At 45.2% G+C, this 144,179-nt stretch overlaps 2 pseudogenes; one reads left to right on the top strand and one right to left on the bottom strand.

The window, feature by feature from the left end:
• Positions 1-33,809: 33,809 nt before the first annotated feature.
• LOC118930112 (adhesion G protein-coupled receptor E2-like) lies at positions 33,810-66,020 on the top strand (annotated as a pseudogene).
• Positions 66,021-88,057: 22,037 nt separating this feature from the next.
• On the bottom strand, positions 88,058-95,514 carry LOC130678905 (cyclin-dependent kinase 20-like; annotated as a pseudogene).
• Positions 95,515-144,179: the final 48,665 nt, after the last annotated feature.

Genomic DNA, 144,179 nt, shown 5'->3' with positions numbered 1-144,179 from the left:
GCGACATGTGTTTACAGTGCTCCAGTTTATTTGCACAGGCACCATTGCTTAAGGTTTCAGTAGTGTGGATTATAAGGCGAGAATCCTGGAGGTGGGGAGTGTGGGAAGATCGGGTTCTATGACTAAGATTCTCACTGAACTTCAACCACTTTGTGATGTCACTGGCCTGTTGTTAGGCTACGGCTTCAACAGAGAAACTCAGAGAGGAACACTGAGCTCAGGGTATGTGTTAACACCTATGGATTCCTCCCCTATACAACTGCAAGAACAATCCAAGTAAGAATCACTGAAGCAGAGGTTTTGCTGCCAGAATAACATCTTCTTGCCAGCATGAGCTTCTCGGATCCCGGGAGAGTGCATTGATTGGACTTGGCAATGGAACTTTTGACACATGGAAAAAATGGCTGGCTCAACTGGCACCTTGGTGACCTGACCTGGAAGCTGGCCTCCTGTCTATTCCTGTCATAATAGATGAGTGGTCCAAAAACTTGACAGTACCTTCTCTTGAACGGATGGAATATATGAGGATCTTCCGGGGAGTTCTGTTTTACCACTGTGGGCTGTGCATACACCTCCGGTAACACTATATATAGAACCTTCAGTAACCCCCATGGGGAAAAAAGTAAAAGTATTGCACACTAGATCTTGAATGGACTGCCTGCCTGCTTCAGTCCTGTCACACATCCACTCTCATGCATGCATCCTCCCTGAAGGATCAGATTTGCCTTAGTTGCTGGCTTTAAAATATGTGTCTTATCGCCCCTAAATTCTTTATGCATTGAGAACTTCCTCTGTCTTGGGGATTATTACAGCCTTTGTTATTAGGAACCTAATGTGTCTTGAGGATTATTATAGTTTTTGTTGCCTGTATCAAAATGTTGCTGTATCTTAATTCTTATTAGCTCTAAGTTGCTGTTATCTTCTCTTGCTCTTGTGGCATGTGTTTGCTGTGCTCCACCTTTCTACTAAAGGGACCATTGCAGAAGATATAAAGGTTGTGGATTGCAGGGTGGTAATAGTGCAGGGTAGGAGTGTGGGGAAGATGGGGTTCCTAATACCAGGATCCTCACTGAACGTCAAACACTTTGTGATGTAACTGGGCTTTTGCTAGGATAAGACTTCAGCAGAGACACTCAGAAAGGAAGCCCTGTGCTCCGTGTATATTCTAACACCTATGGATGCCTGCCATATACCACTGCAAGGAGAAACTTTGGAAGAATCACTGAAGCTGAGGTTTGGCCACCAGAATAACATCTCTCTGCCAGCTCCAACTGCACGGAATCCTGGGGACTCCCTTGACCGGACGTGGCCTTGACCGTGTTTACGCATGGATAAGTGATGGCTGGCTCTCCTGGCACCTTGAGGACATGACCTAGAACCTGGGCTCCTGTGTATCCTGGCATAACACCAGTGTGTCTTTCAAAGGTCATAGTATTATATTCTGAACGCCCGGTAAGTAGGAGCGCCTCACCAGGGAGTTTTGTTTTATTATTATGGCCTGTGCATGCACCTCTAATAGCACTACATATAGAACCTTCAGTGACACCCATGGGGAAAAGAGTAAAATATGGTATACTAGACCTTGAAAGGACTGCCTGCCCACAGCAGTCCAATCACAGATCCACTCTCAAGCATGCCTCCTACCTGAAGGACGAGATTAGCCTGTGTTAGTGGCCTTAAAACATGTGTCTTATCTCCCCAAAAGTCTTTATGCATGGGGTTCCTATAACCAGTGGCATAACACCAGTGTGTCTTCCAAAGGTCACAGTATTATATTCTGAGCGGCCAGAAAGTAGGAGTGTCTCACCAGGGAGTTTTGTTTTATTGTTATGGCCTGTGCATACACCTCTAATAGCACTATATATAGACCCTTCAGTGACACCCATGGGGAAAAGCATAAAATATATTATACTAGACCTTCAAAGGACTGCCTACCTGCAGCAGTCCTATCACAGATCCACTCTCATGCATGCATCCTACCTGAAGGACGAGATTAGCCTTTCTTAGTGGCTTTAAAACATGTGTCTTATCGCACGATATTCTTTATGCATTGGGAACTTCCTCTGGCTTGAGTATTAGTACAGCATTTGTTGTTAGGCACCTATTCTGGCTTGAGGATTTTTCTACCTTTTTTTAAGTGTATGAAAATCTTGCTCTATCTTAATACTTAATATCACTGCTGTTATCTTCTCTTGCTGTTGCAACATGTGTTTACAGTGCTCCAGTTTATTTGCACAGGCACCATTGCGTAAGGTTTCAGTAGTGTGGATTATAAGGCAAGAATCCTGGAGGTGGGGAGTGTGGGGAAGATGGGGTTCTATGACCAGGATCCTCACTGAACTTCAACCACTTTGTGATGTCACTGGCCTGTTGCTAGGCTACGGCTTCAACAGAGAAACTCAGAGAGGAACACTGAGCTCAGGGTACGTGTTAACACCTATGGATTCCTCCCCTATACAACTGCAAGAACAATCCAAGTAAGAATCACTGAAGCAGAGGTTTGGCTGCCAGAATAACATCTTCCTGCCAGCACCAACTTCTCGGATCCCTGGAGAGTCCATTGATTGGACTTGGCAATGGAACTTTTGACACATGGACAGAAAGGCTGGCTCAACTGGCACCTTGGTGACCTGACCTGGCAGCTGGCCTTCTGTCTATTCCTGTCATAATAGCTGGGTGGTCCAAAAAGTCGACAGTACCTTCTCTTGCACGGCTGGAATATATGAGGATCTTCCGGGGAGTTCTGTTTTATCACTGTGGACTGTGCATACACCTCTGGTAAAACTATATATACGACCTTCCGTAACCCCCATGGGAAAAAAGGAAAAGTATTGTACACTAGATCTTGAATGGACTGCCTGCCTGCTACAGTCCTGTCACACATCCACTCTCATGCATGCATCCTCCCTGAAGGATCAGATTGCCTTAGTTGCTGGCTTTAAAATATGTGTCTTATCGCCCCTAAAGTCTTTATGCATTGGGAACTTCCTCTGTCACAGCCTTTGTTATTAGGAACCTAATGTGTCTTGAGGATTATTATAGTTTTTGTTGCCTGTATCAAAATGTTGCTGTATCTTAATTCTTATTATCTGTAATGTGCTGTTATCTTCTCTTGCTACTGTGGCATGTGTGTACTGTGCTCCACCTTTCTACTAAAGGGACCATTGCAGAAGATTTAAAGGTTGTGGATTGTAGGGTGGGAATACTGGAGGGTGGGAGTGTGGGAAGTAGGGGTTCCTATGACCAGGATCCTCACTGAACGTCAAACACTTTGTGATGTAACTGGCCTTTTGCTAGGCTGAAGCTTCAGCAGAGACATTCAGAAAGGAAGCCCTGTGCTCCGTGTACATTCTAACACCTATGGATGCCTGCCATATACCACTGTCAGGAGAAACCTTGGAAGAATCACTGAAGCTGAGGTTTGGCCACCAGAATAACATCTCTCTGCTGGCTCCAACTGCACGGAATCCTGGGGACTCCATTGACCAGACGTGGCCTTGACCGTGCTTACGCATGGATCAGTGATGGCTGGCTCTCCTGGCACCTTGAGGACACGACCTGGAACCTGGCCTCCTGTCTATCCTGGCATAACACCAGTGTGTCTTCGAAAGTTCACAGCATTATATTCTGAACGCCCGGAAAGGAGGCGCGTCTCACCAGGGATTTTTGTTTTATTATTATGGCCTGTGCATGCACCTCAAATAGCACTATATATAGACCCTTCAGTGACACCCATGGGGAAAAGAGTAAAATATGGCATATTAGGCCTGGAAAAGACTGCCTGCCTGCAGCAGTCTTATCACAGTTCCAATCTCAAGCATGCGTCCTACCTGAAGGATGAGATTAGCCTCTGTTAGTGGCCTTAAAACATGTGTCTTATCGCCCCAAAAGTCTTTATGCATGGGGTTCCTATGAACAGTGGCATAACACCATGTGTCTTCGAAAGGTCACAGTACTATATTCTGATCGGCCACAAAGTAGGAGCCTCTTACCAGGGAATTTTCTTTTGTTATCATCGACTGTGCATGCACCTCTAATAGCACTATGTATAGACCCTTCAGTGACACCCATGGGGGAAAGAGTAAAATACGGTGTACTAGACCTCGAAGGGACTGCCTGCCTGCAGCAGTCCTATCACAGATCCACTCTAATGCATGCATCCTACCCGAAGAATGAGATTAGCCTTTGTTAGGGCTTTAAAACATGTGTCTTATCGCCCAATATTCTTTATGCATTGGGAATATTCTCTGGCTTGAGGTTTATTACAACTTTTGTTGTTACGAACCTATTCTGGCTTGAGGATTTTTCTACCTTTTGTTAAGTGTATGAAAATCTTGCTCTATCTTAATACTTAATATCACTGCTGTTATATTCTCTTGCTATTGCAACATGTGTTTACAGTGCTCCAGTTTATTTGCAGAGGCACCATTGCGTAAGGTTTCAGTAGTGTGGATTCTAAGGCGAGCATCCTGGAGGTGGGGAGTGTGGGGAAGATGGGGTTCTATGACCAGGATCCTCACTGAACTTCAACCACTTTCTGATGTCACTGGCCTGTTGCTATTCTACGGTTTCCACAGAGAAACTCAGAGAGGAACCCTGAACTCAGTGTACATGTGAACACCTATGGATGCCTCCCCTATGCAACTGCAAGAACAATCCAAGTAAGAATCACTGAAGCAGAGGTTTGGCTGCCAGAATAACATCTTCCTGCCAGCACCAACTTCTCGGATCCAGGGACAGTCCATTGATTGGACTTGGCAATGGAACTTTCGACACGTGGACAAAATGGCTGGCTCAACTGGCACCTTGATGACATGACCTCGAACTTGGCCTCCTGTCTATTCCTGTCATAATAGCTGAGTGGTCCAAAAACTTGACAGTACCTTCTCTTGAACGGCTGGAATATATGAGGATCTTCTGGGGAGTTCTGTTTTATCACTGTGGACTGTGCATACAGCTCTGGTAACACTATATAGAACCTTCAGTAACCCCCATAGGGAAAAAAGTAAAAGTATTGTACACTAGATCTTGAATGGACTGCCTGCCTGCTACGGTCCTGTCACACATCCACTCTCATGCATGCATCCTCCCTGAAGGATCAGATTTGCCTTAGTTGCTGGCTTTAAAATATGTGTCCTATCGCCCCTAAAGTCTTTATGCATTGGGAACTTCCTCTGTCCTGAGGATTATTACAGCGTTTGTTTTTAGGAACCTAATGTGTCTTGGGGATTATTATAGTTTTTGTTGCCTGTATCAAAATGTTGCTCTATCTTAAGTCTTATTATCTCTAAGCTGCTGTTGTCTTCTTTTGCTATTGTGGCATGTGTTTACTGTGCTCCACCTTTCTACTAAAGGGATGATTGCAGAAGATTTAAAGGTTGTGGATTGTAGGGTGGGAATACTGGAGTGTGGGAGTGTGGGGAAGGTGGGTTTCCTATGACCAGGAGCCTCACTGAACTGCAAACACTTTGTAATGTAACTGGCCTTTTGCTAGGATAAGGCTTCAGCCGAGACACTCAGAAAGGAAGCCCTGAGCTCCGTGTACATTCTGACACCTATGGATGCCTCCCATATACTACTGCAAGGAGAAACCTTGGAAGAATCCCTGAAGCAGAGGTTTGGCCACCAGAATAACATCTTGCAGCCGGCTCCAACTGCACGGAACCTGGGGACTCACTCCATTGACCGGACGTGGCCTTGACCATGTTTACGCATGGATCAGTGATGGCTGGCTCTCATGGCACCTTGAGGACATGGCCTCCTGTGTATCCTGGCATAACACCAGGTGTCTTCCAAAGGTCACAGTATTATATTCTGATCGGGCAGAAAGTAGAAGCATCTCACCAGGGAGTTTTGTTTTATTATTATGGCCTGTGCATGCAGCTCTAATAGCACTATGTATAGACCCTTCAGTGACACCCATGGGGAAAAGAGTAAAATACGGTGTACTAGACCTTGAAGGGACTGCCTGCCTGCAGCAGTCCTATCACAGATCCACTCTCATGCATGCATCCTACCTGAAGGACGAGATTAGCCTTTGTTAGTGGCTTTAAAACATGTGTCTTATCGCACGATATTCTTTATGCATTGGGAACTTCCTCTGGCTTGAGGATTATTACAACTTTTGTTGTTAGGAACCTATTCTGGCTTGAGGATTTTTCTACCTTTTGTTAAGTGTATGAAAATCTTGCTCTATCTTAATACTTAATTTCACTGCTGTTATCTTCTCTTGCTATTGCGACATGTGTTTACAGTGCTCCAGTTTATTTGCACAGGCACCATTGCTTAAGGTTTCAGTAGTGTGGATTATAAGGCGAGAATCCTGGAGGTGGGGAGTGTGGGAAGATCGGGTTCTATGACTAAGATTCTCACTGAACTTCAACCACTTTGTGATGTCACTGGCCTGTTGTTAGGCTACGGCTTCAACAGAGAAACTCAGAGAGGAACACTGAGCTCAGGGTATGTGTTAACACCTATGGATTCCTCCCCTATACAACTGCAAGAACAATCCAAGTAAGAATCACTGAAGCAGAGGTTTTGCTGCCAGAATAACATCTTCTTGCCAGCACGAGCTTCTCGGATCCCGGGAGAGTGCATTGATTGGACTTGGCAATGGAACTTTTGACACATGGATAAAATGGCTGGCTCAACTGGCACCTTGGTGACCTGACCTGGAAGCTGGCCTCCTGTCTATTCCTGTCAAAATAGATGAGTGGTCCAAAAACTTGACAGTACCTTCTCTTGAACGGATGGAATATATGAGGATCTTCCGGGGAGTTCTGTTTTACCACTGTGGGCTGTGCATACACCTCTGGTAACACTATATATAGAACCTTCAGTAACCCCCATGGGGAAAAAAGTAAAAGTATTGCACACTAGATCTTGAATGGACTGCCTGCCTGCTACAGTCCTGTCACACATCCACTCTCATGCATGCATCCTCCCTGAAGGATCAGATTTGCCTTAGTTGCTGGCTTTAAAATATGTGTCTTATCGCCCCTAAATTCTTTATGCATTGAGAACTTCCTCTGTCTTGGGGATTATTACAGCCTTTGTTATTAGGAACCTAATGTGTCTTGAGGATTATTATAGTTTTTGTTGCCTGTATCAAAATGTTGCTGTATCTTAATTCTTATTAGCTCTAAGTTGCTGTTATCTTCTCTTGCTCTTGTGGCATGTGTTTGCTGTGCTCCACCTTTCTACTAAAGGGACCATTGCAGAAGATATAAAGGTTGTGGATTGCAGGGTGGTAATAGTGCAGGGTAGGAGTGTGGGGAAGATGGGGTTCCTAATACCAGGATCCTCACTGAACGTCAAACACTTTGTGATGTAACTGGGCTTTTGCTAGGATAAGACTTCAGCAGAGACACTCAGAAAGGAAGCCCTGTGCTCCGTGTATATTCTAACACCTATGGATGCCTGCCATATACCACTGCAAGGAGAAACTTTGGAAGAATCACTGAAGCTGAGGTTTGGCCACCAGAATAACATCTCTCTGCCAGCTCCAACTGCACGGAATCCTGGGGACTCCCTTGACCGGACGTGGCCTTGACCGTGTTTACGCATGGATAAGTGATGGCTGGCTCTCCTGGCACCTTGACGACATGACCTAGAACCTGGGCTCCTGTGTATCCTGGCATAACACCAGTGTGTCTTTTAAAGGTCATAGTATTATATTCTGAACGCCCGGTAAGTAGGAGCGCCTCACCAGGGAGTTTTGTTTTATTATTATGGCCTGTGCATGCACCTCTAATAGCACTACATATAGAACCTTCAGTGACACCCATGGGGAAAAGCATAAAATATATTATACTAGACCTTCAAAGGACTGCCTACCTGCAGCAGTCCAATAACAGATCCACTCTCAAGCATGCATCCTACCTGAAGGATGAGATTAGCCTGTGTTAGTGGCCTTAAAACATGTGTCTTATCTCCCCAAAAGTCTTTATGCATGGGGTTCCTATAACCAGTGGCATAACACCAGTGTGTCTTCCAAAGGTCACAGTATTATATTCTGAGCGGCCAGAAAGTAGGAGTGTCTCACCAGGGAGTTTTGTTTTATTGTTATGGCCTGTGCATACACCTCTAATAGCACTATATATAGACCCTTCAGTGACACCCATGGGGAAAAGCGTAAAATATATTATACTAGACCTTCAAAGGACTGCCTACCTGCAGCAGTCCTATCACAGATCCACTCTCATGCATGCATCCTACCTGAAGGACGAGATTAGCCTTTCTTAGTGGCTTTAAAACATGTGTCTTATCGCACGATATTCTTTATGCATTGGGAACTTCCTCTGGCTTGAGTATTAGTACAGCATTTGTTGTTAGGCACCTATTCTGGCTTGAGGATTTTTCTACCTTTTTTTAAGTGTATGAAAATCTTGCTCTATCTTAATACTTAATATCACTGCTGTTATCTTCTCTTGCTGTTGCAACATGTGTTTACAGTGCTCCAGTTTATTTGCACAGGCACCATTGCGTAAGGTTTCAGTAGTGTGGATTATAAGGCAAGAATCCTGGAGGTGGGGAGTGTGGGGAAGATGGGGTTCTATGACCAGGATCCTCACTGAACTTCAACCACTTTGTGATGTCACTGGCCTGTTGCTAGGCTACGGCTTCAACAGAGAAACTCAGAGAGGAACACTGAGCTCAGGGTACGTGTTAACACCTATGGATTCCTCCCCTATACAACTGCAAGAACAATCCAAGTAAGAATCACTGAAGCAGAGTTTGGCTGCCAGAATAACATCTTCCTGCCAGCACCAACTTCTCGGATCCCTGGAGAGTCCATTGATTGGACTTGGCAATGGAACTTTTGACACATGGACAGAAAGGCTGGCTCAACTGGCACCTTGGTGACCTGACCTGGCAGCTGGCCTTCTGTCTATTCCTGTCATAATAGCTGGGTGGTCCAAAAAGTCGACAGTACCTTCTCTTGCACGGCTGGAATATATGAGGATCTTCCGGGGAGTTCTGTTTTATCACTGTGGACTGTGCATACACCTCTGGTAAAACTATATATACGACCTTCCGTAACCCCCATGGGAAAAAAGGAAAAGTATTGTACACTAGATCTTGAATGGACTGCCTGCCTGCTACAGTCCTGTCACACATCCACTCTCATGCATGCATCCTCCCTGAAGGATCAGATTTGCCTTAGTTGCTGGCTTTAAAATATGTGTCTTATCGCCCCTAAAGTCTTTATGCATTGGGAACTTCCTCTGTCACAGCCTTTGTTATTAGGAACCTAATGTGTCTTGAGGATTATTATAGTTTTTGTTGCCTGTATCAAAATGTTGCTGTATCTTAATTCTTATTATCTGTAATGTGCTGTTATCTTCTCTTGCTACTGTGGCATGTGTGTACTGTGCTCCACCTTTCTACTAAAGGGACCATTGCAGAAGATTTAAAGGTTGTGGATTGTAGGGTGGGAATACTGGAGGGTGGGAGTGTGGGGAAGTAGGGGTTCCTATGACCAGGATCCTCACTGAACGTCAAACACTTTGTGATGTAACTGGCCTTTTGCTAGGCTGAAGCTTCAGCAGAGACATTCAGAAAGGAAGCCCTGTGCTCCGTGTACATTCTAACACCTATGGATGCCTGCCATATACCACTGTCAGGAGAAACCTTGGAAGAATCACTGAAGCTGAGGTTTGGCCACCAGAATAACATCTCTCTGCTGGCTCCAACTGCACGGAATCCTGGGGACTCCATTGACCGGACGTGGCCTTGACCGTGCTTACGCATGGATCAGTGATGGCTGGCTCTCCTGGCACCTTGAGGACACGACCTGGAACCTGGCCTCCTGTCTATCCTGGCATAACACCAGTGTGTCTTCGAAAGTTCACAGCATTATATTCTGAACGCCCGGAAAGGAGGCGCATCTCACCAGGGATTTTTGTTTTATTATTATGGCCTGTGCATGCACCTCAAATAGCACTATATATAGACCCTTCAGTGACACCCATGGGGAAAAGAGTAAAATATGGCATATTAGGCCTGGAAAAGACTGCCTGCCTGCAGCAGTCTTATCACAGTTCCAATCTCAAGCATGCGTCCTACCTGAAGGATGAGATTAGCCTCTGTTAGTGGCCTTAAAACATGTGTCTTATCGCCCCAAAAGTCTTTATGCATGGGGTTCCTATGAACAGTGGCATAACACCATGTGTCTTCGAAAGGTCACAGTACTATATTCTGATCGGCCACAAAGTAGGAGCCTCTTACCAGGGAATTTTCTTTTGTTATCATCGACTGTGCATGCACCTCTAATAGCACTATGTATAGACCCTTCAGTGACACCCATGGGGGAAAGAGTAAAATACGGTGTACTAGACCTCGAAGGGACTGCCTGCCTGCAGCAGTCCTATCACAGATCCACTCTAATGCATGCATCCTACCCGAAGAATGAGATTAGCCTTTGTTAGGGCTTTAAAACATGTGTCTTATCGCCCAATATTCTTTATGCATTGGGAATATTCTCTGGCTTGAGGTTTATTACAACTTTTGTTGTTACGAACCTATTCTGGCTTGAGGATTTTTCTACCTTTTGTTAAGTGTATGAAAATCTTGCTCTATCTTAATACTTAATATCACTGCTGTTATATTCTCTTGCTATTGCAACATGTGTTTACAGTGCTCCAGTTTATTTGCAGAGGCACCATTGCGTAAGGTTTCAGTAGTGTGGATTCTAAGGCGAGCATCCTGGAGGTGGGGAGTGTGGGGAAGATGGGGTTCTATGACCAGGATCCTCACTGAACTTCAACCACTTTCTGATGTCACTGGCCTGTTGCTATTCTACGGTTTCCACAGAGAAACTCAGAGAGGAACCCTGAACTCAGTGTACATGTGAACACCTATGGATGCCTCCCCTATGCAACTGCAAGAACAATCCAAGTAAGAATCACTGAAGCAGAGGTTTGGCTGCCAGAATAACATCTTCCTGCCAGCACCAACTTCTCGGATCCAGGGACAGTCCATTGATTGGACTTGGCAATGGAACTTTCGACACGTGGACAAAATGGCTGGCTCAACTGGCACCTTGATGACATGACCTCGAACTTGGCCTCCTGTCTATTCCTGTCATAATAGCTGAGTGGTCCAAAAACTTGACAGTACCTTCTCTTGAACGGCTGGAATATATGAGGATCTTCTGGGGAGTTCTGTTTTATCACTGTGGACTGTGCATACAGCTCTGGTAACACTATATAGAACCTTCAGTAACCCCCATAGGGAAAAAAGTAAAAGTATTGTACACTAGATCTTGAATGGACTGCCTGCCTGCTACGGTCCTGTCACACATCCACTCTCATGCATGCATCCTCCCTGAAGGATCAGATTTGCCTTAGTTGCTGGCTTTAAAATATGTGTCCTATCGCCCCTAAAGTCTTTATGCATTGGGAACTTCCTCTGTCCTGAGGATTATTACAGCGTTTGTTTTTAGGAACCTAATGTGTCTTGGGGATTATTATAGTTTTTGTTGCCTGTATCAAAATGTTGCTCTATCTTAAGTCTTATTATCTCTGAGTTGCTGTTGTCTTCTTTTGCTATTGTGGCATGTGTTTACTGTGCTCCACCTTTCTACTAAAGGGATGATTGCAGAAGATTTAAAGGTTGTGGATTGTAGGGTGGGAATACTGGAGTGTGGGAGTGTGGGGAAGGTGGGTTTCCTATGACCAGGAGCCTCACTGAACTGCAAACACTTTGTAATGTAACTGGCCTTTTGCTAGGATAAGGCTTCAGCCGAGACACTCAGAAAGGAAGCCCTGAGCTCCGTGTACATTCTGACACCTATGGATGCCTCCCATATACCACTGCAAGGAGAAACCTTGGAAGAATCCCTGAAGCAAAGGTTTGGCCACCAGAATAACATCTTGCAGCCGGCTCCACCTGCACGGAACCTGGGGACTCACTCCATTGACCGGACGTGGCCTTGACCGTGTTTACGCATGGATCAGTGATGGCTGGCTCTCGTGGCACCTTGAGGACATGGCCTCCTGTGTATCCTGGCATAACACCAGGTGTCTTCCAAAGGTCACAGTATTATATTCTGATCGGGCAGAAAGTAGAAGCATCTCACCAGGGAGTTTTGTTTTATTATTATGGCCTGTGCATGCAGCTCTAATAGCACTATGTATAGACCCTTCAGTGACACCCATGGGGAAAAGAGTAAAATACGGTGTACTAGACCTTGAAGGGACTGCCTGCCTGCAGCAGTCCTATCACAGATCCACTCTCATGCATGCATCCTACCTGAAGGACGAGATTAGCCTTTGTTAGTGGCTTTAAAACATGTGTCTTATCGCACGATATTCTTTATGCATTGGGAACTTCCTCTGGCTTGAGGATTATTACAACTTTTGTTGTTAGGAACCTATTCTGGCTTGAGGATTTTTCTACCTTTTGTTAAGTGTATGAAAATCTTGCTCTATCTTAATACTTAATTTCACTGCTGTTATCTTCTCTTGCTATTGCGACATGTGTTTACAGTGCTCCAGTTTATTTGCACAGGCACCATTGCTTAAGGTTTCAGTAGTGTGGATTATAAGGCGAGAATCCTGGAGGTGGGGAGTGTGGGAAGATCGGGTTCTATGACTAAGATTCTCACTGAACTTCAACCACTTTGTGATGTCACTGGCCTGTTGTTAGGCTACGGCTTCAACAGAGAAACTCAGAGAGGAACACTGAGCTCAGGGTATGTGTTAACACCTATGGATTCCTCCCCTATACAACTGCAAGAATAATCCAAGTAAGAATCACTGAAGCAGAGGTTTTGCTGCCAGAATAACATCTTCTTGCCAGCACGAGCTTCTCGGATCCCGGGATAGTGCATTGATTGGACTTGGCAATGGAACTTTTGACACATGGATAAAATGGCTGGCTCAACTGGCACCTTGGTGACCTGTCCTGAAAGCTGGCCTCCTGTCTATTCCTGTCATAATAGCTGGGTGGTCCAAAAAGTTGACAGTACCTTCTCTTGAACGGATGGAATATATGAGGATCTTCCGGGGAGTTCTGTTTTACCACTGTGGGCTGTGCCTTCACCTCCGGTAACACTATATATAGAACCTTCAGTAACCCCCATGGGGAAAAAAGTAAAAGTATTGCACACTAGATCTTGAATGGACTGCCCGCCTGCTACAGTCCTGTCACACATCCACTCTCATGCATGCATCCCCCCTGAAGGATCAGATTTGCCTTAGTTGCTGGCTTTAAAATATGTGTCTTATCGCCCCTAAATTCTTTATGCATTGAGAACTTCCTCTGTCTTGCGGATTATTATAGCCTTTGTTTTTAGGAACCTAATGTGTCTTGAGGATTATTATAGTTTTTGTTGCCTGTATCAAAATGTTGCTGTATCTTAATTCTTATTAGCTCTAAGTTGCTGTTATCTTCTCTTGCTCTTGTGGCATGTGTTTGCTGTGCTCCACCTTTCTACTAAAGGGACCATTGCAGAAGATATAAAGGTTGTGGATTGCAGGGTGGTAATAGTGCAGGGTAGGAGTGTGGGGAAGATGGGGTTCCTAATACCAGGATCCTCACTGAACGTCAAACACTTTGTGATGTAACTGGGCTTTTGCTAGGATAAGACTTCAGCAGAGACACTCAGAAAGGAAGCCCTGAGCTCCGTGTACATTCTAACACCTATGGATGCCTCCCATATACCACTGCAAGGAGAAACCTTGGAAGAATCACTGAAGCTGAGGTTTTGCGACCATAATAACATCTTTCTGCCAGCTCCAACTGCACGGAACCCTGGGGACTCCATTGACCGGAAGTGGCCTTGACCCTTTTGACACATGGGCCAGTGATGGCTGGCTCAACTGGAACCTTGAAGACATGACCTGGAACGTGTCCTCCTGTGTATCCTGGCATAGGAGCAGTGTGTCTTCCAAAGGTCACAGTATTATATTCTGAACACTGGGAAAGTAGGAGCGTCTCACCAGGGAGTTTTGTTTTATTATTATGGCCTGTGCATGCACCTCTAATAGCACTATATATAGACCCTTCATTGACACCCATGGGGAAAAGAGTTAAAGATGGTGTACTAGACCTTGAAAGTACTGCCTGCCTGCAGCAGTCCTATCAGAGATCCACTCTCAAGCATGCATCCTACCTGAAGGACAAGATTAGCCTGTGTTAGTGACCTTAAAACATGTGTCTTGTTGCCCCAAAACTCTTTATGCATGGGGTTCCTGAAGGGCCCCCACCAGTAAGATGGCGAACTTCCGGCTTCTCTTCCGGGTCCTCGGTTCCCGACGACGCCACCTAAAGACCAATCACCTCGCTCCCCACTCCCCCTCCCAGCACCTAGCCAATAGCCACCAGCCCCGTAGGAGTAACACCACAATCACCCCATGCCCCTTCCTATATAACCCAGTACCTTTCCCCAATAAAGCGGATTTCTCCGGTAAATTGCTGCTGTGTGTCGCTCCTTTTCTTTCATTGGTGCCAAAACCCGGGGGACGGGACACCCCAACTGGGCCCCGTTTTCCCCCGACACCAGCAGCAGCTTGCCCTCGTCCTCTTTTTCCGGTGCTGGCTCCTCACACTCACCACTCCTCTCTGGCCTTTAGGTAAGTTTTCCCCCAGAGTGGGCCACTCTTCCCTGAGCTATCGCAGTGCCATTGACTGTGATCATCCGGCAAGGCCCTGACGCTCAGGGACGCAGAAGGAACTCTTCCCACCTCCGGCCTACACAACTGCAGCAGACCCTCAGGCCCCGCTTCAACAGCCATAAATTGCTGCCTCCGGCCTTCACAGCTACTGCAGTCCCTCAGGCCCCCCTTCAACAGCCATAAATTGCTGCCTCCGGCCTTCACAGCTACTGCAGACCCTCAGGCCCCCCTTCAACAGCCATAAATTGCCGCCTCCGGCCTTCACGGCTGCAGCAGACCCTCAGGCCCCCCCTCCAACAGCCATAAATGAGGTGACTCCTTTGTGGATGAGAACGCTCCCTTTTCCACTCCTTCCTTCCGTTTTACCTGCTGAAATCCGTTCCGTCCGCCAAAAACTCCTAGTACTAGGTACCTCGGACTCCGGCACTCTGCCTTCTTAGAGAAGCCTGGGTGATGACCCACACTTCCTAAGAAACCGACTCGTATACGAGTTTCCACAGACCACCAAGGATCATCGGGGATGCCCTTTGTCTCCTTGCGGTCTGCTCCCAGTCCGAGGATCTCCGTTCGTCTTCCCCTGTTTGTCTCCTTCTCTGTCCTTTAGCCATGGGAGCCTCCTCATCCCTCCCTGGAAGTTCACCTCTTGAATGCCTGCTCAAGTATCTAGCCACCCTCTCCCTGACCCCTGATATAAATCCAAAACTTCTCCGCAAATACTGCTCCCAAGATTGGCCGACATAGCCCCTAAACAATAACAACCAATGCCCCTCAGGGGGAACTCTTGATCCTAACATCACTCGCGATCTCTTTAACTACTGCCAGCGCCTGAAAAAAATGGAAGGAGATTCCCTATACTGAAGCTTTCCGCCTCCTCCCCCCGCCCCCCTCTCAAGTTCTCCTAGCCTGCAAGCCGTCTCCCCCGCAAAGGCCTCCCGTTCACTCCCTTTCCCCTCCTCTCCCACAACAGGCCCTCCCCCTTCCTCCACCACCATCTCCTCCCCTCCTCACCCCCCTTGCAGTTCAAGCCTGAGCCTTTCAGCCCCCCTCTAACTAAGTTCCAAGAGCCTCCTCTGTCTTTGCCCCCATCACCTGTTTCTCCCCCACAGACTGAGCCAGAGCCCTTCAGTCCTCCTCAGACTCGGTCCCGAGGGCCTCCCAAAATTAACGTCCCCCCCCTTTGAGAAGTAGCAGGATCCGAAGGCATCGTGCACGTTCACGTCCCTTTCTCCTTAGGAGATTTAGCCCAACTTGAGAAACGCCTAAGTTCCTTTTCCACTAATCCCACAACATATATCAGAGAGTTTCAATAAACCCTCCAGTCATACAGCCTCACACATCATGACATTTTCATGCTCCTGGCCAATACCCTCCTTCCTGAAGAGCATAGACGAGTTTGGGACTTCGCCCAAATGCACGCCACCAAAACCCACAGGACTGACCCCACCTATCCCCCTGGCCCCACCGCTGTCCCCGAACAAGACCCACACTGAAATTAAAACACCACCGTGAGTCTCCGCTCTCGAGATATCTTCACCTGCTGCTTAATAGCAGGTCTGAAAAAGGCAGCTCGTAAATAGTCAATTTTCAAAAGCTCCCTCCGAGTTCTTAGACAGACTCACTCAAGCCCTATTACAGTATAGCAGCCTGGACCCAGAAACGCCTGACGGGAGACATGTCCTTATGACATACTTCCTAGCTCAAAGCTACCCTGACATTAAAGCTAAACTCAAAAAGTTAGAACAGGGCTCCGCTACCCCACAGACTGAGATCGTAACAGTGGCCTTTAAAGTCTTCCATAACCGGGAGGAGGAGAAAGAACGCCGTAAACAAAAGGCTGATCAGGCCAATTTCCAAATGTTGGCCCAGCTGATAAAACCACAACCTGGGCGCTCTTCTACAAACAAGCCCCCCTCAGGAGCTTGTTTCAAGTGCAGACAAGAAGGACATTGGTCAAGGGCTACCACCCCATGACCCAGATGCCAGAAAAAGGGCCACTGGAGGTCTGATCGCCCAGCCATCCGAAGGGGAGGCTGGACGAACAACCCCCATCCTAAGCCCTCCTTAGTGGGGCTGGCAGAAGAAGATTGACGGGGCCCGGGGGCTTCTCGCCCGACCATTTCCATCACCAAACAAGAGCCCAGAGTTACTTTAATAGTAGATGGTCGCCCCATCTCCTTCCTCCTAGATACAGGAGCCACCTTCTCAGTCTCGCGGGAATACCGGGGCCCTACCACGCCTGCCATTACTCCTATAGTCGGGGTAGGAGGTAAACAGATTTTCCCGTTAAAACCTCTCCTTTTATGCACAGTCCAAGAGAATCCCATACCTTTCTCCCACTCCTTCCTAGTTATGCCCCAGTGTCCCATCCCCTAAGACGGGACATTCTTTCTCTCCTCCATGTTTCCATAACTATATCCACTCCCACAGCCCCCAGTACTCCCTTTCTAATAGCCCTCATAGCCAACGACCCCCCTCTACCCAATGAAAGCTCCAGTTCCGCCCTCATACACCCTGTAAATCCCAGAGATTAGGACATTACAAGCCCCTCCGTGGCTCTATGTCCTCCTGCCTCTATCAAATTACGTGACCCCTCTCAGTATATCTGTCAGGCCCAATACCCCCCAACCACTTCAGCCCTCATAGTCCTCCAACCCATCATTCAAGATCTTTTAAACAAAATTACCTCAGACCCACCCACTTCCCATTTAATACCCCCATATTAGCTGTTAAAAAAACCAACAGATACTTTCCGCCTCATCCAAGACCTTCGCCTCATCAACACGGCCATCATCCCTATCCATCCCTTAGTCCCAAATCCATACACCCTTTTATCGCCGCCCTGCCTTGGCCTCCCGAGACCCCTCCTCCCAAGATTTTTTCGCCTTCACCTGGACGGACCCATACACAAGACATTCTGAACAACTCACTTAGACAGTTTTGCCACAAAGCTTCCGAGTCCACCTTATTACAATACGTGGATGATCTTCTACTCTGCAGTCCCTCGTGGGAACAGTCTCAACTTGACACTGCCTCCCTACTTAACCTTCTAGCTTCCAGAAGTTACCGGGTATCCCCAATCAAAGCTCAAATCTCTTCCCCTTCTGTCACTTACCTCCGATTTCTTCTATCTCAACCAAGAAAGTCCATTACCTTAGACAGAAAACAGCTCCTCTCTGACCTGCCCGTTCCCAAAACCAAGACAGAAATCCTTTCCTTTCTAGGCCTGGCTAAGTATTTTAGAGCGTGGATCCCTAACTTCTCCCTGTTGGCAAGACCCCTATACGACCTCAGCAAGGGCCCCCCTGAAGAACCATTATCCTCCTCACCCCGACACTCCTTCATTAAGCTCCGTCAAGCCCTTGTGGAAGCCCCAGCTCTCCATCTTCCTGATTTGTCGAAGCCCTTCTCATTATACATTCATGAGAGGTCCAGTCAAGCTCTAGGAGTCCTAGGCCAATATTATAGCCCATCCTTTGCCCCAGTAGCTTATCTTTCCAAGCAATCAGACCCCACAGTTCAGGGGTAGGCCCCCTGCCTATGGGCATTAGCCGCTGGGCAGCTCTTGCAGAAAGAAGCTCATAAACTAACTTTCGGGGCACCCCTTACCATTCTGTCCCCACATCACCTAAAAGATCTCTTAACCTACAAAAGTTTACAGACTCTCCCTCCCTCCAGACTCCTGACCTTACTGTCCTCTTTCCTCCAAAATCCCGTTCGCCCCCTTTGCCATCCATACCCGAATCATGACTTTTTCCTCCTTTACTGCTCTCTCGCTTTTTTCCCTCATTCCTATTGTCTTCCCTGCCACCCCAGCCTCCTTTGTATGGCGATTCAAAGTAAGACAGACTTACACACAGCATCAAACTAAAGTTACTGCCCTCATTGCCACATCAGACTGCCCTCTGAAAGGCTGCTCTCAGCTTTTATACCTCCACTTTCCTCCCTCCACCGAAGCGTTCACTAGCAGCTACCTTTATTCTCCCTACCTCTGCTTCCTCTATGACCAAAGACAAGCCTATTGCAGGCGATGGCAAGACACCTACGGGGGATGTCCCTACAGGTCTTGCGCCATTCACTACATGAGTAACTCCCAGTACCCACAGTATTACTCCTCCAACCGTTTCATGAAATACCCCAACAGCTCATTCTCCTTATCAATCCCAGATCCCTGGGACTCTCGATGGGCTGCCGGGGTCACAGCCTCAGTTTACTATGGGGAGTCCTCGACCCCCCACGGTACCCTTCATATCTCTGGAGAGTATGTTCCCTCTCACTCCCAGATCTCTCAAGTTGCATCAGGTATCGGACTTTCCGAAAAAGTCATTATCCAAACTCTTGACGGCACTTCTTCATCTTCTTATTCCTCCTACTCTTGGTTACAGCTTATTCAAGACACCACCATCTTTCTCAACCACACCCTCAACACCGCCAATTGTTTCTTGTGCGCATCACTACAGCGCCCATTGCTGGCCGCCGTGCCCCTTAATATTTCCAACTACTCCTTCCATGCAGAAGGACAACCCCTCCGCCCCCTGGCAGACATACCCCTATGAGAACGAGAATACGCAGATAATCTCACCATCCACCACTGTGTAGGCCCAGCTCCACCCCCCTCCAGCGCACTTCACTGCCTCTCTATCTACATCCCTACCTCCGGCTCTAAGAGTTTCACTCAACCGGGACACTTCTTTTAGTGTAATGGCAGTCTTTTCAACTCACTGCCTCCCAACTCCAATATACCCTGCATTCTCATCACCCTAATCCCACAGTTTACACTTTACAGCATGGCAGAATTTCTTGAGCTCCAACCTTCCTTGCCCTCGTGCACAAAAAGGGCTGCTTTCCTTACCATCATGGTCGGTATCTCTTTGACCACCTCAGCCATTGGGGCAGAGTTTTCGAGAGGAGCCTTGGGTCACTCTCTATGGGCAATTAGAAATCTCAACGACAAACTTGAGGGAGCCCTGACATCCACTGCCGATTCCCTAGCTTCTCTCCAAAGACAGGTCACTTCGCTAGCTAGGGTCACCCTTCAAAACCGGCGGGCCTTAGATCTGCTTACAGCCAAAAAGGGCGGCACCTGCGTCTTCCTTCGAGAAGAGTGCTGCTATTACATCAATGAATCCGGCATTGTAGAAACTGACATTACCAAACTCACCGACCTTGCTTCCAGCCTCCACTCTGCTTCCAACTCCAACCCATTCTCTTCAATACTAACAAACCCCCTCTTTACCTGGCTCTGGCCCATTGCAGGCCCCATAATAATCATTCTTCTCGCCTGTCTCTTCTTACCCTGTATAATAAAGTTCATCAAATCCCAAGTCGGAAAAATCTCTAATCAAACTTTCAACCAGCTTTTACTCAGGAACTATCAGCTTCTGGCCACAGAAGATCCCTCATCCTCACGTGACCTCCTCACCACACGCTGAGATGGACCCCTCTCTCCACTGGAAACTGTTCCTGGAAACAATGGCCTCAGACGCCTGGCTTCTGGCACCCGTATCCTCTTGGCGCCATTGGAATCAACAAGTCCTAGACCTATGGTTAGAGGGAGCCTTCATTGATTTCCAACCTGAAGAAGTCCACATCTACTCGTCCTTACTGTGGGGAGTGCTATCAGTCCTTTTCCCCCAATCCTCAAGCCCTCACTCCCTTCTCCGCCCCTGTTCAGCAGGAAGCAGTCAGAAAGAAAGCAACGTCCACAACCACATAGAGGAGAAAGTGGGGAATTAAGGGCCCCCACCAGTAAGATGGTGAACTTCCGGCTTCTCTTCCGGGTCCTCGGTTCCCGACAACGCCACCTGAAGCCCAATCACCTCTCTCCCCACTCCCACTCCCAGCACCTAGCCAATAGCCAACAGCCCCGTAGAAGTAACACCACAATCACCCCATGCCCCTTCCTATATAAACCAGCACCTTTCCCCAATAAAGCGGATTTCTCCGGTAAATTGCTGCTGTGTTGCCCTTTCCTTTCAGTTCCTATGACCAGTGGCATAACACCAGTGTGTCTTCCAAAGGTCACAGTATTATATTCTGAACTGCCAGAAAGTAGGAGCGTCTCACCAGGGAGTTTTGTTTTATTATTATGGCCTGTGCATGCAGCTCTAATAGCACTATGTATAGACCCTTCAGTGACACCTATGGGGAAAAGAGTAAAATACGGTGTACTAGACCTTGAAGGGACTGCCTGTCTGCAGCAGTCCTATCACAGATCCACTCTCATGCATGCATCCTACCTGAAGGACGAGATTAGCCTTTGTTAGTGGCTTTAAAACATGTGTCTTATCGCACGATATTCTTTATGCATTGGGAACTTCCTCTGGCTTGAGGATTATTACAACTTTTGTTGTTAGGAACCTATTCTCGCTTGAGGATTTTTCTACCTTTTGTTAAGTGTATGAAAATCTTGCTCTATCTTAATACTTAATATCACTGCTGATATCTTCTCTTGCTATTGCGACATGTGTTTAGAGTGCTCCAGTTTATTTGCACAGGCACCATTGCGTAAGGTTTCAGTAGTGTGGCTTATAAGGCGAGAATCCTGGAGATGGGGAGTGTGGGTAACGTGGGGTTCTATGACCAGGATCCTCACTGAACTTCAACCACATTGTGATGTCACTGGCCTGTTGCTAGGCTACGGCTTCAACAGAGAAACTCAGAGAGGAACCCTGAGCTCAGTGTACATGTTAACACCTATGGATTCCTCCCCTATACAACTGCAAGAACAATCCCAGTAAGAATCACTGAAGCAGAGGTTTGGCTGCCAGAATAACATCTTCCTGCCAGCACCAACTTCTCGGATCCCGGGTGAGTCCATTGATTGAACTTGGCAATGGAACTTTTGACATGTGGACAAAATGGCTGGCTCAACTGGCACCTTGGTGACCTGACCTGGAAGCTGACCTCCTGTCTATTCCTGTCATAATAGCTGGGTGGCCCAAAAAGTTGATAGAAACTTCTCTTGAATGGCTGGAATATATGAGGATCTTCCGGGGAGTTCTGTTTTATCACTGTGGACTGTGCATACAGCTCCGGTAACACTATATATAGAACCTTCAGTATCCCCCATGGGGAAAAAAGTAAAAGTATTGTACACTAGATCTTGAAAGGACTGCCTGCCTGCTACAGTCCTGTCACACATCCACTCTCATGCATGCATCCTCCCTGAAGGATCAGATTTGCCTTTGTTGCTGGCTTTAAAGTATGTGTCTTATCGCCCCTAAAGTCTTTATGCATTGGGAACTTCCTCTGTCTTGAGGATTATTACACCCTTTGTTATTAGGAACCTAATGTGTCTTGAGGATTATTATAGTTTTTGTTGCCTGTATCTAAATGTTCCTCTATCTTAATTCTTATTATCTGTAAGTTGCTGTTATCTTCTCTTCCTTTGTGGCATGTGTTTACTGTGCTCCTCGTTTCCACTAAAGGGACCATTGCAAAAGATTTAAAGGTTGTGGATTGTAGGGTGGGAATACTGGAGGGTGGGAATGTGGGGAAGATGGGGTTCCTATGACCAGGATCCTCACTGAACTTCATACACTTTGTGATGTAACTGGCCTTTTGCTAGGCTAAGGCTTCAACAGAGAAACTCAGAAATGAAGCCCTCAGTTCAGTGTACATTCTAACACCTATGGATGCCTCCCATATACCACTGCAAGGAGAAACCTTGGAAGAATCCCTGAAGCCGAGGTTTGGCCACCAGAATAACATCTTTCTGCCATCTCCAACTGCACAGAACCCTGGGGCCTCCATTGACTGGATGTGGCCTTGACCCTTTTGTCACATGGGCCAGTGATGGCTGGCTCAACTGGCACCTTGAGGACATGACCTGGAACGTGACCTCCTGTGTATCCTGGCCTAACAGCAGTATGTCTTCCATAGGTCACAGTATTATATTTTGAACGGCTAGAAAGTAGGAGCGTCTTAACAGGGAGTTCTGTTTTATTATTATGGCCTGTGCATGCCCCTCTAATAGCACTATATATAGACCCTTCAGTGACACCCATGGGGAAAAAAGTAAAATATGGTGTACTAGTCCTTGAAGGGACTGCCTGCCTGCGGCAGTCCTATCACAGATCCACTCTAATGCGTGCATCCTACCTGAAGGATGAGATTAGCCTCTGTTAGTGGCTTTAAATTATGTGTCTTATCGGCCGATACTCTTTATGCATTGGGAACTTCCTCTGGCTTGAGGATTATTACAACTTTTGTTGTTAGGAACCTATTCTGTCTTGAAGATTTTTCTACCTTTTAAGTGTATGAAAATCATGCTCTCTCTTAATTCATAATATCACTGCTATTATCTTTTCTTGCTATTGCGACATGTGTTTACAGTGCTCCAGTTTATTTGCACAGGCACCATTGCAGAAGGTTTCAGTAGTGTGGATGATAAGGCGAGAATCCTGGAGGTCGGGAGTGTGGGGAAGATGGGGTTCTATGACCCGGATCCTCACTGAACTTCCACCACTTTGTGCTGTCCCTGGCCTGTTCCTAGGTTATGGCTTTGATAGAGAAACTCAGAGAGGAAACCCTGAGCTCAGTGTACATCTTAACACCTATGGATGCCTCCCCTATACATCTGCAACAACAAACCAGGAAACGATCACTGAAGCAGAGGTTTGGCTGCAGAATAACATCTTCCTGCCACCACCAACTTCTCGGAACCCCGGAGAGTCCATTGACTGAACGTGGCAATGGAACTTTTGACACATGGATCAAATGGCTGACTCAGCTTGTACCTTGGTGACATGTCCTGGAAGGATGCCACATGTCTATTCCTGTCATAATAGCTGGGTAAACACCAAGTTCCCAGTAACTTATCCTGGACACTAGAATGTAGGAGAATCTTTTGGGAAGTTCTGTTTTATCACTATGACCTGTGCATGCACCTCCAGTAGCACTATATATAGACCCTTCAGTAACACCGATGGGGAAAAATGTAAAATATGGTGTACTAGACCGTGAAGGGACTCCCTGCCTGTGGCAGTCCTATCACAGATCCACTCTCATGCACGCATCCTACCTGAAGGACAAGATTTGCCTTTGTTGGTGGCTTTAAAACATGTGTTTTATCGCCCCTAAAGTCTTTATGCATTGGGAACTTCCTTTGGACTGAGGATAATTATAACTTTGGTTCTCAGGCACCTAATCTGGCTTGAGGATTATTATAATTTTTGTTACCTGTACCAAAATCTTGCTGCATCTTTTTTCTTATATCTCTACATTGATATTATCTTCTTTTGCTATTGTGGCATGTGTTTACAGTGTTCTTTAGTTTCTTAGTCCACCTAGCTAGAAGTCTGTCCATCTTGTTGATCTTTTTGAAGCACCAACTTTCAGAGAAGTGATTAATTTTATTCTATTCCCTTATCATGGCTCTACAATTCATTATCTGCTTCCTTTAGGTTTGCATTTATTTTGTTCTTTTGATGATTTGAGCTTTTTCATGTTTTTTAATGTATGCCCTTGCAGCTGTAAATTTGCCCCTTAGCAGTCCTTGTATACTGTATATTTATAATTTTATCTGTCAGTTATACTTCATAAAGCTGATGGGAAGTAAAGAGTGGGCCTTGTTGGTCCTGCAGCCCTTCTCTAGCAAAAGATATAAAGCTCTTAGGATTTCTGCTGTGCTTATTTCCTTCTGAAGAAGTATCTTTCCCTATGTCAGATTCAGAGTATACTCCTTCGATACACTTTTTATCAGTGGCCCTCAAGCATGCCTCATTGCCTGGATGTCAGACCCCATGAGGCGAGGGCTGGTGTTCTGCTACTGCAGCACAAAGTGGGCTGCGTACAACTGAATCGCCTCATTGATCTGATGGCCACAAGTTACTGACACAATGCAAGGAGCTAAATAAATCTTATGCACTCTATCGCCTCTCTTCCTCTAAGTTAGCTTTCTATCATTTGATCTCTATGTGCATATTTTCTGTTCTCCATGACCTCAAATCATGCAGTGGTCTATTCCCTGAGTAGCACTTATGTGCCTTGTAATCTTGGTGACACAGCAATATACAGGAATGCCATAACAGACTCTCTTATAAAAAGTACGTGTACAGAGAGGTTTAAAGATGGCGGCTTGAGAAGTGCAACAGAAACTTCCTCCAAAACCATATATAATACAAAAATACAGCAACTACAATCAATTCTGAAAGAGGAACCAGAAAGAAGACTGTGACAGACTGCCTACATCTGGGGTAAAGAGAAGACCTCACGGAAAAGGATAAAGTGGCAAAGCTGCGATCCAGGAGGACCCAAGTCCTCCCCCAACCCCAGCTCACTAGCAGGAGGAAGAGAAACGGAGGAGGGAGGGGGTATAAGTGTAGGACTGCTGAACAACCTGCTCTTGAGATCTGCTGCATGAACATAAGCCCACATTACACGGTGCACTGGAGATTAGTGGGGTTGGAAATCAAAGACAGAAGGAATACTTGGAGAGAGAGATTCCAGCCGCATGTGGAGAGCAGATGCACACAACCGGACGCTATGGGACAAAAGAAAGGCGGGCACTTTGAAAGACTTCCCAGCAGCAAGAGGGACGCTAAAGGGGCAGGTATTTAACAGAATTTGCTGCTCTGGAGAAAGGACAGGTGGATAAAATTGTCCCAACACACTAGCCCAGCAGGTTGGGAGCTGTCAGGAGCTTCAGGAGCTCCACCCCTGTGGCTGCTGATGCATTCCAAGGGCCCCCAGTGCAATGCACAACCTACTGCTCCTTCCTCCAGGCTGGGACTGGTTCACAAGCCTGTTACCCCTGGCATCACAGCAGGCCAGCTAGAGGGTGGATCAACCTACAGCATATATAGGGGCATCATATAAAGTTTCCTCCCTGCGTGTTCAGCCCACTGACCCTGGCAGTGGAGGCAGGCACAGCAGCTGGGAAGCAGGAAAGAGCTCTTTCCTCCCAACAGACACAGGCACCCTTCACGTGCAATGTCCACCATCGCTCCAGCTGCTGAGCAGCTCCACACAGTAGAGCTTCTGGGCACTAGAGTCCACAGACTATACAGTTATTTTCCAGAGTTATCAACACAAATATGAAATGACAAAAGAACCTGGTAAAAATCAAAATCCTACAAACACCAGAGGGCTAAGCAAAACTGAAATCACCAATCTTCCTGATTAAGATTTCAAAATAAAAATCATAAACATGCTCACAGCTAAATGAAAATATTGAAGACCTCAGAAAGGACTTCAAGAAAGAGATAGAAACTTTCAAAAAGACATATCTAAAATGAAACATAAAATGGATGGATCTAAAAGCAGATTAGATGAGGCAGAGGAGATGATAAAAGAAATAGAAATTGGAGAACATGAATGCAAAGAAGCTGAGGCACAGAGAGAGAAAAGGATCCCTCTAGGAATGAAAGAATATTGAGAGAACTGTGTGATCAGTCCAAACAAAACAGTTTTTGCATTATAGGGGTGCCAGAAGAAGAGAGACAGAAAGGAATATAAAGTATCTGTAGGAAATAAATGCTGAAAACTTCCCCAATCTGGGGGATGAAATATTCTTTCAGGCCTTGGAAAGGAAGACAACACAAACGCATAATAATGGGGAATGAAATATTCTCTCAGGCCATGGAAAGGAAGACAACACAAATACATAATATTTAAAATAGCAGAGATCAAGGAGAAGGACAGAGTATTAAAAGCCTCCAGAGAGAGAAGAAAGAACACATACAAAGGAAAACCCATCAATCTATCATCAGACTTCTCAGCAGAAACCTTACAGGCCAGAAGGCAGTGGCATATTTTTAATGCAATGAAACAGAAGGGCATGCAACTACTCGGCAGGAATACCACTTAAATTTGAAGAAGGGATTGAACACCGTCTCTCTAGTGTATTTTGGACAGACTACTATAGATGGAAGTGATCCTAAGGCTAAATAGCTATCACCAGAGAAAATAAAACCACAGTACAGGAAGTAGACCAATTAATTACTAAACAAATGCAAAATTGAGTCAACTACCCACAAACTCAGTCAAGTGATACACAGAGAGTGCAGGAGATGACACCTAATATATAAAGAGTGGAGGAGGAAGAAAAATAAGGGATGAGATAAAACCCTTTAGATTTTGTTTAAAATAGCATACTAAGTGAAGTAAGTTAGACTTTTAGCTAGTAAAGAACCTACCCTTGAACCTTTGCAACCATGAATCTATAGCCTGCAATGGCAATAAGTAAATATCTCTCAATACTCACCATAAATGTAAATGGTCTGAATGCACCAATCAAAGCACATAGAGTAACAGAATGGATTAAAAAAACAAGACCCTTCTATATGCTGCCTACAAGAGGCTCACTTCAAACCCAAAGACATACACAAACTAAAAGTGAGGGGATGGAAAAAGATATTCCATGTAAATAATAGGAAGAAGAAACTAGGAGTTGCAATACTTGTATCAGACAAAATAGATTTCAAAACAAGGAAAGTAACAAGAGACAAAGAAGGACATTACATATGATAAAGGGGTCAGTCCAAGAAGAGGATATAACCATTGTAAATCTCTATGCAACCAATATGAAAGCACCTAACTCTGTGAAACAAATACTAACAGAATTAAAGGGGGAAATAGAATGCAACACATTCTTTCTAGGAGACTTCAACACACCACTCACTCAAAAGGAGAGATCAACCAGACAGAAAATAAATAAGGAGACAGAGGCACTGAACAACACATTAGAACAGATGGACCTAACAGACATCTACAGAACACTCCACCCACAATGCAGCAGGGTATGCATTTTCCTCAAGTACACATGGAACATTTTACAGAATCGATCACGTACTAGGCCACAAAAAGAGCCTCAGTAAATTCAGAAGACTTGAAATTGTACCAACCAGTTTCTCAGACCACAAAGGCATACAACTAGAAATAAATTATGCAAGAAAACAAAAACACCCATAAACACGTGAAGGTTTAACAACATTCTCCTTAGTAATCAATGGATCAATGTCCAGATAAAAAAAGAGATCAAACAATATGTGAAGACAAATGAAAACAGTAACTCAACACCACAGCAAATGCCATGCTAAGAGGCCTTACCTCAAGGAAGAACAATCCCAAATTAAGTCTAAACACACAATTAATGAAACTGGAAAAAGAAAAAGGAGTCCTAAAGTCTGTAGAAGGTGGAACATAACAAAGATCAGAGTAGAAATAAATAAAACAGAGAAGGATAAAATAATAGAATCAATGAAAGCAGGAGCTAATTCTTCAAGTCAGTAATCAAACTGGATAAACCCCTTGCCAGACCTATCAAGAAAAAAAGAGAGTTTGCACACATAAACAGAATCAGAAATGAGAAAGGAAAAATCACTACAGCCACCATAGAAATACAAAGAGTTATTAGAGAATACCATGAAAAATTATATGCTAACAATTGGGTAACCTAGAAGAAAAGGACAATGTTCTAGAAAAATACAACCTTCCAAGACAGACCCAGGAGGAAACAGAAAAATCTGACCAGACCAATTACCAGCAATGAAATTGAACTGACAATCAAAAATGGCCTAATAACAAAAGCCCTGGACCATATGGCTCCACCACTGAATTGTATCAAACATTTAGTGAAGACCTAACACCCATCCTCCTTGAATTTTACAAAAACTAGGAGAGGAGGGAATACTTCCAAATTCATTCTATGAGGCCAGCATCACTCTAAATTAAAAAGCAGGAAAAGACATCACAAAAAAAGAAAATTACAGACCAATATCCCTGATAAACATAGATGCAGAAACACTCAACAAAATATCAGCAAACTGAATTCAAAAATACATAAAAAAGATCATACATCACAATCAAGTGCAGTTTATTCCAGAGATGCAAGGATGGCACAATATTAAAAAATCCATTAACATTATACACCATGTCAACAAAAAGAAGGATAAAAATCACATGATCATCTCCATAGATGGTGAAAAGGCATTCAACAAAATTCAACATCCATTCATGATGAAAACTCTCAACAAAATGGGCATAGAGAGCAAGTACCTCAACATAGTAAGGTCATATATGACAAACCCACAGCCAACATCATACTTAACAGCAAAAAGCTAAAAGCTTTTCCTCTAAGATCAGGACCAAAACAAGGATGCCCACTCTCCCCTCTTTTGTTCAACATAGTACTGGAGGTGCTAGCCACAGCAATCAGACAACACAAAGAAATAAAAGGCATCTGGAATGGTAAAGAACAAGTTAAACTGTCACTGTTTGCGGATGACATGATACCCACCCCAGAAGTACTAGAGCTAGTAAGTGAACTGAGCAAAGATGAATTCTACAAAATCAATACACAGAAATCTGTTGAATTCCTATATACTTAACAATGAACTAGCTGAAAGAAATATCAGGAAAACAATTCCACTCACAATTGCATCAAAAATAATAAATTACCTAGGAATAAACCTAACCAAGGAGGTGAAAGACCTATACCCTGAAAACTACAAGACGCTCATGAGAGAAATTAAAGAAGACACCAATATATGAAAATAACATCCCATGCTCCTCGATAGGAAGAATTAATATCATCAAAATGGCCACCCTGCCTAAAGAAATCTACAGATTCAATGCAATCCTATCAAAATATGAACAGCATTCTTCAACAAACAAGAACAAATCATTTAAAATTCATATGGAACCACAAAAGACCCAGAATAGTGAGAGCAGTCCCGAGAAGGAAGAATAAATCTGGGGAATTATGCTCCCGGACTTCAAGCTCTACTACAAAGCCACAGTAATCAAGACAATTTGGTACTGGCACACGAACAGACCGTAGACCAATGGAACAGACTAGAGAGTCCAGATATTAACCGAAGCATGTATGTTCAATTAATATATGCTAAAGGAGTCATGGATATACAATGGGGAAATGACAACCTCTTCAACTGCTGTTGGCAAAACTGGACAGGTACACGCAAGAGAATGAAACTGGATTATTGTGTAACTCCATACACAAAAGTAAACTCGAAATGGATCAAAGACCTAAATGTAAGTCATGAAATAATAAAACACTTAGAAGATAACATAGGCAAAAATCTCCTGCATATAAGCATGAGCAACGTCTTCCTGAACACATCTCCTCAAGCAAGGGAAACAGAAGCAAAAATGAACAAGTGGGACTATATCAAGCTAAAAGCTTCTGTGTAGCAAGGACACCATCAACAGAACAAAAAGACATCCTACAGTGTGGGAGAATATATTTGTAAATGATATATCCAACAAGGGGTTAACACCTAAAATATATGAAGAACTTACATGCCTCAACACCCAAAAAGCAAATAACCCGATTATCAAATGCACAGAGGATGTGAAGAGACACTTCTCCAAAGAAGAAATTCATATGGCCAACAGACACATGAAAAGATGCTCCACATCACTAATCATCAGGGAAATGCAAATTAAAACCACAATGAGATATCACCTCACACCAGTAAGGATGGCCACCATCCAAAAGACTAAGAACAACAAATGCTGGTGAAGATGCAGAGAAAGGGGAATTCTCCTACACTGCTGGTGGGAATGTAATCTTGTTCAACCATTGTGGAAAGCAACATGTAGGTTCCTCAAAAAACTAAAAATAGAAATACCATTTGACCTGGGAATCCCACTCCTTGGAATTTACCCAAAAAAGACATATGCACCCCTATGTTCATCACAGCACTTTTTACAATAGCCAAGATAGGGAAGCAACCTAAATGTCCATAAGTAGATGACTGAATAGAAAAGATGTGGTACATAGACACAATAGAATACTATTCTGCCATAAGAAAGAAACAAAATCTACCATTTACAACAACATGGATGGAGCTGGAGGACATTATGTTCAGTGAAATAAGCCAGGTGGAGAAAGACAAGTGCCAAATGATTTCTGCTTTGTGGAGTATCACAACAAAGCAAAACTGAAGGAACAAAAAAGCAGCAGACTCAGAGACTCCAAGAAGCAACTAGTGGTTACCAAAGGGGAGGGATGTGGGAGGGCAGGTGCAGAGGGAGGGAGAAGGGGATTGAGGATTATTATGTTTAGTACACATGGTGTGGGGGATCACAGGGAGAACAGAGTCACACAGAGAAGGCAAATAGTGAAACTGTGGCATCTTACTACACTGATGGACAGTGACTGCATTGGGGTATGGGTGGGGACTAGGTAATATGGGTCAATATTACTAGGTAATAGTAACCATATTGTTTTTCATGTGAAACCTTCATAAGAGTGTATATCAATAATACCTTAATGCAAATTAAAAAAAGAAAGGAAAAAAAACCGAATAGTTCTAAAATTCATATGGAACCACAAAAGACCCCTGATAGCCAAAGCAGTCCTGAGGAGGAAGATTATAGCGGGGGATAATTCTCCCCAACCTCAAGTTCTACTACAAAGCCACAGTAATCAAGACAGTTTGGTACTGGCACAAGACCAGACCCATAGACCAATGGAATAGACTAGAGAGCCCAGTTATTAACCTAAGCATTTATGGTCAATTAATATACAATAAAAGTGCCATAGATATACAGTGGGGAAATGACAGCCTCTTCAACAGCTGGTGTTTGCAAAACTGGACAGCTACATGTAAGAGAATGAAACTGTATCATTGTCTAACTCCATCCACAAATGTAAACTTGAACTGGATCAAAGACCTGAATGTAAGACATGAAACCATGAAACTCATAGAAGAAAACATAGGCAAAAATGTCTTGAATATAAGCATGAACAACTTTTATCTGAACACATCTCCTTGGGGAAGGGAAACAAAAGCAAAAATTAACAAATGGGACTACATCAAACTAAAAAGCTTCTGTATAGCAAAGGACACTATCAGAAGCACAGACAGTCATACAACAGTATGGGAGAATATATTCATAAATGACAGATCAAAAAGGAGTTAACATCCAATATATATAAAGAGCTCACACACCTCAACACCCAAAAAGTAAATAACCTGATTAAAAAATGGATGGAGGATCTGAACAGACACTTCTCCAAAGAAGCAATTTAGATGGCCAAGAGGCACATGAAAAGATGCTTCATATTGCTAATCAACAGGAAAATGCAAATTAAAACCACAATGGGATATCACCTCATACAAGTTAGGATGGCCAATATCCAAAAGACAAGGAACAACAAATGCTGGCAAGGATGCCGGGAAAGGGGAACCCTCTCATGCTGCTGGTGGGAATGTAAATTAGTTCAACCATTACGTAATGCAGTACGGAGGTTCCTCAAAAAACTGAAAATAGAAATACCATTTGACCCAGGAATTCCACTCTCAGGAATTTACCCAGAGAAAATAAGATCCCTGATTCTAAAAGACATATGCACCCCTATGTTTATTGCAGTACTAATTACAATAGCCAAGATATGGAGGCAACCTAAGTGTTCATTAATAGATGAATGGGTACAGAAGAAGTGGTACATATACACAGTGGAATATTATTCAGCCATAAAAAATATCTAAGAAATGTCTAACTCCATACACAAAAGTAAACTCAAAATGGATCAAAGACCTAAATGTAAGTCATGAAATCATAAAACACTTAGAAGACAACATAGGCAAAAAACATGCAACAACATGCAATAACATGGATGGACCTAGAGGGTATTATGCTGAGTGAAATATGCCAGGCAGAGAAAGAGAAATACCATGATTTCACTTATTTGTAGAATCTAAAAACAAAACAAACCAAAATGAACAAAATAGCAGTAAACTCAATAGACACTGAGAAGTGACTGGTGGTTACCATGGGGAAGGGGCTGGAGTGGGTAGTGGGGAGGGTGATGGAGATAAAGGGGCACAAAAATTCTCAATCATAAGTTAGTCACAGGGTTGGTAATGCAGCATGGAGAATATACCCAATGATTCTCTAACATCTTCCTATGTTGACAGATGGAACTGTACTCATGGGGGTGAGGATTTAATAACACGGGTAACTGTTGAACCACTGTGTTGTGTACTTGAAAGCAATATAAGATTGTATATCAATGATACTTCAATGAAAAAAAAAAACAGTCAAGACCTCCTGAAAGTGGTCAACAGGACAATCTCTACAGACGGGGTCCTCCCCAGAAGCGGCATCTCTCAAATGTGCAGATGTGTGCAGAATCTTTCAAGGGAAATATGTTGGCAGAAGAGACCTAAGTACATACCAAAAATGAAATAAAGATAATCATCTTTAGAAAAAAAAATGTTCTTCATCTACTCAGAATAGTCTTAGCTGCATAAAATATTACTAGTATATCTGGAAAGATAAGAAAAGTACCTCTAAATTTTTCCAGCAATCTGTGTAGTAGTCTTATGGGTGATTTTCTTTTATATTTTCTTTCTTTCTTTTTTTTTTTTTTCAAATTATCCATGTATTATTTAATGTTTGGGATAAATGTAGATTTTATCAGGGAAAAGTAACTACTGCCCATCCCATCCCTGACCCTGGAGGTCATCCTAAAGGTTTCTTTGTGCATTTGCACGTGTGTCTCGGAGATTTGCAGGTGGGTGAACCTGGAGAGGAGAAGCTACTATTAGTGTAACTTGTCTGGGCTCCTTTCTGGAAGGGCACTTTTCCGGGTGAGGAATTTCCCACTACCATGTCCTCTCCTCCTGCACACTGCACTCCCAACTGTCCCCATCTCAGCTCCACCCTATTCCATTGCCACCATCTGAGAAGGGTGGAGGGAAATCCCATTGGCTGGGTTGAGGCTGAGCATGAATCCCTCAGGTGTGTGTGCCTCCCGCATCTTCTCTCATGTCCTGGTGCTGATGCCCACAGGCCAGGCCTGGAACCTTGCAAGGGAAATGCGTGTATTCAGTGACAGAACTCTGACCTTGGGGAGACCAGCTGCCTGCCTGGACTCATTACGTTGCCATGAGTCGCTTAAGGCTCTAAAATCTTTGGTCCCCATATTGGATTGTACAAGAGGCATTCTGTTTTTTGATTCATCTTATGTTCCTGGTTCTTAAGTTGTTTTTAGCCAGTCATGCCCAGCTCCTGATCTGTGTGTGGGTCCCTGAGCTCAGACAGGACCCCACTCAGGGCATCTTTCCTCTCGTGTTTAGAAAATACAGAGATAAGATGCCAGAAAACCCCCAGTGACTCAGCTGTGAGATCCTGCACACAGCTTCCTCCTTTCATGTCCTCAGCTGCTTCTGATAAGGGGGAACTTCCTCCAGGGGCTGAGATAGCAACACTCCCATGGCGGCATCCTGGGGCATCTTGAAAGACCTGATATTGGGGCATGGGGTTGGAGGGGTGTCTGGTGAGTAGTGTCGGGTGTCCTTGGATCCCTGTGAGTAAAGGGAGTTAGAAGCCGTCAGTGGACAGGGGCCTCACTGTCTGGTCCCGTTTCCAGGTGGGAGTGATGAGTGTCATGCCGGAGGGCCCCTGGCCCTGACTCCCTCCGCTGCCTCAGCATGAAGGCTGCCTTCAGGGCCACTGCCACCCGGGTGGGAGCCTGCCCCCAGGTCCCCGATGGTGCCCACAGCTCCACAGGGCGGGGTCCAGAGCCTGTCAGTGCTCTGTCTCTCTCCCTCTTGCCTCGACAGCCCCCATCCTGGCATAGCCATGTGCTTGAATGTAGGTGCCCACAGGCCCATCCGGAGAGCAGAGATGAGCAGAGCAGTCAGTAGGCTCGGAGCAGCCGGCTCTTCCAGCCCCCAGAGTGTCACCCAGGAGCTGAGTGCTGTCCAGTCCTCCTGGTGGGGTCAGGCTGGAGGCTTTGGGGAGGTGACCCTTTGCCCTGTCGTATTCCAGACATCAACGCGTGTGGACCACGCTCGCCTGTGTCCTATGGAGAATTCGCAGACTGCCAGAACAGAGGGCAGCTACTTCTGCACGTGCAGCCCGGGATATGCGCTGGCTTCTGGGGCAGCTGCGTTCAGGAATGCGAGTGAGAGCACATGTCAAGGTAGTGAGCACCCCACATCTTCCAGCTCCTTGTCCATGCGGTTTGGCCCCTCACCCCACTTTCTCCAGGCATCACAGGACCTCCTGGGTACCTACCTGGTTACCCCAAGGCTCAGAAACCTAGAGGGTCACTTGTGCAATACTGGAATTTCCTCTCTGCCCAACCATTATCTTATTTTCATGAAACAAATAAAAGGGATGGCATCGAGACTCCACGGGCGCACGGTGTGCTGCATTTCAACATGCTCTCCATCCTCTCTCCGTGATGATTGCCTGGATGAATCTGTCCCCAAGTCCACATGGGCTTGGCCATGCCAGGAACACTAGCAGACCTCTGGGGATGTCATGGACCCAGGGACCCTGTCCAGATGTCTGGGAGGGAAAATCCACATGTGGACTCACCTTCCCTGGCCATCCTGTCCCTGGCCAGCAACCTCACGGGGTGGACACCACCTGGCACCCTGACTGTGCTTTTCCTCTGCTCAGCCTCTGCCCACTTTCCCATGGAAGATTCCACCCTGACCCTCCCCAGTAATTTCAGTTCCCCGGATTGTGGGGACTCCGCTGACCAGGACCCAGGAGGATGTTGTGTGGGAGGTACAGGGTGACACGGACCACCACATACACACTTGGAGATTGGGGCAGATGGAAGAGGCTCCATCTGGAACAAATAGCAACAGAGGGCATCACTGGGAACCACTGTCTCAGGCTCGGCCATCTACCAAGAAGGTTGCCCCATGTTGGCCCAGACCACTGGGGGATGGAATATAGAGGCTGAGTCCCATTTGGGGGGCCCACAGGCCTGCATCCCTGGTGGGAGGCCAAGGGCCAGGAACACAAATGTATTCCACCCCTTGTCCATCAGCACCTGCCGAGACCCAGTGCTGGCCTTGCTCAGCTGTGGATTCTCACTGTTTTCTGCCAACCCAGGGGAAGCCTTCATAGGGGTCAGAGAAGGCACTGTCACCATCCCAAAGGCTGCCTGGCTGGACATCAGCCCCCACCATCTACCCCGGACTGGCACCCATGTTTGTGGTTGTCCTGGACTGTCTGACATGGTCTTCATTCTCCCTTCTGCTGCTGAAAGCCTCAGCCTGGAAGGGCCTGGCTCAGGGGTGGGTCTTGGTCCACCTCCATGGAGCTGGAGTCTCAGAGCCAGCACAGAAGGGTGAGCATCCATCCTGCCAGGGTCACTGGATTCCAAGGAGAACCCAGGCGAGCACCTGGGAAGGCAGGACAAAGGCGGTCACCATGAGCCGAGATGGTCCTGCTCGGGAAGACATTTCCCTGCACTTGGTTCCCAGAAAGGCCCCTTTGTCCAAATGCGCAGGCTGGGAGGGACCCGGGTGGCTGTGATGTCCCTGTCCCAGCCGGGAGCTGCCCGAGAAGTCAGAGCTGGCAGATGGGGAGGACTTGGGCCTCTCGTGGCCACATCTAGACAACAGCATGTCAGGAGGACCACCCCGCTCGCCCATGGGATGCCTCCATGTGAATTAGAGAAGACAAGGGCACCCACTCACTGGGAAGGAGACAGAGGGGCCTTCTAGATGCCTCTGCACCAGGAGACATGGTGACCCCCAGCCCAGAAGGCTGCTCACGGCTGCACACATCCATCACCCTCTCCTTCCCCTTGCAGACGTGGACGAATGTCAGCTGAAACCCAGGGTCTGCCGAAGCTACGGAATCTGCATCAACAGCCAGGGCAGCTACTCGTGCAAGTGCCGGCCTGACTTGGAGCTCAGTCCGGAGGACCCGAGGCTGTGCACAGGTAGAGGCCCCAGATGATGCTGTGAGGCTGCTCTGGAGCTGGGGAAGGGGCCAAGGCAGATGCGCCAGCCCCAGGAGGAGGGAGAAGATCCTCAGGGCCCCGCAACACCAAGGGTCTGCCAGGCCCTTCCCAGGGATTCATGTTCTAGGAAGGCCCCTCCACAGAGCAGGGAGGTGGGAGGTGGCAGGGCCCTTCCTGGTGAGCATCCCCAGACCTCGCCCCTTGCTCATCTGTCACGGGGAGCTAAGAGATGAGTCACTTACAGTTCCCAGAAAGGAACGTGCGCCAGAGCTTGAAAGAGAGCAGGCAAGAATCCCTGGAAAGGAAATAATACAACCCCCATGACTCAGTTTCCCCCATGGTTTCCCCACCTGTAAACCAGGGGCCCCAGTCCCTGCCATGCCCATCTAGCTGGGAGGCCACCCTAAGGTGCTTTGAGGTTGAAGCTGAAGGTCACCAGGTGGTAGTCTGTGCAATAACACGGGGTCCTTGCTGCTGGGCACTGAGGAGTGGGTGCAGTGAGTGGAGGGGAGGCTGACCCTCTGGCTTTGTCCTCAGATAAGAATGAATGTACCTCAGGGTGAAACCCATGCCACGACTGCACCCACTGTTTCAACATCGTTGGGAGCTATGAGTGCCGCTGCCGCCCTGGCTGGAAGCCAGTTCCTGGGTCCCCCCATGGCCCAAACACCATCATCTGCAAAGGTCTAGAGCTCAGATTCTGTACCCCCAGAGACCCACACTCAAAACATCTGACCACATATTCAACAGCACCCACATAAACCAAGCAGGATGAATGCTGGGGTGCCCTGGCATACCAGGCTGAGGCTAGCGGGAGAAGATCTAGGGGGTTCTGGAGAAGGACTTGGGGTACCAAGGGGGAAGCCCCTTGGGGACCCCAGGCAGCAGCTGTTACTAATTGTAGCAAAGGTATTTCAGTATTTCACAACCTGTGCGTCTGCACAGGGCTCGTGTGCTGCGTGGCAGTCTCGGCACACTTCCACAACTTTGGCGTCCATCACTCAGGGAGGTGGGGCCACCAGGTGGCATCACCTCCTGTTGGGGGGGGCACTGATAATGGGAAAAGGAGGTGGGCCCAGAGAGCAAAGAGATCTGACCCCCTTCCTTGTGTTCCCAGATGCGGACGAGTGCATCGCCAGGCAGCATAAGTGCCACAACTCCACCATCTGTGCCAACACTGTGGGCTCATACATGTGCCGCTGCCACCGAGGCTGGCAGCCCAAACCTGGATTCCAAACTAAGCAAACAGACACCACCTGTGAAGGTACCTGGCCTGGCCCCAGGCCTCACCCCCAACACACACGCAGACACCCTCCCACCTAACGAAGCTCCACTCTGTCTCTGCAGAGATGTCCTTCCCCGCCTGGACCATGCCCTCTGATATCAAGTGCGACATGCATGGCCCCAGCAGGGACTAGGAGTCAGGAGACCCCTCCATGCATCCTTCTCTGTACCCCCATTTCCCCCAAGTTCCCCACTCACCTTCATGGCACTCTGACCCCCTCCTCTCTGCTCTTCACAGAGTCTCTTACACCTCTTTGAAAGGATCCAGGATCTCAGCAGAAATTTCATTGTAGTCTCAGCCGAGGACACCATCCAGGTAAGGGTAGGAACTGGGGAAGGCAAGGAGGAAGCATCCCACTGAGGCCTGGGAAAGCTTTGGTCTAAGAGGAGACAGGCCCCAGCACAATGGCACCCTCTCTGAGGCCCGCCTCTCCCAGAGCATGTGGGAAGACTGGACATACATGTATTTTTACTCATTGCTAGACACCCACCAACACCTATGGATGACCTTTCATCTTGCTATTCCTGGACACTGGATTTGTGTCATCCTTGGCATTGATGAACAGTGTTGACCCTGCATGCTGGATTCCAGGGGCAAAGACCCAGGAACCCCAGCCAGTGCCACCTTTCTCCCCCACAGAGTCTCTAGGGTCTGCTCTCTGGGGCTGCGTGGGCAGGGTCTCCATACAGCCCCTCTGGCCCATGGCCCATGGCTCCATGTCCCTATACCCCCAGGGCCTCATACAAGGGGTGGATGAACTGTTGGCGACCCCGGGGGACTTAGAGGCCGTGCCGGACTCAGAGCAGCACTGTGTGGCCACTAACCTGCTTCTTGGGGAGAACGTCCTGAGAGGGCTGAGTGAGGCCCTGCCCAATGGGTTCAATTTGACCATCAATGCATCTGCAGGCACAGGGAAGTGCCCAGGTCTGCCCCCAGGCCCTGCTCTGCCAACATGTTCCCTCCTCATTCCTCCCCAGCCTCACTGGAGCCCAGTGACTGCCCTTGTGTCTTGAGGTTATTCTTGTAAAGAAAAGGTTAAAAAGAAATGAACAAAATGGTAAATCACATGTATTTTGATTTTAATATGAATTATCAGCATATGAAATAATTATAATAAAGGACATAAGATAAAATAGAAGAGCATTAAAAGAAAACAACTTATTAAATTTGGAAGAATGTAAATTTAATATTATTTTATATTTAAGTATGATTTGCTTTATTGAAATAAAATTCATGTAACATGACATTCACCATTCTAACCAAAGTGTAGAAATCAGTGGTATTTAGTACACTCACAGTGTAATCATTACCTTCATTTGTTTTCCTTTTTTTTAAAATTTTATTTTTAAATACACTTTTAAAAAAGTAAAACTGCTCACCTCTCTCCTGACTTCTCCACTCAAGCAACCACTGGTAATAATTTGACATGTATCCTGAAGTTTTCCATAGCTATACAGATAGATATAATTAATATATAAATATAAAATGCTCTTTTGATTCACACGCACACACAAGGGCTTGTGTACATATTTTTGGCTAGACATATCGTATTAGTTTCTAAGGCTGTTGTAACAAAGTACCTAAGTTGGATGGCTTAAAACAACAAATTCATTCTCTCACAGTTCTAGAGGCTAGAAGTCCAAAATCGAGGTGTCAATAGGACTGAATTCCTTCTTGGAGGCTCTAGGGAAGAATCCTTCTTTGCCTCTTCCAGCTTTGGGCTGTTGCCAGCAATCCTCGGCATTCCTCAGCTGCGGGAGCATGGCTCCGGGTTGTCTGTGTGTGTTCTCTCTTCTTACAAGACCGTTTAATTGGATTTAGAGCCTCCTCTACTTCAGTGTATGTCCTCATCTTAATTACATCTGCCAAAACCCTGTTCCCAAATATGGTCACATTCTGAGGTTCCAGGAGGACTTGAATATGGGGGGTACAGTATTCAACCCAGTATACACATTTTTCAGATTTTAAATTACTGCTTTCTATGAATATTCCATAAATTCCATAATATATGGAGTATTCCATAAGTTTCTAGGTTTCTGGGTGTTTATTCCTGCTATTATAAAAAATGCACCTGAGACCTTCCTGTACATGTATCTTTGTGTGTATGTGTGTATATATATATATATGTCAAAGGGTATGCACACTTTAAATTTTAGTGAGTACTACCAAATTGTCTTTATAAAGATACCAATGTATGCCTTCATCAACAGCGTATGTTGACCAACACTGGATATTATCATTGTTTTGCCAGGTAGAAAACTGAAGAATGGTATCTCACTATAAGCTGCATTTCTTTGGTTATTAGTAGAGTTGAATGTCTTTTGATCTTTTGATATGTTTTAAGGCCATTTAGATTTACTTTTCTGTGAAGTATGTGGTTCATATTCTTTGCCCATTTAAAACTTTTGCTCAAATAGTAGTACATTATCTATTAGAGATATTAATTCTGTGCTTTTTATATGCAATTATTAGTTGGATCTGTCCATTTTTTCTTTATGGCATCTTGATTTGTGTTTTGCTTAGGAAGCCTTTCTTGCTTCCAAAATTGTAAAAATCATCACATATTTTCTAATAATTCTTTTTAAAATTCTGTCTTATACATTTATATCTTTAATTCATCGAGAATTTATTTCAATGTGTACTGAAAAGTAGGGATCAAACTTTATTTTCTTCCAAATAGATGGCCACTTGCCCCAATATCATTTACTGAATCCTTTCTATACTCATTAAGATTGGCCTTTATCACAAATTAAATACATACACATATATCTTTACATATATACACACACATATATACATATACATACATATAGGATCTATTACCACATTCTTTATTCTGTTTCATTAAACTTTTCTTCCTTTATAAGAACAGATAGTTGATTCTCATTATTTGCTGTAGTTCTGTAAAGGCCCCGTGAACAGTGAATTGGTGAATACTGAGCCACTTCCCCTGGGGGAGATACAGAGTTAGGTTCCAGAGAGCCTCTGGCTATTTTCATCAACTGATCAATACATGACCTTCTCTAATGTATGTTGCTCTTCACTTGTTTTCATTACCTCAAAAGTAAACACTGCATCCACTGAGCAGTCACTCCCCATCCCCCTCCTCCAGCCCTGGCAACCACTAATCTTCCTCCCCTGTGTAACTCCTAGGACCCCATAGAATTGACCCTGGAGGTGCAGGAGCAAGGATACAGGAATGCCGCCTTGCGTCAGAATCGCGCAGAGATGCAGCTAAACTCGGATTTGTTGCATGAATCTGGTGACTCAGGTAATGGTGGAGACGGGGAGAAGGTCACTGAGGCTTTATGCTGGGACAAGATGCCCAAGGATGTGACAAATAGAGGATGAGAGCTTGAAAGACAGTGTGGAGTATAGTGTGGGGCCCTATTGGGACCCCAAGATATCAATATTGGCCTTGTCTGGTTGATCCTTCTGTGGTGGGCCTGGCCTCCATTCCAGGAATGGGCAAGTTGGTGGCTGGCGCTCCGCTGTCCTAGAGCAGGAGAAGCAGGCAGTTCTGAGTGAGACACACAAGGGTTTGCTGCTGGGGATCTCCCCCATCCTGCTCACAGATGTTATCTCTGCTTTTATGAGCAAAACTGACACCCAGAACCTCAGCTCCCCAGTCACCTTCATCTTCAAGCATGTGAGTCTTCGTGGGATGGAGCCGTGAGTGTGGAAGGATCCTGAGCCCTGGGCACAGCCTTCCTGACTTATTCTGTCTTGGTGTTCAGGGGGGGCTCCCCCAGAATGCATCATTTCCCCAGGACAACCCTTCCCATGCCAGCTCTGGGTCAGCATTTTTGAACACCATAACCACCAGCTCCCACCTGCACCTGCTCCTACAGGCACTGACCGCTGGGCCAAGGCAAAAGGTGTTCTGTGTGTTCTGGGAGCATGGTGAGGATGAATGTGGTCACTGGGCCATGACAGGCTGCAGGACGGTGGGCACCAGGGACACCAGCACCACCTGCCAGTGCGCCCACCTCAGCAGCTTTGCCGTCATCCTCATGGCCCACTACGATGTGCAGGTGAGAGCCCTGAGGGGCTGCATTCAGTGCATACTTCTCTGTAACAAGTTCCTACACGTGCAGCAGCTTTTAAAAAGCACAACTCATTATCTCCCATTTTCTGCAGGTCAGCAGTCTGGCATGGCATAGCTGGATGTCTGCTCAGGGTCTTACGAGGCTGAAATCATTTTGTCAGACAGGGTGACCATCTTGCCTGAGGCTTGGGGTCCACTAAGCTCCCTGGTTGTTGGCAGAATTCAGTTCCTTGCAGTTGTAGGACTACATCCCACTTTCTGCTGCCTGTCAGCAGGGGACCATGCTCAGCTCCTAGGGGGTACCTGTATTCCTTGTCACATGGCCCCCTCACAGGCCCCCTCACAAGGTGTCAGTGTTCCTATCTGGAGGCCAGCAGCAGAAACTCCATCACATCAAAACTTTCTCAAGCTTTGAATCTTTTTCTCCAGAAGAGCCCAGCTCTTTTAAGGGCTTGCCTGATTAGGTCAGACCCACCCAGGGTAAACTTGCACTCATAAAGTCAGTTGAGGTAGGGCCTCATTCCATCTGCAAAATCCCTTTACAGCAGCACCCAAACCTGGGAGATGGTGTGTGTACACCTTCAATCATGGCCACATTACAATTCTGCTCACCACAGTGCTCTGCAGGACAGGGGTGCTCAGGGACTGTAGATGGGAAGATGCGGTGATGGCAGAGGTCATAGAGGGCCAGTGACCCATTGAGTATGGGTGGGTCAGGAGCCATGTTTGCCTCCTCCCCTGACCAGGTGAACTGGTTGCTTCCTCTGGAGGATATACACCAAAGGCCCACTTTGGTGACCTCTAAAGGACAACTAGCCCTTGTGCATTTCAGGGCTTGGTCCGGAGCAAGGACTCTGCTACTCCTCAATTCTTGCAGGATCTGAACTGATCGGCTCAGAATCCTGTAAAATGCTGATATTCTCCATCTGGAGAAGCCTGCGTCACATTTTCCTGGCTCCTCCAGTCCTGGTTTTCCTGTACCTAAAAGTACAGATGAAATGGTGGAAGGGTAATTACCCCAGAGCAGGACAGTGTGACCGCGAGCTCTTTGCTGGGTCACAGGAGGAGGATCCCATGCTGACTGTGATCACCCACCTGGGGCTGAGCCTCTCTCTGCTGTGCCTCCTCCTGGAGGCCCTCACCTCCCTGCTGTGCAAAGCCATCCAGAACACCAGCACCTCCCTGCACCTGCATCTCTCCCTCTGCCTCTTCCTGGCCCACCTGCTCTTCCTCACAGCCACTGACCAGACTGAGACCAAGGTACTGCCTCTGTCTCCATGCTGCATTGGGTGCCTTAATACAGTGGGTCCTGGTGGAGTTCGGTGGAGTGAGTAGCCACTTTCACACTGAGCACACAACCTGCAGACCCACCCGCTCTGACAACTCCTTCATGCATATCAGAGTTCTCCCGATGGTAAGGTATAGGAGAAGCCCAGGGCACATACTCCACTCTGCCATCCCTCCTGGTGAACCCTTACTCCTCCCCCAGGTGCTGTGCGCCATCATCGCGGGGGCCTTACACTATCTCTAGCTGGCCTCCTTCACCTGGATGCTGCTGGCGGGTCTGCACCTCTTCCTCAGTGCACGCAACCTGATGGTGGTCAACTACTCCAGTATGAGCAGCTTCATGAAGTGGCCTGTGTTCCCTGTGGGCTATGGGGTCCCAGCTGTGATCATGGCCATTTCTGCAGCATCCAGGCTGCACCTTTATGGAACACCCACCCAGTAAATGCAAATCCCCACTGTCTTTATCTTCTCCAGCTTGATCATGACACCACTTGAACCAAAGTATTTTTTTTATTATGCTATAGCATAATATGGAGAGAGACAGTAAGTAATACCCACTAGGACATATTTCTGTTGGGAAATTATAGTAGTATTTATACAGAATGTCTTTAAAGCTCTGTCCTTGAAATAGCAGAGATGAAATCAAACTAAGTGCTTAGGACTTTAATTTTTGGAATCTAACCTACTTCTTTCCCTAAATCCTGTAGGATGTTTTAGTTTTGCATTTGGAAAAGTGGAGCTGATTTAAATCATCAAAATAATATATTGTACCATAGTTAAGATTTACAAAGGTGCTTACTTCGTGCTGTGCACTTTTCTAAACACTTTTATATATGTTAATACAATGCATCCTTACACCGATACTATGATTTAGATACCATCATTTGTTCCATCTTACAGATGAGTTAACTGAGGCACAAAGAGTTTAAGTAAATGCCCAAAGGTGCACCCCTAATAAGTGCCTGAGCTGGGACTCAAATCCAGGGAGACATGTTCCAAAGCTTGCTCTCTTCTATTTGCACCTTTTAATATAGGTTGAATTGTATTTAAATTTTATTGAAATATATTTCACATACCATAAAATTCACCTTTGAAAGTAGACAGATCAACATTTTTTAGAATAACCGGAATTACATAGCCATCAGCACAATCTGATTTTAGAAGGTTTTCAATTCCAAAAAGAAACCTTGTACACAGTAACATTCACTCCCCATTCCTGCTACGTATGCCTCCGTCCCAACTCCCGATGTCCACTCAGCAACTTCCTGTCTCTAATTATCTGTCTCTTCTGGATATTTGACATAAATGAAGTTTTATATGTGGCCTTCTGTGATTGGATTCTTTCACTTAGCATGATGTTTTCAAGGTTCGTTCATGGTGTAGCAGGTGTCATGACTTCATTTTTTGTTGGTGTTATTGTTACTAGTGGTGGTAGTGTTTTGTAAATAACATTCCATTATATGGATATACCATATTTTGTTTATCTATCATTTGATAGACAATTAGATTGTTTCCAAGACTTTTTGCTATTATGGATGATCCTGCTATAAACACATATGTATAAGTTTTTGCATGGACATGTTTTCATTTGTTTTGGTTATATATCTACAAGGAGAATTGCTGAGTCATATGGCAAATCTCTGTTTAGCATTTTGATAAACTGCCACCTGTTTTCCAAAGTGTCTGTTCCATTTTATATTTCAACCAGCAAGGTATGAGGGTTCCAATTTCTCTACATCTAACATTTGTCAATGTTTTTTTTGTTACAGCCATCCTAGTGAGTGTGAAGTGATATTTCATTGTAATTTAGATTTGCATTTCCATAATGACTAGTAATGCTGAGCATCTTTTCATGTGCTTATTGACTATTTGCATATCTTCTTCAGAGAAATGCCCATTCAAATCTCTTTATTTTATTTTTTTTGGAGAAATGCCTGTTCAGATCTTTTGCCCATTTTAAAATTGGGTTATTTGTCTTTTTATTGTTGAATTGTAGGTGTTCCTAATATATTCTAGGTACTAGTGTTTTATCAATATATGATTTACAAATATTTTCTACCAATCTGTGTCTTTTGATTTTCTTGGTAATATCCTTTAAAGCAGACAAGTTTTTAATTGTGATGAAGTCCACTTTATCTATTTTTTCTTCTGTTACTAGTGCTTAGGATATCATATTTAAGAAACTACTGCTTAGCCCAAGGACACAAAATCTTATTCTACTTTTTTTCTTCTGAAAGTTTTATAGGTCTAGTTATTACAATTATGTCTCTGATAGCTGTTGAGTTCATTTTTGTGTATGGTGTGAGGTAAGGGGTTTAACTTCATTCTTTTGTATTTGGATACCCAGTTTTCCCAGCACGATTTGTTGAAAACAGTTTTCTCTTCCATTGAATTGTCTTAGCATTCTTGTAGAAAATCAGTTGACCATAGATGTATGAGTTTATTTCTGGACTCTCAGTTCTATTCCATTAATATGTCTGTCCTTATGCCAGTAACACATTATTTTGATTACTGTATTGTAGTCAGTTTGGAAATGGTGAAGTATGAACCCTCCAATTTGGTTCTTAATTTTCAAGATTGTTTGATGATTTTAAGAACAGCTTGTTTATTTCTGCACCAAAAAACAAACAAACAAAAGAATGCAAAACAAAACAAAAACTTGAAGTAGAATTTTGATAGGAATTACATTAACTCTGTGGATCTGAGGAGTACTGCCAACTTAACAATGATCCATTAATGTTTATCTTTCAATTTATTTAGGTCTTTGATTTTTTCAACAGTGTTTCATAATTTTCAGTGTGCAAGTTCTTGCACTCCTTCTGTTAAATTTATTCTTTCATATTTTATTGTTTTTGCTGGTATTGTATAAGACCATGTTTACTTCCTTCATAATTGTATCTTCAGAGCCAGCCTCAGAGCCTGTCACAGAATAGACACTCAATATTTGTTGATGAATGAATGGATGAATGAATTTATGTAATTGTTCCATATTCCTTAGGAGCAATGCTTTTTTTCCCCCCTCACTTTTACTCAGCTGCTGGCTCTGCTCAGACAAGACATTTATATGGAGCTTCCTTGGACCAGTTTGTGCCATCTTCTCTGTGAGTGATGACATCAGGGCATCCTGAATGCTTCGCTGAGGGTCATTAGAAGAGCAAATGACAGAAGCAGCAATATCCTTGGGTTGTCACAGGTTCTGTTTGGTTTTCTAAGACTGCTCCTAAAACTAAAAACTCTTAACACTGTTATGAAATATGAAAAGCACTTAAGTGTGGAATTGATGTTGGACAGGCTAGGAAACAGAAACCAGACTGAAATTTTAATCAGTAAACCTTCTGTGGTTTCCTGAAGGTCAATTTAGCTTTCTTTCTGATGGCCCTCTGGATTTTGAAAAGAAAACTCTCTACCCTCACCAGTGACGTGTCCACCATCCAGAACATGCGGTAAAATGGGGAAGAGGGTGATGATGGGTGGTCTCCAAAACAAAGCCAGGTGCTGCAGCAGCCTGCAATGTCCCCTCAGGTTGTCTGGTAGAACCGAGTGCACAGATGCAGCTCCCCTTCCCTGGCAGCCAGCTCAGGTTCAGTGGCGTGCTGCTGACATTTGGGCCAAAATGCCTGTCCATCTCTACTCCCACCTTCTCACTCCTGTGGCAAGAGGAAGAGTTGACATTGGTTAATAAACATTCTGTGGACTTTTGTCAGCAGTGCTATGACAAAACTGCAAAGAGCATTTTATGTTCCCATGAAGCACTCAGAGAAATCTGTCACAGCTCCTACAACCCAGCCTGCACTTTCTAGCCCACCCGTATTTCACCTTCCCACTCCTCTTCCATTTTTTCTCTCTAGAAAAAATCCTAGTCAACATCAAATCTTTTATTTTATTTTTTAAATTGAAGTATCACCGATACACAATCTTATATTGGTTTCAAGTGTACAACACCATGTTCAACAGTTACCCATATTATTTCTTAAATGCTCACCTCCTCTAGTGCAGTTACTATCTGTCAACATGGGAAGATGTTACGGAATTACTGACTATATTCTCCACACTGTACGACTAGAAGGCCTGAGGGGTCCTTGTGCAAATTTAATGCTCTTTTGTGTTCCTGTCATTATCCTTTCCAAATAAGAATACAAATCTTACCTTTGTTATTTTTAATGTCCAGAACCTGGCACAGAGCCTGGTGTACACTACCCCCTCATAACACTGATTAAATGAAATTAGGCATCTCTGCAGAGCATCATTAAAATTTTGAAACTTACATTATGAAGTATCACTCTCCTCCTCATTCAAAATCAAAGTGCTGTCCTGAACCCGAGTCCCATTTCTATTGTGGACAATATTCTAGTGTCAGTAAAGATTAAAGCTGATTACAATTCAGTCCAAGAACTCATCACCACCAGGAGAGGCAGGATCATCCTTGGAGTGGAGATGAGAATAGCCTTGACTGTGCTGCTCTGGGGGCATCACGAACCTTGTTTCTCCTCCTACCCAGGATGCTGACATTTAAAGCCACAGCTCAGCTCTTCATCTTGGGATGCACATGGTGTCTGGGCCTCCGGCAGGTGGGTGCAGCTGCCCACGTCATGGCCTACCTCTTCACCATCACCAACAGCCTGCAGGGCGCCTTCGTCTTCCTGGCGTACTGTCTTCTCCACCAGCAGGTACCACTGTCCAACTCCCACTCAAGGCTCTTCCCATCCTCACCCCTCTCAGTGAGCTGATCCAGAACATATCAAAAGCTTCAGGAAAACCAAAGCTGAGTCTGAGATGTACATGCTCTCCAGCAGGGCCGTATCTGATGCCTCCAAACCCAGCATGGTAAGATCATGCATGGCTCCCAGAGCACTTCAGTAACTGATCTGCTAAGCAGCTCGTGCCATCACACTGGACAGCCTGGGTATGCAGCAGATGGTGCCCTAGGCTGGCTCTCACTTGGTTCATACCTTGACTCATTAACAGCCGTGGTCTCCGTTTCAAATTTGTTTGAAAAATATACTTTGCTCCTCTTTAGCCAACTGTGTTCATCCTGACTCTCACATATCAACATTCTCATTGGACCTGTTATGTGCCAGGCATGGTCAACTAAGCAAGACTCAGTGATCTGAGGCAGTGATGCACGTCCTACTTGGAGCCACATCGTCCATCCCTTCTCTACACATCCACCTCTGTCTCAGAGTCACTGAGCACCCCTCAGAAAGGCAGACATGGAGGAAAATGATGTACATACTTATGAATTACACAGAAATAAGGGTTAGGTGGCATTTTAGACCTTCTTAACAAGACTACCTGGTATTTTCAGCACCCTCTACCCACTGCAAACCCAGGAAGGAGGCAGTAATGGCACAGGATAACTCACGGCAATGACTGCCAAGAGTCTGCACTGGTTTAGACTTTAAAAAGTTCTTTACCTGTGTTTTCTCACCTCTCCCATTACATCACTGGAGTTTTCCTTTCCATTTAAAGTGGCCTCTTAGCTGCCAGGAAGTCCTGCATTTACCTCATTACCTCGTTCAGCAGACCTCCGTAAGCACTAGTTGCGCCACTCACTGAAGCTTCTATCTCCTTCCCCGTTCTCAGCAGGGGTTCTCACCACCTATTTCACAGAGAAAACCAAAGCACCATGGTGATACTTTGTGAACTCCCAGCCATCCACGTTGTGACCAAACGTCAGCATGCGTCCTCGCTGCACGCCTGCACCACTGACACACATTCCTGTCTCCTCTCTGGGGGCAGGGCTTCCGTCTGCACTTTGGGTCCCATAATTCATGCCATATTAATTATCCTTAAATTATTGTTCACACACTCTTTGTCTGTCTCTTTCCCTCCCTCATTCCTTCCATCCTCACCATCTCAGCAGTATTTTTCCCATAATCATGGAACTATCTTTGGTTCTCTTCTACCTTAAAAACATGTACTATTGACCCCCTTCCAGTGACCAGCCAAGAGCTGACTTTTCTCTCTGTCTCCATTTCCTTGCCTTGAACTCACCCCGTCACCCCAGGCACACACGGCTTCTCTAAATGCCCCTTCCACCCAAAACAGATCTCTCAGACCTACAGATCTGTGTGTCCCTAAGAGTCCTCCCAGAAGCCTCATCACTCCCTTCTCAGGAAGCACGATCCTTATCCCTTCTAGAGTCTACTTTTATCCCCCGCCATGGGTTTCCTGCATTCTCTCTCGCTTTTCCCTTTGCCTTCTTTATAGCTCTAACCAATGGACCAGTTATAGAACAACTTCAATTCTCTTTAAGTTCTTTTCTCCTAGATAGTAGCATCCATTCCTTAGATTCAGTCACCATCTAAATGCAAATGATGGCCACATATGTTCCTCTAGCTCTGTCCTCTCCTCTAAGAGCTGGGGGAGTCTCTTCAGGTACTTATCCATCATCTTTGGTATTTCAAAGACACCTTCAACTCAGTCCTCCAGTGTAAGATGTGTAAAATCTTTACCCTAATCCAATTCTTTCCAATAGCATCTTTCTCTGTCTGAATGGCTCTATGTCTATCCTGTGGCACACTTTTGGAACCTGAAAGACTCTCAACCACTAGCTTATTTCCCACCCCAGCCTATCCATGATACAGTCCTATTGTTAAGAGCAGTAGGTATAGCAAGCTCCATCTCCATCCCTTCTTCTTTAGCCAAGCCACCATCCTCACTTGCCTGGACAACTGCAATATCTTAAGATTTTAAGTAGAAAAATTGCCCCTTTCTACTCTTGTCACCTCCCAATGCACCCTTTACACAGAAGCCAGAGGGGTGTTTTCAAGGCACATTTAAAATCATGTCATTCTTTTGTTAAGCCCATTACAATGTGGGGTCAAATCAAAATCCATAAATCAGTGAGAATTTGCTTTGGTTTTCTCCTGCTTACCTCCAGCTTTACCTACCACATACTCACTGTTACTCCAGCCACATCAGATTTCTTTCCATTTTAATTTTCACTGTGCGTCTTTGGAACAAAAACTTTGCATGTATTCCCTTTCCTTGAAACATTCTTTTGTCCTGACTCAGAACTATACAGTCCTTCAGATGTCAGCTCATACATCAGCTCCTCCAGGAAGCCTTCTCGTATTGGGTCAGACGCTCTGGTTCTTCACTCTGAGAGCTCCCGTATCTTTCCCGCAGAGCACTCATCGGAGTAATTTTACTCTTGGTTTTCACTATTTGATTAATGTCTGTCTTTTCTCTAGATTGCAGCTCCAGCAGGCAGCACACTGTTTTTCTCCCCTATTGTATCCCCAACACATCACACAGTGCCAGGCACATGGAAATACTCAATACATAAATACTGCTTCATTGATTAAATTAATGAAGGAACAAACTTCAGAGCCGGAAAGGGCAGGAACTGTCATGCTCACCAGTCTGTCTCCAGTGTCTAACACTCACTAAGAGCTCAAATGATTGGAGGAATGAATGAACTGCCTGACTATGCTGGGTGTAAAATATTAGAATAAGCTATGATTAGTTTATGATGCCTCTTTCTTTTGGGAATTTCAAGATAATTCTCTGCCCCAGGTATTGCTTTATTATTAAGCATCATATCTACATATTAACACCCAGGTATTTCCTTACGATCAGGAGCCTGTGTATGTCTCCCTCCCTCCCCTCCCTCCCTCCCTCCCTTCCTTCTCAGCTTCTGTTATTATGTCTCCTTCCCCATCTTGATTCACCTGCCTCCTTCTTTCCCTTACCAAGACCCTAGTTATTACATTGGCTCACTTAGGTAATGTAGGATAATTTTCCCATCTCAAAATCCTTCACTTAATTATATTTGCAAAATCCATTTTTTCCTTGTAAGTAATATATTCAGTTTCCAGAGATTAGGATGTGGACATTGTTGGGGGATCATTATTCTGTCTACCACACCTATTGTACAGCCATGAAAATCTGCCTCATATTAAACATATTTGCATCACACATATTCACCATCCCACTCCCCCTGCAGAGATTATACACACAGTGAGGAAGAGAAACATGTACTTTCTGTGAGAGAAATAGAATAATGGCATCAGAGAGCCAATGCAGTCTTCTAAAATTCATTAATTCAAGTAGTGTGATCAACTATTTCTACTAACTATGGGCAAAGGGTCAGGCAAATCCATCACTTTACGTCAGTTTATTTTCTACTGTCTCCAAAATGTTTGGTGTCTCGGGTGCTTAAAGATGCAGAAGTGTCTCTCTTTGTGGCATGTCTTCCATGGCTTTTGCGCTCTTGTTCTAGAAAAACAAAATATTTTCTCTTCTGTTCAGTTCTGAATAATTTCCAGAAGAGCAATATTTATAAACTTCTTGAATGGAGATAAGCATGTGAAGTTACCCATCTCAAACACCAGAAATTACACTGAGTTTCTTATGGACCTTGGAATAAATAACTCATATTGGGGATGGAAAGGATAGGGGAAAAAAGAATTCAGTACTCCTTCCTTTCCATCCTAGGTGATTAACAATAGATCACATTGCTGACCTTTCCTTAATTTCCCACCTGCCCTCTTTTATGGCTCCATGCCTAAAGCAACATTTCACAAACCCTGAAGCAGAGGGATCAGGATACAATTTTGAAACAGATCATTTTTTTGTACATTTAATTGCTCTTATTTTCTGTAATTTAGGGATTAGAAAATGTAGGAAAATGAGTTTTGTTTTCATTTTACATATGCATGTTAATATGGCTCTATATCCCCGCTCCTTTTACTTTTTTATTTTTATTTTGTATTGAAGTATAGTTGATATACAATCATATTGGTTCCAAGCATACAACACAGTGGTTCAACCGTTACACACATGATTAAATCCTCACCACAACTACTGCAGTTACTGTCTGTCAGCACAGGAAGATGTCACGGAATCCTGGGCTGTGTTCCCCCTGCTGTGCTACCACCCTGTGCCCAACTCATATTATGACGGAGAACCTTTATGTCTTTTTATCACTCTCACATTTCCCACAGCCACGGTCACCCCAACCCCTCCCCCATGCTAACCACCTGCCACTTCTCCTTGTCTATGAGTCTACTGTTATTTCGTTCATTCTGTTTTGGTTTGTTTTTAGATTCTACAAATAAGTGAAATCATATGATTTTTCTTTTTCTTTGCCTGCCTTGTTTCACTTAGCATAATACACTCTGGGTCCATCCATGTTGTAAATGGCAGGATTTCTTTTTTGTGGCTGAATAAGATTCCACTGTGTTATGTGTACCCACATCTTCTGTATCCACTTATCTACTGATGGACACTTTGGTTGCTTCCATATCTTGGCTATTATAAAGAGTAAGGCATTCATTGCTTTGCGTGCAGTACATCTTTGGGTGCATACATATGTCTTTTCAAATCAGGAATTTTGTTTTCTTTGGGTAAATTTCTAGAAATGAAATCACTGGATCATAGTCATATGGTATTTCTAGTCTTAGTTTTTTGAGGAAACTCCATACTGCTTCCCACAGTGTCTGCCCCAATTTATATTCCCACCAACAGAGTCGGAGGGTTCCCTTTTCTCTCTACATCCTCAAATAACTTGTTAGTTCTGTCTTTTGGGTGGTGGCCATTGTAACTGGTGTGAAGTGATATCTCGTTGTGGTTTTGATTTGCATTTCCTTGATGATTAGCAGTGTGGAGCATCTTTTCTTGTGCCTTTTGGCCATCTGTATTTCTTCCTTGAAGAAATGTCTATTCAGGTCCCCCACCCGTTTTTTAATTGGGTTATTTTCTTTTGGGGTGTTGAGTCATGTGAGTTCCTTATATATGTTTTATATTAACCCCTTATCAGATAAATCATTTACAAATACATTCTTCCATACTCTAGGTTGCCTTTTGTTCGTTGATGTTGTCCTGCTGTACAGAGATTTTCAGTTTCATATAGTGCTGCTTGCTCATTTTTTACTTTGTTTCCCTTGCCCGAGGAGATGTGTCCAGAAACAAATTGCTTTTATTTATATTCAAGAGATTTTTGCCTGTGTTTTCTTCTAAGAGTTTTATGGTTTCATAACATCTTCATATATGGTTTCACATGATTCCGTCTTACGTTAAGGTCTTTAATCCATTTTGACTTTACTTTTGTGTATGGAGTTAGACAGTAATACATTCTCTTGCATGTAGCTCGCCACTTTTCCCAGCACCAGTTATTGAAGAAACTATCTTACCCATTGTATATTCATGGCTCCTTTATCACATATGAATTGACCATAGGTGTGTGGGTTTGTCCCTGGGCTCTCGGTTCTGTTCCATTGATCTATGGGTCTTTTCTTGTGCCAGTACCATCCTGTTTTGATTACCATGACTTTGTAGTAGAGCTTGAAGTCAGGGAGCTTAACACCCCCAGCTTTGTTCTGCTTTCTCAGGACTGCTTTGGCTATTTGGGATCTTTTGTGGTTCCATATGAATTCCAGGATTATTTGTTCTAGTTCATTGAAAAAAGTTCAATCCCTATTTTGATAGGGATTGCATTGAATATGTAAATTGCTGTGGGCAGGATGGCCATTCTGACAATATTAATTCTTCTTATGCATGAGCATGGGATAGATTTCTATTTATTGGTGCCTAATTTCCCTCATGAGTCTCTTATAGTTTTCAGAGTACAGGTCTTTTACCTCTTTAGTTAAGTTTATTCCTAGGTATTTTATTCTTTTTGATGCAATTGTAAATGAAATTGTCTTCCTGATTTCTCTTTCTGCTAGTCTGTTGTTAGTATATAGGAATGTAACAGATTTCTGTGTATTAATTTTGTATCCTGTGATATTGCTGAATCCAGTTATTAGTTCTAATATTTTTTGTAGAGTCTTTAGGGTTTTCTATATATAACATTATGTCACCTGCAAATAGTGATAGTTTAACTTCTTTCTTACCAATCTGGATGCTTTTTATCTCTTTATCTTGTCTGATAGCTGTGGCTAGGATCTCTAGTACTCTGTTGATTAAAAGTAGTGAGAGTGGGCATCCTTATCTTATTCCTCACCTTAGAGGAAAAGCTTTCAGCTTTTTGCTATTAGTATGATGTTGGCTATGGCTTTGTCATATATGGCTTTTACTGTGTTGAGGTATGTACCCTCTGTACCCATTTAGTGGATAATTTTTATTATGAATGAATGTTCAGTTTTGTCAAATGCTTTTTCAGCATCTATTTAGATGATCATGTGGTTTTTATCCTTCTTTTTGTTTATGTGTTATATAACATTGATTGATTTTATGAATATTGTACCATCCTTGCATCCCTGCAATAAATCCCACTTGGTCATGATGGATGATGGATGATGCTTTGGATTTATTTTTTATTTCAGTTTACTAATCTTTTGCTGAGGATTTTTGTGTCTATGTTCATGAGGGATATTCATCTAAAATTTTATTTCTTGTAGTGTCTTTGGCTTTTTGGTAGACATTGGCCTCACAAAATGAGTTTGGAAACATTCCTTCCTCTTCTTCTTTTTGGAAGAATACTTTAATAAGAAGGATGGGTATTAGCTCTTCTTTAAATGCTTGGTACAATTCAGCTGTGAAGCCACCTGGTCCTGGAATATTGTTTGTTAGGAGTTTTTTGAGTACCAATTCAATTTCATTACTGGTAATTGTCCTGTTCAGATTTTGTTTCTTCCAGGGTCAATCTTGGAAGGTTGTACTTTTCTAGGAATTTGTCCATTTTTTCTGGGATGCCCAATTTACTCGCATATAATTTTTCATAGAATTTTCTAATAATGCATTGTAGTTCTGTGGTGTCAGTTTTGACTATTCCTTTTTAGTTTCTGATTTTGTTTGTGTATTCTCTCTTTTTTTTCTTGATAAGTCTGGCTAGGGGGTTATCTATTTTGTTTATCTTCTGAAAGAACCAGCTTGTGGTATCATTGTTTTTTCTATTGTTTTATTCTCTATTTTATTTATTCCTGCTCTGATCTTTATTATGTTCCTCTTTCTATTAACTTTTGGTTTCACTTGTTCTTTTTTTCTAGTTTAATTGTGAGTTTAGACTGTTTATTTGGGATTGTTCTTGTTTCTAGAGGTAGGCCTATATATTATATATAGTATTGCTATATACTTCCCTCTTAGAACCACTTTTGGGGTGTCCCGCAAATTTTGAACCGTTGTATTTTTGTTTTTGTTTGTCTCCATGTATTGCTTGATTTCTACTTTGATTTGTTCATTGATCCAATGATTATTTAGAAACATGTTGTTTAACCTTCATGTGTTTGTGGGTCTTTTTGTTTTCTTTGTGTAATTTAGTTCTAGTTTCATACTTTGTGGTCTGGGAAGTTGCTTGATACAATTTCAATCCTTTTGAATTTATTGAGGGTCTTTCTGTGGGCTAGTATGTGGTCTATTCTGGAAAATGTTCCATGTGCACTTGAGAAAAACGTGTATCTTGCTGCTCTTGGGTTGGAATGTTCTGCAGATATCTGCTAAGTCCATGTGATCTGAAGTGTTGTTCAGTGCTTCTATTTTGTTATTTATTTTCTGTCTCATTGATCTATTGGTGTAAGTGGCATGTTAAAGTCCTTTAATATGAGTAAGTTGCAGTCCGTTTCCTCCTTTAGTTCTGTTAGTACTTGTCTTATATATTTAGGTGCTGCTATATTGGGTGCATAGATTTTTATAATTGTTATATCCTCTGGGGCATGGGGCTTCTGAGAAACACCAGCATCTAGCAAAATGCAATCTGATATATCCTTTCAGTCCTACCCTGACAAATCAGTCTGGGAGGAAAATTTGTTATTAAAGACTTCTTAAATGGCTTATAAATTTTTTTAGAAGAGACTTTAAGTCATCTTTCTATATTCTTATAATTTCTTATCTATATTCTTATCATTCAAATGATATATATGTCATTTCTGAAATATTATCCTTCCTGGGTAATTAAAAAGATCATTTGAACTGTATCCTCTCATCCTATGGAAAATCTGAGCTATTATTCTTTTAGCCATTAAGAGAAGATAACAAAGGATTTGTTTTGTGTGTTTCAAGAAATTCATCATGTCAGCAATGTGAAAGAAGTCATGGTGGACATGCTTGACATGCAATTCCTGCAAAATCTTGAATTTTTCTGTGCTCTACAGTGTGTTCAGAGAGCTCTCAACATATAAAGGGGCAACTGTGGCCCAGTTTCTCAGTCACATTGCGTTAAGTCCCTTTCTGAAGCTTCTCCTTCTTACAAGGACTCTTTTAGATGCTGAAAGTCTATGAGCAGAAAACCAGCCTTAGGGGATTTTCATACCAACAACATTCAAAAGAATGGGAAGAGTCACATCATAATCTGGATTTCTTAATTTCTTTGTTCTGTTTTCTGTGGTCTCAACTGTCTACTCGTTAAAAATTGACTACTCACCATGTCCAAGGCAGAGATCAAGAGAGAATTAGGTACTGGCTTCATGGAACTTTCAGAGGAAAGTAGTGATTTTTGCAGTTAGAATTGACTCAGAGACTGCAAGCTTCCTCCAAACCAAATCTCTTTAGCAAGGCAATTGAAATATATGCCATTTCACAGACATGATCGAGATGCAGGTAGTTTGAAAACTCATATCATAGTATGTATATTTTAGGTTTTATGGGCCAGGGTATTAGTTCATCCAGAGAAATAGAACAAATAAGACACTGTAACTCTCGGAGCCAGTGGGCGGGGGGCATATTTCTCCCGGCCAGGGGCAAATTACCTTTGAAACCAAAATCAGTCCAATGGAGAAATAAAGTGGGAGAAACCCATTCAAAGCTTACAAGCAGTCACCCACTTCTGCTTGCCTGTGTCTCTCACTACCTGCCTGCAAAAAAGGGGACCCCAGCAAACTTCTCTGGTCCAGTTATACCCTTGCTCCCCCCATCCTGTAATCACCTATTGATATAGAGACGGACTGCTTCTCTCCACCCCTTGGAAACACCTATTAATATGGAGATGCACTAAGGCTGGGTGAGAGATTCTGGAAATATTGCAATTTTACCCAAAGATAAACACACACACACACACAGACTCACGAAAAGATTTACCATGAGATATTGACTCACCTGATAATGGAGGCTGAGAAGTCCCACAGCTTGCTATTCATAAGCTGGAAACTAAAGAAAACCAGGGCTATAATTTGAGGGCCTGAGAGCCAGAGGACTAATGGTATAGATTTCAGTCTGGGTCTGAAGACCTGAGAACCAGGAGCACCAAGGGCAGGAGATCGATGTCCCAGCTCAGTGAGGCTGTGAATTCAACCTTCCTCCACTTTTGAATTCTATTCAGGCCCTCAGTGGATTGAATTGTGCCCAGCCACACTGGGGAAGGTCCTCTGCTTTAAGAAGTCCACCAATTCAAATGGTAACCTCTTCTGGAAACACCCTCACAGATACACCCAGAAATCATGTTTAATCAGCTATCTGGACATCCTGTGACCCAGTCAAGTTTACATAAAATTAACCATCACAGCCAGATATCTGTAACAACAACTCAATTCTGCCACTGTAGCATGAAAACTCTTACGGACACACATAAATGAATGATCATGACTGTGTTTTAATGAAACTTTATTTATAGACATTGAATTTGAGTTTCATGTAATGATGACATGGCACAAAATATCATACCTTTTTTTGTCCCACCCATTTAAAAATGAAAACTATTCTTAGGTTCTGGGCTGCACAAAAAAGGGTGGCAAGCCAGATGTGTACCCTGTATTAGGTGAGCAGATAGACATGAGCAGATGAAAAGAGAACTCAGGGATTAATCAGATTAAGCCAGAGGGTAGACAGACTCATGCCCTTTGCCATGTCAGTTCAGTCCACATGCACCGCATCTGGGCTGACCTGAAGACCTGCTCCAGCTAATGCAGGTGAGATAGTGCAGAGACAAGGGACAAGCATATGATTAATTTTCCTAAAAAATGCTGAGATTAGCATAATAAGAAAAGGAGAGACTTCTCTTAAGGCTAAGGTTCCACTTTTGAAAGAGAATTGGGAAGTTAGATTCCGCCAATGACTTATCTAAAGGCAAGCAGTCTTAAGTGACGTGTTCCCAGTGCTTGGGAGTAGCCACTGCCTCGGAGAGGAACAAAAGGCTCTCCGACAGAGTCACCTGGAGGTCTGGCTGCAGACTGTGATCTGTTTCTCATCAGAGAGAATCCTGAGATTAGACTTCCTGGCAGTCCTACCCCGATCCATCACCCACTCCTGAAAGCTGTAAACACAGAATCCCAGCCTTTGGGTGTCCCTCCTCCTCTCTGAGGTTGCCTGCACTCCCTTCTCTTGGCCTGTGTATTTTCAAGAGACTTTTTACTGCTCAACTTATCACTTTGTCTCTGTCTCTCCTCGTGGGTCTTTGTCACTGTGCTGTTCTATCCTGTTTTCCAGGCTGTAAGCATAAGTCTTCACTCTCTCTTTCCTACTGCAGATAGGCAAGTAAACCTGCCTTTATCTGCCTTGACTCTAGCCCATTCTTCCCTTCGAGTATATTCAAATGAAGCTTTCATTCTGCTTCATGACTGTGTCTCTGCCCTTCAGTTCATTGTTGTGGTGGGGACAGGAACTGAGGGGACCAGACTCATCACCCCAGCACATGGGCTGTAGTCTGCTGATCTCTGTCCTAGGACATTCAGGGGACTTCTTCATCCTACCCCAATTTATTCATTCACCCTTCAAATATTTAATGGGTGCTTACTCTTTTGAAAGGCATGGTGCTAAACTGAAAGAAACTAAAATGAACCAGGTAGACATGATCCACATGTCCAGAAATTTTGAGGATTGGTGTATTAGCTCAGGCTGCCATAATAAAATACCATAGTTTGGGTGGCTTAAAGAAGAGAAACTGGTTTTCTCACAGTTCTAGAGGCTGGGGAGGCCAAGGTCAAGGTGTGACAGGGTTTGGTTTCTGGTGAGAGCTGTCTTCCCATCTTGCAGATGGACAGCTTCTCACTCTGTGCTCACATGGCCTTTTCTCTCCTTTGGAGTGTGGAGAGAAAAAGCAAACTCTCTTGTGTCTCCTCTTAAGACATTAATCTCATCTCAAGGGCCCCACCCTTATCTGATTATCTTCTGAAGGTGTCCTCACCAAATACCATCTGGGGGTGGGGTAGGGGGGAGGTGTGGTCATCACATTTAGGGCTTCAGTGTATGAATTGGTGGGGGGCAAAAATAATCAGCCCACAATAATCTGCAAGGTGGAAAACTAGGAGAAAGAGGAAATGTAGTAGATACTGTGGCCTGGGGGACACACAACTCCCGTGCAGACCCAGCGAAGGTGGAATACAAGCCTGGCTGCAGGGGGGGCCGATGCCAGAGGACTCTAGGGTCAGCTAATGGCAGCACCCCTACATGGTTTTAGTTTGGGAGACAGATCCCAGCATTTGCCCCGTATCTTCACTTTTAAAATCCATCAAATCTTCTGTCCTTGTTTATAATGGGAGTAACATTATTAATTTCTCCATGGGTGATTTTTGAATGGGTAACTCCGGGGCGAAAATCCCAGGGCAAATATCTTTGAAACCGCAGTCAAAGGGAGAAATGTGTAGGAATGAGAATAAGTTAGCATAAGAGTAGCCATCTTAAGGGCCTAGAAGCAGTTTTCTGAAGTTGTGACTTAAAAGAAAAAAAACTGGAACTGGGTAAGGCCTTGGAAAACAAGTTAATCATGAACACCGGGATGGGGGCAGCTGTGGCCTTCAGTCAGCTAACCTTGGTCAGTTAATCCTACATACCAAGCTTATCGTGCAGAACCTCCCTAACAATTGAGGAGTGGTCTTACCTTGCTCTCGCTTAACCCCAGGATGTATGTCTTGCAAAGATAATGTGCAGCTGTGGAAAATTACTAAGAGTTAAGTGTTTTGAAAATGCTATATAAACCCTTGGTTTTGAGTGCTCGAGGTCCTTGTTGAAACCCGCTGTGTCGGGCAGACACTTGGACCCCAGCTAGCTGGAATAACAATAAACCTCTTGCTTGTTGCATCGATCTGCCGTGGCCTTCGTCTCCTCACTGGGGGGGAAGCGCAGACCGGAATAAGGCCGTTGGGTCTTACATTTGGGGGCTCGTCCGGGATCTGCGCTCACCCCGCTTCACTCCCGAAGTCGCTCTTGGAGGAAGAGGTAAGATTAGTGGCGCCTTGGGTTGTCTGTATTCTGTTTTCTGTTTTTCAGTGAGACCGGTCAGAATTCTGAAAGGGTACCCGTTGTCTGGCAGCCGTCCCGGTCCCGTAAGGGGTCGCGACTGCGGTCGGTAGACATACTAGGAGAACCGCAGGCTGCAACCCTGGGGGACGCCTCGGGGAGGTTGGGAGGCCAGGGACGCCTGGTAGCCTCCCGTCTGTTTTTCCGGCAAAGTGAACCTGATGAGATAGGGTTGGTTTTTGGGCGCCGAGAGTATCAACCCTCTGATTCCTTTCGGTTTCTGTTTGAGACTCTGAGGAGAACTAAACGCGGCCGCTGTGTGTCTAATTTGTGTGTGTCTTTGTTTTTTGTGTCTTTTACGTGTCTAATTATTGTTATACTGACAATGGGACAGACGCAGACGACCCCCTTGTCTCTCATGACAGACCATTTTTCTCAGACGTTAGGGAGAGAGCTCACAATTTGAGCACGGACATCAGGAAGAGAAAATTTCGTGTTTTCTTCACCTCAAGTGGCCATCCTTTAATGTTGGCTGGCTGCCGGAGGGAACCTTATCATTATGTCTCAGTCTGTAAGTTTGTGTGTCTAAGTGTGTAAATGAAAATATCTTTCTACCTCCGGATGGTATTAATGAAATTGATTTAAAGACAAGCGCTTGTGAAAATTAGGCATTCTAAAACTTCCAGAAAATCTGATGGAAAATGTTAAGCATTAATGCTAATTTGGGTTTGCCTGAGGCGGGCATGTCATTGTAGTTATCAGCTGCCAAAGTTTACTTAAAGTCATTTAAGTTGATGTTACCAGTTAAACATTTCAAGAAAATGCTTGAAGGAAAGCTTGACTTTGTCTAATGTTTAGTAAAAGTTTTCTAAGTAATCTGGCATAGTTGCTAAAAATAAGTAAACAAGTGTAGCAAATAAACATCTTAATAATAATACTGTATTAATGTATAACAGTGTATATGTATGCAAACAGCTTGAGAATTTTTGTGGTAACCAAAATTTTTAAAGTTTGCTAAGTTATATAGACATATTTTGTGCCTAATGAGAAATTGTGTTGTAAAGCACATTTCCAAAAATGATAATATATGTTCATAGATGAAGAATGCTAGTGTAACAGTTTACGGTGGCCTGTTTTTCAGTGTTCACTGAAAATTAAAGTATCAAATGATTTTAAGTTCTAATGAAAACTACTTAAATAAGGAAAACATTTCTCTATGCTAAAAGATGTATGTTTTAATAAGAGAAGGTATAAAGAATGGAAACTCATCTGCATGCTAAAGAATGTGTTTTTTGATAAAAGAAAGTGGCTTTGTTCTAAAGTGCAGCTGTTTATGTTAGAGAGGGACGGAGAACAGAGACAAAGAGAGAGCAGTGTGGTGCAGCAGCGTGGTGCCTTTTGTTGTAGCGGATCCGCTCAGCCTGTTGCTTTGGAGGAAGGTCAAGATGTTTAGAGATAAGGCGGGATAAACCCCGGCAAGCCCAGGCATAATTCTCACCCGTTTATGTGCTTGAGACCATGGGGCAAATGAAGAATAAATTACTATATTCTTACAGATATAGTCATGCTATGTGAAATTAAAGCAAGTGAGTCTTGATATCAAGTGCACAGCAAAATTAGAATTTTGTTTCCAGTTAAAAAAAACAAAACAAAAAACAGTTTTCTTTAACTGTTAGTCTGCTCAATGTTGAAAGATTGCAAAGAGTTCTCTAATTGTTTTATCAAAGCAGTTTCTCATGCTTAAAGTCTCAGTGAGTTGCCAGAATATTTTTTTAAAAAATGAAATCTTAACAAACTTTAGCTTTTAGTCTTTTTAATATTAACAACTGTGTAACCTTTATTTGCCTTTGAAATATTTTGTTATTGAAAACGATTGCATGGCATGAGAAATTGAATTATTTAAGTTAACAAACCAAAATTTATTCTTAAAAATTAAATTGTGTAGAATCTGGACAAGATTATGTTTCTCCCAGAAAAACAGGTTTCACTGTAAAAGTTTAGATGGGCAAACGGGTGACCACTTTTGAAGAAGGTTGTAATAGATTTTTTTGAGAACCACCAGGTCTTCTTGTTTAATTTATATGCTGTAGATATGTTTGTATGTTTTAAAAAACATGGAGGACTCTCCATATTTTTTAATGCAAATGATCTTATAAGTTGCTATGCAAATTCTATTAAAAGCTCTATCTACTATTAAAGAGTAAAACATTCTTGAAGCTTTCAGGGAAGACCTGTAGACTTAAGCACTTTCTCTGCTTTTTTGTATCTGGTCTTGGACACTTATGCTGAGTTATGTTCTTATTATTTTCACTGTTTGTAAGCTATTAATTGTATATAATCTTTAAACCATCCAAATATCCAGCATACATTTCCATGTCACCACAACCCACTATTGATGCCATGAATGAAATAGCTGGTTAGAAAGCCAAAGGTCATCATTTCTCAATCCCTAAATGAAGAAGTAAGATGCCTGATCTCTTTCATCTCAAAGCATATTTCTGGTCAAATCTGAATATCTGTGTAAAAGAAAGAGACATTTAAATTTGAGATTCTGCTTAAACTTTTAAGTTGAATTTGACTATAGCCATATTCATTCTTTGTATGTATCTCTAACAGGTCTTTTGTATGCCTGGTGATATTATAATCTGCCTTGAGTTTGGACAGTTCTTTCAGCTAAATGTGAATTCTTATTGTAGCTTTTTTCCCCTCCTGAAGATGAAAGCAGAAAAATCTACCATCTGCTACCATTCTCTCAAGAATGCTTGGTAACATAGATTATTTTGACTTTGTATATATTGTCTTTAAAAACTGACAGCAGCAGTCTCCCCTGCTGCCCCACCTTTTTAAGATATCTCGTTTACTGTGCTGGGTATATAGACAATAAATGTGTAATGATAGACAGTTCTAAAAGAATTAAATGCAAAAAAGTGCTTTTACCTCTAGTTAACTCTGATATTTTCCAGAGGGCCCCTAGAACATGTCAGAAGAATTTTTTCTCATTAGAGAAAGTATTTGACTAATTTGGCTTATTTATCTGATATATATATATATATATATTTACCAGGAAAGCACTGTCAAAGAGAATAATGCTAAACTTTGTTACTGAATGTTTTGTATTACAGAAATATCAGAATTTCCTTATGTCAACTGTCTTACAGTGAGCTCTCGTCAGATCTTTGACCATTGTCATTTGTAAGTTTTTTGTCATTTATAGTCACTGTTTTGTTGTTCCTGGACTGGTAAAGAACTGGATTTCAGCAGAACAGGTATTAGTTGCATAAGATTACATAAACTAAAGAAAATGGTTTTGTGTCTTTTTGTTTCGAATGTTGCTGATAGTGTTTTGAGCTTGTTCTCTTAAGCTGACAACAGTTTAGTAGATGGCTGTCTTTATAAGCAGAATTGAGACATCCTTCTCTCTACCTGATCCCTACAGAGTTTAAAAACTTTTGGTGACTGTTTTCGTATTCCATGGCAGTATGTTTATTTGCACGAGTTTAGTAAGAATCTGCTTTCCTTGTGAGAAGACTAAGAACACTGGTTATACTGCCAGGGCTTTGGCTGGAATGTCATACCTGAGAGACATGTGCATGGACTCAGATGTGAACAACTTTAAAGAACTAAGATTGACTTTATAGGGCCAACAAAGCCCCTTGGAAGAACTAGCCTGGTACCTTGCTTGCAGAGTTCCCAGCAGCCTTACCAGGTGAGTAAAGAAAGTCGCTTCCTGGCAGGTGCAGAGACCTCGAGAAGAGAGGAATTCATCCAAATCTACAGGTACTGCAGGCAAAGCCTGATGGCAGGTTTGGCTTGGCTGTCTAGCCTCAAGAGGCCTTTAAAAGTTCAATCTGAGGTTCCTTGCAAAAAGTTCCAGCAAAGCATATTTAAAAGAGCCTGTGTAATCAATTGCTCTTCTTGCTGCACTTGTGCAAATAATCAAGCCAGCTGTTAATTATTTTCTTAACCTGGTTACTTCTAATAAAAATGAAAGTGATTTTAAAGTATTGTTTCAATAACGCAGCCTTCTTCCAGAATAGAAAATCCAACTCCAGATGTTGGTACATAACCTAATAACACAATTTGTTTTATCTTGCCTAGAAGCCACAAAACTGCAAATAGTAATAGAAACGAAACCCAGAATAGAAGCGCCAGCCTTCTGAGGCCCTCTCAACTGACCAGTGATAGAGACCTAGCTGCACCCTTTACCGCGCCCCCTTCTCAGCACGAAGCAGCCAGAGCGGTCATCGCCCCTTTTCCCTAGCAGCAGCTAGAGTCTCTACCTGTAGAAGAGAGAATGAGACAGGGACCATAGGCTTAGACAGAATAAAGTGAGAGCCTCTGGAAGAGGCGGGGCGGGATATTTGCAATCAGAGCAATGTAACTACATGCTGGAACTCCCCCCTACTGGAACTATGTTGAACATAGAACTCTGGAATCATTCTTCAGTGAGATCAGTTAATGTTCCCCAGATAGAGAGGAGTAGCACATGTTTTGTTATGCTAGTCATTTGTAATCGTGTATGGGATTCGCTTTAGCATACTGGAGGGCCCGGGCCTGTGTGCTGTCTTTCCTCCTTCAGATCTGACTAAGTAATCTTGCAAGCTGAGCAATTGACTTAGCATACAGACCCAGCTGTAGACGGCATAGTAAAAAGCAAGATTCTTTAGCAAATAGACAATATCTCAGCCCACCTTAGAGGCTGAGCATGCAATCTTTTGACGTGCACCCGAACCAGGGCGCCAGTGTCCCAGAGAGAAATCAAAGAAAGAAATTATCTTTAATATTCAAAAACCCCTTCCCCGTTACCCAAACTGACAACCGCGATTTATATAATAAGTTAAAAGCTCTTCAGGCAGTCCAAAGAGAAGTGTAGACCCAACTAAAAGCAGTCTATGAGCCCGGCACTTCAGAAGCAGCCCACCTGTTCCAAGTTAAAGACTTTGTGTTTGTAAAGCGACACCGAGCGCAGACCCTTGAGCCACGGTAGAAAAGACCCTACTTAGTGTTACTGACCACCCCAACAGCAGTCAAAGTTAGTAAGATTGCCACCTGGATCCACGCATCTCATGTGAAACCCGTTATCTCAGCCGAGACAGCTGACGACCATCTCACGTGGAGAGCCCAACCTACTGAGAATCCTCTCCAGCTTAAAAATCACCAGAAGACCCCTAAAGTGACCAGGTGCGCTTCCAGAGACACCAACGCTGTTTAGCTGACCCACACACCGTTCTCAAAAACTATTCCAAGATAACCACGTCAGCTGGACAAACACAACCTTCAAAAGCTAAGACTGCGCCGTTCATATTGTGCCTTTCCCCTATTGCACTACCAAACAGATGACCTCTAATTTCATGATTGAAATAGTTACAAGAAGAAGAGGGGAATGTAGGAATGAGAATAAGTTAGCATAAGAGTAGCCATCTTAAGGGCCTAGAAGCAGTTTTCTGAAGTTGTGACTTAAAAGAAAAAAAACTGGAACTGGGTAAGGCCTTGGAAAACAAGTTAATCATGAACACCGGGATGGGGGCAGCTGTGGCCTTCAGTCAGCTAACCTTGGTCAGTTAATCCTACATACCAAGCTTATCGTGCAGAACCTCCCTAACAATTGAGGAGTGGTCTTACCTTGCTCTCGCTTAACCCCAGGATGTATGTCTTGCAAAGATAATGTGCAGCTGTGGAAAATTACTAAGAGTTAAGTGTTTTGAAAATGCTATATAAACCCTTGGTTTTGAGTGCTCGAGGTCCTTGTTGAAACCCGCTGTGTCGGGCAGACACTTGGACCCCAGCTAGCTGGAATAACAATAAACCTCTTGCTTGTTGCATCGATCTGCCGTGGCCTTCGTCTCCTCACTGGGGGGGAAGCGCAGACCGGAATAAGGCCGTTGGGTCTTACAAATGAAGTGTAAGAAACCATTTATTTCTTACAAGCCATGGTCCCCTCTTCTCCTCAGACCCAGCTGCAGCAGAAGAGAGAAGAGAGCTCCACCCAGCCTCTCCATTTGAGATAAACCCTCCCATGCCCTTGTAATTCCCTGTTGATATGCAGATTGCTAATCTTCACCTCTTGGAGACACCTATTGATATGCAGATGCAGTAAAACCGGGCAAGAGATTCTGGAAATAATTGTAATTTTACTGACAAATGGTAAAGGAGAAAATAAAGATTAAGCTCTAGTATGAAACCCAATGACAAGTGAGTTAACCAGATCAGGCTGATCAGGGCCTGGAGGTTTCCCAGTTCTTTCCTCCCTCCCAGAATTATGTCCTTGAGTTAGAAACTGGCATGAGACAAGTTTATGAAGTGAGGTTCCATTTCTCATGCTAGAGATCCGGTACAAGACCATGCCCATCAGAGAGCGGGTGGGGGGTGGTGATGAGGTACAAGGTTGAAGAGGTCTCTCCTTTCAGATGTGCACTTTGGGGCTCAGTTGCAAGCAGCTCCCTGCATTTGTTGCCCCCTTTCCTGGATCTGATGGTCATTATATGGTTGAGGAAATGGACTCATTCAGGATTTAATCCCTGGTGGAGACATAGAATCTGGATCTGGGAAGTATGTAATGAGAAGCACTTTAAAGCTGGAAGTTGAGGATCCCAAGTGTCATGGAACCAGAAGTTACGGAGCTCATGTGTTGCAGAACTGGAAATCTAAAAGGCAGGAACCAGAGAACTACAAGCAGCCGAAGCTGCATACTTGGAGTCTTCAGATCGTAGAAAATTGGGCACTTTGGGTCTTAGCAATAGGGTATTCAAGAGTGAGATGGGGAAGACAGTGTAGCACAGATAAGACAAGTAGTGACTCTGTGGCATCTTGCTGCACTGATGGACAGTGACTGCAGTGGGATATGGGGGAGGACTTGATAATATGGGTGAATGTAGTAACCACATTGTTTTCCTGTGAAACCTTCATAAGAGTGTATATCAATGATGCCTTAATAAGAAAAGTGAGAGTTGACCATCAATAGAAGAATGGATAGATATGTACATATACACAATGGAATATTATTCAGCCATAAAAAAGAAATAAATCCTGCCATCTGTGACAACATAGATAGTGTTGGATTCTCCCAGAGGAGGACGCCGCCCCAAATCACTCACGAAAGGCGTCTCTTGATGCAACAAGCAAGAGGAATTTATTCAGGAACCAGCTAGCTGGGGTCCAAGTTAGCCCGATGCAGCGGGTCTCAACAAGGACCCCGAGCACTCAAAACCAACGGTTTATATAGCATTTTCAAAACACTTAACTCTTAGTAATTTTCCACAGCTGCACATTATCTTTGCAAGACAAGACCACTCCTCAATTGTTAGAGAGGTTCTGCACGATAAGCTTGGTAAGTAGGATTAACTGACCAAGGTTAGCTGACCGAAGGCCACAGCTGCCCCCATCCCGGTGTTCATGATTAACTTGTTTTCCAAGGCCTTACCCAGTTCCAGTTTTTTTTTTTCTTTTAAGTCACAACCTCAGAAAACTGCTTCTAGGCCCTTAAGATGGCTACTCTTATGCTAACTTATTCTCATTCTTACATTTCCCCACTTCTCTTTTTGGGGCATTCCAATCATGGAATGTTTGTTTCTTCTTGATGTGTGAGCGAGTGATACTGTTGTCTCAGCATTAGTACTTGAACAGCACTTACTCTCTCTCTAACAAAAGATATTAGCCGGTTCAAAACGCAGGGACCAAAAGTAAGAAGCAGAACAAGAATGAGCAAGAGTCCAGCTAAAGTGGATATCAGAGTTGTGAGCCATGGGGACTTAGTGAACCAGGACTCAAATAGACCCTGGCCAGCCTCTCGCTCTCTCTTTCTCTGGTCTAGCCTTTCCCTAAGCTTTGACATTGAATCTCTTATTCCGGAGTGGTCTGCATAAAAGCAGCATTCTTCTCTTAAAGCTGCACACAGTCCTCCAAGGCTCGTAACTTTTCAAGCAAAAACTTATTAGTTGCACACTCAGGGAATGTATGAAGATGTGCTGACTGAAGCGGGGCCGGGGCCCCAAACATTATTTCAAAAGGCGTTAGTCCAAAGCAGCCGGGAGTGTTCCTGACTCTAAACAGGGCAAAGGGAAGGAGGACCAACCAATCACATAAGCCAATCTCTATGGACAATTTAGTCAAGGTCTCTTTTAGAGTTCTGTTCATCCTTTCTACCTGTCCTGAGCTCTGGGGCCTGTATGCACAATGCAATTTCCAATCCATCCCCAGGATCTTGGCCAATCCCTGACTTACCTGGGCAACAAAGGCAGGGCCGTTGTCAGAGCCGATTACCTTTGGGATCCCAAATCTGGGAATATCTCTTCAAGGATCTTTTTAGACACCGTCTGGGCTGTCTCAGTTTTTGTGGGGAACGCCTCTGTCCATCCTGAAAACTAGAAGGTACTTATATCCATACTTAGCAGGCTTAATTTCAGTGAAGTCAACTTCCCAATAAGCTCCTGGGCGATCTCCTCGAAGTCTTTTTCCAGATATTGCTTGATTTTTGCTCACGTTTACTAATTGACAGGGTACACAATTTTTTACAACCTCGTCAGCCAATTTTCCTAATCCAATAACATGATAAGGGGAGTCTCGAACCAAGGTTTTTAGATTTTTTGCTCCAGATGTGTCAATTGATGTAATTGCCTTAAGTATTCCTCTGCCTCTCTCTGGGGCAGGACAACTTTCCCTTCTTCAGAACCCTAATTTGTTTATACAAACGAGATCTTCAGGTGTATACTGGAAGCTCTTAATGTGGGTGGCTTCCGGATACACTTGGAGGGGCAAAATGTTCATTCCCTGAGCCGCTTGCTTTGCGGCTTGGTCTGCCCTCCGGTTTCCTCGAGCTATTGGAGAGTCATCTTTCTGATGTCCAGGGCAATGTATTATTGCTACTTCCTTAGGCCTATGGATGGCTTCTAGCAAATCTAAAATCTCTTGTTTGTTTTTAACATCTTTCCCGGCAGAAGTTAACAGCCCTCTCTGTCTATAAATAGCCCCGTGTATATGAGCAGTGGCAAAGGCGTATCTGCTGTCAGTGTAGTCGTTAAGTCTCTTACCTTTTGCCATCCTTAGGGCCTGAGTCAGGGCGATGAGTTCTGCTCGCTGTGCAGAGGTGCCCGTTGGGAGTCCACTGGCCCATATAATCCGGTCATCATCTACTACTGCAGCTCCAGCCATTCTCTTACCATCCATGATGTAACTGCTCCCGTCCGTATACCAAGTCAGGAGTCCCGGTCCTCCTAAGGGCTGATCTTGCAAGTCCTGGCGGGCGCCTGTCTCCTCAGCCAGGATTTCCTGGCAGGTATGAAGCACTTCCTTCCCCGAATCGGGGAGCAGAGTGGCCGGGTTTAGAATGGCAGGGGGGGCAAACTCTACACGATCACGATTCAGGAGTAAGGTTTGGTAGTGAGTCATTCTGGCATTCGACATCCATCTCTCGGGTGGCTGCCAAATTACACTCTAACAAATAGGCGACAGGTCTCTTCCAAGGTCCCCATTGCTGGGTCAACACACCCCGAGCCACTCCACTCCGTTCATCCACAAAAAGGACGAACGGCTTAGTCACGTCTGGCAAGGCCAGAGCGGGTGCCGACAGGAGGGCCTTCTTGATCTTATCAAAGGCCTGTTGCTGTTCAGGTCCCCAAGCAAACGGGGCTGCCCCTTTGGTTAGGGGGTACAGGGGGGGCGGCTAAGGTGGCATATCCGGGTATCCATAATCTACAGAACCCTGCTGTTCCCAGAAATTCGCGGACTTGGCGCGGAGTAGTAGGGACCGGGATCTGCGTCACAGTCTGCTTCCGGGCTTCAGTAAGCCACCTTTTCCCTTCTCTCAGGGAATACCCTAAATAAGTCACTTGTTGTTGGCAGATCTGTGCCTTTTTGGCAGATACTCTATACCCCAGCTTAGCAAGTTCAGTCAAAAGGGCTTCAGTGGCCTCTTGGCAGACTTCTTGTGTAGGGGCGGCTATCAGCAAGTCATCAACATAGGTGAATTCTTGAATCCTTGTGGCAAGCGAGTCCAGGTCAATTGTCCAGTAGTTCCTGTGGAGAGGTCCTTCCACTCAAAAGCAAACAGCGGTTGGCTACTCTGGTGCAGGCGCAAACAAAAGAAGGCGTCTTTTAAATCTAAGACTGTATACCAAGTGTTTTCTGGGGCCAGAGAGCTTAGCAGGTTATAAGGATTCGGCACAGTGGGATGAATGTCCTGTGTTCTCTTATTAACTTCTCTTAAATCTTGCACTGGTCGATAATCTCCTGTTCCCGCTTTCTTTAACATTTTACTAATATCCCCTGCTCTATGAGCCTCTGGATATGGGGCCTAATTCCATCTCTGGCTTCTTTACTCATTGGATACTGGTGAGGCTGAGGCTTTCAATTCTATGACCACCGGGGGCTGATTTACAGCAAGCCCCATACCTGCCGTCTCCGCCCAGGCCCCTGAAAACTGGTTGAGCCACCTTTGATTAACTCGGGAGGGTTCTGGTTCCTTAAAAAGGCAGTACTCGTCTTCTAATCTTATGGACAGAATACTTAGGCCCAAAGGTTTCTTCTCTTTATCAGTCACTCGGGTATCTTCAGCCTGAAAGGATATTTGGGCCCCGACTTTGGTCAAGATGTCTCTTCCTAACAAGGGTGTAGGGCATTCCGGTATAACAAGGAATGAGTGGTTTACTTGTCCCACTCCTAAGTCCACTGTTCTTTGGGTAGTCCATGCATATTGTCTGACCCGTGGCCCCGAACACCCAAGACTTTTTGCTAGAAAGGGGCCTCTAGCTTGGGTCAGTACTGAATGTTGAGCCCCGGTATCTACCAGAAACTCAACGGGTTGCCCCTCCACCTTCAGAGTTACTCTAGGCTCGGGGAGGGGCTCCGAGCCCCGTCTTCCCTAATCCTCATCTTCTAGCAGAGACAACACCTTCTTCGGAGGTCCCCGCGGTGGTTTCTTAGGGCATTCTTTCACCCAATGCCCCTTCTCCTTGCAGTATGCACACTGATCTTTATCCAAAGGAGGTCGGTTGCCCAGGGACCCTGCCTTACTAGTTCTACCACTAGAGGGCGGGCGTCCCTTACTTTCTACTACTGCGGCCAAGATCTTTGTTAAATTTCTCTCATACTTCCTATCCCTCTTTTCTTTTTTACTTTCCCTTTATTTACTCCTTCTCTTCCTCAGCGACAAATCCTGTAAGCCTTCCAATCTCTGTAGTTTTTTTTCTAATGTCGGGTGCCGACTGTCCGATAAAAGCAAGGGCCACTGAAGCACTATGCCCCTCAGAAGTGGGATCAAAGGGAGTATACCGCCTGAAGGCTTCTATCAGGCGCTCTAAGAATACTGCGGGTGCTTCAGTGGCTCCCTGGCTGACCTCTCTTACCTTGGCCAAATTGGTGGGGCGTCTTGCGGCCCCACGGAGACCTGCCACCAGAGCCTGACGATAGATGGTTAGTCGCTCCCTACCTTCTGGAGAATTAAAGTCCCAGTTGGGTCTAGTCAACGGGAACCCCCTCTCTATGTCATGAGGGAGTTGCGAAGGTCGCCCATCGGTTCCAGGCACATTCCTTCGTGCTTCCAGGAGAATCCTCTCTCTCTCTTCCGTGGTGAAGAGCACCTGCAAAAGCTGCTGACAGTCATCCCAGGTGGGCTGGTGGGAAAACATCAGGGACTCTACCAGACCAGTTAGTTTCTGCGGTTCTTCTGAAAAGGGCGGGTGGTTAACGTCAGGCTAAGGGGGTCGTCACTGCCTGTCCCATTGTCAGTATAACAATAATTAGACACGTAAAAGACACAAAAAACAAAGACACACACAAATTAGACACACAGCGGCCGCGTTCAGTTCTCCTCAGAGTCTCAAACAGAAACCGAAAGGAATCAGAGGGTTGATACTCTCGGCGCCCAAAAATCAATCCTATCTCATCAGGTTCACTTTGCCAGAAAAACAGACGGGAGGCTACCAGGCGTCCCTGGCCCTCCAACCTCCCCGAGGCGTCCCCCAGGGTTGCAGCCTGTGGTGCTCCTAGTACGTCTACCGACCGCAGTCTCGACCCTTTTACGGGATCGAGACAGCTGCCAGACAACGGGTACCCTTTCAGAATTCTGACCGGTCTCACTGAAAAACAGAAAACAGAATACAGACAACCCAAGGCGCCACTAATCTTACCTCTTCCTCCAAGAGCGACTTCGGGAGTGAAGCGGGGTGAGCGCATATCCCGGACGAGCCCCCAAATGTTGGATTCTCCCAGAGGAGGACGCCACCCCAAATCACTCACGAAAGGCGTCTCTTGATGCAACAAGCAAGAGGAATTTATTCAGGAACCAGCTAGCTGGGGTCCAAGTTAGCCCGACGCAGCGGGTCTCAACAAGGACCCCGAGCACTCAAAACCAACGGTTTATATAGCATTTTCAAAACACTTAACTCTTAGTAATTTTCCACAGCTGCACATTATCTTTGCAAGACAAGACCACTCCTCAATTGTTAGGGAGGTTCTGCACGATAAGCTTGGTAAGTAGGATTAACTGACCGAGGTTAGCTGACGGAAGGCCACAGCTGCCCCCATCCCGGTGTTCATGAATAACTTGTTTTCCAAGGCCTTACCCAGTTCCAGTTTTTTTTTTCTTTTAAGTCACAACCTCAGAAAACTGCTTCTAGGCCCTTAAGATGGCTACTCTTATGCTAACTTATTCTCATTCTTACAATAGACCCAGAGGATATTATGCTTAGTGAAAGAAGCCAGGCATAGAAAGGCAAGTACCATATGATTTCCCTTATATGAAGAATCTAAAAACAGAATGAACAAAAGAGCAGAGATTCATAGACACTGAGAAGTGACTGATGGTTACCATGGGGGAGGGTTTGGGGTAGGTGGGTGAAATAGGTGAAGGGAATAAAAAGGCCCAAAATCTCAACCATAACATAAAATGGTCATAGGGATGGAAGTGCAGCATGGAGAATACAACATCTTTTTTGACAGATGGTAACTGCACTAGTTGGGGTAAGGATTTAATCGTGTGTAACTGTTGAATCACTGTGTTGTATACTTGAAACCAATATGATTGCATATCAACCATACTTCAATAAAAAATACACTTAAAAAAAGAGTGAGAGTTGAAATTCCTTGGGATTGGAGCAATGGCCTAAAAGAGAAATGGGAGGAGAAGCATCAGCAGGGGAGAAATGGAGTGAATGGAGGGGACCATTGGGGGCTGTTTAGGGCTGAGTTAGATCAGTCAGTCTTCCTGTGGGGCATTCTGGGTTGGGTGTTTGAAAGACTCAGGGAGGGACAGGGGCCTGAGAAGAACTGGCTGGAAAATTTTGTGAACAGCGATGGGAAGACTGGGGATGGTGATGGGGCCTGATAGGAACTGGGTTGTGCTGGAGAATAGACTGTATTGCAGGTCTGGGGGAGGCACTAGGTGCTGTGGAGGAGCTGGGGAGAAGGTGGGAGCAGCAGGTAGGTGGAGAGAGACCGCACTGGAGTTTAGCACAGTCACAGAGTGGGGAGAGGATTGATGGGAGAGACTAGGAGAGACAGAAGATACAGGGAGACATGGAGTGGCAGGTGAGCCCAGAGGGCTTGAGGGGATTCAGAATGGTGGGCTGCATAGGTCTGAAGTGGTGCAGCAGTTGGGGAATGGGAGGGGCAGGAGTGGAATACCGGGGAAGTCTGGAGGCCATATGGAAAGTGAGGAGAGCTGGCTGGGTCAGGAGGACCCAGGACACTCTGGGGATTACAGACCCCGCAATCTGGGTCGACAGAAGTCCTGTGGTTGCTAGGTGGCTGGAGCCATTGAGTATAAACAGGGTGGTGAAGGCGAGTACTAGGAGCACCTGCCCTGCGTGGTTGTAAAGGAAGGCAGTGAAGCGTGAAGGTCCTGGATGAACGGGAAGGGTGAGGATTTGGGGAGGAATTAGAGTGACTTTGATATGGGGTGGAGTGCTTGGGGGCAACAGAGGAGGGCTAGAGGGGGCTGAATACCTGATAGGGCTCAGGTGCAAGGGAAGGGCTGACAACAGCTGCTGGAATGATGGCGTGGGCGAGCTTGGAAAAAAACAGGCAGAGTCAGGCAGATTTGTGTGTGAAGCCAGGGAGGGAAGCAGGAGGTGGGCGTGTGGATGGAATCGGAGTGCTGTCAATGCTCTGGCACACGGAGGCAGGGGGATTCTGGGCTTGGTGGAAATTACTGGACTAGGGGGATTGGAATGGAAGAGACAATGGGACAGTGGGGGAATGCACCAGGGGTTTGGCTAGGAAATTTATATGGTTTCCCTCTGCATAATGTATCATTCTTCATTGGCGGCATTTAAGAATGCCCTTTGATCTTTGGTTTTGTTACCTAGTGCTTATTTTGGGGCTGTTTGGCTAAGGGTACTTCTCATTGCTCCACCTTCAGCAGTACACCTGCCCTCTCTGGCTGCATTTAAGAAAAGGTCTCTCCACATTCTTAGGGCTCCTTAAGAACAGGGTTCTGTATTCTCACTATAGCCCACACTTGGCCCTTAGCGATTCTTTAAGGGCTGTAGGAGAATCTTTTCAAGCATTTCTGTGGCACCGGAATACGTCCTTCTGTGGTCTGCCGTAGGTCAGCTAGTGCTCCTGATGTTTTCTCCTGGGACAAGCCTGTCTTTCCTTAGATTTTAGGCTACTTGGTTGAACTGCCTCTCTCTCCTGGGTTCAAGAAAATAAATGTTTTTATTGTTTATACTGTTTTTTCTTATTGTTACATTGGGAGCAATTTTTTTCCATTTTCTATTTCCTAGGTGGAAATAGAGATCCTCTCGATTTTCTTCTATTATTCTAATAATTTTGTCTTATTTTTTTATTTTAAATCCATCATCTAGCCATGCAAATTCATAGTTTTAGAAAAGATTTATTCCCAAAATTAGTTTTGTGCAGAGAAAAGGGCATTTTATCTGGACGTCTAGGAATTTATGAGAGCATGTATCTTTAATTAATTAATAGTTAATATATTTATTTATCTGACACCGTTTGCCATTTGTAAACATAGCATTTGTAAGAATGATACAATAAAAACTCATATGCCGGGGGCCTAGGGTAGGGGGCAGGGGTGCCGGCAGGGCCTAGAGAAAGGGGTGCGGGAGGCAGTGGTTGAGAGCGGGCTTGGGGGCGGGGCAGTGGGTGTGCGAGGGGGAAGGTGTGAGCCGGGACTAGGACGGTGCGTGATGGGGGACGGCGGCGGGGGTCCTGAAGGGGTGCGAGGGTCTGTGGGGCGGGGGTGCAGGTGGCACGAGGGGGCCGGGCAGTGCTGGCGGGGGTGCAGGCGAGGGCCGGAATTCCGGGCCCCTTCGCTCTCCAGGCCGGCGGTGCTGTAGGCGCGGGCAGGCCCGCCGGCTCCGGGCCTCTCTGGGCAGCCGCGCAGGGGCCCAAGGAGCTGCCCGCAGCCAGGAGCCGACGGGCGGCCCGGCTCCTGGGGGCTGGCCCAAAGCCCGGCCCTGTCCGCCCCGAGGGAGCCCCGGCCGGCAGGGGGAGCGAGCGCGTCGGGCCGGGGAGGCGGGGCCGGAGGGGAGCGCGACCGCGCGGCGAGCTGGAGGCCGGGGCCGGTGGGCGGGTCGGAGGGGAGAGCGAGCGCGCGGCGGTTCGAATGGGTGGCCCGCGGGGAGTGCGAGCCGGCGGAGAGCCGGAGGGCGGTGCCGGCTTGGAGAGCAAGCGCGCGGGGGTCCGGAGGGCGGGACCGGGGGCGGGGCCGTGGCCACGGGGCGCCTAAAAGGGCTCAGGAGGGCGCGGAGGGGGAGGTGAGGGTTAACTCAAACGTACCCGTCGGCGGTTCCAGCCAAGATGTCACGGAGGATCAGCTAGACAGGACCCACCGTACAAGCATCCGCACTATTGAAGAATTGGCGGGGAAACTAGAATCTGAAAATGAGTCGAACCATGTGTGTGGTTGCTGCGGAGATTCGCCCTTCGGGGAGGAGGCCTGGGCTCTGCTGGGGGGCGAGAGCCCGCCGGAGGCCTGAGATGCTGACCCGGGTGGCCTCGGGCAGGCTTTTGATGATCGCAGTGTCATTGACACTGTTCTGGACTTGGAAGAGGACTACAGTTTGATGACCTCTTTTAAATACCTGATTGAGCCAGGACAGCTGATTATATAGCTTTGGGCCTTTGCAGCGGGAAGTTGGCACAGGGCCCCTTGTGGGAGCAGCCAGTTGTCAACGGCCTTGTTCAAAGGGTCGGCAGGACCTAAATGATCGCACCCTTTTTAGCTTCCATTCGGATCCCTTTCTGAGACGAGAGCCCAACTTTTTTATTCTGTTGTTTGAAATGTTTCTTACTGCTGATTTTTTTTCACCTTCTTGACATCTTGAATGTGTTTTTTGGTTGATGTTCAATATACCCAGTACCCCCCAAAAACAAAACAAAAACAAAAACTCATATACCCTTCATCTGGAGTCAGCAATTGTTAACATAGTGCCACGTTAAAAAATCTTTCTCAGTGTATTTACATGCATGTATACATTTTCTTGCTAAGCATTTGATAGTCCATGGAAGACATCATGACACCTCATCAATATTCCATTAACAAATATTAAAGAATTGAAAGAATATTCTGTACATAATCAATACTCTTACTACACTCATCATAACTTAATTTCTGACACATATTCAAATGACCCCAACTTCCTCCAAAATGTCTCATATTCCTGGATATCTGAACCAGAGTCCTAGTAAGACTGACATTGAGTTTGATTGTTATGTTGCTTTTGTCCCTTTTAAAAATGATATTGATGTTAGAAAAGTCTTAAGTCAATTGGCTTGCTGAATAGCCATGTTCAGGATTTGCCTGACCATTTCCTCATGATGTCATTTAAATTGTTCTTCTGTCCCCTGGATTTCCTGCATACTGAAAATTAGGTCTGAAAGAACATGTACCAGGAAGTTTTTTCTATAAAGGGCCAGGTAGTAAATATTTTTGGCTTTGTGGCCTTTACAGCCTCCATCACAATGAATTAGCTCTGACATTGTAGCATGAAAGCAGCCATAAATGATACAACAAATGGGTGTGACTGTGTTCCAATAAAACATTCATACTCTTTGTCCAAAAGATGACAGTTCAGTGTTTTTTGTTCATTTTCCAGCAGACAAGTTTACCTGATGTAGCTGTTCCTTATAATTCACCTGAGAAGGAACGTGTAAACTTGTGTTTTTTTTTAACACGAAAAGTGTAAGACTTGTACACTGAAAACTAAAAATATTGTCAAAACAATTAAAAAAAAACAAGAGAGGGTTTTGTAAACCAGTACATACAAATGTTTGGTAAGATTCATGTTGCCAGGATCTCTCCCCGCCCCCTTGATTCTCCAGCTCGGTTGCAGTGTTTGTGCATTTAAATGCTAGGAGTGATTTCAAACTGACGGAAAGTCTCAAATCCAACTGAATGCTGATTTCACTCTCTTTAAGACTGTTCATATCATGTATTTATTGCTCATTATATAGCGGGGTAGCATGGAATGACTTGGGATAAAGGATGGTGCTGTGACTCTGTGGCGTGTGCGGACCGCTGCAGGTCAGTAATTCCTGCTTCCTTAGTGGACTACAGTCTCTTTCTCTGCTTATGAAAAGTGTTCTCTACCTTCTCAACAAGTAAAATCTAAAAGGGCATGCACCAATCACAAGATGAGATAAGCTGGTCAGGGACGGTAGGGCAGCATGGGGAATACAGTGAATAATTCTGTACCTTCTTACACATTGATGGGCAGTGACTACACTAGAGGGGGTGAGGATTTAATAATATGAGTAACTGTCGAACCATTGTGTTGCATGTTTGAAACAAACATAAGATTGTATATCAGTGATACTTTCATAAAAAAGGGCAGGCAACATGTCACACAAAGTGGATGCTCCACATGTGTAGGGATAAGTGGATGGTCAAGTGCAAGTGTCAAAGTGAGCAGAGACACAGTGAGCACAAGTAGAGGAAGACCTTCTTTCATGACAGGGAAGTGCCTTTGGGTGAGTCCAGGAGTAAACCAAGTGTGAGCCAGTCTAGGGCGTCACCTGTTGCCTACCCAGCTTGTCCAGGGTGCGAAACATGAGCTTTCTTGTGGAGCAGTTAGTGAAGTGCTCTGTGTGACCTTACCACACTATTTGGAGACCTCAGAAGTGGCCCTGCTGGAAAGTGTGAACTTCATAGACTTAGCTCCTCTTTTCCTGACCACTTGAAACCATTTCCTGTATTGCGCCCAGACCTGCAGGCAAAGCATGGCCTGGGTCGGCTCACTGAGAGGGGTGAGGATGAAAGACCCCTGGGTGGGAGGCAGACAGTGGTACCTGCTGGTGGAGGAGCGGGTACACCAGGAAGATGAAGGCGCCCTGCCCGCTGTTGATGATGGTGAAGAGGTAGGCCATGACGTGGGCAGCTGCACCCACCTGCAGGAGGCCCAGACACCACGTGCATCCCAAGATGAAGAGCTGAGCTGCTCCTTTATATGTCAGCATCCTGGGTAGGAGAGAGAGACAGAAAGAGATTCAAGAATATTGGCTTCTGTGGGTAAAGAATTGACAAATAAACATATCCTTCTCCCTCCAAGGTTTCCTTCTGCCTCCTTTATTATTATTATGGCTTTTTTTTTTGTAAGATGCATAACCTAAGACCTATCCTCTTAGTACATTTTAATTTACAAAATTTTTAGCTATTGACACTATGCTGTACATCAGGTCTCCTGAACTTAGTTATGGTCTTTTAACTTTATTATTTACTTAAAATTGAAATTGAATTACAGGTGATACACAATATGATATTGGTCTCGGGTGTACAACATGGTGGTTTTGACAATTATATACATTAAGAAATGCTCACCACAATAAGTGTAATTACCTTCTGTCACCATACAGAGGTATATTTCTTAAGAAAAAAGAACCCTGACAAATAATTTATGTTTTTGGACAAAGAATGAATATCTCCTCTGTGTCAGGATCTGCTCTTGGCTATGAAGACCCAGTTGCAATTAAAATATATTCATCTCTGTCCTCAGCAAGATCCTAGCTAAGTGGGAAGGTGTGGGTAAAATTACAATATTTCCAGAATCTCTCACTGGGCCTTAGTGCATGTCCATATCAATAGGTGTCTCCAAGCGATGGAGAGAAGTAGGCCATCTCCATGTCAGCAGGTGATTACAAGGGGGAGCAGGGCATATCTGGACCGGAGAGGTTGGGTGGGACCCTTTTTTGCAACTGGGTCACGAGAGACAAGGGAGGGCAGAAGTGGATGGCTGCTTGTGGGCGATACACGGGTTCTCCCACTTTCTCTCTCACTTTGACTGATTTCAGTTTCAAAGATGATTTGCCCTGAGCTGGGAACAGATTCTCCCCCACCCCCGGCCGGCCCCCAAGTGACAGGTCAACAGACAATAGAAACAATCAAGATGATGAGATTTATAACCAAATCATGAGGAGGTTTGAGAACATGCAGCAGGACCCAAAACCTCATCTGGGATGTTGAAGATTCAGCTAGTTGGGAAGGGTTCCCTGAAAGCAGTGAATTGTGTTTCAGCTGAGCTATGAAGGTTAAGTACAGGTAGAAAACGTGAAAAATTTTGGTTCACAGAAGATGAGTAAAAAAAAGACCATTAAGCCTGACACAGTACCTAGGGCTCATGTGCATCACATAATTTAATCACAAGCCAGGCAGCTGAGGCTTAGGAAACAATCAGAATCTGAAGGTCACCTGATCTGAAGGCCCAAGGCAGCATTGGATTTGGTCCTCAGTGAGGGGAATTGTGAGTGAGGTGAGAAGTGTGAGGACCACGGGGACAGTCAGATGCATCCACCAGGAAGAATCAAAGGAGAATGCTACGAAGACAAGGATCTGTAAACCGCAGCCCATGGGCCAAGGCAGGCTGCCGCCTGATTTTGAAAATGTGTTCTCCTGGAATTTGTGTTTACCAGGTGGGTGTTCCATAAAGGTGCAGCCTGGATGCTGCAGAAATGGCCACGATCACAGCCGGGACCCCATAGCCCACAGGGAACATAGGCCACTTCATGAAGCTGCTCATACTGGAGTAGTTGACCACCATCAGGTTGCGTGCACTGAGGAAGAGGTGCAGACCCGCCAGCAGCATCCAGGTGAAGGAGGCCAGCTAGAGATAGTGTAAGGCCCCCGCGATGATGGCGCACAGCACCTGGGGGAGGAGTAAGGGTTCACCAGGAGGGATGGCAGAGTGGAGTATGTGCCCTGGGCTTCTCCTATACCTTATCATCGGGAGAACTCTGATATGCATGAAGGAGTTGTCAGAGCGGGTGGGTCTGCAGGTTGTGTGCTCAGTGTGAAAGTGGCTACTCACTCCACCGAACTCCACCAGGACCCACTGTATTAAGGCACCCAATGCAGCATGGAGACAGAGGCAGTACCTTGGTCTCAGTCCGGTCAGTGGCTGTGAGGAAGAGCAGGTGGGCCAGGAAGAAGCAGAGGGAGAGATGCAGGTGCAGGGAGATGCTGGTATTCTGGATGGCTTTGCACAGCAGGGAGGTGAGGGCCTCCAGGAGGAGGCACAGCAGAGAGAGGCTCAGCCCCGCATAGTTGATCACAGCATGGGATCCTTCTTCTGGGACCCGGCAAAGAGAACATCACAGTCACACTGTATGCTTTTTAAAGTATACAGACTAGAATGGCAAAATGTAAAAATATTGAAAGCACCACTGTTGGCAAAATGAAGCAGTTAGAACTCTCATACACTGCTGTGTGAGACTGTAAGAGGCAGCAATTATTTTGGAATAGAGCTTGGCATTTTTTAAATAAAGTTATACATACACTTGCTGTATGACCCAGCGATTCCATTTCTGGGTATTTATTCAAGAGAAATCAAAACAAATGCCCACAAAAAGAATGCTTAAGAATGTTCATAACCTCTTTCTTCAGAATAGCCCAAACTGGGAACAAAGCAAATGCCCATTAACTGTTGAACAGATAAACAATTTGTGGTTTAGTCATACATTGGTATGCTATATAGCAATAAAAAGGAATTGTTCATTCAATAACATGTGAGAATCTCATAGACATTATGTTGAGCAAAAGAAAACAGACACAGAAGAGAATGATTCTACTCTGAGTGCTTCTAGAACAGTCTAAAGTAAACCATAGTGAGAAAAATCAGATCTGTGGTTTCCTGAGGGAGGGAATGGCATCATTGTCTGAGGTGGTAATGAGGGACTTTCTTGGGTTATAGCAAGATTCTATATTTCAGTCAAAGTTGGAGTTGCAGGGGGTTTATAATTGTCAAAACTCATGAAATATATACTTATAATCGGATTTTTATTGCAAATATATTTTACCCCAATAAAGTCAATTAAAAAAATGAATTACTTGCGGGCCTGAGGTCTAGAAGGGAAATAGAGTTCCTATAAACTGCTTATTCTACTCAGTGGTGCCTGCATGACAGGGTAGTCCTCCTTCAAAACACCCAGCCTTTCAACCCATAAAGATTGTATTCAAATACTGAGATTTGTGCACCACTAAGCCTATTAAGTTTACACGTTGCTTTCCAGAAGTGATACTCCATTTTAAGCACCGTTTCCTACCCATCCCAGTTACTTGAGGCTACCTTCCCAAGTATTTGTGATCAGCTAGAAAAAATAATCACTTAAAAAAATAATAGTGTTCCTGGGCTGGGAAAAATAACATGGACCACAGAAGTATATGCATTTATCTGTCTCCCTTGCTCGCCTTCCATCTCTCCCCACTGCTAATGAGTCATTCCAAATCCTGGTAATTATCCCATTTTAAAAGAAACCCTTGGTTGAAAGAAAAAGTCTATTTTGATATTGAAGATGGTGGCCCAAAGTTTGTGCATGCACACATGCACACACACGATCATCTCTTCTTGGAAATAATCCAAATGCCACAAATACAACAAACCCAAACATCATGTCTAGTATCTATGAAACTAAATAATATTGGAAGAGATGATGCAGTCAGAGATTTATTGGAGGTGCACCAATTGCTCTAAAGTTTGGTTTAAATTGGTTTTCCACTGGTGTAAAGACTCAGAAGAGTTGAAACTAAGTGTGTAATTACACAGATAAACCATATTTTCAGAGAGAATTTTGGTTCTGGCTGTGGAGAACAACACAGATTTTTGCCATGAGAGCTCCCCACTGACATTCATTCTGCATTTGAATGTGATAAATTCACACAAAAACTCTGACATCTTGTAATATACCTCTGAACATGTCTTAACACAAATATTGTGGAAATAACTCTAGGAAAAGCCATCTGCTTTGATGATTGGTAATCGAAAGGAACGGACAAAAGATCTGCATGAAAATAATGTAAGAAAAAAAGAAAATTTTAAGTGATGAATACTCACCGAAGGATCAGCACAGAGCACATGAAAGGCGTGGCATTACTGACAGAGAATCAAATGATGTAAGAAAGCACCTGCCTTTTTAAGCAAGAAATAAGAGCAGAGATGCAAAACCTTGGGGAAGAGAGGTCTTGTGAAATTGTGCACTAGAAAAACTCAGTAAGTAAATGGAAGGAAAAAACTCTATAGTAATGAAGGCAAAATTTAGGGTGGTCATATTAAGAATGGACCCTGATTGAAACACAGCTTAAGGGACATAGAGAATGGGAATGAAAAAAAAATGAGCAAAATGACATTAACCTAAAGAAAGAGGTTAGAAGGAATCTGAGGAGAAAAAATATAGGAGCTAGGCAAAAGAGAGGCACAACATGTAAAATTGGAGTCTTTTCCTTCAGGAAATGAAAAAAAACAAATTAAAGAAGGGAGCAAGCACTGAAAGAAATAGATTTCAAGACAAAATTTTTGAAAATAAAAGTGGAATTTGCTCACTTAAAAGAAACAGCTTGCGTGCATGGGCGGCGGGAATGGCCAAGAATGGTTCTCTACTTACCAAAACTTTAAAATGTCAAGGAATCCATTAGGTAGCTACCAAAGTGTGCTGACATGTGGCAATACCTATCAAAATTACAGCTGCAAATTTGACCCAGCAATATTATTGCAACATCTTAGAAACAAAAGATTGAAAAGAAAATGTCTATCATTAGAGACACATTGTTAAGGTGTGAAACATCTGTAGAGTGGAAAGCTATGTAGATGTAAAAACGAGTGAGGAAGGTCCTTACCTGCTGGTATATAATCTCTCAAATCAGGAATAGACTCAGAAACATTGAAAACTGACTGGTGGCTGCCATAGGGGAAGGGGCTGGAGGGATGGGTGAAATAGGTGAAATCATAAAATTAGTCACAGAGATGGGAGTACAGCACAGGGACTGTAACTGATAACATTGTACCCTTTGTGTGGTGACACGGTAATACACTTATCATGGTGAGCATTTCATGATATGTGTAATTGTCAAATCATCATATTGTACACCTGAAACCAATATAATATTGTATACCAGTATATTTCAGTAAAAAAGAATCTCTCAAATATTTTAAGTGAAAAAATGTGTACCAGTGAATATGACATGCAATGGGTTTAGTGAAAACACAATTATATATTATGTGTCTTTGCTTCTTTATGCATTAAACATCTCTAAAAGGGCTCAAAAAAAAACCTTGAGATTTCTTCTTAGAAGAAACCTGATTGATGCCGGGTTTCTTGTTCGCAGAGTCGATGAATGAATTTTGCAAACACTCAAGGTAGGAGAGCAAGGCAGAGGCTTTTATTTATAGATAAAGTGAGAGGACAGAGTTCCTGGCTCAGGCCAATAGGAGGCAAGAGAGTCCAGGGTGGTGTGTTGTCTGGGTATTTATAGGCAGTTGAGAGGCAAAGGGCTAGGGATGCACACCTGCTAGGTGGTCCCAAAATGTTTATCTTTGAAGAGACACTAAGTTTCTTATCAGTCTTCTGGGTTATTTACAAGAAATTTCCTGCTCTGATTCCCTTCCAGGATAGCTTCCTGGTCTGGGAGCATATCAATCAAGACTGCCTGCTTTGCTCCCAAGGTGGGCTGAGTTATTTTGTCTGTTTGTTAAAAGAGTATGTTAACAAACTTACTTCTTAACTAATTGGGTTTTAAAATGCAGTCTTATCTTGTACAACTTTATGAATATGCTAAAAACCATTGAATTATACATGTTAAATGGGTAAATTTATGGTATGTAAATTATCTCAACCCTATTGATAAACACCTGATAAAGGTAAGTCTACCTGCATATGGTGAAAAAAAGTCTGTCAATGCTTTCTTTAAGCAAAAATAGAACCGTTAATAAAATGATTATAATTCTTCCAAAATGCACACTCAAAAAGTGGAAAAACATGGAAAAGTATTAATCCATGACCAGATCATCTGCAGATGAAGCAATCAGAGGAAATATTTATGGATAGATTTTAATTCTCCCTTCACCATCTCCCTGGATATGTGCTGAAAGAGCTGGGAAAAGTGCACAAAAATAAACATGCATTTTGAGAATGAAACCAGTGGTATAATGTTTAAAGATTGTACTTAAAATAGATCAGAGCATATAATGTATTTTTCAACTTTTCAAGATTAACTGCATTTTTAAAATTTCCAAGCAGTGTTTAGTTTATCCCATATGATTTATATAACATAAAATGCCAGCAATTATTTTCATAAAAATAAGGTATGGACAATTTTTATATACTGATATGCTTATCATTCATATATATATATATTCGAATGTTTTTAATTTTTATAAGTAACTTATGTTACAAAGATAGTTTACCCAGTTAAATCATAAAAACATTAACTCAAGATATTGAAATTACATTTTATTAATAAAACAAGTAAAAACTGACTTATCAATCTTCACATAGAACTGCAGATGAAGCTAAAAAAACTAGGCCTATTTTTAAAATAAAATACATCAAATGTAGAGGCTTTGGGTCTATTGTCTAGGATTGTCATACTTCTTCCCATATACAAATGCAAAGCCTGCAAGGGCTTTTATATTCCTATAGATCACCTGTGATAATCCTGTTTATTAAAAAATATCCATTTGCAAACATTTACAGTGGGTGACGGTCTACATTATGTCCTTTCTTTTGCTACATTTCAGCACTTTCTTAGCCCCATTCTAAGCACCGATATATAACTTCAGAACTCGGTCTTTTTAAATGCAGTTATTTCTTTTTCTTGGTTTTAGTTATATACATTCCTGATAAACTGAATACTTATTTCCCTTATAAAAATATATCAAAACAGAGATGCTGGAGGTTGCTTCAGTGTTCAAGTTTGCTTGTTGTTCTTTTTTCCAGCTTTTCTTCAGTTGTCCTAAATAGGACTTGTTTTATAAATACACGACACTGCCACCAAGTCAGGTTTAGACGGATTCCCCCACCAGGAAAGCATTTAATCTTTTCTCCAAAACAAGGGGTTGTAGGTATTCCTGCCTTGCTGGTGGTGAAACCGTACTTTCCCGGTGTAATCCCTCGCGGAAGTTCCCTGGGACACCAGGCAGACGACGCGAGCTTAACCTTGTTACTCTGTCCGTGGGTTAAAAATATATTTTAAGCTTCCGTGTAGAAGATAAAACGCTTTGTTGTGTCTCCCACTGCTGAATCAGTATATAGTGGGACCTACAGACTTAAGTCTTGCACTATTTTAATTAAGTAACTGCAGTGAGCTCATCTCTACTGGAGATTTCCTTTCCAGGGCAGGTCCGGGGGGAACTGGGTCTGGGACCCTTCGCCGCCGCCTCCGCCCCCGGTTCCACCCGCAGGGGCACCTCAGCCCCCTCCCTCCCGCCCAGCGCCTCCGCCGTCGACCCCGGTTCCACCCGCAGGGGCAGCTCAGCCCCCTCTCTCCCGCCCAGCCCCTCCAGACGGCCGCCTCCGCCACCGCTCGCGGCCTAGGGGCCGGGGGTGGGGGGAGCCGCGCTGGGTCTCCCCCCCCCCGCCCCCCCCGGCGGCTGCAGCGGATCACACAGCACGGAGGGGTGCCGGCGCCCCTGCCCTCCGCCCCGGCCCCCCCCACCTCCCCCACTCCCAAGCTCTCGCTGCAGCTCCGCCAGCCCAGTGCAAATAAAAAACTCTTATCATTCTTATTTGTATGTTTATTTTTGTAACAGTTAAAAGTTGAGCTCTCTGCCTTCCTACTATATTTGCCTCCTTTCCTGCTTTAACATTTGGCCCTAAAGGGGAAAAAAAAGGGGCTTCTGCCCAGCCCTTCATTCTTGCCTGAAGGCTTGTTGATCATCAAAAGGAAATGTGTTTTCAATTTGAGATTTCTGCAAATAGCGCCTTACTTAAAGCTCGCCTTCTCCGGGAGGTATAGAAATATGCACGGAAATAAGGATTGCCTTCTCAAAGAGTTTTAGGACCTCTGTGACCAGACCTGGGCGGTGAGAGTCCACTAACCAAGGACACAGAGTTCCTCAACCCTCCGCAGACCCTCCCTGGGGCCCGGGGGTCTGTAGCCGGCAGCCACTCCCTAACCTGCGCCTCCTCCCACGCCCCCTTCCCTAGCATAAAAAAAGTAAAATTCCGTGTCAGGCTAAGCATCACAGTGCCATAGGTCAGAGTCAAGATCAGTGTGAGTCATGGTTGAGATCAGGGTCAGGTCCCGCATCAGGCTGAGACTCCATTAGAGGATCAGCGAGAAGGTGAAGGTCAGAGTAAGGATAATGGTCATCACTACGATGAGAGAAGATTAAGAGTTGGATTCATGCTGAATGTCCAGCTCTGGGTAGGGTTCAGGGCCAAGGTGAGGATGAGGTTGATGTTCAGGAATAGGGTTAGTGTCACATGCATAGTTAGGATTAATGTGAGGACAGTGTTAGGTTCCAGGTCAGGATGAGCATGTTTGTGGTCAAGCTCAGTTCAAAGTCAAGGTGGAGCCTGGTTTCCACTGCTGCTCTCTCTCACTAGGCCAACCCGCATAATCCAGGATCTCTTCCCTTCTCGAGGTCAGTACTCCCCTTAAGCACATCTACAAAGTCTCTTTGGTCACATGAAACACACTCATAGGTTAGGACAAGGACATCTTTGGGAGGATACTATTCTACCTGCCCACACAGTCTTGAGGTCAAGGTCAGGTTCAAGGTTAAGTATGAGGATGGGTCAAGATTAGGGCTATGATCAGGCTGAGGATGAAGGTTAGCACAATGATTAAGGTCAATGTCAGTGTGAAATCCAATGCCCAGGTCAGGTTCAAGATAAACTTCAAGGCTGAGATGGGTGGTGCAAACAGTGACAGCCAATTGAGAGTCAGGATCTGCCTGTGGGTCAGTCTCGGGGTGGGGAAGAGGCAGTGGCCAATGCAATGTTATTCAAGAATAACAGGGAGAGAGTGGGTCAGGGTCAGGTTCAATGTCAAGTTGATGTGTCTGGGTCAAGTCTCAGGTTATGCTCAGGGCCATGGTGAAATTGAGATCTGTATCAAGGTCAGTGTCAAGATCAGGCCTGTGTTCAGGGTCAGGTTTGAGGTAGACTCATTTCAATTTCACCTTCAATGAATTTCAAGGTCAGGTTTAAGATCAAGGTGAAAATTCAGTCTAGAGGCAGAGTGAGGCTGAGGGTCAGAATCAAACTGCAAGTGGCGTCTCATTCCTGATAGTGTTCTGGGTCATCCTCAGTGTGATAAGAATCACTGTCAAAAGATACGTCAATGTGAGAGGGTGAGTGTGAAGGTCATGTTCTGGTGAGCATCAGAATGAAGGTCATGAAGATCATCACATGGATCAGTATCGATGGGTCAGTGTCAAGGCTGAGGTGAGGGTCAGAGGGTAAGGGTCAGGATCAAAGCCAAGATCAAGGTCAAGTATAGGTGGGTAAGGGTCTGACAAAGAATTAGGTGATAATGAGTGTATACATCATGGTTAAGGTCAAATCCAAGGTTAGGGCAGGTGATGAGTAAGGGTCAGGTTAAATGCTTATGGTCAAGGTCAAATCCAAGGTTGGGGCAGGTGTGAGTAAGGGTCAGGTTAAATGCAAGATTTACTTTGGGTGTCAGGTTCAGTCTAAGGCTCAAGGTCAAGATGAGGGTCCTTTAAAATCTCTTGTGGGTGGGGATGGCTGAAGGTTAGGGTGTCAGTACAGGCTCACATTTATGTGGCGGTGAGAGCTACCCAAAATTGAGCTAGCCTGGGACTTACAGTCTACAGAGGACGTGGCTGGAGAAACAGGGAGAGACCAGATACCTTAGGACATCTCTGAAGACATACCAGTCAGTCAGATTTCTCCCTGAAAGTGATGTTTATTTTGTTTTGTATTCCCAGGGGCTTGGAGGGCAGTGACTGTGGCAGCGTTAGCCACTTTGGTCCATGGTGCTTACAGAAGTTTATCCACATGAAAAACAAAATGAGTATTTGAAGAAAAAAGGATTACTAAAAAGTCTCTGGCCCATTTTTTGTGTCTCCCTGAACCAATTCCACAGTCTTGCTTGTTGCAGCCCCGAGAGCAGTCCTAGTGTGCTGTCCCTGGCTTCCTCTGTCACTTCTGTGTCAGCTGCTTCCCCTTAGCTCAGTCACTTAGATGTGCATTTTAGAATCGGCTTACCCGGTTACCATGAGGACCAGGAGCCAGCTGAGACTGAACTGGGGTTTCCTGGATTAACAAGTGAGCTCCAGGACGGCCTGTTGCACGTGCTCGGGACTCTGAGTCGGGATGAGGAGGCGGCCCGTCGGGCCCCGGCCCAGCCTCATCCTGAGGACGGCGCTGCTGGCACACCAGCTAAATCATGCTGGGTCCCCAGCCTTGAGTTCTGCCACCTCCCCCTCCAGATGGGAACTGTCATGTGAAGCCCCGGGAAGCCCCCGGGGCCAGAGCAGCTATGAACAGGGCCACTCTCCCAGTGACCACAGAGAAGCCAGGCCTGGAGACTGTGTCACCTCAGCCACTTCCTGTGACAGGAATCAGACAGGAGCGGACACCAGGCAGACCACCAGGGCTTTTCTCATAACAAACCTCAAAACTGAACTAGTTTAATGTCTCTGAACCAAACCAAAGCTCCCCTCCCACTTGAATTTCTGACACCAGGACATCTCAACCCCCACGCTCCCCCAGATGTCCAGGACCAGGAAAGTGGCAACTGAGGAAATGGCCCCATGGACCATGTGGCAGAGCCCACCGTCTCTCTGACAGGTAAGTCAGGAGCAAACAGGAGGCCGGAGCAGGGACTTGCAGGCCTCTGCTGGGGCTGGGCATCCCGGTCACCCGCCTGGGAGCAGGGCCAGGTAGGGCCCACGGTGGCCATGGGAAGCTGTGGGAGGTCAACGGGCTGGAGCGAGGGACGAGAGGCCCAGGCCCTGTGGCTTCGGCCAATGGGGCTGGCCCGGCATCTCAGCCCTCTGGGATGAAGGGCCGAATCAGCTCTGGGTTCAACAGTGACTCCTCAAGAGGCCGGTCCACGTGGAAGTCATGGGTGTAGGCAGGCCCCTGGTGGGCCTCAGGGGCAGGACCCCTGGGGTGCTGATGAATCAGTAGCTCCGAGGGGTGGGCAGGCAGGGGTGCTGTGAAGAAGTACAGGTGCAGGAGGGCCTGGGGGTGGCAAGCAAAGGGCAGCAGGAGACAAGTGACCTACTTGTCCCAGCTCCGCTCACCTTCCCAAGGAGGGACGCAGAGGCTGCCCCGCAGAGGCCCTCCTCCTCATCCCCCGCCGCTCTGTGGGCTCCCATCTGGTGCTCACTGTTTGGGCAGTGCTCCCGAGGAGGGGAGGCAGCAGGGACCAGGCATAGGCCTGCTCAGGGCATCCTCCCACCCCGTGGGCTGGGGCTGTGAGCGGCTGAGGGGAGCCCAGAGCATGGGAAAATTAGCCCCGGGGAAGGGAGTGCACACACCAGCTGCAGTGGTGCAGGAGTTGGGCAGGCGCAGAAGTGCACAGGTCCCAGGATGTGGAGGGGCCCTGGGGCCAAGCAGAGTGAGGAAGGCGGGACAGGAGCTGGCAAGACCTGGGTAACAACCCCACGTGTGTGACGCCCCCAAGCATGTGATGCCTGTGAGCCACAGGGCCTGGCTTCTCCTCTGAGGTAGGGAGGGCCTGCCAGGGAGGGGCACCAAAAGGACAGAAGTGGACTCAAGCAGCGGGCAGGCAGCAGGGGGCCGGGAAGTGGTCGGAGGGCCCCAGTGGTGGAGGTGCTGACATGAGAACTCCCAGGGGCGAGCATAAATCCACGCCGCTCGAGCTGAGGGCAGAGGGGGGACGGCGTCCACAAGGCCAGGGGCCAGGGGCTCCTGAGGGAGGCGCGGACACCATCGGCCCTCAGCCCTTAGTGCTCCCCCACCATTCCCGCCGCAGTCTCCCTCCTAGGTCCCCTCGCACCTCGGTCAGTGTTTCCCTGTGCTTACACCTACCTCCCCAGGATCCTGATGACCCCAAAGGCCATCCCAACCCATCCCTCCCCCACCTGAGTGCCCACAGCCTGGATGCCCTGCCTCACTACAGGACGAGACCCCACAGGGACTGGACAGGCCAAGGACGATGACCTGCACATGCCTGGTGCTAAGCAAACACTGGAGGGACCAAGGAGCCAGTCACCAATCACTGGATGTGAGGGGGTCATGCCTTCTAGGCAACCTCCACCCACCCGCAGCCCCAGCCTGGGCTCATGGAAGGCACACCAGCATCCACAGGCTCCTGGTCCAACCCACCCCAGGTCATGAGGGACCCCCACCTGTGGGTCACTGGGCCACCAGCAGGGAGACTCAGGCCATGGGGTACCCTACCTGGGAGGCTGCGATGCGCTGGCGTGGAGGGTACAGGACGAAGTGCCCCAGCAGGTCCAAGGCCTGAGGGGGGGCATCAGGCAGCAGCTCCCCAAGGGGCATGGGTGCCTGATCCTTGAAAAAGATCTTGTTGTAGTCGGGCAGCTCTGTAATCTCCTGGGGACAGAGGCGCACGGAGCTGGCACCCAGCCACCAGCTCCCCACCTGCTACTGCTCACTCACAGCTCCCCATCATGTGCCACCCCAGCCCTTGGGTCATCATGACCCACGCAGTTCTTCAGCCCCAGCCTGGGGAGAACAGCAGTGTGCTGGGGGGTAGGGAGGGGCCTCTGGTAACCACATGAGTGGTATGTGGGGGCCTGGAGGCATGGGGCCACAAGAGAAGGTGCAGGAGGGGAGTCACTAGCTGTTGGGGGACAAAGGGTACCTGCCCCCAACCCTCCCAACAGCAGACCCCCTGCAAACCAGCCACACTTGAGGGCTGGGGGTGCCCAAGACGCGAAGAACACAGCACAACTGATCAATGTCGTTCTCCCATGGGAAAAGGGGGGGACCCGTTCAACAACTCCCCCAGGATGCAGCCCACGGCCCTGCAGAGAGACAGTCCACACAGTTCAGAGACTCCACCACGGACACAGGGCTTCCCCACCATCGTCCCTTCCACCACAGACACAGGGCTCCCCATACATTCATCCCCTCCACCACAGACACGGGGATCCCACACCATCATCCCCTCCACCACGGACACAGAGCTCCCCATGACAGCTCCATCACCTTACATTACAGGACACACATCTTCTCACACAGCCCCCACAAAGGTCCCCACAAGGCCAAGGCACCCACAGAGCAGCAGACACCCATAATCAGGGAACCATAAACAGTCAAAAGACCTCCAGCCTAGAACATAGAGCATATCCTCCTTCAAGCAGCATGCAGGCCTCACCTCCAAAACACACAGCAGCCCCTCAGCAGCTCGGAGACTCCTGGGAGCACACCCTCTGGGACACACAGCCAGCTCCTCGCATTCCTCACATCAGGATGCAGCCCCCGGAACAGCTCCCAAATCTCACACTCTTAGGCATATACAGCCATCCTATCCCAAGGAAAGGCTCAGAAACCCAGGCCCTGGACAGCTCAGGGGCGTTCCATCTGGGACGTCAACCCGTGCGCACTAGCTTACGTGCTCCATGCCTTGAGCTTCAGACGACCTCCCCCACCCCAGCCCAGAAGCTTCCACTCCAGTCTCACCTGATCCCCATCTAGCTCAAGACTGTCATAGGCAGGAACACTGGCCCTGAACTCCCCAGAGACCCCCAAACTGAGGAAGAGATCGGAGCAATTTAGAGCTCACAGTAGGAAAACACCTCCACACAGCTGAGCGGCCTCAAAGCCCAGGAGAAAAATGTGACCCCATAATCCACACTCCCCTTGCCCCACCCTCAGGAATCTCACCACAGGTCGACTCCCTGGTCATACTGGCAGGCCCCGTACAAGAGCTTGGGGGCTCGGTACCACCTGTGAGGAAGACGGGGGGGTGCTCATTGCCAGGTCACCAGCCTGACAGAAGGCTGCCCTGGAAGGTCACCCTGGCCCCACGCCAGCCCCATGGGGTCCAGAAGCATCGCCTCTGCAGTGAGAGGGTCGGAGCCTGTCAGTTGCCAGGCCGTATGGGAACTGGCCCTCCCTACCTGGTGGCCACCTAGTGCGTGTAGAGGCAGCTGCCATCTAGGGAGAGGACCCGGGCCAGGCCAAAGTCTGCTATCTTCAGCTGGCCCGAGGCACTGATGAGCAGGTTGGCTGGTTTCAAGTCCTCTGGGCACCAAAGGACGCATCAATTCCCCTAGAGGCCCCAGAGGGCCTCGGCTTGGAAAGTATGTCAAGCTGAGCACCTAGCTCAGCCCAGGCCCCACCCTCTCCAGGACCCAGCCACAGGCCCTGACCCCTCTGACCATACTTTCTCCAAGGGCAGGGCCGTAGGCACTCCAGCCCATACTAGGACTGACCCGATGCACGATGTTGTTGGCGTGGCAGAAGGCAACACTCTTCAGCAGCATTTGCAGGTAGCTCTTGACCTGGGCCTGGACCAGCGGCCTCTGGGCGTGGCGCAGCACCTCGGCCAGATCTGACAGCATGAACTCTAAGGCCAGCACAAAGCACGCACCATGCGGGAACACAGCCTTTAGCTGTACCACCTGCAGGCAGGCACCCTGTCAGCCTCCGGGCTCACACGACTCAGACTCCCCCTGCGACCCCCAGGCCTCATGCTAACAGGACCAGGCAGGCAGAGGGGGTGACAGGAGATGTGAGCTCAGTCCCAGGGAGCTCAGAGTGCTCTTGCTGCTCTGCTCTCCTGAGATAAGGGGGGTCCCCTCTCTAACGCCCAACTTATGTTCAGGGGAAAGAAGACCTAGGGCACACCACTTAGGGCAGTGGCTGGTTCCCCATTCAGCCTACGAACTGGCAAATCACCTGGACAGTCACACACACACACATGTACAGGCCTCCCCCATTTCCTCTAGGGCCCATTAAGTCCCAGCACCGAGAGGGCACTGGGCCAGCTGACACAGCACAGGAGGGCCCACAGGCCAGAGGGGCCCGGCCACCCTCACAGCAGTGAACAGGAGGCGGGCCTGCAGGTCCCGAGGGGCCTTAGGGAGCTCAGTGCACAGGGGAGACATGTGCATCTATCTCCTGATAGATGAGGAACAAGTCAGCGCATAGGTCCAGGTTCTGATGAGGACAGGAGAGTGGGTGGGGCGGGGCTGGTTCTAAGAGGAGCTCCAGGCAGAGGGGCAGCAAGCACAATGAGGGAGCAGGAAGGAGGCCGGAGGGACATGAGCCTGTGGGCCCTCAGTGGTGGGGGGCACCTGCTCTGCTGTGCTACAGAGCCTAGACAGTGCTCGGCAGAGAGAGACGCTTAAGAAGCGCACTGGGTGAATGGAGAGAGAGGCTGGAGGCAGGCAGAAGCAGACCCTCAGTGTGAAGAGAAGCCCCTGGGGCGTTTCAGGCAGAGGCGCTGGTGACCTCATCCACATAGAACTTCTAGCAGTGGGTTGGGCAAAGCACTGGGGAGGTTGCTGCCGCTGTTCTGCTGAGAGGTGGTGGTGGCCTGGGCAAGGTCAACTCTGGAGTGTTTCTGAGATAGAAACTGCTTATCCACAGGACTTGGGCCCACGACCCCAGCCCCCTGCCAGGCCCTCTACGTCTCCCACATGAGGGCTGTCTGCAGCCCTCTGACTCTCCTTGAAAAGCAGGAATGGTACTATTACTGGTTTTCTGACGATGAGCTTATGGTCATTTTTCAGATCACAACATACACCTACATTCAGAAAATGCACACAATCGTAAAAAAAGAAAAGAATAAAAGTCCTATTACCTACAATAGATCTTACAGTATATTCTCCCAGACTTCACAACAGATATGGCATACAAAGACACACACACAAAACCAGGGGTACACGGGCTTTTGTCACCCGATACATCATGGACGTCTCCAGAGAATGACAAACTCACCAGAGCAGGACAGGACCCATCCTTGTGACTCCCCAGGGCTGAGAATACCACGGGGAGCAATGAGGCCGGGGCAGGTCTCCCTCCTCCTGCGCCCAGAGCCTCTTCCAGTCCCCCTCAGCACGATCCATGCCAGGTGTGCCCTGTGGCCTGTCCACTTTCCCTAGCACACTGATATTCTCAAGAACCAGGCTGAGGCCAGTGCCCAGCACAGGGCAGTGTCTACGGGAAGCCCCGAGGTCGGCTTCTGGACTCCTCAATCAGACCTGGGCCAAAGCTTCTGCGACCCAGTGCCAGTGAGGTAGTGGCTGAGTCTCCTCCCCTGGCCCCAAGAGGGAGACCCTGAAACCTGCCTTGTGAGGCAGTGAACTCAGAATGGCAATGCAGGGTAACAGATAACTCAGCCTGCAGAACCTGACCGGAGGGCAACAGGAGGAGGTTGCAACTACTGTTAGAAATCACAAAATGTTACTAAAGAAAAAGAGTAATTTAGTTAGTGACTAAATGAATGCATGAGTAAATGAAAAAATGAGTTTGTGAATGCGAGAGGGAAGAAGTGAGGAATGCAGTAACTGGGTGAATGAGGGGGCCAGGCGGACAAGGAAGGGCATTAAGCGACCGGATAAACTGGAGGGCGTGCAGGACGGAGGACGGGCCTCCAGAGCCCAGCCTCACTCACATACGGACTGTCCTCCATCTCCTGCAGGGCCTTGACCTCCCTCGGGGCCTGACTGGAGATGCCACCCCCAGCCGCCGCAGAGCCACCTTCTTGAGAGCAACGATCTCCCCAGTCTGAGCGGGACAGAACACAGACACTGCCACCCATCCTGGCTGGCAAATACGGTAAGGCGAGAGAGACCCCATCTGGATGGGACGCGGAGCTCTGAGGCCCTCGAGGGGGTGGGAAGCACCCCCCACCCCGTTCTGGAGGGAAAGAAGGTCCAGCCTGGGACCCAGCAGTCGCAGCACTTGGCAAACAGCTCACACACTCTCACGCCAAGCTGCTGGGAGACCCTCGCAGTATAACCGCCGTAGCATCGCTGCTGGGTGGGCGGCTGGCTGCAGCCTGAACGACCCGCCACTGAAGGAGTCAAAGGTGGCTGGCTGCGGGGAGGCAGACGTCAGGGGGCCAAGGTGGGTTCCCCAAACGGTGGGCCCCAGACTGGGGGGAATGGACCCGCGGCCCGCTCACCTCCACATGCTTGGCCTTGAAGACGATGCCGTGCGCACCCTCTCCGATGCGGCCCAGGATGCAGTACTGGGCCATGGCGTGGCGCCACCGGAGACCCCTCCCCTCCCACGCCCGACGCGGCCGCCTAGCAACAGGGAGAAGGCGGCCCGTATGGCTCCGGGCCGGGCGGCTGTGCGCAGCTAGGGCCCGCGCCTGGGTCACGCCGCGGGGCGCTTCATTCGGCAGGAGCTCCGCGCCAGGACCGCGCCAGCGCAGGAGCCACGTGACAACGGCTGCCGGAGCCCCTCCCCGCGCCGCCGCAGCGCACGACACGAGCGTCGCCAAGGCACGCAGAGGAGGCGGGGCTGCGCAAACCGGGAGCGGGGAGCGGGCGGGAGTGCGCCGCCCGGGGCGTGGCCACGTAACCAACGGACCGGGCTTCGCAGCGGAGGAGGGAGGGGCTGCACGGCCACCCGGGGCAGAACCGAACGGTGGGGCGGGGGCACGCGGACAGGGGGCGGGGCACGGGGCGGGGCACGGGGCGGGAGGGCGCCGCTGGGAGCGTGACCGCGGGAGCGGCGCTGCCAAGGGCGGGCCTTCCGGGGACTGGGTGGTGTTTCCCCCGGCTGGCGGGGCTCCCCACCTGTACCTGGAGGTGCCGGCCTCGACCACATTGGGGTGATATTTTCTACCCATAAGACCCAGAGCCAATGATAATGCTGGGAGACGGGGCCAGGGCTGGTTTTGGAAGGACTGTCAATGGGGCTTCCCTTCTGGAAGATAGCAACATTATAGAGCCAGCTTTTAAAAAGTGCAAACTATGACCCAGAAGTCCAATTTCTGAGGGATTCTCAGTAGGAAACATTTGGAGGAATTTGCAGTTTGATTGATTTTAAAGGTGTACGTACTATCAAAGGGTGTTGACAAAAATCACAAATAGCTGATAAATTCCTGAAAAGATGCTCAATCTCACACACAATAAGATAAATACAAAATATTCTACAAATTTCCACCTAATGGGTGGCTAAAGATCCAGATCTAACAGTTCATAAGCCATGCTATGGGAAAACAGGAGCTTCCACACATTACTGGTGAGAGTGTGATTTGGCAATGCTTGTTAGGAAGTCCAGGCTAGTGCCACTCATCAAAAGAAGTGTCAGAAAATTGAGAGACAAGGTGTTTGGAGGCAAAGAAAGTGTCTATATTCAGAAAGCCAGGGAAAAGGATGGTTTCCCAAAAATAGTACTAAAAAGTCCGATAAGGAAAAAAATGAATAGGCCCAAAACTTCACATTATACACAAAAATTGATTCCTGACACACTGGAGACCTGAGAATGAAAAGTAAATAATGAAGCTTCTAGAAGAAAACAGAATATCTTAATGACTTTGGGTTAGGTAAAAATTTTCATAAAGAGGTTACAGAAAGCACTAAAAAGGAGATAAAAAAGTGGGCTTCACCAATAGTAAGAACGTCTGTTCATCAAAATATATCATAGTGAAAAGGAAAGCCACAGAAAGGGAGAAGATACTGTAATATGTATATCTCACAAATGCTTATGTCCAAGAACCTACAAAGTATATAAATATAATATAAAATAATAATAAAATAATATCATATAAAATAATAAGAAAGCAAACAACCTTACAGAAAAATGGGCAAAACCTAGAATAGGCATGTCCCAAAGGTGATACTGAAATGGACAATAAATGTTTGAAAAGGTCTGTGTTAACTTCACCAATCACCAGGAAATTTCAAGTTAAAACTAATACAGCATGACTGTAACCAGTATAATCATTACAATGAAAAAGATAGACAATACCAAATACCAAATGCTGACAAAAATGTGGACAGCTGGATCTCTCATGTGCTGATGATATGAGAGCAAGTTTATACAACTACTTTGAAAACCTGTTTGACCTTCTAATAGGACATATAAATATAAACATATACATATATACACATTCCACTATGGGTATATATCCAAAAGAATTTAAGTAGGACCTTGAAGAGATATTTGCATACACAGCAAGTGAATGTACTTAATGCCACTGAACTGTATACTTAAAAAGGTTCAAATGGTAAACTAAACTTAGATTTCACAACAATAAAAAAAAATGTTATTTCCTTTGGTGTGGTTGTTGTGCCTGTCCCGAGCAATGAATATAGGGCTGGGAGTTTGCAGAACCCTTGGATTTATGGGTGGCTTGCTTTTTCCATCTGTAATACAGGTTTTTGATGAAGGGAAGCTCTGGATGAATCAAATATATCATTGTTCCCATATGGCAAGTGCTTTTTGTATTTGTTTGAGAGCCCTTTGCCTGTCCCAAGTCTTGTAAAAAGACAATGTTGAGTGTTAGCCAGTGCATCAGTTGCTCAAGGCTGGAGGGGAGAACCGGTACCCAGGCAAGTGGCCTCCAAGTCTTTACGCAGGACTTTTTTTTTTAAATGCTCGAAGGTTTGGCTACATGAGAGCTACATGTCCTGCTCTGAAAATATTCTCACTTTTCATCCCATCCCGTTCTTTTCCAGCTGTGATTCTGTCTCTCTGATAGGTTCGAAAAGGGGCAAGCTCCTTCCTGATTGTGCTATTTGGTGAGTGGAGACCCCCATCCACTCCCAGGACCCTAGGCCTGACCTTGGGATTCTTCCCTGAGGGAGCTTCCCCCACACACTTCCCAGTCAGGTACCCAGTGTGATGATCCGACTGAGCCATGGGCAGCTCCCTGTCCCCTCCCAGCTCATGGCTGCAATCTTGCCAACACAAATACATCCCTGCAAGGCCACCAGCCAGAGCTCTAAATATTGGAAAGAAATGTACATGTGTACAGAGGAGGAAAGCCGAGCCAACTCAGAGTGGTCCACGCAGCTGAGTTCTATGCAGCCATCACTGCATCTAGGCTGGTGGGCAGTGATGGCCAAAAAGAGGACATGGTTTGTTACCTACTAGACTTAGCATGCTGACGCTCTTATAAAATGAATGTTATGTGTAGAAATATAAGGAAAATCTGGAAGAACAATGCAAACCTTTATCCCTGGGGCTGCAACTGGAGGTGCAGGCATTGGGGGCTGGGATGGGGCAAGAGAGGCTTCACTCTAATTTTACACCATTTTTAAAACCATGTGGGATTATTGTTGTTTTTAACTTTGTGTGTTTTTTTCCCCCTGTAATTTTTCTAATGAAACTCATAAAACAAAACTGAGACGAGGACGGGTTTTGCCTCTGCTGCATCCTTATCCCCAGGCCCAGTTCTCTAGGGACATGTGACAGGTCCCAGAAGGTGGAGCTGAATGGCTTGGAGAGCACGACTCAATGCCCACCTTGTCCAGGGTGGTGCTGGGCACAGGCCTGTGCCCACGCTGATGTTCAGGTCGACTTGTAGGCTCGGCCTCTTGTGGGTGTGGTCCCCTTGGGGGAATGATCTCCCGTCCTCCCTGGGGCCTTCCCCAGCCCACAGCCCCTTGGTAATTGATGGTGACTTTCATACTAAGTTACAACTTCTCAGAAAAAGAAACTTGGAGAAAAGCTCTCTGAATATCAGGAGGCTGCAGTGCACAGTCCCCTGCCTGGAGGCGGGGAATGCTGGGCCAGTTCAAAGGCTTACAGAGGTCATCTGGGTAGTCACCTATGCCCCACACAGAAACTGAGGCCCAGAAAGCAAAGTGTCCTACCTGTTGCCAATTTCCCACACCCAGGCTCTTGGACTCTAAGTAAGAGGTCAGGAAAGGTTTATTATGGATAGCTTGTGTACAAGAAAGCTGGCAGGAGGAGGGAAGTTGCCCTTCCTGTAAAGGGGATGGTGTGGGCTTTATAAAGGCAGTCTTTGATGGTCCAGGGGTTCAGATTTGTGACAATGATCAATCTTCATGTCTTCCTGCCAATATGTCTCCAGGTAGGGCACTACTTTGATGTCTAAATAGATGTCAATTTATAATCTACAGTCTATAACCAAAAGGTTTTCTTAGAGGCTTTCAGAACTGAACCATCTCTTTAGTGATTATTTTGAAAAACAAACAGAAGGAAAAAATAAAAAAAAATATCATCACAGGTCAAATTAACCTAGAATTCATGCTTGATCAGGTGCTTTTCTAATCAATAGGTGCCTGTGTACCATTTAACTATGTCTATCTCCTACCTAATATAATTATTCCCTTCTGTGAGAAACTTTTCTAAGAATGTGTTTTCAAGTTGTACACATCCCAAGTTGGAAGCTCATTCCAAGATGGAGTCCCTCTTGTTCAATCCCTGCCTGCTTCATACCCAGGCCATGTACTCTGCCCTTCGGCGAAGCAGGCCCCTGGAGAAGGACGGTGACAGCCAGACCTCTCCCCACTAAGGAAGCTGTTCATAGTCTCCAAAATGCTTCTCTCAGGGAACTCTGTCTCTGTCTAGGAAGACATCACCTCTCCAGGTGTTCTGGGTCCTGGTTGCCTATGCCAGAGAGGTGAGGAGGGGCAGAGGTCCAGCCAAAAGTTATCAACTGTTTTCAGGGGTGATTAGGGAAAAAGAGGACATAAACATTTGTCTATAAACACAGGAGGTTGCCGTCCCTTCACACACTGCCATGGAAAATGTGGGGAGGGAAGAATGGCTGGTCCCCACACCAAAGCTGACAACCCAGCTCTGCTGCTCCACACAACTGGGAGGAGCTGGGGGCAACTTGAGTCCCTGCCATTTGGGGTTCTTGCTCAGAGGTGGTTGCCTGGTATAAATATAACAATAGCCGCAAACATTATTTTAAATTTCAAAGTAACCACATTAAAAAGGTAAAGAGCAACACACAACACTGACTTTAATATTTTATTTTACCTGATATGTCAAAAACGTTATCATTTCAACCATGAAATGGATACACACATCACTGAGCTAGTTCACATTTTGTTTTTTGTGCTGAGTGTTCAAAATGCAGTGTTGTTAGCTGCTCACAGCACATGTTGGTTTGGACTTGCCCCGTTCAGATGCCCAAAGCCTGTGCAGCTTACTGCTTCTCCATTGAACAGAACACCCTCTCAGACTGCTCTGAGAAGGAAATGGTGGCAGTTGAGTCCAGGGCTGGCTCCAACCCAGGCTATGTCTGCTGAGGGCTTGGGCCTGACCTCCACTCTGGAAGAACTGGGGCTGATGGTCATGCTGGGTGCAGTGAGGAGGAAGAATTGTGCCCCCTCCCTTTAGGTTTTTCTGGATGGTCTATGAATCAAGTTGATAGGAGACAGATTAACAGGAGAAAAAAAAAACAAGGTTTCATTAGGTACATATGGAGGTCTAATACGAAATTGAAACCCAAATAAATGACCAAGGCAAGCAGAGGCTTTTGTACATTTTAGGCTGTGAAAACTAATTAAGAGAAACCTCACTGACACGGTGTCGGGAAGCCTGCAAATCTCTCTTGCCCATCACTCTTCATCAACCTCAGACCCCATCAGAAGAGATGGACTCCATGCTATTTCAGCTACTGCACCACACAGCAGGAAGAAGAAGGCTACACTTCCTGCCTGCCTGCTACACCTGAGCCACTGGGGGGCTGTTGCAATCCAGTCAATGAGCAGTCACATGTGGAACTCACAACTTTCTCCAGTGGATTTTTTGCTTAGAACAACTTGGCCCTTTCCTCTATAAAAGAGCTTCCAGTTCTTTGTTCCCCAGACTTGCCTATGGTTCTGCTGTAGCTTGCATATCCCAGATTGCAATTCTCTGCTATTCCTGAATAAACCCTTTTTTTTTTTCAGGTAAAATAACTGACTGAACATCACTAAGGTTAAAATTAATTGGTGTCAGAAGTGGGATCCAAAGCAAACCCTCCCCTCTGCCCTGACCCAACAGCTCCAATGCTGGTAAGCAAACAGGTGCTGATGCCCACAGAGCCCACTGAACTCACTTCTTTCTTGCTGACCCTGAAGTTGGAGGGTAAATTTTCTTCTGGATTTCAAGCTCTGCTGTATTTGTATTTTTTGAGGTCTCCAGGCTTTATTCAGGACTTGATTTAAGGCCTTGTTCTTTCTGAGAGTACTTGTTCGGTCTTACATCCAAATCACTTTGGGAATTGGACTGTTCCCTTGGAAATGTACCTCTTGTAACATTTGCTCTACCCTTCTGTCTAGTTCTTTTTCATCCAGACTGTGCCTGGTGAAGTCTTCTGTTTAGGAGTTTTCATTTGTTCTAGAGAAAAACATCTAAGAAATATCTCAGCAATCAAATTGCTATGTGGGCAACCCCTTCTGGGGTTCTGGCCAGTTTTATGTTTAAAAACTATGGTCCTATGCACATTGTTAACTAAATAGACCAACTAAACCAAATGTAATGCAGAACATCAATGGCTGTTATGAGGAACCTTTCATCTACCCAAACTTGGTTTTCTAAAAATTAAATTAAAAATCTGCAGTGCAAAAAAAAGAAAAAACTGAATGGGTTGACAATTCTAATTGATACTTTGAGGCTTCCAAATGTCCTCAGAATTCTCAGTTTGCCTCTCTGCAAAATACTGTTTCTAAATTTTTTAAGACAAACCAAGAACTGAAAGAAGCCAAAATGGTTTCTGAGGCCTCTCCTTTCCCTCCTCTTCCTCCCCTGGCCGAGCCATGTGGCTGGCACTGTGTGCCCAGGGCCCGCCTCCAGCACCATTTTCCTCTATTCCCTCTGCACTGTCCCACCTTCTCTACACCTTGCAGTCCCTCGTTTTAACCCTCTTGTGCCAAACTTCCCTTTCCTTGGAAACACTTCTCCCTGCTCTTCTAAACCTATTAAAAACTGCCCTTTTAAAACTAATTTTTTTGCAGATCCAAATACACCCCAAGTTTCTCATGTTCCCTGAATGAAGGCCAAATTGTGAGCCATAGTTACAACTTCCTGAAGTGACTGGGGACCCCATAGGTTTGGTGAGGAATTTGATATAGTTATTCAAATTTAACCACCTGGGTTCTGAGATTCATATCACTCAATCCACATGCTTGTTGCTGATGGCCAGGCCGACCACTGGATGAAACTGACTCAGTGGGAGCATCCTGAAAGGGAGTTGAGGAAATGGCCCCATAACTCTTGACAAAATGCTAAAACTCCATCGGTCCCTCCCTGCCTCTGACCCGCGGATAAGGGAGGAGACGCGAAGACCTGAAAGGACCAGCCAGGGGACTCAAGGCATAACAGCGCAAGAGTGGTGCTGAGTGTGCACCGCTCATATTTATTGATCAAATGGTTGTTAAAAACAGTAAAATTCTGTATAGGGGACTCAATGCACAATCATTAATCAACTACAAGCCTAACTTTCAGCAGTCCCCAATCTTCTGAAGCATAAAAAACATGTTCTTACATGGTGAACAATGCAAGGGCACTCATATCACAGAAACTGTTTGTTTTGATCACAAATCATGAACTATAAACAATCAAGTCAGATATGATTATTCATTTGATTTTTATACTTGATTTATATGTGAATCCCACAAACTCAGCTGGAAATCTCCACTGAGCAGTTACAGTTGCTTTTCCTAAGCCTGTGGATTGGGATAAAATTGAGGCTTGCATACAAACCCTGATGCACCTGTTCATGACTATCAACTTGAGATGGTCTTCAAGGAAAATTCTGGTCTTCCTTCAGATGTTGAATCCACATGGGTAGGCTTTAACTCTGTTTACTAATGGGCTGAACTGGGATTTTCCCTTGTGGTTAAAAGGACCAGAATGGAAAGGGAGACTATGTTCACTCCAGAATTAGTGGATGTGGCAAGCCAGCGTGTGTGTGCCCTAGATGAGAAAGACTGCTAAAATTCTCAGCTTGAAACTCCAGCAAATGAAGGGCCATAAATGAAACAAAAAGTCTCCCAGTGTTTGCCATTATTGCAAAGAACCGGTATATTGGAGGAAAAAAATTATTACAAATTTAAGTGTTTAAGGTGCCTTTGGCCCTCTAGCCAACCTTCCCCATGTCTCCTTATTCCCAGTGATCAGCTCTGAGGAGCTACCGGGGCTCTTCCTAGTCCTCCTTCTTAACTGGCTCGGAGGAACCACTACAGACTGGGAGTGACTTTCTGTCCTTACTGATACTGGGGCTACATTTTCCAAGCTCAGCCTCACTGCTGTGAAGGAGCTCTGACCTTGGAGCACCGAAACAGCTCACACAGCGGGTCTCAGATACACCTCAGCAGCTTCCTGCCTCAGAGCCTGTTCCCTTCGGTCTAGGCCTTGACGTACACACACCGCTTTCTTCTTAGTTCCTCTACTTTATTCATTTACTGGTCCAAGATTTCTTAAAAATATATGCATCATGCTGAAATTTCTCTTTCCCCCAAAAAGGGGAAAATAATTCTAGAATTTGACAGTAGTAATCAAAAACAGTAATGGGAATTAAGTGACCCTTAAACATGTTTATTTGCTCCAACTTTGGCACTCTGGCTGAGTCTGGGGACACCGACCATTTGTTCCAGCTAGGATCCCCCTTAGGAACAAAGTCTTCCAATGATATTGGCAGACTCCAAAATGTACCTCCCTTCAAGATTCAAACAGATTCCTCAAAACCTTTCCCCAGAGTTAACCAATACCCTACAAATAAGAAAGCCCTTCAAGGCATCAAGCCCATGGTAGAAGATCACAGCCTCAGGGCCTCACCCCTGTGATACCCCTGTTTTATCTGTGAGAAAACCCAGTGGTTGAGGATGGAGGTGTGCCCTGGAGTTTGAGCAAGAAACAAGAGTGTTATCCCTCGGCACCTCTGTTCCAGAAGCTGCTGACGCACATTCCCAGTGACACAAACTTCTCACTGAAATTGATCTGTGCTGTGCACTTGCAAGATTCCAGTTGATAAGGATAGCCAACATCTTTCGAAGTGCTTCCCTTGGGAAGAATGCAAATGCGCCTGGACAGTGATGCCTTAGGGTTCTACAGAGAGTCCTCCTGACTTTCCCACGCCTGGAAAGCTGGTTTGGATGGCAGGAAGCCTCATGCAGGCCCTACTTTGTTACAATATGTACATGACCTGCTTCCTGCTCCCCTTCTCAATCCTCTTCACAGGAAAGTAGCATCTACCTGTTAAATCTTTTAGCCATTAAGGGATATAAAGTCTCCAAAGGAAAATTGCAGTTTGCTCAGGCTAACGTCCCATACTTACGGCATCCGATCTCAGAATACCACCCCTTTTGGGCCCAGATGTGACCCCTCACAACTGCTTAACGCCAACCCACATCTACTTTTGACTCCCTGTGACAATGTACAGGAAAGTCCTCGGACCGAGGCACATCTGCCCTGGGTTCCTGGTGGCTCTTCCTTACAGGACAGACAGGGTAAATCTCATGCTGCGTATGCTGCTCTGACTCCTTCTGAAGTCCTTGAGGCGGCATCTCTACCTCCAGCTCCCTCAGCCGTAAGCTGAGTTACACGCCCTTGCTTGAGCTTGTGTCTTAGGCCAATGGTAAAACCACAGACATTTAGACTGATGGCTGGTGTGCCTTTGGGGTAGCTCATGACTTTGGAATATTATGGACACGATGAGGTTTCCTAACCTCCAAAGGGGATAAAATTAGAAGTGGCCCCTAAGTCCAAAATATACTAGATGCCATGATTTTTCCAGTGACTCTGGCTATTGGGGTTCCCAGGCATTCTAGACCCAACCCCTTGGAGGACAAAGCAAGCCACCTTGTTGATATTTCCACAAAAATGCTGCTCTTAAAGAGGTTGAGAGCCACACCTCTGTCATGTTCTAAAGATGTTCTCCCAAATGAGAATTTGGAAAAATTGCTAAGAGATACCCAACAATTGGCCACAGATAGGGAAAAACAATATCAGAAATCTGATAATTGTTGGTTGAATAAAAAGAGAGAACTGGTTTGGACCAAATAATACTCTGGCCCTACCAGAAATTCTAACATTCCCTCTGCTTACACTGTACCTGCCTTAAGACATTGGTCAACTGACAAAATGACAGTGTTCATGAACCGATCCAGGTAGGGAAACATTAATAAGATTGCAAAAAGTGTACTCATCTCACTTGTGCCCCTCATCCATATGGGCCCTGGACATTTTAATTGCCCAATGGGCCATCTAAGGTTTGGTATAGGAATTTCACACAGCTCCCCTCATCTCATGGACAAAACGACTCAGTCATGGTTTGTATGTTTTCTCACTAGAACAAAGCTTTCCCTTGTAACCAGGCCACTGCTGTTTTTGTGGCCCAAATATCTGTTTAACAAGTTTCCCATAGCTGGGGAAGCCCGCTCAAACTTTACTGTGACCAGGGAGCCCACTCACTGGTCTGTGGCTGTGGCTCCAGTCGTTGTGCATCAACATCCTCAGTCCTCAGGGTTAGTCGATCGCACTAATGGCACTACTGCTCTCAGTTGGCAAAACTGGCAGAGACACTGCAAACACCTTGTCCAAAATCCCTGTCATTAGTCCTAAGTCTCAGATCCACCCCTTTGGGACTTGTGGACTCTCACCCTTCTGGATGGTCACAGGATGTCCAAGATCCTGTAGAGAAGGCAGAAACAAGAAAACTAATTATAATATTTTCAGTTCAACTCTTAGAGAAATCACAGGCCCAGTGAAGAGCTAGAAAACATTCTACCCAGACCCTGAGAACATCCATGGGGTTCAAGTCCCACTAACCAAGAGATGGAAATTCTCGCACCTGCATCCTGCCCAGATCCTGGGGAACATCCGCTTGGCTAGAGACAGACTGATTACTATAAAAACCTAATAGTTTTTCCTTTCAGTGCTATAGTCTCTCTGACTCAGCCCTTCACTGTCTCTTAGTAAAGTCATATTAAATATTACTGGCACCAATCAAGACCCCTGAATTTCCTTCACTTTCTTGACCTAACAGGCCCTACCTCCTTTTCCTCACAGCTCATAAAAGGAGACATACTTCAGTATGGTGAAATCTCGTCTATTAAAAATTAACATGCTTTGCAATCCTGAGAAGGAAGAATAAAGCAGGGGGGATCTCATTTCCCAACTTTAAGCTCTACTACAAAGCCACAGTAATCAACACAATTTGGTACTGGCACAAGAACAGACCTACAGACCAGTGGTACAGAATAGAGAGTCCAGATATTAACCCAAACATTTATGGTCAATTAATATATGATAAAGGAGCCATGGACATACAATGGGGGAAATGGCAGCCTCTTCAACAGCTGATGTTGGCAAAACTGGACAGCTACATGTAAGAGAATGAACCCGGATCATTGGCTAACCCCATACACAAAAGCAAATTTGAAATGGATCAAAGACCTGATGTAAGTCATGAAATTATAAAACTCTTAGAAAAAAACATAGGCAAAAATCTCTTGGACATAAACATGAGCAACTTCTTCATGAACATATCTTCCTGGCAAGGGAAACATAAGCAAAATTGAACAAGTGGGACTACATCAAACTGAAAAGCTTCTGTACAGCAAAGGATACCACCAATAGGACAAAAAGGCATCCTACAGTAAGGGAGAATGTATTCATAAATGACAGCTCTGATAAAGGGTTGACGTCCAAAATATATAAAGAGCTCATGCGCCTCAACAAACAAAAAACAGAGAATCCATTCAAAAAATGGGCAGAGAAGCTGAACAGACAGTTCTCCAAAGAAGAAATTCAGGTGGCCAACAGACACATGAAAAGATGCTCCACATGGCTAGTCATCAGAGAAATGCAATTAAAACCACAATGAGATATCACCTCACACCAGTAAGGATGGCCACCATCCAAAAGACAAACAACAAATGTTGGCAAGGATGTGGAGAAACCCTCCTACACTGCTGATGGGAATGTAAACTAGTTCAACCATTGTGGAAAGCAGTATGGAGGTTTCTCAAAAAACTCAAAGTAGAAACACAATTTGACCCAGGAATTCCACTCCTAGGAATTTACCCTAAGAACGCAGCAGCCCAGTTTGAAAAAGACAAATGAACCCCTATGTTTATTGCAGCAGTATTCACAATAGCCAAGAAATGGAAGCAACCTAAGTGTCCATCAGTCAATGAATGGATAAAGAGAGGTGGTACATATGCACAATGGAATATTATTCAGCCATAAGAAGAAAACAAATCCTACCATTTGCAACAACATGGATGGAGCTAGAGGGTATTATGCTCAGTGAAATAAGCCAGGTGGAGAAAGACAAGTATCAAATGATTTCACTCATCTGTGGAGTATAAGAACAAAGGAAAAACTAAAGGAACAAAACACCAGATGACTCACAGAACCCAAGAATGGACTAACAGTTACCAAAGGGAAAGGGACTGGGGAGGATAGGTGGGAAGGGAGGGATAAGGGGGGGAAAAAGAAAGGGGGCATTATGGTTAGCATGTATAATGTGGTGGGGGCACAGGGAGGGCTGCGCAACACAGAGAAGACAAGTAGTGATTCTGTTGTACAGCACAGAGAAAACAAGTAGTGATTCTACAGCATCTTACTACGCTGATGGACAGTGACTGTAATGGGAATGTGGGGGGAACTTGGTGATGGGGGGAGTCTAGTGAACATAATGTTCCTCATGTGATTGTAGAGTAATGATACCAATATTTTAAAAAAGAAGAAGGAATGAAGTGTTCTGGAGGGCAGGGAACAATTGAGTTTTCCCAAGAAAATTGTATTATGTTACTGTTTTTCCCTGCTGTTTGTTTCTGCAATGCAATCATAAAGATACAAGTTTGCAAAAAGACAAAAAAATAAAATAAAATAACACACCTAAGAAATTTGTAGCCTGTATAGTTTTAATCATGCTATTTCTAAAGGAAGAATGAAAAATACATAGACATCACTGATGCAATCCTCATGCAACTGAATGTTCTAGATATCAACTGACTTAAATGATCATCCTTTTCCATTATAAGAGACACCCAATGCCTTCCTGGCCTTAAAAATAAAGAATTGCTAACCATGCCATATTTCCAGGAGAGGTTGCTGAAATAGCTATTCTTGTTACTTTTTTAATCCTGAAAAACAATTCTAATCAGCATCTGCTGGGAATGAACTGGATCTATAATCACCCCAAGGTTATGGTGACAGAATGCACACAAACAAAAACATTTCTACTTATGAACAGTAGACAACTTCTGCTTTCATTGGATGAGTTCTTAATGAGCAGAATGAGAGAACACCTCATTCAGAAATGTGCTGGAAAATGAACTAATTATCAATTCAGTGTCCCCTTTACAAGGTATGGCTGCCTTGGTGAAGAAATACTCCTTGTTATGTGACCTGCCTTTGGGACTCCTTTCCAATGTCAAGCACTATTCTCACAAGCCATAGGTCAATCCCTCATGTGGAAGAAAATGCCTGGCTTGACATTTCTTATTTTGTTTATATTTGAGAGTAGATTTCCACTTGAAATTTACCACCTCAGCAGGCTAAGGCAAGAAAAAGGGAACTTTATTCCTAATTCTCGAATATCTTACAAACCATTGCTCTGGGACATACACCTTGGATGCTTCATTCTGTAGAACTTGAAGGAACCATGCTCTATTTAGAAGGCACTACGCATGTAGAAAGGTGTAGAAAAAGAATTGAAGTGGAACGTATTTTTGACAAATTTCTCTAAGAACTTGGGTACAACAGATCTCAATAGCTGTTCTAAGACATTTCAAATCCACCAAATGCCTTTCTGATGACACAAGCAGAAATATCCTACCTTAGAAAAACCACATTCTTAAAAGAAAGAAAACCCCACATTCAATGCACACGAAGGAGAACAGGCAGCTGCTGCAAAAGCTTTATCTGAAGGGTGTTCATCTCAGATTTAAGCACAAGACAAGAAAGTCATTGTGGAAACAGTAAGATTGATTGTGGAATTGATCTCCCACGGGGATTACGTAGGGATTTGAAATCTTCCATACCAGGCCCGGATCAACTGTAAATTAGAAAGACTTGGGGCTCTGGGCTTTGATTCTTCAATACTCTCTCTCAGAATTCTGCTCTCGGCTCTGTCCAGCCTGAAACCGCGGGCTGAGGCAGGAGAAGCGGATTTACAGAGCAAGGGCTTCCAGACAGACTTAGGGAGACCCCGCTCCGCCCGCCTCCCTCTCATTCGTCCCCTGTGGAATTGCACGGTGAGCTGGCTAGGAGCGTGCCTTTTGCCCTCATCTTCCCCATCACTTGATTCCTCTCCAGTTTTTGGGGAGGAGTCGCTCTTCTGGCTGCAAGCCAGGAGAAGGTGCGGATTTACCAAAGGGGAATCGCTGGCTCCCGCGCCACATAACCAGTGCGTTAAAGCCAGGTTCTGAGAGGTTCTAAGAGTGGAGACAGGCGTCCGGGGCGCCCTTCCAGGGACTCCTGCAATCTGCCCACGGGGAGGCGCTGCGCGAGACGACCGTCCGCCCGCACCTGAGCCCCGCTCGCTGCTCCACGCCTCCCCTTCGCGGTGGACGCTGCGCACCGTGTCGGCGAGGCTGGCTGCCCTCTCCAGCCGGCGGTCCAGGTCCAGCGTGTAGGGGGGCACCGCGGCGACCCTGATGGGGGTGGGTCTCCGCTTCGGGCCGAACACGCTGAGCAGCCGCAACTCGATCTCACTCAGGACATCGTCCGAGGGTTGGGACGAGGAGCTGCCAGCTGATGCGGCGAACCTTCTCTGGCCCAGCTCAGGAAAGAGGATAGCCACACTGCCCAGGAGGACATGGGGAAGCAGCAACGCTAGAAGACAGTGGGTCCCGGCCACCACGGTCCACCTCCGGACGGCGACGACGTGAGTCACCGAGTTTCCCGCCCCGCTCTTCTCTCCACATCCGCCCCTGCGGCCTCTGGGTCTGTTTGCCTCCTCCTCCAGGGTGCCCACCTGGCGTGCAACAGTCGCCAGGATACTTCAGAAAGGCTGAAGCTCGAACGTTTGGGAGAACTGAAGGCCCTTAGTTCCTGAGGCAAAAGGCTTTTCCCTCCCATCCCACGCATTCCGTGGGACATTTGTACACACTCCTTCCGACCCCTCCAGCGTGTCAATGACTGTCAGTCTTTTTTCTGTGACACTCGCGCTGAAAGGTAGGGCAGGGAACCTGGGGAAAGCACTCTTGGTCTGACACCTCTCCTTCCTGTAAACAACCCCAAACACACACTGCCAGGCGCTTGCTTGCACATAAACACTCAAGAACAGTGCATGTGACTTCCTTAGAGACACTGTATAGAACTTCCTCACACACACACACACACACACACACACACACACACACGCACAGCCTACAACTTCCAGACCCAGTAAACTCAAGGCCACAACTTCCAAAGTCACTTGCAACTTGTGACCCACCCCTTTGACTTCAGAGGTGTCAGGACAGGCCACTCCGTACCCGAACCCGCCACCCCCACCCAGTGCAGTCAAGGTGCACAGGAATCTTCCTGGGATTACATAAATGGCTAATATCTATTAATTCACCTTTCAGTGTAAGATGACACTAAAGTACTGCTCCCCTAGCATTCCTGGAAACAAACAGGGAGAACCCCAACCTCTAGTATTTTCCCAAAGGGGACGTAGAAAGAGCAAGTCTTCCAGAGAAACCTGCAGGAGCGAGAAGGGATCGCCCTGTTAGGGCGTCCAGGACGGCAGGTGACGGGTGACATCAGGGGCCACCCTCTCGAAGGGATTCGACATTTTTTTTTAGTCATCTAAGGGTTAACAGCTCTGATAAAACACCGCAGAGGGGACAGAGGAGGCGAGGACGGGAGCGGGCCAGAAAGGTGAGGCTGGCGGTCGCACGGGGCGGTGGGACGGGGCGTCCCCGCAGGAGCTCGGCAGCCCGTGGACCTGGAGGGGGGTCTTGGAGGGGCCCCTCCGAAGCGGCTACCCGGGCCCCGCGCCCACCCCTCCAGTGCCAGTCCCCGGGCCACGTCCTCTACCTTTAGGAGACCGCGGACCGTCCAAGAAGCACGCGGGGACCCGTCCATCAAAAAAGCCTCCACGTGGAAGAGCTCTGGCCGGAGGACCTGGCGCAGCACCGGGTCCCCTTCCACGGCCTCCTCGTTGTCCCCGCGGGTGCCCGGCGGGCAGGCCCCCTCCACGCAGGGCGCGGCGTCTCGGGCCGGGCCGGCAGACCACTGGGGAGGGAGGGCGGCGGCGAGGCTGGGTCCGTAGGGCTAAGGTGCAGGCGCGGGGGAAGGGCACGGGACTCCCCCCGCCCGGTCAGGAGGCCTGCAGCCGAGCGCCGGCACCCGACCACAGCGAGCAGGGGGCGGGGGGCGGGGCGGGGTGAGGGGACGCGGGCGCTGTCGGGGTCCTTGGGAACCAGCGGCGGGGGGCGGGCTCCGGGGCTGGGGGACGAGGGCCGGGCGTCCCGCGCCACCTCCGCCACGGCCCCCGGCTCGGGGCAGCCATCCTGGGGGCGCCGGGTCCGGGGCGCAACTCGGCACATCGCTCTGCCCGCCTCCAGCGCGCCCCCATCGGCGCTCGCCAGCCGGAACCACCCCGGCCCCGGCGCTCCGGCATAGTCGGGCGCCTTCTCCGGAGAGTCGGGCGGAGCCCCGGGCCGCCGGGGCGGGTGGGCGCGCCCTCCCAGCCCACGAACCAAGCTGCTGGGCCTCTGTGGCCCGCCTGCGCTCCGATCCCACCCCGGCCGGCTCGCCCCAGTCCCCGAGCCCCGGGGGAAGGAATCTGCACGGCAGCGCTCAGGCTCGACCCCGGGCTCCCCTGGGCTCTGCGCGCAGCCCCTGGATTTCCTCTAGGCGCCCGCCCCGAGGCCGTCCGGGCCGGCGGCAGGGCCTGGAGCGGCGGCTGTCTCCGGCGGGCTGTGGGAAGTGGGGCAGCGGATGCAGCGCGAGCCGAGCGCAGCGCGGCGGGACGAGGACTCCGGCGGCGGCGGCGGCGGCGGGGCTCGCGGCTCTTAAAGGGGACGCTGCCTGCCGTCTCCCTCACCGCCCAGACCGAACACCCTCCTCTCGGTGGCGCGGGTCGCCGGGGAGCCCCGAGCGGGCGGGAGAGCGCGCGGGGGTGCGGACGGCGCGCAGGAAGAGCCGCGGCGGAGTGGTGCCGAGGACGGGGACGTGCGGCCGCCGCACGGTGTGCTCGCGCCTCAACCCCCAGACTCAGAACGAGATCAGCTGGAGCGCCGGCCCCTCGTTGGGACTCCCTGGACGGAACCTGGCACAAATACGGGGACGAGCCTTTATTTCCCCACCCGACCCGTTATTCAACTTTCAGTTTGAAGTTTACGGCAATAGACGATTAAAAAGAGAAAAAAAAAACCCAACAAACTTCAATCAAATTACAAGGCATCTGTCTTGGCATAGGGTTGGAGTAGGCACAACTGTGTTCCCCGGGATGGGAGAATTAACAGAAAGTTAGATTGGAAACTGGGTGTCATTTAAGCTCGAATACAAACAGATACATGTATTTACACTTGTGAATGCATATGTACGTACTTACATCTATATAAGCATGCACGTGCTTTATTCAGATATATATGTAACACAAATATATGCATGTATGTCTTTATAAATACATCCATATATGTAAACATATGCTAACAAAAGCACATACTTCTGTAAATATGTATGTGAAATGGATGTCATCCTGTTATACATGACATGCGCAATGTGGACTGTGTGTGTGTGTGTACGGGTGTGTGTGTGCATGTGTGAAGAGAGAATGAGAGAGATCTGGTTTATTTTTACGGTAGCAATCACTTCGTGCCTTTTGATATTTAACTTGCCCAGCTCACAGGCAGGCAGGTGATTAGCAGTTCAGAGGAAGGTAAAATAATGCACGGTGTGAGCCAACCATAGAAGACAATTCTGGTTTGAGACGTCAGAACCTTCTGCCCCACCCCCTTCCACCAGGCCTCAGCAGCAGGTTGATGACATATGGTCCAGTCACTTGTCTTCCTCAGCTGAAATACTCCCCAGATCTGCTGCACTACGGTGTGTTGAGGCCAAGGCCAACCTCCCATGATTCCGGGATCCTCTCTGCATAGCCTGAGGGTTTGCCCAAATGATCCCAGAAGATAAGGGCAGAAAGTTTCTGGAAACGATGATTGGCAAGGTCAGGTTCACCTGCACAGAATCTTCAGCCTCCAAAGCGAAAGGAGAAAAGTCGTGAAGTGGGAGCCCATACCAATCTATTATCCAGCTGTATTATTTTTTCAGTTGGAAGCAAAAAGATTTCTAGGTTCTGCTTACATGAATCAGATTAGCAACCCACAGAGGGGAATTAGGCACTTGCTGTTTCTGAAAGCACAAAGGTCAAATAAGGATTTTCAGAGGAAACCCACCTACTAGGAGAATAAATGGGGGAACAGGAATATTCAGGAACATGCTTTTTTTTCTCCCTGAAAATAAAACACTGTTAGTTGACTGTCTCTCTGAATCATTGGACACAAAACAAGTTGGCAATAGAATACACTCTACTCATAAGACAGTGAAGTCAAGAAGTGTTTATTGTGCTTCTGAAACAATTTCCTTCCCTGTCAAGTTAACAAATGTTTCTGTCATCAGCAAGACTTAAAAAAACAAAAACTTTTATGAATACAAAATCAGTATGCAGCTTTTAAAGAGGAGGAGAAAGTTGACAGTCGCTAGATGCCCCTCAAAAACAAATCTCAAAAAAAAAAAGGACATCTTGCAGCTTTAGGCCTTCCTAACTTGTGAAATGGGAACCTTGTCAGTTGATGAAATAATCTTCCTTAGTCAAGAATCGGGGGGGAAAACTGGCTCTTCTGGATACGTTATTCCATTTCAGTGTTGCCCCTCAAAGGATCTTTTTTTGTGTGATATGTGATTTCTGAGGAGCTGCTGAATGCCTTTCCCCAGCACAACTTTTTACATGTTGCTATTTCTCTCTTAAAATCTAGCAGCTCTGGTTGTTTTAGAGACGGCTGTCCTCTTGTGGTGGAAATGAGTTCAAACGCTTGGGAGAAGGAAGTCAGTAAGTAAATAAGGAGTAAGTAAATAATCTCCCAAAACTGATTTGGGGTACAAAGTACAGGATGACCATATGTGGGTAAAATTGTAATATTTTCAGAATATCTCACCTGTCTTTAGTACATCTGCATATCAACAGGTGCTCAAGAGTGGAGAGAAGTATGGCTTTAGTGCATTTGCATCATTCCTCAGGGGTGGAGAGAAGTTAATCCCCCTATCAAGGGGTAACTATCTGGGCAAGGAGGGCTTATCTATACCGGAGAGGTTAGGGGAGGGCCGGTTTTGCTTCTGCTGGAGCAGGAAAGAGAGGAAGCCCTGGACTGCAGTTTGTAAGCAATAAACGTATTTTAAACTTTATTTCTCCCTTTGACTGATTTCATTTTTTAGAGGTATTTTGCCCCGGGATTTCCTCTCCCTGGATGTACATCATACCAACTAATTTTTCAAGCAATAGAGATGGTTAAAAACAATAAGTCTAAATGGAGATGACCTCTTTTTATTCTTTGCCACCTTCCACCTGCAACTCAAAATGCAAGATTATTACTTAGAGGTGACAAGGTCTCTTTGCCTCACTGCTAGCCATGACAACTCCACCTTTTTCAAAGGTTCGTTAAAAGTGTTTCAGCTCATAACATAAGATTCATTCTTTCTGTGAAATCTAATGTGGGGTATCTGCCAGATGAGAGGTGTGGCCAGAGTGGTGGTGGGGAGTTGTTTGGGAAGGGGTGATGGCAGTTTCAAATTCAGCGACCTCAGAGGAGATAGGCAATTTATGTAAAAAAGGTAAGGCTTCTATGTAAGGAAGGCTGCTGCTCTTCCCTTCCTGTCATTTCTTGCCAGTTTTTCAAGAGATACCAGAAATCCACATCTGATTCTGTGTGGACATGACCTGGAATGAATTTAAGTGCATAAAGAGTCATACTTTAGCAACTTTTCCTTCAGCGGTTCAGCCCAGAGAATGTTTAATTTTATTGCACCCTGTAGCTATCAGCCTTCACCATTGTTCTTGCTAGGCCAATCATTATGCAAATTAACATTAAAATAATGGTCCTCACTATTGTGAAGTTCAGAGCAGGCATTAAATGATCCATCTACCTTGTAATTGTCATTCTACTGAAGCCAGTGGCAACTCCCCTAAGAAACCTCTTGGCTTTTTAGCATAAAGATCACTTTGTTACCAGTGTGACACCCAACACCAATTCCATCTACTTCAACTAGAGGAGGTTCTTTCAAAGGAACCAGGAGATACATCAAAGGAGCAGCACCCAGTCAATCAAACATTTACCTATTTGATGTCTGATAGGATATGGTAGAAAGGATGGGTGGGGTGGAGTGTTTACTTGGAAAAATAGGCCTAGTAGGTCAACTCAGGGTTATTGCTTTCGGTAAAATATTGACTTACATCTTAAAAATTAAGAGAGAAAGAATTTTGTGAGGTGACTAGATTGTATTTTAGAATGCACACAGTAGGTGATCTATAAACATGTTGATCCCAGCGCAAACCATAGTCGGTGACTTAGATTCTAATTCTGGTTTGGCTATGGATGGCTGAATCTAATGGCTATCTCTCAGCTTCATCTGTTGATTGGGGTAAACAAATGATGTTCTGCCTGCCCCCAGACAGCATGATGAAAGTCAAATGCATAACATGTCTGGGCATGGAGAATTTAAAAATGCTATGCAAACATCTTGACTGCTGCTTACTGTATGTATCTTTAAATGTATTTTTTTACTTTCTGCCTGAAACATTATGGCCTGATTTTGAGAGACAGCACTTTGGATTTCTTTCCTCTTTTTTATTCTAACAGTCTTTATCATATTGCCAACAAATAGGTACTTAGTCAGAAGGTAACTGATGCTGGGGTTCTTGTTCACAGGCTTGAAGAATGAACTTCACAAAAACTCTAAGTAGGAGAGCAAGTGAGAGGCTTTTATTTAGAGATACAGTGAGAGGACAGAGCTCCTGGCTTACGCCAAGAGGGGACAAGAGAGCACGTAATGCTCTGTTGTCTAGAGGGTTTATAGTAGGTTGAGGATTTTCAGGAATGTGAGGGTTTCAGGAATGTACCACCTGCCCTGCCCCCTAGGTGGGCTGGGTTGTTGTCTGTTTGCTGGGACTGTTTACAATGAAGTCACAGGTTATGCTGAAATACCCTTCCTTATTTGCAGAACACTCAAACATTCCAGGCCAAGTTGCTCCTGGCCTTTCAAGCTTTAACTGATCTCACTGAAGATGTCTATATTCCTCGTCTGTTATTTTTACCCTAGAGAATTAGGGTGACCTTGACTTTGCATAATGCTTAACACAGAGTTTCCATAGGGACTTCTTTGTACATTGTTACATTGCTCTGACTATAAATATCCTGCCTTGATTTTTCCAGAGGCCCTCACCCTACTCTGACTACACCCACGGTCCCTGTCTCATAACCACTTGAGTTGATCTAAGACAATTACAAATTCTCAGTCTCAGCTCCCTCATGAATAATATGCAAAGATTAGTAACTGATTTTCTCACAAGAGCTACTGTGAAAAACAAATGAAAAGACACATGTCAAGACAAGAAAAGCTTGCAAAATTTGAATTACTGTATACAGGAAAATTAAGGTCACTCATTCTTAAGATCAGTTTTGTTTTGTTACTTTCTTTTGCACTTGGCAGAAACCAAAAATGAATATTAAATGAACACATGCATTTGAAAAATAATTATGGTCTTCTGATAGGTTGTTTTAAATATCCATAAATATTATTTTATTACCATATATCAACATATTTGTCCATGAAGTTAAAATATTTTGACTTTGTATTAACTGGATTGTGAAGAGTCAATGAAAGTATTTCTCTTTACATATCCAGTCTCCAAGTATTTATTGAGCAGCCATTAGATCCATGGCTTTATTCACTTTGGTCCCAGGAAATACAAGGATCTATAATCTCTGCCCATAGTGCATTTAGATTTCATTGAAGACATGTGATATGTTTGCAGGTAGATAAATATAACATATTTATAAATAAGTGAAAAACAAGTGCTGCAGGTTTAATGGAGAAAAAAATCTTTACTGAAATGTGGACACACTAAATTCACTGAAGGGATGGCATTTGAGGGTAATGTTCAGAGTGAATAGAATTGCTGCTGGATCAGTTGGTTTCCTTTTGAACATCAGCATCAGAAGAAGTACATTTCCACCAACAGTATTAATTACCAAGTTTCTCAAATCAGCTGCTTTCTGCTTGTTACTTCACTTAATCCTCACAAGAGCCTTGCTCAATGGGTGTTTTTATTAACCCCATTTTATAGATGAAGAGACCGTGTTTATAGAGTATAAGCATTTCCCAAGGTCACACAGTAGTAACTAGTAGTTAGTAGTCTATCCTATAAGTCATGTCTTTGCTTCTTTGGGGTGTTCTCTCCCCCTACCATGTTAATGGTCTCTTGATCATGGACAGCAGGAGCAACTCAAAGCCAAGGCATGGGATGGGGAACCGTAGGGTGGTGTTTTAAGGAGCATGGGGGGCAGTTCTGATCTGGAGGTTTGGACAGGGAGAAGGCAGCACTAGAGGTAAGGGTATTCTTCAGGCAGGGTTCCAGCAGGAAAGCGGTGGCACATTCCTTAACAAAGTTTAACAAAAGGATGTTGTACACAGTATGGGCAGAGTTGAGGGAAAATGACAAAGGATAATGAAGTACTTCAACTCCACATTAGGAAGCCAAATCAGGAGGCTTTGCAACCCCTATGGGCACAGGAAGAACAGTCACTCAGAGGCTGAGGAAGCTGCAGCTGCAGGAGAGAGCCAGGGGCACAAGCAGGGGGGCTTCTGACACAGGGTTAGCTGGGAAGGTGCTGGCTGGGTGAGTAAATACCTCAACGTATCTTTTCTCCTACTCTCTGAACATCTGTTGGTATCTCCTTTTGGCTTAATTTGACCAGAAGGACAAGTGTATTACTTATCTGTTGCCGTGAAACAAATTACTACAAACCTAGTGGCCTGATGCCCCTTTCTTATCTCAGTTTCTGTGGGTCAGGAATCCTGGAATAACTTAGCTATGGTTCCCTACTCAGGATCCTTCAAGGCTCCAGTTATGGTGTTGGCCAGGGCAGCAGCCTCATTTAAGGCTTGGGGTACTCTTCTGCTTATGGGTTGTTGGCAGAATTCATTTCCTTACAGCTGTAGAACTCACTCATGATCCTTTCTTTCAGAAACTCTAACAGAGCATCTTTCTGATTAGTAGACCCTCTTCTAAAAGACTTGCTGGGTTATATTAGTCCCACCAAGGATAATCTCCCTTTTGATTAACTCAAATCCAACTGATTAGGGACTTGAATTACATCTGCAAAATCTCATTACCTGTTGCCATAAAATATAAACCTAATAAGGGAAGTAATATTGGTAATATCCTATCATATTCATAGATCCAGATCATACTCAAAGGGAGCAGATTATGCAGAGGCTGGGAATCTCAGTCTAAGCAATCCATTGAGATCAACCTCTCAGGCACAGAGCAACTTAAAGAGTAGATCTATGTGCTCCACATCACTAATCATCAGGGAAATGCAAATTAAAAACACAATGAGATATCACCTCACACCAGTAAGGATGGCCAGCATAAAAAATACTAAGAACAACAAATGCTGGCAAGGATGCAGAGAAAGGGGAACCTTCCTACACTGCTGGTGGGAATGTAGGCTAGTTCAACCACTGTAGAAAGCAATATGGAGGTTCCTCAAAAAACTAAAAATAGAAATACCATTTGACCGGGAATCACACTCCTTGGAATTTACCCAAAGAATACAACTTCTCAGATTCAAAAAGATATACGCACCCCTTTGTTTATTGCATCAGTTTTTACAGTAGCCAAGAAATGGAAGCAACCTAAGTGTCCATCAGTAGATGAACAGATAAAGAAGATGTGGTACATATACACAATGGAATACTATTTGGCCATAAGAAACAAACAAATCCTACCATTTGCAACAACATGGATGGAGCTGGAGGACATTATGCTCAGTGAAATAAGCCAGGCAGGGAAAGACAAGTACCAAATGATTTCACTAATTTGTGGAGTATAACAATGAAGCAAAACTGAAGGGACAAAATAGGAGCAGACTCAGAGACTCCAAGAAGGAACTAGTGGATACCAAAGGGGAGGAGTGTGGGAGGGCGGGTGGGGAGGGAGGGAGAAGGGGATTGAGGCGTATTATTATTTGGTACACATGGTGTGGGGGATCACGGGGAGAACAGTGTATCACAGAGAAGGGACATAGTGAATCTGTGGCATCTTGCTGCACTGATGGACAGTGACTGCATCAGGGTAGGGGTGGGGACTTGATAATATGGGCAAATGTAGTAACCACATTGTTTTTTCATGTGAAACCTTCATAAGAGTGTATATTAATCATACCTTAATAACAATTTTTAAAAAAAGAGTAGATCTAGGGTGCACAGAGAGAATGTCCACCATAGTAAATCTTGAAGGGTAAGCAGACTCCAGGACCTGAAGACTCTTGACTGCTGGTGTAAGGTATCTGGACTCTATCCTATATAAATAGATCACTGTGAAATAATTTTACCAGATGAATGATATGGTTGGATATACAAGTTAGGAGATGTTAGAGATGCATGGTAGAGTGTGGTGGTGGGGAAGAGGGAGTCGAGAGAGACTTGAGGCAAAGGGAACAGATAGAAGCTTTTGTAATTATAAACACGATTGGTAATAGGGGCTTTTTAAAGTCCACATGAAGCAGCAGCCAATGTGAAAGTTATAAAGGAGATCAGATTTGCAGGTATAGCATGGAGGTGGGTAATAGAGTTATGGGGAGGGAAAGATCAACAATATTTATAGGTTTTGCAGCTTGGGTGACAATAAACTAGTGGTGCTGTTAACAGTGAGGAGTGTGAATGGCGGTCAGATGGGAGATGCCCAGGTGGTTCTTTCTTTGGAAATACCTGTGAGGCCCTGATTAAACATCCTCCTGTAAGTGTAGAGCAGGGAATTAGACATGGGCCTGGAGTTCAGGCAAAGGATTAGGGGTATGTGGTATAGATTTCACCTAAGGCTTAGCCATTTGAGGAAGAAAAGATCGCCAAGGAAGGCATAGAAGTTGCTGTGGAAAATGTTCTAGAGAAGCGATAAAGAGACAATGGTAATTTGTCTTAGGATTTGTAAGATGGGAGATTTCAGAAGACAGGGCCACAGTCATCAGTGCTGGTGAGGACTGGAGGGCAAAGGACAGACCCTAAGAGGTAGCAAGATCTCCTTGGAGGTGCTTCTACATCACAGACAGAGAATGAAGTGGCAAGGAGCCCACATGGAACGGAAGCGTCAGCGAGTTGCAGGCTTTGAGTAAATGGGAAGAATGTAAAGAGAAGGAAGTATCAGTATTGGAAAAGTATCTCCACAGTTCATGAAATAGCTGAAGATTATCTGGAGACCTTTAACAAAATCAACACAGGGTTTGCACATTGGTTTTGTCAGAGAATTTCTGTGTGTTCATTTACTTCTTACAAGAAGGAGTGTCCCAGGAGAATAGTATACTTTTGTTCTTTTTTTCTTTCAGTTCCATTTCCATTTACTTTTATATCAATATTTAATATACCACCAGTTCTAATCAGAAAAAAAAATCTTAGAAATCTCTTCATTATGACAGCACATTCAGTAGGAATGACTGGCGTGCAAGAAAATCATAAAAGGTAGAGCTCGCTGGAAAGCATATTCTGTTATCGCTTTGTCTAAATATTCTTTACAACGATTTTTTTTTTCTTGGTAGATAATTATTTTTTATTGAAGGGTAGTTGACACACAGTATTACATTACATTAGTTTCAGGTGTACAACACAGTGATTCAACATTTATATACACGATAATTCTAGGTACCAGCTATCACCATACCAAGTTGTTACAATATTTTGACTATATTCCTTATGCTATACATTACATCCCGGTTACTTATTTATTTTACAATTGGAAGTGTGTACTTTTTTTGTTGTTGTTGTTGTGAGGGCATCTCTCATATTTATTGATCAAATGGTTGTTAACAACAATAAAATTCTGTATAGGGGAGTCAATGCTCAATTCACAATCATTAATCCACCCCAAGCCTAATTTTCGTCAGTCTCCAATCTTCTGAAGCATAACGAACAGGTTCTTACATGTAGAACAAATTCTTACATAGTGAATAAGTTACATGGTGAACAGTACAAGGGCAGTCATCACAGAAACTTTTGGTTTTGCTCATGCATTATGAACTATAAACAGTTCAAATATGAATACTCATTTGATTTTTATACTTGATTTATATGTGGATACATTTCTTTCTTTATTAGTATTATTTTTAATAAAAAGCTGAAGTGGTAGATAGATACAAGATAAAGGTAGAAAACATAGTTTAGTGTTGTAAGAGAGCAAATGTAGATGATCATGTGTGTGCCTGTAGACTATGTGTTAATCCAAGCTAGACATGGGCAATAAAACATCCACGTATGCAGAAGATTTCTCTCAGAACAGGGGGGTGAGGTTCTAAGCCTCACCTCTGTTGATCCCCAATTTCTCACCTGATGACCCCCTGCGACTGTGCCTGTCTTAGGTTGTTCCTCCCTTGAGGAATCTTACCTGTCTCTGGCTAACCAGTCATCTTCCGGGGCCATACAGGGAAATGTAAAGTTGGTAAGTGAGAGAGAAGCCTTATTGTTTGAAAAGGTTAGCTTTTTACTTCTTTGCATATTTATGCCCTGTGGCTTCTATGCCCAGAATTTGTCTTGAGGTATCTTTATCACTTGGAAGAATTATGATACTCGGTAAATTCGATATGAGGCACGAATTCTATTTCAGGGTTGTAATTAGGAAGGAAGAAGAAAAGTTATAGAAGTAGCAGGCGGAAGAAAACATGCGAAGATTGATTATTTCTTTGACATATCTTCTTTTTTTTTTTTTTTTTTTAATAATTATTTTTTATTGAAGGGTAGTTGACACACAGTATTACATTACATGAGTTTCGAGTGTACAACACAGTGGTAGAACATTTATATACATAATTCTAGGTTCCAGCTATCACCCTACCAGTCTGTTACAATATCTTGACTATATTCCTTATGCTATACCTTACATCCCGGTTACTAATTTATTTTACCATCGGAAGTCTGTCCTTTTTTTTTTTTTTTTTTTTTGTGAGGGCATCTCTCATATTTATTGATCAAATGGTTGTTAACGACAATAAAATTCTGTATAGGGGAGTCAATGCTCAATGCACAATCATTATTCCACCCCAAGCCTAATTTTTGTCAGTCTCCAATCTTCTGAGGCATAACAAACAAGTTTTTACATGTAGAACAAATTCTTACATAATGAATAAGTTACATAGTGAACAGTACAAGGGCAGTCATCACAGAAACTTTCGGTTTTGCTCATGCATTATGAACTATAAACAGTCAGTTCAAATATGAATACTCATTTGGTTTTTATACTTGATTTATATGTGGATACCACATTTCTCTCTTTATTATTATTATTTTTAATAAAATGCTGAAGTGGTAGGTAGATACAAGATAAAGGTAGAAAACATAGTTTAGTGTTGTAAGAGAGCACATGTAGATGATCAGGTGTGTGCCTGTAGACTATGTGTTAATCCAAGCTAGACCAGGGCAATAAAACATCCACATATGCAGAAGATTTCTCTCAGAACGGGGGGGTGAGGTTCTAAGCCTCACCTCTGTTGATCCCCAGTTTCTCACCTGATGGCCCCCCTGTGACTGTGCCTGTCTTAGGTTGTTCCTCCCTTCAGGAATCTTACCCGTCTCTGGCTAACCAGTCATCTTCCGGGGCCATACAGGGAAATGTGAAGTTGGTAAGTGAGAGGGAAGCCTTATTGTTTGAAAAGGTTAGCTTTTTACTTCTTTGCATATTTATGCCCTGTGGCTTCTATGCCCAGCATTTGTCTTGAGGTATCTTTACCACTTGGAAGAATTATGATACTCGGTAAATTTGATATGAGGCACGAATTCTATTTAAGGGTTGTAATTAGGAAGGAAGAAGAAAAGCTATAGAAGTAGCAGGCGGAAGAAAACATGCGAAGATTGATTATTTCTTTGACATATCTTCTTGTGGAGTAACTTCAGCATGTATAGGTTTTAAACTACTAATTAAATTGAGCACACACATTAACATAATAGGAGTATAGTTACATAACCAAAGCATACCTGTAATTACCAGCCATCTCCAGGGAAACCAAGAAAACCAGTTAGGCACCTTAGGCATTTGTGAAAACTTATCTATGATATGGTGGATATTGTCCAACTGAACTTGAACAGTCTGAGAGAAATCAGACAAATTAAAACAACCCATTCCTGGGGACTGTTCACATCCCATATGTTCTTTTAACAGTAAATAGTCTGTAGTTGTAAGATTTTGGAGCGCTACAATTTGCACTTCTCCTAATTCTTTGTTGAGTTCCAACAGTATAGATCCAGTCAAATCTGTTGTTTTACTGTATGCACAGGCCAGCTTAGATATCTCCTTCTTCATTCCCATGGCAAGTCCAGGAGCTGGTGGGATGAGTGCATCTACACCTGTAGCAGTGTGTGGATCTTTGTTGGTTTTTTTGATGATCATCTTCTGGCATGAGTCTTCCAGAGAGTGCTGATGTTGGAAGTTCTTTTTCATATCCTATCTTAGTTCATTTTCGGGGTAGCCCAATTAGGCTTTGATCCTCTGTATAAACACAAACAGACCCTTTGCCTACACTTTTATATGCCCTTTATACACTTGTGTAGAACTCAATGGAGGTCACCACACAGGAACTGACTTTTTTTTTTTTGGTATCATTAATCTACACTTACATGATGAATATTATGTTTACTAGGCTCTCCCTATACCAGGTCCCCCCTATAAACCCCTTTACAGTCACTGTCCACCAGCATAGCAAAATGTTGTAGAATCACTACTTGCCTTCTCTGTGTTGTGCAGCCCTCCCCTTTCTCCCACCCCCCCATGCATGCTAATCTTAATACCACCCTTCTTCTCCCCCCCTTATCCCTCCCTACCCACACATCCTCCCCAGTCCCTTTCCCTTTGGTACCTGTTAGTCCATTCTTGAGTTCTGTGATTCTGGTGCTGTTTTGTTCCTTCAGTTTTTCCTTTGTTCTTATATTCCACAGATGAGTGAAATCATTTGGTATTTCTCTTTCTCCGCTTGACTTGTTTCACTGAGCATAATACCCTCCAGCTCCATCCATGTTGCTGCAAATGGTAGGATTTGCCCTTTTCTTATGGCTGAGTAGTATTCCATTGTGTATATGTACCACATCTTCTTTATCCATTCATCTATCGATGGACATTTAGGTTGCTTCCAATTCTTGGATATTGTAAATAGTGCTGCAATAAACATAGGGGTGCATTGGTCTTTCTCATACTTGATTGCTGCATTCTTAGGGTAAATTCCTAGGAGTGCAATTCCTGGGTCAAATGGTAAGTCTGTTTTGAGCATTTTGATGTACCTCCATACTGCTTTCCACAATGGTTGAACTAATTTACATTCCCACCAGCAGTGTAGGAGGGTTCCCCTTTCTCCACAGCCTCGCCAACATTTGTTGTTGTTTGTCTTTTGGATGGCAGCCATCCTTACTGGTGTGAGGTGATACCTCATTGTTGTTTTAATTTGCATTTCTCTGATAATTAGCTATGTGGAGCATCTTTTCTTGTGTCTGTTGGCCATCTGTATTTCTTTTTTGGAGAACTGTCTTTTCAGTTCCTCTGCCCATTTTTTAATTGGGTTATTTGTTTTTTGTTTGTTGAGGCATGTGAGCTCTTTATATATTCTGGACATCAAGCCTTTATTGGATCTGTCATTTTCAAATATATTCTCCCATGATGTAGGGTTCCTTTTTGTTCTATTGATGGTGTCTTTTGCTGTACAGAAGCTTTTCAGCTTAATATAGTTCCACCTGTTCATTTTTGCTGTTGTTTTCCTTGCCTGGGGAGATATGTTCAAGAAGAGGTCATTCATGTTTATGTCTAAGAGGGGTTTGCCTATGTTTTCTTCCAAGAGTTTAATGGTTTCATGACTTACATTCAGGTCTTTGATCAATTTTGAGTTTACTTTTGTATATGGGGTTAGACAATGGTCCAGTTTCATTCTCCTACATGTAGCTGTCCAGCTTTGCCAGCACCATCTGTTGAAGAGACTGTCATTTCGCCATTTATGTCCATGGCTCCTTTATCAAATATTAATTGACCATATATGTCTGGGTTAATGTCTGGATTGTCTAGTCTGTTCCATTGGTCTGTGGCTCTGTTCTTGTGCCAGTACCAAATTGTCTTGATTACTATGGCTTTATAGTAGAGCTTGAAGTTGGGGAGTGAGATCCCCCCTACTTTATTCTTCTTTCTCAGGATTGCTTTGGCTATTTGGGGTCTTTGGTGTTTCCATATGAATTTTTCAATTATTTGTTCCAGTTTATTGAAGAATGTTGCTGGTAGTTGCATAGGGATTGCATCAAATCTGTATATTGCTTTGGGCAGGATGGCCATTTTGACGATATTAATTCTTCCTAGCCATGAGCATGGGATGCGTTTCCATCTGTTAGTGTCCCCTTTAATTTCTTTTAACAGTGACTTGTAGTTTTCAGAGTATAAGTCTTTCACTTCTTTGGTTAGGTTTATTCCTAGGTATTTTATTTTTTTTGATGCAATTGTGAATGGAGTTGTTTTCCTGATTTCTCTTTCTGTTGGTTCATTGTTGGTGTATAGGAAAGCCACAGATTTCTGTGTGTTGATTTTGTATCCTGCAACTTTGCTGTATTCCGATATCAGTTCCAATAGTTTTGGGGTGGAGTCTTTAGGGTTTTTTATGACCAGTATCATGTCATCTGCAAATAGTGACAGTTTAACTTCTTCTTTGCCAATCTGGATTCCTTGTATTTTTTTGTTTTGTCTGATTGCCGTGGCTAGGACCTCCAGTACTATGTTAAATAACAGTGGGGAGAGTGGGCATCCCTGTCTATTTCCCGATCTCAGAGGAAAGGCTTTCAGCTTCTCACTGTTCAATATAATGTTGGCTGTGAGTTTATCATAGATGGCCTTTATTATGTTGAGGTACTTGCCCTCTATTCCCATTTTGCTGAGAGTTTTTATCATGAATGGATGTTGAACTTTGTCAAATGCTTTTTCAGCATCTATGGAGATGATCATGTGGTTTTTGTCTTTCTTTTTGTTGATGTGGTGGATGATGTTGATGGATTTTCTAATGTTGTTCCATCCTTGCATCCCTGGAATGAATCCCACTTGGTCATGGTGTATGATCCTGTTGATGTATTTTTGAATTCGGTTTGCTAATATTTTGTTGAGTATTTTTGCATCTACGTTCATCAGGGATATTGGTCTGTAGTTTTCTTTTTTGGTGGTGTCTTTGCCTGGTTTTGGAATTAGGGTGATGTTAGCTTCATAGAATGAGTTTGGGAGTATCCCCTCCTCCTCTATTTTTTGGAAAACTTTAAGGAGAATGGGTATTATTATACAGGTCTTCCCTGTATGTCTGATAAAATTCCGAGGTAAATCCATCTGGCCTGGGGGTTTTGTTCTTTGGTAGTTTTTTGGTTACTGCTTCAATTTCGTTGCTGGTAATTGGTCTGTTTAGATTTTCTGTTTCTTTCTGGGTCAGTCTTGGAAGGTTGTATTTTTCTAGGAAGTTGTCCATTTCTCCTAGGTTTCCCAGCTTGTTAGCATATATGTTTTCATAGTATTCTCTAATAATTCCTTGTATTTCTGTGGGGTCCGTCGTGATTTTTCCTTTCTCATTTCTCATACTGTTGATTTGTGTTGACTCTCTTTTCCTCTTAATGAGTCTGGCTAGAGGCTTATCTATTTTGTTTATTTTCTCGAAGAACCAGCTGTTGGTTTCATTGATTTTTGCTACTGTTTTATTCTTCTCAATTTTATTTATTTCTTCTCTGATATTTATTATGTCCCTCCTTCTGCTGACCTTAGGCCTCATCTGTTCTTCTTTTTCCAATTTCGATAATTGTGACATTAGACCATTCATTTGGGATTGTTCTTCCTTTTTAAAATATGCCTGGATTGCTATATACTTTCCTCTTAAGACTGCTTTTGCTGTGTCCCACAGAAGTTGGGGCTTAGTGTTGTTGTTGTCATTTGTTTCCATATATTGCTGGATCTCCATTTTGATTTGGTCATTGATCCATTGATTATTTAGGAGCGTTTGGTTAAGCCTCCATGTGTATGTGAGCCTTTTTGATTTCTTTGTACAGTTTATTTCTAGTTTTATGCCTTTGTGGTCTGAAAAGTTGGTTGGTAGGATTTCAATCTTTTGGAATTTACTGAGGCTTTTTTTGTGGCCTAGTATGTGGTCTATTCTGGAGAATGTTCCATGTGCACTTGAGAAGAATGACTATCCTTTTGCTTTTGCATGTAGAGTTCTATAGATGTCTATTAGGTCCATCTGCTCTACTGTGTTGTTCAGTGCTTCCCTGTCCTTACTTATTTTCTGCCCAGTGGATCTATCCTTTGGGGTGAGTGGTGTGTTAAAGTCTCCTAGAATGAATGCATTGCAGTCTATTTCCCCCTTTAGTTCTGTTAGTATTTGTTTCACATATGCTGGTGCTCCTGTGTTGGGTGCATATATATTTAGAATGGTTATATCCTCTTGTTGGACTGAGCCCTTTATCATTATGTAGTGTCCTTCTTTATCTCTTGTTACTTTCTTTGTTTTGAAGTCTATTTTGTCTGATATTAGTACTGCAACCCCTGCTTTCTTCTCGCTGTTGTTTGCCTGAAATATGTTTTTCCATCCCTTGACTTTTAGTCTGTACATGTCTTTGGGTTTGAGGTGAGTTTCTTGTAAGCAGCATATAGATGGGTCTTGCTTTTTTATCCATTCTATTACTCTGTGTCTTTTGATTGGTGCATTCAGTCCATTAACATTTAGGGTGACTATTGAAAGATATGTACTTATTGCCATTGCAGGCTTTAAGGTGGTTACCAAAGGTTCAAGATTAGCCTCTTTATTATCTTACTGCCTAACTTAGCTCACTTATTGAGCTGTTATATACACTGTCTGGAGATTCTTTTCTTCTCTCCCTTCTTATTCCTCCTCCTCCATTCTTCATATGTTGGGTGTTTTGTTCTGTGCTCTTTCTAGGAGTGCTCCCATCTAGAGCAGTCCCTGTAAGATGTCCTGTAGAGGTGGTTTGTGGGAAGCAAATTCCCTCAGCTTTTGTTGTCTGGGAATTGTTTAATCCCATCGTCATATTTGAATGATAGTCATGCTGGATACAGTATCCTTGGTTCAAGGCCCTTCTGTTTCATTGCATTAAATATATCATGCCATTCTCTTCCGGCCTGTAGGGTTTCTGTTGAGAAATCTGACGTTAGCCTGGTGGGTTTCCCTTTATAGGTGACCTTTTTCTCTCTAGGTGCCTTTAAAACTCTTTCCTTGTCCTTGATCTTTGCCATTTTAATTATTATGTGTCTTCGTGTTGTCCTCCTTGGATCCTTTCTGTTGGGGGTTCTCTGTATTTCCATGGTCTGTTCAATTATTTCCTCCCCCAGTTTGGGGAACTTTTTAGCAATTATTTCTTCCAAGATATTTTCCATCTCTTTTCCTCTCTCTTCTTCTTCTCATACCCCTATAATACAGATATTGTTCCTTTTGGATTGGTCACACAGTTCTCTTAATATTGTTTCATTCCTCTAGATCCTTTTATCTCCCTCTATGTCAGCTTCTATGCGTTCCTGTTCTCTGGTTTCAATTCCATCAATGGCCTCTTACATCCTATCCATTCTGCTTATAAACCCTTCCAGAGTTTGTTTCATTTCTGTAATCTCCTTTCTGGCATCTGTGATCTCCCTCCGGACTTCATCCCATATCTCTTGCATATTTCTCTGCATCTCTGTCAGCATGTTTATGATTTTTATTTTGAATTCTTTGTCAGGAAGACTGGTTAGGTCTGTCTCCTTCTCTGGTGTCTCTGTGATCTTTGTCTGCCTGTAGCTTTGCCTTTTCATGGTGATAGGAATAGTTTGCAGAGCTGGGACGAGTGATGGCTGGAAGAACTTCCCTTCTTGTTGGTTTGTGGCCCTCCTCTCCTGGGAGAACAGCGGCCTCTAGTGGCTTGTGCTGGGCAGCTGCGCGCAGACAGAGCTTCTGCTTCCTGCCCGGCTGCTATGGAGTTTATCTCTGCTGTTGCTGTGGGCGTGGCCTGGCTCAGGCTGCTGCTCCAAAGTCATGGAGTCATTGGAGGGGGAGTGGCTGGGAGGCTGTTTATCTCCGTAAGGGGCCTCCGTGCTCCCTGCAGCCCAGGGGATTAGGGTGCCCAGAGATCCCCGGATTCCCTACCTCTGGATTAAGTGTCCCGCCCTGCCCCTTTAAGACTTCCAAAAAGCACCCGCCAAAACAAATCAACGACCACACACACAGAAAAAAATGGCCTCTCCTTTTTCTTTATTCTCCGGCTCCAGCCTCAGGCATCTGCTCACCGGTCTTGCTGCCCTGTTTTTCTTTATTCTCTGGCGCCAGCCTCAGGCATCTTCTCACCGGTCTTGCTGCCCTGTTTCCCTAGTATTGGGGTCCCTATCAGTTTAAGACTTCCAAAAAGCGCTCGGCAAAGCAAAACAGCAAAAAAAATAAAAATAAAAAATGGCCGCTTGCTTTTCTTATGTCCTCCGGTGCCAGGCCTCCAGTACCTGCTCACCGTTCTTGCTGCCCTGTTTCCCTAGTATCCAGGGCCCTGTGCACACACTGTGTCTGTGCTCTGGCCCGGATGGCTGGGGCTCAGAGTTGAGCAGTCCTGGGCTCCGTCTCCCTCCCGCTCTGCCTATTCTTCTCCTGCCGGGGGCTGGGGGGAGGGGCGCTTGGGTCCCGCTGGGTCGGGGCTTGTATCTTACCCCCTTTACGAGGCACTGGGTTCTCGCAGGTGTGGATGTGGTCTGGATGTTGTCCTGTGTCCTCTGGTCTTTATTCTAGGAAGAGTTGTCTTTGTTATATTTTCATAGATATATGTGGTTTTGGGAGGAGATTTCCGCTGCTCTACTCACGCCGCCATCTTGGCTCCTCCAATTGCTTTTAGTTTTGTGATACATGTTTATCATAATTTTTCTCATTATCTTTCCAGAACTTAAATATTCTTCTATATAAATCATATATATGTAAAGATCACTGTTATCTATGTATGAATTATTACTGTCATCATCGTTACTATTATAACCACTTTATAGATGAATAACCTGAAGCTCAGAGAGAGAAAAAGTAAATTTCTCTCAAAAATAACTTTTTCAGAAACTCACTCTCAGGTAGTCATTTTGAGAAAGGGTCAGAAACCTAGTTGGAGGATGGTAAGAATGGACCCTTTAATTTACCAACTAGACTAAGCCATACATGAACTCTGGGTAAGAGCACTAGAACTGCACAAGCAAAGTGAGACACTGAGGATTACAAATGGAGCAGCTGTGCTATTTTCCAAAGGAGGAAATAAAACCCCACATGAAAAGTTCCATTTCTTCTGGTTTCCTGCAGTGTAAAGCTCAGAGAGGGTCCTGGCAAGGAAGTCAGGATACTTAGGTTCCTGTCACCTGGTAATGCCACTACCAGAATTGGAGAACTTACACAAGCCCATCTAACCTCTCTAAGCCTCAGTTTCTCACTTGTAAAACAAGAGTGTTCCAAGTTCTTGAGGGACATCCCAGCTCTAAAATGCTTCCATGTTAGGAAATAGCACAGGGCAAGACACTAATGCAGGCTCACAGGGGGGAAGGGCAGGGAGAAGCTTGCTTCTGGCCTAGAGAACCATTAGGAAGCCCTCTCCTGGGCCTTCTGCACAACTGCCCAGGCTGGGAACACACACAGCGAGCACCAAACGATACCAGACTGTTCCGGCACTTAGAGCCGTCAGAAACGGACAGGTTCTTGCTATCACCCTTGAGTTGACATTAGAGTCTTCCTGATAGCAGCAGCCTTAAGGTAATGTGACAACTCCAACAGGGAATTTTCAGTCTCACGGTTTTTTTTCCCTACATAAAATTTCCAAAATCCATTTTTACAGGGAACTCCAAATTCACTGCAGCTCTCTCTTCCCATGGTGAGCCCTGTGGCTTCTTCCTTGACAGGAAGTGTCTACCATTTGTCCAGAGTCTCAGCTCCCACTGCCAGTTTCACTTGACTACGTCCATCAGCCTCTGTACCTCTTTCCAACCACTCATGGGTAGCGCCTACATTTACCAACATTCTAGCCCAGCTGTATCATCTGGAGTTACTGGCCACAGTCAGATCTCCACTTCAGCTGCTTCCTACCCATGTGGTTTTGAGTGGGACATCACAGGAAGCACTGAAAAGCCCTCTTCCCTTGGAGACTTCACTGTGACTGTCACTGACCAGAAAACAGCCATGTCTATGGCAGCCCAATATGATAAGACTTCAGATGCCAGTAACATGGTCCCTCTGCATTGTTCACTTTCTGCCAGCCTTGCTCATGGAACACCACCTCAGGTTCCAAATCAGGGAGACAGCCTGTCACTTCTTTACCAGCAAGGGAGCCAGGTATATTACTATCATCAAGGCACACTGGGGCCTCTGCTATCTGGAGAAGTGGGCCCCTGCCTGCAATCTAATCGCTCTGTGCCATATATAGGAAGTAGGGCTTCTGTCCCTCAACCAGGAATGGTGGTGGTGCTAAAGGAGATTCAGCCCGCAGATACCCTACCACCAGTCTCCACATCTGGAATGGACTCCTCTGCATCTGCTCCACCCACCACACAACCACATTCTCAAGGTGAGTGCAAACAGCAAGCAGGGAGAGGAGGAAGGTCAGCATTCAAAAGAAAGGTCAAATATGCAGCTGGAAAGGAGTCAGTCCACGGACAGGTAGAGTTTAAGTCCTGAGACTTTACTCAGTGGTCTTCATTTTCAGACCTAATAGAGGTGGGAAGGCAGGACACTGTAGTCGCCGTCTGTGCCACATGCACATAAAACCCAAGCGTGTACCAAGGGATACGATGCTGTTCACAGCCCTAGCCAATCAGTCCCCCTGTATTCTCCCACACCATAAGGCATTCCATTTTCCTGATCTATTCATGATTTTTGGAAGGCATTTCACTTATTGTGCTGGTAGCAGTTTAACTTTCCCTCACTTCCTTAATGGACACCAGGATTTAAGAACTTGTGTTCTGGGATCTTGTCCAAAGCAAGCAGGCTATGAATCTGTCCTTGCTTATATATTTCATCAGGAAGAGCTTCATTCTCTCTCGTAGTCTATGGGATGAGGTGTTCTTAACTTCTCAGGAAAGTGGAGAGGATTGAAGACTCCACATAAGACTGCTAGGAGTCTTGTGAAACATTTCATATTTTAAAAATCATTTCCACATTTTATTTGACTTACAAAAACCCCACGAAGTACAAAGGAAACCAAGCAACAGTGACATCAAGTGATGCCCAGTAAGCGCTGGAACAGTTGCGTCCTCTATCTCCTCACACAGGATGCTGCCCATGATTCCTAAGAACCAGGAGAAAAGTGTTGTCCATGGTGAACAGTGCACGATTGCTGTGTTGTGTCTAGAAGCATCTCACTTACCAGAGACTGACTTCTTCCTTGTTCCTTTGTAGTGATGGAGACTTCCCTGGGGATGGACACTTCCCTGGGTTTGCAGCCTCCAAGCCAGACATTTAGTCTGCCACAAGCTCCAGAATTCGCCAAGACCTGCAGCAGCAAAAATATCCAGGCACTTGAGAGTAACCCACCACCTGATGCTGGGGGCATTTCAGTAACACCTTCAACTCAGACTTCTAGCAATCTCTTGGCACTGCCTCCAGATAAAAATAAGGAAGAAACAGATAACAATTTGGAGGATATTAAAACCAAAATTTCAAAGCCTCTGGATGCCTCCCAGATCCCAATAGAAAAGCAAGATGAGGCACTCCTCCCTTTACAAATCCCTGATATACACTAGCTACGGGAATGCACTGACCCCTTTGGCCAAGAGAAGCAGCCTGGTCCTGAAAACACTCATCTGAAAAAGAACAACAGTCTGAGCCTTGAGGACCAAGGGACACTTGGACATGAGACTGAATCGAGCAGCCATTCTGCAAACCTTGTTGCCCTGGTGGGGCACAGTCACCTTCCCCAGCTCTTCAGTGCCTTCAAAGACCTTTATCAGTCCAAACATCCCAAGGTGGTCAAAGCCAAAGGTACCAGAGCCATTGAGTTAACCAGGTGCGGGAAAGGTCACATGCAGAAAAGGAGTCCTCTGGTCAAGCCAGGAAGAACAAACATAACATCTCGGAGCCTCTCAGTGGTGCTCCCAAGGCCAAAACCCAGCCAAAGGATGCTGACAGTCTGTTAGGGGGAGACGTGGGGATTCACAGTGTTGCAGATGGTGACAAGGCTCCTGTGACCACATCCAAGCATTCTAACCAGAAATCTCCAAGAGTTGCATCAAGCAGGTCCAGCAAAATCAGGAGCCATGAACAGGAAAAGACCAAAAGAACCAGAAAAAGCAACTCCAAGGAAGCTGCAGAGGGTAAGGAGTCCAGGAGCAAAGTTATAGCAGAAGAAAAGCCAACTATTTCCAAGATGAAGTGGAAGAAAAATGAACCTGAGCTCAGCCAAGAGAACTTTAAAATTCCTCGAAGCAGATTGGGCATGCACATGCTGGAGTCTGTGCAGCGTTTTCATACACTGGGGAAGGAGACTGATAGGAAACCTGGATTCTCTTCTTCCTGGGACTGGGGGAATAATAGGTTCTCCAAACACCCCCCTGCCAACCCTGGCCACCCCACCATCACTGAATACTCCACGTGAGGGTAAAGGTGCTGAGAAAAGTCATGTCACAGCCCAGAAACCAGAGGGCAGTGTGAAAAAAGTGTCCATCTCCATCCCAGGATGAATGGCTGCCTCCTGGGAAGTTCAAGTTGGTGCTTTCTCATTTTCTGGATGAGGAGAGGACTCCAATTCATCGAGCTCCTTGGAGGCCACAGTCTGTGAGTTCACACTGGCCAGCTTTGGTTTCCTGTACCCGGCCTGGTACTCCTGACGCTGCTCAACCTACTGCAGTCGGTGCATCCTGATGAGCTCCTGCATCTTGGAAATGTCCCGTCTGCCAATCTTGTCCCATCTAGGCCAACTCAACCAAACCAGGCCTGAACATCTACTCTATCCAGACTAGGGTTCCCCATCCACTGCTTCTAGACCTGTACGCACAAAACATCATCTTGCACTTCTCTCCAGCAGGAGCCCATTCCTGCTGGAGAGAACTTCAAAAAACCTCGAAGCAGACTGGGCATGCACATGCTGGAGTCTGTGCAGCGTTTTCATACACTGGGGAAGGAGACTGATAGGGAACCTGGATTCTCTTCTTCAGGTTCCCACTGCTGTGCCCCAGCACCAGTCCCCACCAAACCCTCAAATGCAGCTTCCACCCCAGGAATTCTGCATCCAACCATGTCCATGGAGGAAACCCAGTATTCCTGAGAGCCAGTACTGCCTGAGCCCATCACAGAAGAGCAGCGGTCAGAGCACGAGGCTATGAAGAGGCAGGCTCAACAAGAATGAGAAAATGCTGCCAAATACACCACTTTGGGAAAAGAACAGCTTTTTATTGAGAGGGAAAAGGAAATGGAAATTGCTGACTGCTACGGCTCTGCAATATATAAGAGCTGACAGAATTGTTGGTGCCACTTTGGATACCAGCTGCAGAAAGATAGTTATAAGTTGCCACACATAGATAGATAAATGTAAGTTTCCAGATGTAGATAGATTGGTATGTTTCCACACCTAGATATAAGTTTCCACATATAGATATGTTTCCACAAGTACAGAGATAGATGTTTCCAGATGTAGATAGATAGATATGTTTCCAGATGTAGATAGATAAATATGTTTCCACATGCAGATATAAGTTTCTACACGTAGATAGATGTTTCCACACGTACCTAGATGGATATGTTTCCAGATGTAGATAGATAGGTATAAGTTTCTGTATTTATTCTGAGAGATTTGAAATCAATAAAACAATAAACATAATAGAATTAATAGATGAGTAATAAAGAAGCCTTTTGAGTTTTGAGATGCTTTTAACTGTGGTTTCTGTTGGGTGGGATTGGGGATGAAAGGCTGTATGAGAAAGAAAGATGGACGGAAGGATCACAGAAAAGGGATAAGAACTAGGGAGAGAGGAAGGAACTCAGCCCAGGGTCAGTAAGGCCAAAGGGGGAGAGATGTTACAGGTTTATTAACAGGAGCCGGCGTGTGGGAAATGGCAGAAGTAAGCATGTCAGGGATAAAGGTCAGGGTGGACCTCTGAATAGTTGAAGATGGCAGGAGATGAGCCTAGGTTGACCAGGAGAAATGTTAAGAGTCTCTCATGAGGGCTGACATCATGCTTCATGGCCACCAGGTGAGCAGTTTAGAAAACAAGGCATTCAGGACACAACTCCAAAACTTTGGGTTGCCTGATCCATGTATGATTATGGCAGTATAAAGCAGAGGGGACTCTGCCGGAGGAATGGCAGGGGCTCAGAGCTGTCCTGGGGCAGCTGGTAATGGGCTAAGCCCAGTGCACTGCTGCAGCAGGACGCCCACCCAGAGCAGGGCCTGGGATGTAAATCACCATTTTACTCAACACCTGTGCACCGGGTCCAGGAGCGCAATACTGTGACCCGCAAGGCCCGTAGCACCGTGCCACTTCACCAGTGAGGTTCAGCAGTGGACTGAGGTCACATTCAGTGGGGAGGGACAAGGCCTCAGTGTGAGGCCTATATGCCTCTGAAGTCCTTGGCATTTCAGGCGCCCTTAGGCAGCCAACCTGGCTTTCAGAGCACGGCACCCATAGCTTCATGGTGGACCAGATCAAACTTCGGGACAGGCCAAAATGTTAACTGGACAGGACTGGTCCTCCTCCATCAACCCTGGCGCATGCAGCCTGCTCTAAACATCACTAACAACCTAACCTCACAAGAAAAATACCCCCCTGGAAGCATCGGTTTCTTCCAGGTGCAAGCCATGGGAGTGTGTGCGTGATGGGTTGCCCTGCCAACACCTGGAGGCTGAAGGCTCAGAATGGGGCAGAGGCGCTCTTTAGACGGCTCCTTGGGGCAGCCACAGGGAGGGTGCGGGACTAGTCATGAAAGGGAATGGAGTGGGCAGAGGGCGAAGGGCAAACACCAGATCAGCACCTTAGGAAAATTGGTAATTTACATTTTAAAACTTATTCCTGTTGAGATATGATACACATACCATAAAAGTCGCCTTTAGAAACTGTAAAATCAGTGGCATTTAATATATTCACAAGTTTGTGCAACCGTCATCAGTATGGAACCCATGGCATTTTCATCATTCCCCAAAGAACCCGCCTTACACAGCAGCAGGTGCTCCGCATTCCCTCCTCTCTGCACACCCTGGCAGCCTCTACTCTGTTTTTTCTCTCTCTATGGATTTGCTTGTCCAGACATTTCATATATATGAAATGATACGGTATGTGACTTCTCAGTCTGGCTTCTTTCATTTCACCGAATGTTATTAAAATTCATCCATGTTATACCACATGTCAGTATTTCATTCCTTCTTATGACTGTATAATACCCTATTGTGTGGCTCTATGAATTTTGTTTATCCATTCATCTGCTGATGGACATTTGGGTTGTTTCTACTAGTAAAATACATTTATTAAGAGTTTATTCTGTACCAGACAACACCTGGCTAAGTTATTCACCCCATTTCACAGATAAAGAGATAAGCCTAGAGTGTGGAGAATTTGCACGAGTTTGAGCTGGTAACAAAAGGAGCTGGGGTTTGAACTCAGGGATCCGACTTGAGAGGTGACAGATTCATGGGCCAGAGCACTAGAAAGTTACCAAAGGGAAGCAATGGAAACGCACCCTTTCCCCGAGGCCCCCAGCCGCCCGTTCCCCTCCTTCCCTAGACACAGCTACTTTTGCCACACTGCGGGTCCTTCCTGAGAAACTATTTATACCCCAACGTTTGTGTATCACAACTTATTGACTAACTTACTGTCCCACTGATTTGAAACGTCACTTTACGGGATAAGAAATTCTTGGGTGCATTTGCATTTCTCTTCTCAGAACTGTCCTTTTTATTAGACTGCCATTTCCCTAAAGGTCTTTTTATCTACTTTTTGATTTTTAAACATTTCCTCCCTTTCTTCTTTCTTCGTCTCAGGTATTATAACCTATGTTCATTCACTCTGGCATTATTTTTAATTCAGGCTTCATTTCTGAAAACTGAAAAAAGGTTTAATTTCAGTCCTGAGGTCTATCATCTCATCTCATTCTCACTTACATTGTTCTATCATTTTTTTATCATGGCAAAATCAACATAACACAAAATTTACCATTTTAACGATTTTTAGGTGTACAATAGTGGCATTAAGTACCCTCACAGGATTGTGCAAACCACCACCACTGTCCAAATGTAAAATAATTATGTCAAAAGATTGAGCAGGTCTTCAGAAAGACGGAGGCAGCAGCATAGTCTTTGGATCCCTTCAAACCCTCCCATGGAAATAGGTCAGGCAAAACCAAACACTCGCAGGTGGCATTTATTGTTTCCAGAAGTTTTTGGCATTGCAAACAGAAACGCTGTGCCCACTAAATTAAACAAATAAATAAATAAATATGAAAACATGGTCGCTTGCTTTCTGAGGTTTCCTGGTGCTGCTCTATTCCCCAGCTTTCATCAAGACATTTCCCTTTCGGTCTGGTGTTCCTCTGAGAAGCTTCTCCTCTGTGTGGGCCACAGCCTGGAGAGGAGCTCTGGCTCCTCAGCTGCAAGATGTACAGGGGCTGGACTGCTCCAGCCCTGTGGACTCTGTCCTGGGTTCCTTGTACTTAGCTCACTCCGTGGTTGGGGAAACCTCTCCTAGTCTCTGCTGCCATTCTCAAACTGGCCCACAATGCTTCCCAGTGACTACCTGCTGGCACTTTGAAGGCCTCCTGCCTTCACACCCATACCCGTCTGCCACTTCTTCTGGAGCAGACACTGAGATTCCAGGTAGGTCTGTGGCTGGAGGTGGTGGTCAGCCCCACACTCATCTGTGGGATTCCTGGTTTCATGCTAAGTGGTGCCCATGGGTGTTGGGTATTGGTTGATCTATTTCCATTCAAGGCTTTGGAGAGATTCAAAACGTATGCTCCTGACTCCATCTTTCTGGAATACCACTCCATCATGTGACATACTTGTTACATGGGGGGTGGGGTCCTGTGATTTTCAGTTCCCCAAAGCAGAGCTCCTTTTGCCATCTCCTGTTAGGATCCTGGGTCCGATGAGGCTTTCTGAGTCTCCTCTGGCTAACATGGCACCTCCTGCCTGCATTTTCTCAGTCCATGTTTTGAAGAGGTCAAACACAACAACATAATGAGCTCAAGAGTGGAGGGACATCTGGCCACAAGAGGTGGAATAAACCTGTGGGCATGTGGGGAGTGTGGAAAAAATGTGGCTATTCCTTCCCTTTTCCTCTTTGTATCTCCTTTCCTAAACATGTACAATATGTAATCTCCAATTTGGCCTCCTCCCCAGCAAAAAACCTGGTCCATGTTCAGTTTTCTTCATTTCAGTTCATGGCAATCCTTGTTTTTAATTACTCAGGCCACAAACATTTAAAGTTCTTTGACTCCTCTCCCTCCCTCCCAACCACACATCCAGAACATCAGCAAATTCCATCTGCCTTACCTTCCACTTGTTTCCAGAACTTTCCCATGTCCAATCACTTTTCTCCTCATCCCCTCTAGTTCAAGCCCACATCATTTCCTACATGGACTACTGGGAGAGCCTCCTATCTCAGAGGTTCCCAAACTTTCTACATTCACAGAGCCTTTGGTGTCTCATCTCTAGGCTAAAAGAAGTAACTCATAGTTCCATTTATTAAGTAGTTAGGTGCCAACGATCTAACAAGTATTCATTCCTGTAGTAGGCTGGGTACTGGCCAGCCAAAGAGATCAATCAGGTCCTAAGTTCTGAAACCTGTAATATCACTACCTTCTTTAGAAAAAGGGTCTTTGCATATTGATTAAGTTAAGGATCTTGAGATGGGGAAGCTCTCCTCGATTATCAGGCTGATCCCTAAAAGGAACTACGTGTCCTTGTAAAATGGAGCCGGAAGGAAATCTGATAGAGACAGAAGAGAGGAGAAGGCAGTGTGATCGTGTAGGCAAAGACTGCAGTGCTGTAGTCACCATGTAAGCAATGCCAGCAGCCACTGTCTAGAACCTGGAAGAGGTGAAGAATGAACTCTCCCCCAAGAGCCTGTGGAGCGGGTACAGCCCTGATGACACTTTAAATTTGTCCTAGTGATACTGATTTCAGACTGCTGGCTTCCAGAACTGTAAAAAGTAATTTCTGCTTTTTTAAGCCACCGAGGTGTGCAGATTTGTTGGAGCAGCCACAGGAAACATGATCCAGTAATACAGCACAGTGTAGCAACAACTAAGTAGACACTTAGAAATAATAATATAAAAGGAAAAGTATTTTTATTTCAATCTTAACCCCAATTACCTTGCTAATGGAAAGCGTGTGATTGTCAGGCACCGTACAACTTCCCAAACCTTAGAATTAAATTGAACTGCCAGCCTCATTTCCTGCTTCACATCGATTTTCAAACAGTACTTGCTTTTTGTTACAGCTACTGCCAAAAACCCGCTTCACAAAAATATGATGGCACTGAAAGGACATTAGCATGATTTGATGTTCAGTCTGTAAACTACTGAACTAGCTAGAAGCTCATGTGGTATATGACAAATGGCAAGTATTGCAGTGCATCCTTCAAAATTTCGAAGTATCTCTTCCTTCCTAATTACAACCCTTAAATACAATTCGTGCCTCATATTGAATTTACCGAGTATCATAATTCTTCCAAGTGGTAAAGATACCTCAAGACAAATGTTGGGCATAAAACCCACAGGGCATAAATCTGCAAAGAAGTAAAAAGCCATCCTTTTCAAACAATATTGCTTCTCTCTCACTTACCAACTTTACATTTCCCTGTATGAACCCGGAAGATAACTGGTTAGCCAGAGAAGGGTAAGATTCCTCAAGGGAGGAACAACCTAAGACAGGCACAGTCACAGGGGGGCCATCAGGTGAGAAATTGGGGATCAATAGAGGTGAGGCTTAAAACCTCACCCCCCATTTTGAGAGAAATCATCTGCATCCGTGGATGTTTTGTTGCCCTTGTCTAGCTTGGATTAATACTTAGCCTATAGGCAAACACCTGATCATCTACATTTGCTTTCTTACAGCACTAAACTATGTTTTCTACCTTTATCTTGCATCTACCTACCACTTCGGCATTTTATTAAAAATAATAATAATAATAATAAGGGAGAAATGTGGGATTCACATATAAATCAAGTATAAAAATCAAACGAATATTCATATTTGACCTGATTGCTTATAGTTCATAATGCGTGATCAAAACCGAAAGTTTCTGTGATGACTGCCCTTGTACTGTTCACCATGTAAGAACTTATTCACTATGTAAGAATTTGTTCACCATGTAAGAACTTGTTTGTTGTGCTTCAGAAGATCGGAGACTGATGAGAATTAGGCTTGGGGTGGATTAATGATTGTGCATCGAGTCCCCTGTACAGAATTTTATTGTTGTTTACTGTTAACAACCATTTGATCAATAAATATGAGAGATGCCCTCTCAAACAAACAAATAAGTAAATAAATAAATGCAAAGTGAATATGTTCACAGATAAATAAAAACGGAGGGAATTTGTTGCTATTGTACCTGCCTTACAAAAATGACTAAAGGAGGTTTTTCACACTCAGCATGTTTGGCCAGCTGGAAATTTCATTCCACACAAAATCAAGGAGTACGTCTAAAGGTATTATGTCATTATAAAGACATTAAAATGTGAAAAAAAAATTTCAAAGTATCTTGTGGCACCCTGCTGAATTTGCTGGGGTGTTCTGGGGGCCTCCCCAATGTACCCTGTGAACTACAGTCCTGACCGGCTTCCCTGTTCCCACCCATGCCTCTCTAATTTGTCATATATCCACCAGAGTGATCCTTTCAGAACAGAAGGCAGACTCTGTCCTGCCCAGACCCTTCCATGGTTCCTCATTTTTCTGAGTCAAAGCCAATGTCTCTACAATGGCCTAAAAGAGCAAGATTGTCTTCCTCTTGATGGCTATAAGCCCCATCCATGAGGGCTTTGACAAGAACTGAGTTTTTCTTGCTCGCTTTATAGACGTTTGCCTGACACAGATCCACGAATGTGGTAAGTACTCAATAAATATTTGCTGTGTTAATGAAGCTCTAACTGCCTTGTAGAGGAGACTTGATCCCAAGAGCATAACGGCCAGGGTTTCTCATTGTTCATCTCAGTTATCACCATAATTAACTACCCATCCCTGTGATTCATTCTGGTGACAGTGAGACATTTATTTTAACATCACTTGAACATGGAACAATCTTTATGGAGTGTCATCTGGGGTCCCGGGATGTTCCAGGCACGGACGCTGGAGCTGTATGCAAGTCGGGAGAAATTCCTGTCTTCCTGGAGATAACATTCTCAGGACAGTGAGATACAGTGAACTGTCTGAATCATTGCAGACAGTGAAAAGGATGTTGAAAAGACCTAAAACAGGACCAGCTGATAGAGGAGGACTGGGTGGCACTTTGAGTGGGTGGTCAGAGAAGTTATCTTTGAGAAGACATGTAAGCAAGACATGAATGACAAGATGGAGCCAGCCAGGTGAAGGTCAGGGGAAGAGCATTCCAGGAAGAGGAAAAAACTGTGGAAAGGTCTTGAGTGGAGTGGTAGCTATTCAGACAGTGTGGCTAGAGAGGGCTACGCAAGGAGGAGAGGGGATTGAGCTTAGAGAGACAACAGGGACCGAGTCACACTGTAAGCCATGGTAAGGCATTTGGATTTTTTAATTCCAAGTGCCATGGGAAGTAACTGGGGGATTGTAAATGCTCCTTTTTTATGGCCTCCAATCAATTCCTTTAGAGCAATAAAATAGATTTTTATTTTAAAATATACATTAGCTGTTGGAAGAACAAAGTTGGTAAGAATGGAAGTTGTTCCTGTACTGAAATTACCCCTCCAGGTGTGGCACTCATCACAACAAGTCATAGTAGGCAAGTAGGGGGATTCTCAGGATAGAGGCGTGAGTAGGGTGGCAGAAATCTCCTCCCAAAGCCATACATATTTTGAAAATACAGCAAATACAACTACTGCTAAAAGATTTATCAGAAGATACAGTACACCAGCAAGGCCACAACTACATCTCCGAGAACTCAACAAGTCACGAAAAGAGTAAGATACAAAGCTGTGACCTGGAGGGACCCGAGCACTCCTCCCACCCCAGCTCACCGGCGGGAGGAAAAGAATCAGAGTGGAGAGAGCGTGGAAGCACAGGTCTGCTTAATAACCAGACCTAGTAATCTACAGTGGAAGCACAGACACACATTGCATGGTGGACTGGATATTAGAGGAACAGAAAAGGAAAATACGAGACTAAGATTGCGAACAGGTTCCCACAGATGGCTGTCCTGGGGCAAAAGAAGCATGGGTGCTTTTAAAGTGTTAAAGGGACAGGGTTTAATAGGTGAACAAAATTGACATGGCACACTCAGCCCAGCAGGCTGGGAATTTAAGGAACTTCAGGCGTCCTAACATCCTGGGTGACAACGCAGCTCTGAAGCACCCCACAGTGATCAGCAGCCTGCCGTTCATCCACCCTGCTTTTATTCAAAATAGTACTGGAGGTCCTAGCCACAGCAATAAGAGAAAACAAAGAAATAAAAGGCGTCCAGATTGGCAAGGAAGAAGACAAAGTGTCACTCTTTGCAGATGACATGGTATTGTACATAAAACATCCTAAAGAATCCACTCGAAAACTACTAGAACTAATATCTGAATTCAGCAAAGGTGTGGATACAAAATTAATAGGCAGAAATCTGTTGCATTTCTATACACTCACAATGAACTAGCAGAAAGAGAAATCAGGAAAACGATTCCATTCACAACTGCAGGAGAAAGAATGAAACACTTAGGAATACACCTAACTAAGGAAGTGAAAGACCTATACCATGAAAACTATAAGACACTCTTAAGAGAAATAAAGGAGGACACTAATACATGGAAATTCATCCCATGCTCTTAGGGAGGAACAATGAATATTGCCAAAATGGCTAAGCTGCCTAAAGCAATCTACAGATTCAATGCAATCCCTACCAAAATACGAATAGAATTCTTCAATGAACTGAAATAAATAGTTCCAAAATTCATATGGACACACAAAAGAGCCCAAATAGCCAAAGCATTCCTGAGAAGAAAGAAAAAAGCAGGGGGGTCTCGCTCCCCAACTTCAAGCTCTACCAGAAAGCCACAGTAATCAAGACAATTTGGTACTGGCACAAGAACAGACCCATATACCAGTGGAACAGAATAGAGAGTCCAGATATTAACCCAAGCATATATGGTCAATAAATATATGATAAAGCAGCCATGGATATACAATGTGGAAATGACAGCCTCTTCAACCACTGGTGTTGGCAAAACTGGACAGCTACATCTAAGAGAATGAAACTGCATTACTATTTAACCCCATACACAAAAGTACTCTCAAAATGGATCAAAGACCTGGACATAAGTCATGAAACCATCAAACTCTTAGAAAAAATCATAGGCAAAAATCTCTTGGATGTAAACATGAGCAGCCACTTCATGAACACATCTCCCTGGGAAAGTGAAACAAAAGCAAAACTGAAGAAGTGGGACTATATCAAACTAAAATGCTTCTGTACAGAAAAGGACACCAGCAGTAGAACAAAAAGACATCACACAGTATGGGAGAATATATTCATAAATGGCATATCCAATAAGGGGTTGACATGCAAATTATATAAAGAGCTCATGCACCTCAACAAAGAAAAAATAAATAAGCCAATTAAAAAATGGGCAGAGGAGCTGAACAGACACTTCTCCAAAGAAGAAATTCATATGGCCAACAGGCACATGAAAAGATGCTCCACATCACTAATCATCAGAGAAATGCAAACTAAAACCACAATGAAATGTCACCTCATACTGGTCAGGAGGGCCACCATCCAAAAGACAAACAACAAATGTTGGTGAGGATGCAGAGAAAGGGGAACCTTCCTACACTGCTCATGGGAAT

Source organism: Manis pentadactyla, chromosome 5 (assembly GCF_030020395.1).
Source record: "Manis pentadactyla isolate mManPen7 chromosome 5, mManPen7.hap1, whole genome shotgun sequence".
In the NCBI taxonomy this organism is placed as follows: Eukaryota; Metazoa; Chordata; class Mammalia; order Pholidota; family Manidae; genus Manis; species Manis pentadactyla.
The sequence above is the reverse complement of the archived record's forward strand: the minus strand, read 5'-3'. Positions and strand labels throughout refer to the sequence as shown.